At 41.3% G+C, this 144,179-nt stretch overlaps 1 protein-coding gene across 1 annotated transcript; it reads left to right on the top strand.

Moving 5' to 3' along the window:
- The first annotated feature begins 94,571 nt into the window (after positions 1–94,571).
- LOC148028835 (U-box domain-containing protein 45-like) lies at positions 94,572–96,597 on the top strand. The gene is made up of 2 exons (XM_087687607.1): positions 94,572–95,314; positions 95,426–96,597. Exons 1-2 carry the CDS (start codon positions 94,791–94,793, stop codon positions 96,249–96,251), a joined length of 1,350 nt encoding a protein of 449 aa, XP_087543733.1. The 5' UTR covers positions 94,572–94,790; the 3' UTR covers positions 96,252–96,597.
- The last annotated feature ends 47,582 nt before the right edge of the window (positions 96,598–144,179 follow it).

Genomic DNA, 144,179 nt, shown 5'->3' with positions numbered 1-144,179 from the left:
GGAGGACAAATATTTTATTATTCTTGCTCTATATGTTGATGATACTATTCTTGTGTCAAATAATATTGCTTTCTTGGATGCTATGAAGAAGCTTTTATCGACTGCATTTGAAATGGTGGATCTTGGTGAGATACATTCTTGTTTGGGTATTCAAGTTCAACGACACCGACAACAAGGCATTCTTCTTCTTCGCCAGACAAAGTTTATTAATGATATTGTTAAGAAGTTTGGGTTGACAAATGCGCACTCTGCCAACACTCCCATTCTTTCAAGCTCTACCAAGGGTACATCTACAACACGCAATGAAGAATCAGCCATTCATCAACCTTTTGCTAATCTTGTTGGTTGTCTTCAATTTATCGGTTTAAACACAAGACCAGATATTTTATTTGCAGCTAACTTTTTGGGATAGTATCTTTCTTCCCCTTCCACTATTCATTGGAGTGCTACAAAATGTATTCTTAAGTACCTCAAGGGTACTAAGGAATTTGGTCTTATTTATCATCGTCAAGAGGATTCTTCTTTATCTTCTTCAACTTCTCTTGACCTTATTGGATATACAGAAGCTGATTGGGCAAGCTCACACTTATCCATGCGATCTACAAGTGGGAATTGTTTCTTTGTAAATGGATGTTTGGTTTCTTGGTCCAGCAAGAAACAACGATGTGTTGGGTTTCTACAACTGAAGCCGAATATGTTGTTGCATCATTAGCAGCTCGTGAGCTAGTTTGGCTTCGACAACTACTTGCAGATTTGGGACATCCTTCATCATCTAGTACACCTCTTCGATGCGATAACCAAAGTGCTATTAGTCTTACCAAAGACTATATACAACATAGTAAATCAAAGCATATTGCTATTCATTATCATTATGCTCGACATGAAGTCAAGAAAGGTTCCATTATGGTGGAGCATTGTCCCAGTGATCAAATGGTTGCAGACATCTTCACAAAAGCTCTTAGTGAAGCTCACTTTAGCTCATTAAGACATGCACTTGGTATTGTTCCAAGTTCTTGTCTCACTAATTGAGGCATGTATCATTGTATTCAAGAAAACTTTATAGTAAATTATTTTTGTATCGTAGGTATGTGTAGGGGCTCGAGTTTTTCCCTTGTTCTCCCCAAGGGTTTTTTCACTCGCAGCCAAAGACCTTTGTTTGAGTGGGGATGTTACAACTATATATATCATCTCTCACTTGACTTGGGTCTCGCCTATATGTACTAACTCTACATCAATATGAATCATTCTTTGGGAGCATGTCTTGTGTATCTCTCTCGTACTTTCTCTCTCTCTCAACAGACCGAACCTGCTGCGAGAGGTCTCTCCGTTAAGCGCTACTTAGAGCAGGAGGACACTTGGGTACCAGGGGGGCTCTGGCCATAAATCCCTCGCCTTTCGGGCCCTGCACAAGAGGCTAACATGACTCGAGATTGGATCTCGCGGCCCGCATACTAGTCTACGGGCGGAATCTTGGATTAGTGATCCCTGTGGATTGTTGGATAGCCTTGGGCGGATTGTGGATAAGCCTACGGGCTGGACTTTATGTATTTCAAAGATAAATATGATAACCTGTTAAAAAGGAACTTGTTTGACATTACTTTTCTATGTCAAGTGATATGGTTACATGAAGGAACTAGTGCCTAACGGGCTAATTAAGGAAGCTGATTTGATACATGTCCAACTAAATGTGTTAGGCAATTAAATAACTAAAACATCCTCAGGAAAGTGCGGTGGATGTGGCCATAGGTCCATCCTACGGATGGGTGGTCCCGATTGGTTGGGAACTTTTCTCAAATCACGATGGACAGCAGGAAGATCGTTCAAAAGAACACGAACAACAAGAGCGTTGACCTAGAGTTGTAACTAATCCCGATTTACGTTGTTTTAGGGGAACGGAGTGGGACTATCCCTTATGGCAGAGAGGTTGAGCTTGGCATCCCTCTCGTTTCCCATTCTTCTTGAACCAAGTGCAACGTGGATCCGCTTCGGACCTGGCGTTTCTGCGTAAAGTAGTTCACTTGGGTTCGAAGCTAGATGCCGTTAGGAAATGACCAATAAGAAAAACCCTAATTCAAGTCGGTCCTAAGTGGGAACAGTCGGAATACTTCCGCTACGTGGTAGACGTGGAAAGCCCTAGATCGCAAACCCCGTAACATTCCATGGGAGTGCCCGGCGGAGCTTTCTAGACATCCTTTCCAATGGACTGCCAAAACGTGTCATGAAGATAACACGTGGACACGTTACATACTCGAACAAGTTACGAAGAATACACTTCAATAAAAATATGTGGATGTTATCAAATCAAATATAAAAATTAAATCTCAATATTTCACCCTTCATCTCCTCAAGATATCATATTTTATGCTTATAATGTACAAAAGAGTTTCAAACTACCATACAGGTCATCCAAGTCAATAACCATACAGGTACACCATTATGAACTGTCACCATTATATAGAAAGGTTGATTAAGTGGTAAAAACTAGATACTACGCCTTTAGTGCACAATGTTTAATCTTCATTCCAATGCATTAGACAGAATGGCATAAGGAAAATTAAGGGTTTAGAAACTACTATGGATTTGTACAAAAAAAAAACAAGACTTTAGCTACACCCCTAAAAATATCAAATAGTATCTCAATTATGCCTTTTAGACATTAATACAACCCAAAAATATATTATCACACACACATCATTATTTTCAATATCAAGGCTAATCTATCTCATTGATTAGTGATCGAGACATTGAGTTTTTTCTTCTAATCAGTCACACAAGCTAAAAGAGTACTTAAGGAAAAATGAAAGGCATGCATGATCTCTATCTTTGAGGTAGAGTCTTAACAATTCTCAAGCACAATACCTACCCAAAAATATTTCTTACACTCATAAGAACACTTCACTAAATGGTATCCACCACAATTACCACCATCTTGAGGAGATCTAGATTATTATAGAACTCATTTCTAGTGTAGCCTTACTACACAAATATCCTTATAGATACAACCCATTGTATCCAAAAGAAATACAAAAGACAAGTTAGTGAACCTTTTAAAAAAAGCTTAATCTTACCTAGCTCATCACCTCTTGGTGTACCTATATACTTGGGTAGATAACAAGAGTAAAACCTACTGCATGTGCATTGAATAAGGTGGGTTTTAAATATTTTATTTTAAAAATACTACTTCTATACATTCTTAACACACAAAAGGGTGTCATATAAAGGGATTATTTATAGGTTGAATAGGAAAGGGTTGTGTCTTATTGAGGAAAAAATCACAAATAAGGGTATTAATAAATAGGCCTTGGATGCACATGATATAGAGGATATATGTATAGTGAACCCTCGAGGATGGGGTGGAGTGTACAAGTGTATTATGTCTGCCTGTCATTCTCTCTCTCTCTCTCTCTCTCTCTCTCTCTCTCTCTCTCTCTCTCTCTCTCTCTCTCTCTCTCTCTCTCTCTCCCCCCTTTGAATGCATTCTCTTTATGTGTTGCAAAAAAAAAAAAAAACTATTCTATCCCCATCCTCCCCCTCCCCACCATAAAAGTTTTCTTTTCCTCTTTTCTCTATTCTCTCTTTTCTTTTGGAATAGAAAAAGTTATGGATGAAGATGATGATCTTTTTTGTTAAGGAGAAATTTGATAGTGGTTTTTAAGTTCTTTGAGATCAAAGGATTTTACAAATGCATATGTTTTTCATAAATTTTCCCTAGTTTATTTTCATTTATTCTTTGTGAAAAGGTGACTTTTATTTCAGTGTAAAGTGTTGGGGTAAAGGTCAATGGCCTATAGTTGGGTAGGCATCTCTTACATACTTATACACTATCCAATCATATATAAGTAAAGATAATAAAGAAGTAGTGTTCCATTCATTTTGTACACATATAACTCTCTTGTGGTGATTTTCTCTCAACCCTCTTATACTCCATAGCTTCTACCTTGCATCCCACCATTACATTCCTCTCTATTAGTATAAAAGTGGCATTTGGATTTTATGGAAGCTCATTCTTGGACTTAGGAGTACAGGAGTGAAGTTTAATTGTGAATATTGAGGATCTATTATTCTTCTTCGACATTGATGCTTGTTGCATGCACATTGATAGAGGTACTATGCCAAGATATGGATCTAAATCAAGCATGTGCTTGAGCCATTAAGGCCATATTTAGGGCCACAATAACCCAAATTAGCATTTATTTGGGTAGCCATTAGTAATTGGGATTGAAACAAAATGGCTTGGCATTAGATGCTCAAGAAGAGAACCTAGTATATGGTCTTGATGTACGCAAATATTTGGGTAGCCATTAGTATCTAGGATTGAGACAAAATGGCTTAGCATTAGATGCTCAAGAAGAGATCCTAGTATATGTTCTTGATGTATGTGAGTACATGGCTTATGTAAGTAGGGGGATAGCTTGTCTCTTGGAAGTATAGGGCTTGATTGTTGCAAGTAGAGATTTTAAGTAAAGGACTTAAGCTAGGGACTTAAGTAGAGGTTTTTCTTATGTTTGTAATAGAGAAAAGGAAAGTTAAAAAGACAGGATGATTTATAGAGATCACAATGTTTATGGATTGTGTTTTTGCATTAGGATATTTATGCTAAAAAGGACCTATGTTGATGACTATGTTATCACACAAAGAGGCTTTTTAATACTATAAACAATCTATATTGACGTACTTTTTTCAATTAAGCTTCTCCTACCATTTTTCTATATTTCTTAATATTATGGAAGCTATAGACATATGTTCTATCCAAGAAACCTTTGTGTAAATTCCAAATATCAGTATTGAGTAGTTTACACTCCGACGCTACTAGATGACTCTCAGCTTCAAATTGCATACATATATTTTGATGTATTTATCAACTTGAATGATTTTACATGTTGGTATGTACTTGGTATGTGGTGGTATTTTATGCTCAAAGATTGCTTGGTTATTTGGGATAGCTTGCCAAAATTTCATATGCCTTAGATAGTACTAAAATATCATTTTTAATATTATTTTTATGCTATTTTAATATTTGGATAGCCATTTCTTGGCTTTGTGGGGAGATGCATTCTAGTCCATTGGTCTATTTTGAGCTTGTAGTTGGATACATCTTACTATTTTCTATGTGTAGATATACACTTGTCATTATGGATTCTTCACCAAGTTTGAATAATGCATCATTATTAAAAATACTAATGGAAAAAAAAATCATATTGGAAAGAGCAAACATACAATGCATTAGTGTAGAAGAAGTAAGTGAAGCCGATTAAATATAGTGGGACTAAGCCTAAAGAGATGGATGTAAATTTATAGGAGGAATTAGATGAGTTGGCCTCCTCCCTACATACTCCACTATTGTATTGATACTCTCAAAGTCTATGTATTTTAATCTGAAAGACATGGTAGGTACATTTGATGCATGGAAAAATCTTTATGACCTATATAAAAAAGAAAGAGCAATCTTGCCAATTTATTGATTGGAAAAATCATTGATCTCTACATGGAGGAGGAGGATTTTATGTCTAGTTAACTCTTTAAAATCAATACTATTTTCAATAAACTTGATGCCAAGAGACATATTTCACGGTGGATTCCATGAGGTTTTGCGACGGATTTCATAAAATTATATATATTGCCGGGGCTCGTACACAAGGTGGATTCCTTGTGTGAAAAGTCGATGGGGACGCCTGTCCTTTTCGGGTGTCTCATTAATTTAATGTGCAAGTGGGTGATTCAATAGCGGGCGATTTTGAAAAATACATATTTAAATTAATGGACATTTATGAGTTTAGAGTACGCACTCGTATTAAATTAAGGTTAGGACTGAGTTCTAACCTATTTATTTATTTTGTAGTTGAAGACTACTAGGTATTCACTTTTGTCAATTTAATTTTATTATTTTCTAACAATTGTGAATGCTTCAGTTGATGTATAGAGCAGGTGGCAGTGGTGCTGGGAAGCACTGGGCGATAGTATGTATTCAAGTTATTTAGAAGAAATTATCATTTTTGGTGCGCGTCTTAGGCGTGACACCAATATTTATTTTGACGTGTTTATTTATTAAAGCGCTTGACATATATTCATTATTTTGTATGTGCATGGGCATATGATTTAAATATTCATTATTGGATATTGTATTTGGGCGTAGCCCGACTCTTTGGACGCCCAACCGCTTTATTCTTTATTTGGACAAAAGCAAACACAAAAGCTAAAGCGTGCTAATTGTAAATTTGGGCTAGTTTTGAGCTTGGAAATGAATAATATATTAAATACATGCTTTGTGGAGCGCTCACACAAGGCATGGGGGGAGATTGTACCCAATTAGTCTTGTTGCTTCATATTGTGTAAATTTTCTATCTTGGTTTTTGAGCAAAAAGTAGAGTTCTTTGTTCTTGGGGACCTTCCGACACTCGCTATGTACACATACGACATCCAATTTGCGCACCAATGGTATCATAACAAAGCTGAGATCGAGGGCTTCCAATTGCTTACCATCTCACACGAAGGCAAAGTTCGTGGAATGATCGAGCTCTACAGTCAGTCTCGCGACAATCTATCAATATACCAATGTGTTCCTCCCTGGCGGTGAAGAATCCCCTGATACACACTCGGATCGCGAAGGACCAGTCTCTACAGGCGAAGGACCACCCGGGACGTTCCAATTGTTAAGTCTATTTCTTCTCAGAGACTTCCAATTTGATTAGTATTTGAGATTAATACTTAAGTCTTTTTCAAAAAAAGCTTAACAATTGGAAACTCATGATGCTGCAGCAGCAAGATGAACTGCCATTCGATGGTCCAGTCCAACGTATACTAACATCCTGGTCGTTGAAAACTAGGCAGAAAACGTTTTTCCTTAACGCTTAATAGTTAAATACTAAAGCTTTCTAAGCTTTAAAGCTTTCAATTCTCAAAGTTTAAAATCTTCCTATAGTAGGAGTTCATACACAACAACTCCTCAGCCGGTTTTTAACTTCTTTGCAAGCCCCCGTTCGAACTTGCGCTCTGACAGAGCCAAATTCTAGTACACAGATTACTGTACACAGTCTATATGGTCGAAGTATTTTCCTGGAGGAAGTCCGACATCAATTTCCATAGCCATGAAGAAGAAAGATAATAAAAAGTCGTTAAAAAAAACAAGCCTTGTAATCTCGAACTTGAGCTATGCTTATTCTGCTAATAGGATTTTGAGTATGTGAGGTTATTTAAGATTTTGCAGGATGATTGATCAAAATATGGAAGATTTTATGGCCGAAGGTGATTTATCGGAACTAACGATGGAGCAAAAACTAGACCTAATTATGATGTAGCTCCAAGAGGAATGAAGAGCACGTCAAACTTTGCAAGCTCAATTGGCCAGTTTGCAACGATCTACTACCGATCAAGATGGGCCGCAATCCAAAGATATTATACGACATACGATCAATGCGACACTTGAAACGCAATCTATTCTGAAAGAAACAAACATAAGTAAAATAAATTTTAAAATTTTTACTTTCAATGGGTCATGCGATGGAAAGACTATACTTGCTTTTATCAACCAGTTTGATGATTATTTCCATGAAGAACAATATGCTGAAAAAGACAAAATTAAGTGTGTCACCAATCATTTAGTGGATAGAGCATCCTTATGGTGGACTATTGTCCGCAAAAGCATTGATAGTCCTACTTCTTGGGAGACTTTCCAAAAGAAATTTTTGCAAAATTTTCTTCCACGAAAAAAAAATTAAATAGTGGGATCTTCTGCAACAAAGAGATCACAAACCTATTTCTTAATATACCGAACATTTTTGGAATGCTTTATTACAACTATGAATGCTTGAAGATGTACTTAAGGCGACTCATAAGAGCAAGTTTATGTCTAGGTTACTTGGTCACTTCTATGCGGAAGTGAATATGTTCAAGCCAACAACCTAAGATGCAATTTCCTTGGCCCATGATGTTGAAGAAAAAATTCAAGGATGAGAGAAGCAACCACAACAATTCTTAAACAATGGTCACTTCGGTATAAAACAATTCAATTCTAATTTTCGAAGATTCAATCAAATCCATTTTCTTCCATCTTCATTCTGTAAATCTTGGACACGATCCCCTGCTTTACCATCAAACACAAATCCAAATCCTAAGCTTGCTCTTCAAGCAAATCCCAACATTCCTAAACTTCTCGCTATTACCAATAATGTATCTAAAGCCAAATCCATAGTCTATTATAAATGCCATTAACCTGGACATCTAGTGGCGAATTGTCAATTCAAAAAGCCAACTGTTCACATCAACTATTTGGGAGCGAATGAAGATGAAGACCATGAAGAAATGCCAGATCTCACAGAAGACGATGATGATAACGACACTACTTCAGATACTTTACCAGGTGTACCAAAGCCCCATTCTTTATTAATGATAAAATGTTTTGTGCATGGTGAAGAAAAGACTGATTTACATGATGATGGGAGTACACACGACTTTATTTCTGCAAAATTGGTCAAAGAATTGAAATTACATACTGTTTCTACTCATTATCGCATCAAGGTTGCATTCTTAGGCACTAGATACAATGAAAGACATGAAGTGCATGACTTAAAAATTAAAATTGGTGATTATGTTGAACGTAGAAATTTCCTAGTTGTGCCTCTCCAATCTAGTGAAATTATTCTAGGCATGCCTTGGTGTCATCAGTATAATCCCGATATAGATTATTCCACGCATTCAATGAAGATTCATTCTCATGGGAAACAAATCACATTGCATGGTATGCACACTTTTGATAATTCTCCATTACTTAGTCATACACAGGCTAAACATACATTAAAAAAAGGTAGCAAATCCTATTTAATCTAGGTGAATGAAATTGAAGTTAAGGAAAATAAGATGCATCCTAGGCACACACAATTTCTTTCACAATTTAAATATTGTTTTACTTCTGACTTACCACCTGGTTTACCACCCACACGTCCTAAAGATCATAAAATAAACTTAATTCCAGTTTCTCAACCACCATGTAAAGCACCATATCGACATAATCAAATTGAACAGAAAGAAATTCAAAATGAAGTTGAAGAATTGTTAACCCGAGGGCTCATTAGACCTAGCAGTTCTCCATTTGGTGCACCTGTTCTATTAGTTAAAAAGAAAAACAACACTTATGGGATGTGCATTGATTATTGTGCCCTAAATAAAATCACTGTCAAAAATAGATATCCCATTCCTAGAGTAGAGGATCTTATGGACAACTACAAGGGTCTGCAATATTTGGCAAAATAGATCTTAAATCTGAATACCATCAAGAACGAGTGGACACATCTCATATTTTCAAAACTGCATTTAGAACTCAATTTGGACATTATGAATTCCTTTTTATGCCTTTCGGATTAACTAATGCACTAGCTACATTCAGTTGTATGATGAATCGCATATTTTTAAAGCATCAGCATTGTGTCATTGTTTTCTTTAATGACATATTGGTTTTCAGTAAGAATGAAAATGAACATTATGAACATTTATCTTTAGTTTTCAAATTATTGAAAGAGAATCAATTATATGCTAATCTTGAAAAGAGTGAAATTTTCCAAACATAAATTGAATACTTAGGATATATTGTTTGATCTGAAGGTATTCAAGTTGATCCTAAAAATATAGAAGCAATGTTGAATTGGCCAATACCTAAAAATGTGCATGAATTATGTTCTTTCTTAGGTCTTGCCAGCTTTTACAGAAAATTTGTGAGAAATTTACCCTTTACAAAATTATTAAAGAAAGGCATTGTGTATCATGTTAAAATACTAAGAATGCATGCTATGGAGGATCACTGATGAGTAAATAGACAATCATAATGATGCAAAAGCATTGACAAGGAAGAACAACTAATATTATCCAAGCATAATGCAAGTACAACTGATTGATAATGACTGACTGATTGAGTGTGGGGATGAGTGCCTTTTATAGGCTTACAATAGGTAGTATTGGTAGGTGGAGATAGGTGGAAAGGGACCATGGTATTCAACAACTGTGGTTTTAATAAACCATGCATACATGACCTAGTCTAAGGCTTTATTTGCAGTTTGTTTCTTTGCCTTGTTTGTCCAATACAAAGAGGCTATGGTGGATGTAATTGCACATTTCTCAACACCCCTCCTCAATCACAACCGTAAAAGACACTGAGTATATAGAGGCTGTCGTGAGTAGAACCTTGCTAAGTATAGACATGGAAGAGACAAAAACAACCATACAAAGCTAGAGGCTGTTACAAGGCCTCACTAAGTGTGTAGAGGCTGTAGTGTGCAGAGGCTACATGAGGAGTTTAGGAGCTTATGGCGGGAACATAAGGCAAGTCCAAATGTTGAACTTTAAAATAGTCTATCATCAGAAAATGAGCTACAAAAGAGGGACTGGTGAGTCTTATCCTTTTGATCTTGGATTTCTTCTTCTCCTTCTTCTTCAATGTTTTCTTCATCTTCTTTGACTGTAGCAAGATATGCTCTTTGAGACCTTTTCTTAGCATAGCAGAATTTCTCAATATGCCCATGTTTCTTACAAAAGTCACAGACTATGCTCTTCTTCCCTTTCACATAGAGGAGTTGTTGGTCTCCTCTTGGGATGCTTGTTTCTCCTTTGTTCTTAACCTTCTTTTCCTCTTCCAGAAGAGAGGCTTTGATGTCCACAAGCTTCGATTTTGGCATGTTGATTAATGTGGTAGACACATTATCAAATTCAGGTGGAAGACTTTTGAGAAGCACTCCAATGCAAATACCTTCATCCATCTTCAAGTTGATTCTTGCAAGTTGTGTCAACAAGCTTTCCATATAATTCAAATGAGTTGTAAGTGAGGTATTACTTTGCATGTGGAGCCTTAAAAATTCAATTAGTAAATCGTATTTTGAGGATTTGGAATGAGCTCGAAATAAGGTTTCTAATTGATCCCATGTCGCGTAAGAGGTTTCACAATCATCAACATGATGAATGTAGCTGTCATCAAGCTCAAGCTTGATAATAGCTTGAGCCTTATTATCATTTTTATCCCATACAATTGAAAGTGCAGCTTCCCTTAGTTTCTTCTCTTGACCACTTGTGATTGACCACAAGCCTTTCTTCATTAGGATCAATTTGATCCTAGTTTGCCATGTATGGAATCCAACGCCATTGAATTGGGATGTCGATGAATCCTTGCCCATTTTGAGTTTTGCAAGATCAACAACAAATCAGCTCTAAACAATTCCAATTTCAGTTGAGTACAAGTGCTAAGAATCACTAGATGATTAGTATCAAGAGATACTAGGCAATTTAGTAACTATGATTTCCTTGAAGTTGAAATCTTCAAGATCTGATGCAAGTCCGAGTCTTCGCCTCCTTGATTTGATGCTGGAGTTGCACAAAAAATCAGTTTTGATTAGAGGCAAAGCTGATTGTGTTAACTGACATTAGTGCTAAAAGCACTAGATGAGTGTCAATGGACACTATTTCTTGAAATGCTTGAGAATCTTGTTAAGATCTTCTCTCCTTGCTGGTAAATAACTTGAATGCTTGCTAAAGACTGAGTACTGGAGCAGATTAGAGAGCCAGTGACTTGATTTGAGCCATAGGAGTAAGAGAAGGAAGTAAAACAAGATCTTGAAGCTTGATAGCTATGGAGTCTGCATTAGGGTTTCAGGGGGCAGCCTGGTTTTTCACCTCCTGTGAGCTGAATACTTGATCATGAAAATCAGCAAAAGTCCTTTGATTTACTAAAACATGCTTTAACTCATGCTCTTGTATTGCAACTTCCTAACTTCACTAGATCATTTTTCCTAGTAGTCACTTATGCTAGTGGATCTAGAATAGGAGCCGTCCTTATGCAAGATTTCCATCCCATAGCTTACTCCAGTTGCAAACTTAAACCCTCTGAACTCAAATATTCTACCTATAGTACAAGATTTACATAAATGGAAACACTATTTAATGGGATCTGAATTCATGATTAAAATTGACCAACAAAGTATTAAACATCTTCTTAGTCAGCCACAAATATCTGACAGGCACATTAAATGGGCTACTTTTATTCAAAGCTTTCATCCACTTATCCAATATCAACCTGGAAAAGAAAATGTTGTTGTCGATGCCTTAAGTAGACGACCAACAATTCATAATATCTCTATGATATCTTTTGATTCTCTTATCCCTATGAAAAATACCTATGACCAAGACCCTAGTTTTCAAGCTGATTGGAATAAATTAATTGCCTATAACTGGATTCCAATTAATTCATTGTCTTATGCTGATGGATTTACGTTTTATGAGAAAATGTTGTGTGTAACTATTCCATTTAGATCATTTGTGTTGCACAAAATTCATTGTCCCCCATATCAAGTCCATAGAGGTATTATTTCTACTTTACCTACTTTGATTGAAGATTTTTATTGGCCACAAATGGAATCCAATGTTTCTAACTTTGTTTTTGAGTGTTTAATTTTTCAAAGAGTTAAGCGACACCATGGTAATCAGTATGGTTTATTAATGCCTTTACCAATCCCTGAAAAACCATGGGAGTATATTTCAATGGATTTTATTACTGGTCTATCTAACACTCAAGCTAATCACGATATGATATGGAATATTTTAGATTGATTTAGCAAACGTGCATATTTCATTCCATATAAGAAAACATTAACTGCATCTCAAGCTATCAATTGTTTCTAAAAATTGTTTTCACTAACCATGGTTTACCAAAAGTTATTATTTCTGATCGTGATTCTAGGTTCTACAATGATTTTTGGACTACTTTGTTTACTAACTTAGGAACAAAGATTGATTTTTCATCCGCATTTCATCTTGAAACAAATGAACAAACAGAAGCTACAAATAGCACAATCTTGGATCTTTTACGTGCATACACAATTTTAAAACCACAAACATGGGATACACACTTATATTTACTTAAGTTTGCATACAATAATACACCACATATAGCTACACAAAAAGCACCTTTTGAAATCATTTATGGATTTAGATTGCCTACACCACTTACTTCATTATCAAACAAAGTTAAAGCTGTTGATGATATTGCCCATATGCATGCTACTATTTTCGATGAAGTTAAAGATATGATTGCGAAAGCCTAGAAATCATATACTAAACAAGCAAACAAGAAAAGAAAAGCTATGAATTTCACAGTTGATGATTATGTCTAGTTATGAATTGAAAAGCGAAGATTACAAAGTGTTGAGAAACACCCTATTGTAAAGTTGGCTCCTAGATTTTATGGACCTTTCAAAATACTTCATAAAATCAATGACAATGCCTTTAAACTAGAACTACCCCAACACTAAAAAATCCACAATACTTTTCATATCAGTTTGTTACAACCTTTCAAAGGCCAATTACCTATCCACCTGTTTATGACAATCTTCCTTTGTTAGAAGAAGAAACTGAAATCCTTGAACTTGAGACTATTCTAGATACCGACTTTTTGACCACTAAAACTGGCCGTAGATATTCTAGATATTTGGTAAATTTTAAAAATCATCATGTTGAAGAGGCCCAATGGATGCACGCTCGTGACCTAAGTACTTACCCCTCACTGCTCGCTCCAAATTGAGCTAATATCAATTGAGGACAATTGCTATCCCACCCTGGGGGTATGATGCTAGGAGGCATATTTCATGGTGGATTCCGTGAGGTTTTGTAGTGGATTCCGTAAAATTATATTTATTGCCGGGGTTCATACACAAGGTGGATTCCTTGTGCGAAAAGTCGATGGGGACACCTGTGCTTTTTGGGTGTCTCCTTAATTTAATGTGCAAGTGGATGATTCCATAGCGGGTGATTCCGCAAAATATGTATTTAAATTAATGGATGTTTATGAGTTTAGAGTGTCCACTCTTATTAAATTAAGGTTGGGGCTGAGTTCCAACCTAATTATTTATTTTGTAGCTGAAGACTGCTAGGTATTCACTTTTGTCGATTTATCTTTATTATTTTCTAACAATTGTAAATGCTTCAATTGATGTGTAGAGCAGGTGGCGGTGGCGTTGGGAAGCACTAGGCGATAGCGTGTATTGAAGTTATTAAGAAGATTTTATCATTTTTTATGGATGCGCGTCTTAGGCATGGCGCCAATATTTATTTTGACACGCTCATTTATTAAAGCACTTGACATATATTTATTATTTTGTATGCGCATGCGTGTATGGTTTAAATATTCATTATTTGACATTGTATTTGGGCACAACCCAAATCTTTGGGTACCCAACCGCTTTATTCTTTATTTGGACAAATTCAAACACAAAAGCTAAAGTGTGCTAATTGTAAATTTGGGTTATTTTTTAGCTTGGAGATGAATAATATATTAAATATATTCTTTGTGGAGCGCTCACACAAGACATGGGGGGAGATTGTACCCAATTAGTCTTCTTGCTTCATGTCGTGCAAATTTTCTCTCTTGGTTTTTGAGCAAAAAGTAGAGTTCTTTGTTCTTGGGGACCTTCCAGCGCTCGCTACGTACGCATACCGCATCCAATTTGTGCACCACAACTAATATCTAAAAACATTATCTTTCATGATTTAGTGAAGGGCATGTTCTTGTTAGTCACCTTGTTTGATAATTGCAATAATTTCAAGCTCATTAGAGCCAAAAACACTTCAAAAAATGCCCTTTTGTTAATCAGTGGATTAAGAAACCGGCCAAAGAGATTTTGCCACATGGACAAAAATATGGTATTCTTGTCTCCTTTGCTTTTGAGATAATGGAGTCCATTTTGTGGTTCTTCCCTTCTATTTAGTCGAATTCGTCAAATCTTGACAAGTTTTTGGTAGTCTCAAAGGCCCTATTAACTAATAAAAGCTGACAAAATATTTGACAAAGACATGACATACTTAAGTTAATTCAGACCATTTTGAAAATCGAGAGAATTTTTAAAGTTCTTCTTGGCACTCATAGTATTTTTAATTTGTCTCCTTGAGGTTTTCCCTTAGATCCTTGACCACACTCTTTAGGTTTCTCTGCACATTGTCTTTGCATGCTCATTGTCTTTTACATGGCATCCACAAGGCGTCCTTCTCATTCCATAAACTCTTGCACCATCTATGGAAAAAGTGCAAATGGAGAATGGGAGCCCAAAAAATTTACTATAAATGTTTGGGTTACAATGCTACCATCTTGTAGGGGCTCTTATAGAGTGAAAAGAATGAAACAATAGGATATCAAATATCACTGGAAGGGATGCATCATTGCTTTCAAAACTACGCCTCAATTCTAGTTTTCTTTGGTGCAACATTTTACATGGATAGAGATATGTACTTGGCTCCACATGAATGTTTTTCTTAGGAAGCACACTGTAAGTTTGAGTTGCAAAATATATTTGAATATATTGTTTTTTTCGAAGCAAATGCTAAATAGTGGATTGTTGATTGTATATATATTTCCATCGACAAGTTTTGAGTGGAAACTTGTAGAGAGCCTCAGCGGAACATTCCATGCCATTCATAAAGAATTTGCACACATTATTTATGTTGATCAAACCACGATTTTTTTAATGGAAGTAGAATTTTTGTGTATTATGCACAATATGTCGTTCCCTCAAGAGCAGGTTTATATGGATACCTTGAAGATTTGCAGTTAGCAAGTCTCTAATCTTTGGATTGGTGGGAGATGCATGGTGAAGCAATAAAATGGAGAGTTTTAAACTTAAAAGTGCTCAAGATATTCAAAAGGCTATGACTCTTAGAAGGATCTCGAGAAGAGTATGCTTATCGTGGTTTTTACCCTTGCATGTTTTTGTAGCTTGCTTCAAAATAACATGTTTACAAAGGATGATGGCTTCATGCCTAAACAAAAACTTTTTAGAGGAAGATTTGGAAAAAAATTTAGGTCTGTCTTGGAAAGCCAAGGAAATTGACCACAAAGGTGAATTTATAAGGTGGAATGTCTGCCCTCAGTCACACTGGGCTTATCCTATAATATATCTCAACAATCCCGATGGCTTCATGCCTAAACAAAAACTTTTTAGAGGAAGATTTGGAAAAAAATTTAGGTCTGTCTTGGAAAGCCAAGGAAATTGACCACAAAGGTGAATTTATAAGGTGGAATGTCTGCCCTCAGTCACACTGGGCTTATCCTATAATATATCTCAACAATCCCATGTCATAGGTTTTGATGATAGAAGATGCAAACTTAGAGTGGGTGCCTAGGTTCCTTTAGATTTAGAGATTGATTGTAAGACATTGAAACTTACAGTGCAAGTTACTGCACAAGAAGTAAAGGAGGTGAATGTTACTTCAAAGTGGAGTCTTAAGGATGTAAGAGACACCTTGGAGTTTTTGGACAATGTTACTCCTAGCTATAAGTTCAAGGTAAATGGTGCTATAATTGGAAAAAGAGCTAAGCGCTCTTTATCATGTATGATTGAGCTGTTTGCCTCCTAGTGTTACAACTTTCGAACCATGAATATGCACGTATAAATAATTTCAAATTTTTCTTTTGCTCACAGATATTGTTGCCAGAAACATGGAATTATATATACTGATAAGTATTATAAAGGAATTCTTGGTATAAACTTTGCAGTGATTCTATAAATAACAAATCATATTTGATTTCATTATATCATGGGTTAAAAATTTGTAGTACAATTTTACAAGAAACCCATATATGGGTAAGACCAAAATGAGATTTCATTACATCATGGGTCAAAATATTGTACTAAAAATATACAAGGGGAATTTACTGATGTACGAATAGAAAAAAAGGTTGTTCTTTAGCTTCTCCACCCTCAGGTTGTTCTTTGGCTTCTCCTTGGTCTACAACTTCTCTACCCTTAGGCTAATCTTCTCTCTGATCTTCAACTCCTCCATCCTCAAGACTTTTCTCCTTCTTTAGAATAGGTGCTTCATCTTCATCACTTTGATTCATCATCACTAGTGTCCTCTTAGTAGGTGTTTTCTTTGGTTGCTCAAAGAACTTGATTTTCTCGGGCACTCTGTTCTCTTGGGGCTTTAGAGGAGATAGACTAAATTTCAATGGAGAAAGCTCAAGCATCCCCTTCTTTTTGGACTCCCTTTTTAACCATGAGGACTTATTCTTTTTGGTTGGTGTCATTTTCTTGCCTTTTCCCTTCGTTGTTGCCTGTTCCTTCGAAGTTTTAGGTGGGAGAGGGAAGTCGGGGTCCACTAGAGTAATTTCCCTATCCAAAACTAGTTCAATACACCTCTTCTGTATCCACCACATGTATGACTCAGGGTAGTCTCTAAATTGCAACAAAGTATATAAGCTATTTTAATTAGGAGAGATTTTCAAAATAAAAAGACAAGACATAGGAGACTTACATTCACCCCCTCTATATTCAACAACTTTGAATCTATTTTCCTCAAAGCATTTGAAATCACTCTCCACCCACAACTATATATGTCATTTTGCGATGGGACCTCTTGGAGGAGAAACTTGAAAGGCCTTTGAGGATCAGCAATGTTTTCAAAGTTGGTGTCCAAGTGGGTAATAAAAAGTTTAGCATTACTATAAATATTAACTTATTAAAAAATAGTATAATATTTGACCAATAAAAGGCAAAATAAAGAGTGTCCATTGACAATGCATCTTTGATTGGTAGTGAATTCATGAAAAAGATTTCATAAAGATGACCTCTCTTGTAGGAATGTCAATATAGACTAGGCTCTAGTGCTCTCTAGGAGCCAAAATACTAGTGAGCAAAAACCCTAAAGACAAATCATAAAGAGATAGAACATTGAAGGGACGTACCTTTCAACATATGGAAAAAATATATGATGGTTTGTGACACTATGAAACTGCTTTAAAATTTTGTAATATTGGAACTGGATTTTGAAAACAAACCCACAGAGAGAAGTGGATCAACAACAAATATACTCTTAACAATATCATAGCTAAGAGAAGCAATATATGTAACATTCCCCTCCCCTCCCCCCCCCCCGTGACTCCATGCCTTCCCCCATAGGAACTCAATCCCCCCTTTTTGATTTTTCTAAAATTTTCTAGAATTTTGTTTCCCTCCCTCTCTCTCCCCCTGCCGTGAGCATGGTGGGGAGAGAGAGAGAGAGGGAATGAGTTGGAGATGGGGGGGCATGCATCCCGTAGTTGGCGGCGAACAACAGCTTCCTCCCCCCTCCCCCCTCCCACACATTATAAAGCCACTCCCCCTGTTGGCCGTAAGGCACAGTCCCCCCCTCCGTTAGAGAGAAGCACCCTCCGTCCGCCCTGGTGATTACGGCCCCCCTAGGCTTCCATCGGAAAGAGTCCCCCCCCCATTCATTGATAGCTGCGCCCTCCCCCCCCCCCCCCCCCCCCATTCATTGATAGCTGCGCCCTTCCCCCCCCCCCCCCCCCCCCCCCCCCCCGTGGATAGTGTGAAGAAGGAAGAAGGAGAAGAGAAGAAGTGAAGAAGAGGGAGAGAAGGAGAAGGAGAGAAGGGGAAGGAGGGAGAGAGAGGAAAGAAGATAAGGAGAGAAAGAGAGAAGGAAAGTAAGAGGGAGACAGAGGGAAGGAGAGAGAGAAGTAGAAGAGAAAGAAGAAGGGGTAGAAGGAGAGAACTTCAAGGAGCCACACCCAAACCACCCCTCCTCGGAGAAGGACCCCATCCATCAAACTTTCCTACCCGAACCTGTCGTCTTGAAAACCGTTAAGGTCCGCATTGTCCAATCTCCACGAGGCGAATGGCTCCCAAGAAGAAAGTCACAAGAAGCATAGGTGCCAAAGCTACTAGTAATGCTAGGGAGGCAAGCGGAGCGACCAATGCAACAAACAGGAATCATACCCAGGTTCTAAGTTTTAAAATTAATTAGGTATTATTTCTCGTGGAAGAGATGAAAGGGTTGGTGACGTGCATGGAACAAGAACGAGTCTTAGGGTTTTTGTTTACTCTAAGCACTAAGTTGCATGCTTGAAACCGTAGAGTATGGAATTCGCATAAGATTATATGCATGAAATGATATCTTTTACGCACATAAAATAATAAGGCCTTCGCATTATTTCACATAAAATTATAGCTTTTAACCCACTTCAATGCATGAATAGTCATTTAGAATTCATGTTTCGCAAACATGATTTAAAGAAACACATGAAATGATAGTTTTCGATGGATAGAGACCTAGACCTTCATGAGATCCAATGCATTAGGAATAAGTATAATTGCCTGCGAATTGTTTTATCAGTCTTGTCGTAGACTATCGCAAATGGATACGCTCCTAGCTTAATTGAAGCTGATGACCTAACCCTAAATGGATTGTTGACCCAAGTTACGCTTGGCAGTTTGAAAAGGTTGTAAATCTCTTAAGCAAGTGTTTTGATAGATCCAATTAAAATTCGCATTGTGCATGCAATGGGATTGCGATGCCTTGAAGCAAGAGGTTGTGCATTCAACTATTTGTTAATGTGGTTTTGGATGTTAACCTTAACCCAAGTGGGAAGTGTTTGATGATTTCATGGTTTGGTTTGAGATGACTGATTGCCATGGAAACGAAAGGGATGTTTTTCCTAGTGATTGCTATTAAGCTGGTTGCTTCAGCTATGGTTGATTTCCTAAAGGGATAATTAAGGAAGGATGGCGCTAGCTACTCCCCACGAGCCGCCAAACCCTAACCAAGGGGGTTTTGAATCTGCGTCAGAAATGTGGACCGAACCCATCGCGAGAGGTCTCTCCATGGAAATCACTTGGCGTAGGAGGACGCTTGGGTTTCAGTGGGGGCTCTGGCTGCCATAAATCCCAATGCCTCCGGGCCCTACACAAGTGTTCTATGTGACTCAAGATGGGATCTCGAGGCCTTGATACTAGTTACAAGGCGGAATCTTGGTAGGATAAACCTTCGATTTTTATTGCCGGGAGATGGAAGGATTTTTTTACGGAGGAAAAAAGGAACACTTAATTCTCTTGTATGGGCAGGAGATGAACATTATTCTGAAGATAAGTTAAGGAAGTGTTTGATCTTATTTTATCTTGTCTTCATGTCAGTGCCCTAAATTACGCAAAGGAACCTGTGATTAACGGGATAATTTGTTGAGATATCGAGCTCCACTCGTGATATGCCAAGGTGACCGTTGTGCATTTATGTCACCGACATATCAGTTGCAGATGCGGTTGGTACACCGCCCATGAATAATAGCTACATGATAGCTATCCTTATCTACTCTAGTTCGTGGCTCAGTTAGTATGCCACCTTAGTTAGTTGAGTTTGGTTTGAGACCCATATATAGGGTTCTTCTATTTCTATGTAAGAGAGTTCTTTTGGCTTACACAACTAAGAAGAGGAAAACTGTTTTCAGCCTCCACCCTTGTGTGTATTCTCCCATTGTGCAAGCAAGAAAGCTACAAGTGAGACTCCTTCCTTCTCTCCCACAATCTTGACATGGTATCAGAGTCTTGTTCGTGGTAAGGAGCTCAAGAGAGCAAGCCAAGCTCGCGGTGTTCTGGTAAGAGGAGCAGTGTTGCTTTCATTTTCTGTTTTGGGAGCAGATCTCTGCAGGCAGCACAGCCAGAAATTGCAAGAGTGCATTGTCTCAGGTTGAGACGCCCTTCGCGGTGAAGCAAGAGGGCAGTATATGTTGCGGGAGAGGCCTTTAGCCCTCGACGACCCTGTTTTTTTTATTTGAGGCCATTTCGGGGCCTGTTTTGGAGGCGAAAGTTTTCTACACGCACTCAGGAAAAAGCCATGTTTTATGTTGTGCGACCACTGTTCTACAGGTCGGTGAAACGTTACCACAGATATTGCATCGTATGCTCATGTGCAGAGACATTGGGAGTTACAGAATCATCCTTGGTTCTTGTATATACAAAATCGTCACTAGGAAGTGACTGTGTGGTCAAATACCACTTTCGCCAGTTTTGCAGATTTGCCCTTGTGAGGCTGAAGCTGTGTTCTTTGCAATGACAGAATTTTTTGCAGTGTTCTGTAATGGCGTCTGATTCTCTTTCACAGATTGTCACTGAAAAGCTTGACAAGAACAACTTCCAAGCATGGAAGTTTAGAATGACGAATTTCCTTATGGGAAAAGGATATTGGGAATTTGTTGCAGGAAATGAAGAAGAACCAGTTTTTCCTGATGTTCCCAATCAACAGCAAATGCACGCATTTAAAGCATGGCATGAGAGAACCAGGAAAGTTATGTACTGGCTGTCTATCAGTATTTCAGACTCTATGATTGTGCATATTCAGGATGCAAGTACGCCAAAGGAGGCATGGGATACTTTGTCAAAAATGTATAGCACAAATACGCAAGCCAGGAAAAATGCAGCTCAAGCAAGAGTTGCATAATGTGCAAAGAGAAAATATGAGCATCAATGACTACCACATGCAGGTGAAGAAGATTGCATATGCACTTGCTTCCATTGGGTCGCCAGTGGAAGATGATGATTTAGTTTCTGTGACCTTGAATGGTCTAGGAAAGGATTATGCACAGTTTCGAACATCCATTTCCGTCCGTGAAAGATTTTCTGATTTTGAGGAGTTTATTGCTCTTCTAATTTCTGAGGAGCAGAGAAATGGTGGTGCATCTTCTTCAGGAGGAACTTCAAAAGAAATTGTCTTCTACTCAAATGCTGGAAGAGGTAGAGGAGGCCGATTTGGAGGCCGTGATAGAAATCAGAATATGCAGCAAACTCAAGAAAACCAGTCCTATGGAGGAGGACGTGGTAACTCTAGAGGCAGGGGGAGCCAAAGAGGTCGTGGTGGATGGCAAAGAGGCCAAAATGCAAACAGTAATGTTGAATGCTACTACTGTGGTAAAATGGGTCATATGGCTAAAGACTGCTATAAAAAGCAGAATAACATCATGAATGGAAAACTGCAACAAGGGAATTATGCATCTTCTAGTAGACAGGGTGATGACAGAAATGAGCATTTGTTTATGGTGCAGCACATGAACAATTCTGTGACAAGTGCAGAAGAAAGCAATGATGTATGGTATGTTGACTCAGGTGCATTAAACCACATGACAGGTCATGCAGAATGGATGGAGGATGCAAGGAAAATGGAAAAACCAGGATTTGTGGAGACTGGTGATGATACTGCACATCCTATTGTGCAAATTGGAAAAATTCCTTTGTCTATGCAGGATGGGAAAAAGAAATACATGTCCGATGTATTTTATGTCCCGAATATCACCAAGAATCTGGTTTCTGTTGGTCAAATGGTTGAGCAGGGCTTGCCAGTTAGATTTAATCCTCATGGATGCTTTAATGAGGATATGAAAAATAAATGTCGCTTGATAGCAAAAGGAAAGAAGAAGGGCAGAATGTTTACGTTGGATGCAGACATGTCTGAATTGAGTGCAGCAATGTTTGCACATGGGACCGGTGTAGTTGCAGATATTGATATCTGGCATAAACACATTGGACATGTTAATGTGCAGCGACTTAAATCAATGCAGGCCCAAAATATTGTTGCAGGATTGCCTAAATTCAAGGTTGCAGAAATGCATAAGGTATGTGAAGCCTGCCAATTTGCAAAACAGGCAAGGAAACCATTCCCTAGACATGTTCAAGAGAGTGAGAAGCCATTGGAATGAATCCACTTTGATATGTGGACTACTAAAGCTGCATCTCTTGGAGGTTGTCATTATTCTGTCACTTTTATTGATGACTATAGCAGAAAAGTTTGGGTGTATTTTATGAAAAAGAAAAGTGAAGTTTTTGGGCATTTCAAAACTCTTAAAGCTATTGTTGAAAAAGAAGACCTGCAAATAAAATGCCTAAGGTCAAATGGAGGGGGAGAGTACCTCTCAAATGAGTTTGCAAGGTTCTTGCAGGAGCATGGCATAAAGCAGCAATATTCATGTAGTCATACCCCACAACAAAATGGAATTGCAGAAAGAAAAAACATGCATATTGGAGAGGTATCTCGTGCCATGCTCAATGAAAAAGACCTGCCAGATTTTTATTGGGCTGAGGCAGTTGCTACAGCAGTCTACATAATGAACAAGACTCCCACTGCAGCAATACATGGGATGACTCCAGAGGAGAGGTATACTGGTAGGAAACCAGATATTTCTCATTTGAAAATTTTTGGTCGCATTGCCTATGTACATGTGCCAAATGAGTTGAGATCCACGTTGGATCCAAAAGCTGAGAAGTGTATCTTTATTGGTTACTCTCTGCAGCAAAAAGGGTATAGATGTTATAACCCTTCTACTCATAAGTTTACAGTGAGCAAAGATGTTGTTTTTGATGAGATGAGTAGCTGGTATAAACCAGTAAATGTGATTGATGATGTAGATGCACAAAATGGTAATGCTGCACAGAATTCACAGCAGCACAGAATATTAGTGGACCTGGAGCGTCCTCTAGCAATGGTTCACATTCTTCGCCATGGACAGGCAGATTGAGATCAGGAGAATCTTCTCAAAGCAATGCAGATAGTGGTATGCAGGTATCACGAAAAGGAAAAGAGAAGGTTGATCAGTCCATATTTGATGTAAATGCAAGTCACTCTTATGTGGATGGGGAATCCAGTGGCTCAGAACAGAGCATTGATGATGAGTTGGGTATTCCTTCTATTGTTACACCTCGAGTAAGGAAGACCATGGATGTTTTGAGAGCACCTGGGAGTGAACCTACTTTGTGCAGGTCTACCAAAGCTAGGTATCCTGTGGATAGGCTGAAATATGATGGATTTACAGCCATTCACTATGCATATATGGTCAAAGTGATACAAGAACCAGAACCCACTTCTTTTGAGCAAGCCATGGGAAAAGAAAAATGGGAGAAAGCCACGGATGAAGAAATGGATGCCTTGGAAGCAAATGCTACATGGAAATTGGTACCTTTGCCTAAAGGTAAGAATGCAATTGGCTGTAAGTGGGTTTATAAGGTAAAGCACAATGCAGATGGTCCTGTGAACAGATACAAGGCAAGATTAGTAGTCAAGGGGTATGCACAAACATATGGCATTGACTATGAAGAAACATTCAGTCCGGTTGCAAGGATGGCAACCGTAAGAGCAATCATTGCTATGGCTACATTAAAGGGATGGTCTTTACATCAGATGGATGTAAAGAATGCCTTCTTGCATGGTGATTTGCAAGAAGAGATCTATATGGAGTAGCCACCAGGTTATGTGCATGCTGTTCATTCTGATTTTGTTTGCAGGTTGAAGAAAGCCTTGTATGGCTTGAAGCAAGCACCTAGAGCATGGTCTGACAAGATAGGACAGTATCTTGTCACTATTGGCTTTCAGATTTCCAAGGCAGATTTCTCACTTTATGTGAGAAAAACATAGAAATGTATTATGCTACTTGTCATTTATGTTGATGATTTGATTATGACAGGTGACAGTGATGAAGATATCCTTCATGTGAAAATGCTATTGAAGCAGAAGTTTGAGATGAAGGATTTGGGAGAGCTGCGTTATTTCTTGGGCATTGAGGTGATTAGATCACCAAGTGGGATATAGCTCTTGCAGAGGCAGTATGGATTGGACATGTTGTCCAAATATGGGATGACAGGCTGTAAGCCTATTTCAGTTCCTTTGGAGCAGAATGTGAAGCTGAGCGCAGATGTAGGTGAGCTTCTGGAAGACCCTACTATGTACAAACGCATAGTAGGAAGCTTGATTTATATGACTATTACCAAGCCAAATTTGAGCTATGCTATTGGATTGGTAAGTCAGTTTATGCAGGCTCCAAGGAAACCACATTTGGATGCGGCTAGACGCATACTCAGGTATGTGAAGTTCACATTGCAGTATGGACTATTTTATGAGACTGGGGTTCAGATACAGTTGCATGGATACACTGATGCTGATTGGGCTGGTAGCATTTCTGATAAACGATCTACCAGTGGATATGTGTTCTCTTTTAGGAGTGCTGCAGTCACTTGGAGCAGCAAGAAACAGCCTACAGTTGCCTTGTCGAGCACAGAGGCTGAGTACAGGGGTGCAGCAATGGCTGCATGTGAGGTAGCTTGGTTGCATAAGCTACTTTATGATATGCATCAGCCTACAGATGGGCCAGTTGTCATTTATTGTGACAACATGAGTAGAATACACTTGGCAAATAACCCAGTCTATCATACTAGAACAAAGCACATTGAGGTGCATTACGAAGAACTTACTGTCTATCGGTCAGATGATCGGACAGTAAGTTCTTCGATTACGAAGAACTTACTGTCTATCGGTCAGATGATGGAGCAGAACTTGTAGGTTAGATTCAATAAGCATGGTTGCTTTATTGAAGAGTTTGGCAATGGATGCAAGTTGATAGCTCGCGGTCACAAGAATGGCAGAATGTTTACTCTTGATTCTACCTTGCCAAAGCTGAATTCAGCTATGTTTGCCCATGGTTCTGGCACCAGAGATTTGGAAATTTGGCACAACAGAGTGGGGCATGTAAATTTGCAAAGGCTACAAATTATGTAGAAAAAATAGCTTGTTATAGGCCTACCCAAGTTCTAATATTTAGAATTTGGTCATGTATGTAATGCTTGCCAGTTTGGTAAGCAGTCAAGGTTGCCATTTGTCAGGCATGTAAGGCAGAGTACACATCTATTGCAGTTAGTGCACTCTGATGTTTGGGGGCCAGCCCATAATGCATCCATGGGAGGCTCGAAGTATTCATTGATGATTACAATCACTATACTTGGGTTTACATTCTGAAGACAAAGGATGAGGTGTTTGCTATTTTTCAACAATTTAAAAAGCAGGTTGAAAAGGAATTTGACTACTATATCTCTTGCTTGAGATCAGATAGCGGTTGGGAGTATGTATCAAATGAGTTTGACAGCTTTTTGGCTCAAAATGGCATACATAGGCAGCTTACCTGCAGCTACACTCCTCAACAGAATGGGGTAGCTGAAAGAAATAACAGGGTCTTGATGGAAGCTACTTGTGCCATGATGAATGAGAAGAAGATGCCACTCTATTATTGGACTGAGGCTGTTATGACAGCCATGTATATCTTGAATCGGACTCCCACTGCAGGTATTCATGAGATGACACCATTTGAGAAGCTGTATGGCTATAAGCCGGATGTAAGTCACATGAAAGTATTTGGATGTCTTGCTTATGTGCATATTCCAGATGAAAAAATAAAGAAGCTGGATCCAAAAGTGCATAAGTGTGTTTTCATTGGATATTGGCAGGAGAAGAAGGCATACAAATGCTATGATCCCTCTACCAGGGAGACCTTGGTGAGCAAGGATGTTATTTTTTATGAGATGGGTTCTTGGTATATATCACTGGCTACAGTGCCATCAGATATGCCTTCTACTCATGTATCCATAGTTGATATGCAGCAGAGCACTGCTATGACAGGACCTAGTAGTTAGACAACATCCCCATGGACATGGAGATTGAGGAGCTCACCATCCACTGACACCAGTATGTCAGTGAGGGGGATATATGATGTCGTGAACAAAGGAAAAGAGAAAGTTACTGAGGATGTATCTGGGATGATGACACTTGGTAGAATGACTTCTGGATATGAGTATACTGACACTTTAGACAGTGAACTTGGTATTCCGACTATCTATACACCTAGCGCAAGGGAGAGCAAGTACATTCTGCCTCATGAGAGAGGAGAATCGAGCAGTGCACCACAACTTAGATGCTCACAGAGGATCAGATACCCTGTTGACAGGTTGACATATAGTGGCTACATTGCAAAGCATTATGCTTACATGACAAAAGTGTCGAAGATCAAAGAACCAGGTACATATGCTGAAGCAGTAGAAAATGAGAATTGGTGTGCAGCCATGGATGAAGAAATGAATGCCTTGGCTGAAAATAAGACATGGGATCTTGTGCCACTACTTGAAGGAAAAAAGACCATTGGCTGCAAATGGGTCTAAAAAATTAAATGCAGGTCGGATGGCAGTGTGGAAAGGTACAAAGCCAGGTTTGTTGCTAAGGGGTATGCCCAACAGTATGGACTTGATTATGAGGAAACATTCAGCCATGTTGCCAAGATGGCAACCATATGCATTGTGATTGCCTTAGCTGCTGCTTGAGGCTAGAAATTACAGCAGATGGATGTTAAGAATGCATTTCTTAACGGTGACTTAGCAGAGGATGTCTATATGGTTCAACCAAAAGGGTATGTTCACCCTGATTTTCAGCATTATGTATGCAAGCTGAAAAAGGCACTGTATGGGCTGAAGCAGGCTCCGAGAGCTTGGCATGCTAGGATCAGTAACTACTTGCAGAGGTTGGGAATTACTGTTGGTAGGGCTGATCACAGCCTATTTACAAAGAAGACTTTGATAGTGGCTTGGTAATGCTGGTCATATACGTTGATGATTTGATAATCACTAGTAATGATGACTTGGGCATACAGCATGTAATGAAGATGCTGAAATCTGAATTTGACATGAAAGATCTCGGTGAGTTGAAGTACTTTTTGGGTATTGAGGTAATCAAGGCTGAAAATGGTTTATGGCTGATGTAGAAACATTATGCCATGGAAATGGTGAAGAAGTATGGCATGGCTAAATGTGATGCCATGAGGCATATTCCATGGTGGATTCCGTGAGGTTTTGCGATGGATTCCGTAAAATTTTATTACCAAGGCTCATACACAAAGTGAATTCTTTGTGTGAAAAGTTGATGGGGATGCCTATCCTTTTCGAGCGTTTTGTTAATTTAATGTGTAAGTGGGTGATTCCATAGCGGATGATTCCACAAAATACATATTTAAATTAATAAACGTTTATGGGTTTAGAGTACGCACTCATAATAAATTAAGGTTAGGATCTATTTCTAACCAATTTATTTTTGTAGCTGAAGACTGCTAGGTATTCACTTTTGTCGATTTAATTGTATTATTTTTCTAACAATTGTGAATGCTTCAGTTGATGTGTAGAGCAAGCAGCGGTGGCAGTGGGAAGCGTTGGAGGATAGCATGTATTCAAATTATCATCAATTTTTTATGGGCGCGTATCTTAGGCATGGCATCCATATTTTGATGTGCTTATTTATCAAAGTGCTTGATATTTATTTATTATTTTTGTATGAGCATGGATGCACGATTTAAATATTTATATTGGACATTGTATTTGGGTACCGCATGACTTCTTGGGCACCCAATAGCTTTAATTCTTTAGTGACACAAAAGCTAAAGCGTGCTAATTGTAAATTGGGCTATTTCTTGAGCTTGAAGATGAATAATATATAAAATACATGCTTTGTGGAGCGCTCACACAAGGCATGGGGGGAGATTGCACCCAATTGGTCTCTTGTTCATGTCGTGCAAGCTTTCTTCATTGATTTTTGTGCAAAAAGTAGAGTTCTTTTGTTCTTAAGGGCCTTCTGACGCTCACTACACGCGCATACGGCGTCCGATCTGTGCACCAATGGTATCAGAGCGAAGCTGAGATCGAGAGCTTCCAATCGCTTACCATCTCGCGCGAAGGTGGAGCTCCTGGAACGATCAAGCTCTACAGTCAGTCTCATGGCAAACGGTCGATATCAGCATGTTCTTGGCAGTCAAGAACCCCCTGCTGTACACTCAGATCGCGAGGGACCAGCCTCTGTAGCGGAGGACCACGCTGATAGTTCCTTCATCAAGTCGTTGATTATAGATAAGAAATTCTCCTCCATAGCTTCAAAGCTTTCAAAGCTTTAAGGGATAAGTTATAGCTTCAAAAAAAGAAGCTTATTAAATAACTTTCTTAATCGTTTTATTCCGCCTGCGGCGGTAGTATGAACTGGCTGCCATCGACGCTGGCGAAAAGTTCCTGAGGTCCTCAAAATCATGATTAGTTTTTAATACTAAAGACTCCAAGTACTCCAAGTATTCTAAGCAATCCAAGTCACAAAGGTCATTAAAGTCTTCTTCAACAACTACCTTAGAGGCAGTTCATACTCAGCAATACACGACTCAATTTATTACTCCCTGGAAGCCCCTGTTCACACCTGTGAACTGATAGAAGCATATTACAGTAATCAATTATCAACACGCAAATTATACGTAGACTATACGCAGTCTATATGCAAAATTACTTTCTTGGAAGACAGTTGTGACATCAAATTTCACAATCATAAAGGAGAGATACTACAAAAGCCAAACAATATATACAAGCCTTGTAAACCCGCCTTTGAGCTACGCTCATCCCGCTAACAAGGTTTCGAGTGTGTGAGGTCTTTTGGAATTTTGCAGTATGACTGATCAAAACATGGATGATCTTATGGCTGAATGTGGTCTACCCGAACCAACAATGGAGCAAAAGTTGGATTTGATTATGATGCAGTTATAAGAGGAACGAAGAGCCCAACAAGCTTTGCAAGCTCAATTGGCCAATCTGCAACGATCTACCACCTACAGATGGATCGCAACCTGAAGATCTTATACGACGTACTATTGATGCAACACTTGAAGCCCAACCTATTTGGAAAGAAACAAAGATAAGTAAAAGAAACTTCCAATTTGTACTTTCAATGGATCACGCGATGGAAAGACTATTCTTGCTTTTATCAGTCAGTTTGATGATTATTTCCATGAAGAAACATATGCTGAGAAAGACAAAATTAAATGTGTCACTAACCATTTAGTTGACCAAGCATCCTTATAGTGGATTGTGGTCCACAAAAGCGTTGATTGTCCCACTACTTGGGAGACTTTCCAAAAGAAATTTTCACAGAATTTCCTTCCTAGTCAATTCCACGAAAAAGCCATCAAGCAATGGGATCTTCTACAACAAAGGGATCGCGAATCTATTTCCCAATACACTGAACATTTCTAGAATGCTCTATTGCAACTCCGTATGCTTGAAGATGTATTTGAAGAAACTCATAAATGCAAGTTTATGTCTAGCCTACTTGGACATTTCTATGCGGAAGTCAATATGTTCAAGCCAACAACCCTTGAAGATGCAATTTCCTTGGCCCATGACACTAAAGACAAAATTCACGGACGAGACAAGCGACCACAACAATTTCCAACTAATGGTAACTTTGGTTCCAAATAATTCAATTCAAATTTTCGAAGATTCAATCAAAGTCGTTTTCTTCCATCTTCATTCCGTAAATCTTGGACACGACCACCTGCCTTGCCATCAAACACAAATCCAAACCCTAAGCCATCTCTTCAGTCAAATCCTGACATTCCTAAACTTCTTGCCATTACCAATAATGTATCTAAAGCAAATCCCATAGTTTGTTATAAATGCCATCAACCTGGACATCTAGCAGCCAAGTGTCAATCCAAAAAGCCATCTGTCCATATCAATTATCTGGGAGCAATAGAAGATGAGGATGTGAGGAAATGCCAAACTTTACGGAAGATGATGACGACATTGGTATTACTTCGGATACTTTGCCAGGTATGCCAACTCCCCATTCTTTATTAACAATGAAATGTTTTGTGCATGGTAAAGAAAATACTATTTTACATGATGATGGGAGCACACATGACTTTATTTCTACAAAATTAGTCAAAGAATTGAATTTACATACTGTTTCTACACATTATCGCATCAAGGTTGCATTCCTAGGTACGAGATATAATGGAACACAAGAGGTGCATAATTTAAAAATTAAAATTGGTTATTATATTGAACGAAGAAATTTCTTAGTTGTACCTTTGCAGTCTAGTGACATTATCTTAGGAATGCCTTGGTGTCATCAATACAATCCTAATATAGATTATTCTACGCATTCAATTAAAATTTACTTTCAAGGAAAATAAATCACACTGCATGGTATGCACGCTTCCAATAATTTTCTATTGCTTATTCATACTCAGGCTAAACATGCATTACGTAAAAGTAGCAAATCCTATTTAATATGGGTGAATGAACTTCAAGCTAAAGAAAAACAGATGCATCCTAGGCATACACAATTTCTTGCCCAATTTCAAGATTGTTTTGCTGCTAATTTACCACCTGGATTACCGCCTTGACGTCCTAAAGATCATAAGATAGATTTAATTCCTGGAACACAATCACCATGTAAAGCACCATATAGACATAACCAAATTGAACAGAAAGAAATTCAAAACCAAATAGAAGAATTTCTTAACAGATGATTAATTAGACCTAGTAGTTTTTCATTTGATGCACCTGTCTTATTCGTGAAAAAGAAAAATAATACCTATCACATGTGCATTGATTATCGTGCCCTAAATAAAATTACTGTTAAGAATAGATACCCGATTCCTAGGGTAGATGATCATATGGATAAACTACAAGGATCTACCATATTCAGTAAGATAGATCTAAAATCTGGATATCATCAAGTAAGATTGGACAAATCTGATATATTCAAAACTACATTTAGAACACAATTTGGACACTATGAGTTTCTAGTTATGCCTTTCAGTTTAACTAATGTACCAGCCACATTCAATCGTATGATGAATCGCATATTTCTGAAACATCAACATTGTGTCATAGTTTTCTTTGATGACATATTAGTTTTCAGTAAAAATGAGAATGAGCATTATGAACATTTGTCTTTAGTTTTTAAGTTATTAAAAGACAATCAATTATATGCTAATCCAGAAAAGAGTGAATTCTTTCAAACAGAAATTGAATATCTAGGACATATTATTTCATTGGAAGGTATTAAAGTCGACCCTAAAAAGATGAAAGCAATTTTAAATTGGCCCATACCCAAAAATGTGCATGAATTACGTTCTTTTCTAGGTCTTGCTAGCTTTTACAGAAAATTTGTGAGGAATTTCTCATTACTTGCATTACCTTTTACAATACTTTTAAAGAAGGGTATTGTGTATAATTGGTTTGACAATCAACAAAAGTCCTTTGATTTGTTGAAACATGCTTTAACCCATGCTCGTGTATTACAATTACTTGACTTCAATAGACCATTCTTCTTAGTAGTTACTGACGCTAGTGGATCTGGAATAGGAGCAGTCCTTATGCAAGATTCTCATCCCATAGCTTACTCTAGCTACAAACTCAAACCATCTGAACTTAAATATTCTACCTATGACAAAGAATTGTTAGCCATAGTACAAGCCTTACGTCAATGGAAACATTATTTACTGGGATCTGAATTCATGATCAAAACTGACCAACAAAGCATTAGACATCTCCTTAGTCAACCACAAATATCTGACCGACACATTAAATGGGCCGCTTTTATTCAAAGTTTTCATCTCATTATACAATATCAACCTGGAAAAGAGAATGTTGTTGCTCATACTTTGAGTAGAAGACCAACAATTCAAAATATTTATGTGATATCATTTGATTCTCTTATTCCTATGAAAGATACTTATCATCAAGATCCTACTTTTCAAGCTGATTGGAATAAATTAGTTGCAAATAATTGGATTCCTATTGATTCATTGTTTTACACTAATGGATTTATGTTTTATGAAAAAAGATTATGTGTGACTGCTCCATTTCGATCATTTGTTTTGCATGAAATTCATTGTCCCCCATATCAAGGTCATAGAGAAATTATATCTACTTTGCGTACATTGATTGAAGATTTTTATTGGCCACATATGGACACTGATGTATCTAACTTTGTATCTGAATGCTTAATTTGTCAATGAGTTAAAAGACACCATGGTAAACAATATGGTTTACTAATGACATTATCCATTCCATCATAACCATGGGAACAAATTTCAATGGATTTTATCACTGGTTTACCTAGCACTAAAGCTAACCATGATATGATTTGGACTGTTGTAGACAGGTTTAGTAAACAAGCATATTTCATTCCATGCAAGAAAACTTTAACTGCATCTCAAGCTGCTCAATTGTTTTTGAAAAATGTTTTCACTAACCATGATTTATCAAAAGTCATTATTTCTGATCGTGATTCTAGATTCTGCAATAATTTTTGGATTACTTTGTTTGCTAGCTTAGGAACAAAGATTGATTTTTCATCTGCATTTCAGCCTAAAACAAATGGTCAAACAGAAGCTACTAACATTACTATTTTAGATCTTTTGCGTGCTTACACCATTTCCAAATCACACACATGGGATACATATCTACATTTACTTCAGTTTGCATATAATAACACATCACATACAGCTACAAAGAAAGAACCATTTGAAATTATTTATGGATATCGATTGCCTACACCTGTTGCATCATTATCAAACAAAATTCAAACTGCTGATGATATTGCTAATATGCATGCTACTATTTTTTATGAAGTTAAAGATATGATTGCCAAAGCCCAGCAATCATACACAAAACAAGCAAACAAGAAACGACATGCTATGAATTTTAAAGTTGATGATTATGTTTGGTTACGAATTGAAAAAAGAAGATTACAAAGTGTAGATAAGCACCCTATTATCAAATTGGCACCTAGATTCTATGGACCATTCAAGATCATCACAAAATCAACGACAATGCATTTAAACTAGAATTAACACAACATTGGAAAATCCACAGCACCTTTCATATCAGTTTATTACGACCTTTTAGAGGCCAACTACCTGTACACCCTGTCTATGAAAACCCTTCTTTGCTAGATGATGAAATTGAAATCCTTGAGCCTGAAACTATTATAGATACTGACTTTATGACCACTAGAACTGACCATAGATATTCTAGATATTTGGTCAAGTTTAAAAATCATCCTATTGAAGAGGCCCAACGGATGCATGCTAGAGACCTAAATGCTTTCCCCACTCTGTTAGCTCCACATTGAGCTAATAGCAATTGAGGACAATTACTATCCCACCCTGGGGGTATGATGCCAGGAGGCATATTCCACGGTGGATTCTGTGAGGTTTTGCGATGGATTCTGTAAAATTTTATTACCGGGGCTCATACACAAAGTGGATTCTTTGTGCAAAAAGTTGATGGGGATGCCTATCCTTTTCGGGTGTTTTGTTAATTTAATGTGTAAGTGGGTGAATCCATAGTGGGTGATTCCGCAAAATACATATTTAAATTAATAAACGTTTATGAGTTTAGAGTGCACACTCGTAATAAATTAAGGTTAGGATTTATTTCTAACCAATTTATTTTTGTAGCTGAAGACTGCTAGGTATTCACTTTTGTCAGTTTAATTGTATTATTTTTCTAACAATTGTAAATGCTTCAGTTGATGTGTAGAGCAAGCAGGGGTGGTAGTGGGAAGCATTGGAGGATAGCGTGTATTCAAATTATCATCAATTTTTTATGGGCGCATATCTTAGGCATGGCGTCCATATTTTGATGTGTTTATTTATCAAAGTGCTTGATATTTATTTATTATTTTTGTATGCGCATGGACACACGATTTAAATATTTGTATTGGACATTGTATTTGGGTACCGCCTGACTTCTTGGACACCCAATAGCTTTAATTCTTTAGTGACACAAAAGCTAAAGCGTGCTAATTGTAAATTGGGCTATTTCTTGAGCTTGAAGATGAATAAGATATAAAATACATGCTTTGTGGAGCGCTCACACAAGGCATGGGGGGAGATTGCACCCAATTGGTGTCTTGTTCATGTCGTGCAAGCTTTCTTCATTGATTTTTGTGCAACAAGTAGAGTTCTTTTGTTCTTGGGGACCTTCTGACGCTCACTACGCGCGCATATGGCGTCTAATCTGTGCACCAGAATGCAAACCATTGGATACACCCCTTGATCAGAATGTCAAGTTGGACATTAGTACTGGAGCTGAAATTCAGGATGTGACTATGTATAGGCAAATGGCTGATCTACTTGACCATCACTTGGCCAGATTTGAGTTATGCAATTGGGCTCATAAGTCAGTTTATGCAGAAGCCTAGGAAGCCACATTTAGATGCTGTTAGGTGGATTATGAGATATATTAAGTCCACTGTAGATTATGGATTGTTCTATATAAGAGATAAGCCCTTGAAACTAGTTGGATACACAGATGTGGATTGGGCAGGATGCTCATATGATCGTAGATCTACGAGTGGTTATGCTTTTGGCTTTGGAAGTGGCATGAGCAGCTGGAGCACCAAGAAGCAACCAATGGTTGCATTGTCTAGTACTGAGACAGAGTACAGGGGTGCTGCAGTGGCAGCATGTGAGATTTCATGGCTGCTCAAGCTTATGGCTGATTTGAATATTCAAGGGGATACTCTAGTGACCTTATTATGTGACAATCTCATTAGTGTACTCCTGGCAATGAATCCAGTATACCATGCCAGGACAAAACACATAGAGGTACACTACCATTTTATCAGAGAGATGGTTCTTGCAAGGAGAATAGATCTTATGCATGTGAAGACTGATGAACAGGTTACAGATATCTTTACCAAGTCTTTGGGTAAAGATAAGTTTAGTAGTTTTAGATAGCTACTTGGAGTTCATCAGATGATTTGAGCTTAAGGGGGAGTGTTAAAATATGTAACGTGTCCACTTGTATTTCTAAGATACATCTTAGTAGTCGGAAAGGTTGTCTAGAAAGCTCCACCCGGCACTCCCATGGAATGTTACGGGGTTTGCAATCTAGGGCTTTCTGCGTCTGCCACGTAGCGGAAGTATTCCGGCCGTTCCCACTTAGGATCGACCTGAATTAGGATTTTTCTGATTGGTCGTTTCCTAACAGCAACTAGCGTCGGATCGAAGCGAATTACTTTACGCAAAAATGCCAGGTCTAAAGCGGATTCACACTGCACTTGGTTCAAGGAGAATGGGAAACGAGAGGGATGCAAAGCTCAACCTCTCTGCCATAAGGCATAGTCCCATTCGGTTCCCCTAAAACAACGTAAATCGGGTTCAATCATCACTCTATGTCAACGCTTTTGTTGTTCCTGTTCTTTGACGATCTTCCTGCTGTCCAACGTGATTTGAGAAAAGTTCCCGGCCAACCGGGACCACCCATCCATAGGACGGACCTATGGCCCATCCTCCACACTTTCCTCGGGTTGTTTTAGTTATTTAATTACCTAACACATTAGTTGGACATGTAACAACCAGCTTCTTTAATTAACCCGTTAGGCACTGGTTCCTTCACGTAATCTTATCACTTGACAAAGAAAAACAATATCAAACAAGTTCCTTATTAACAGGTTATCATATTTATCTTAGAAATACAAAGAGTCCAGCCCGTAGGCTTATCCACAATCCGCTCGAAGGCTATCAAGCAATCCACAGGGATCATTAATCCAAGTTTTCACCCGTAGACTAGTATGCGGGCCTCGAGATCCAATCCCGAGTCACATTAGCCTCTTGTGTAGGGCCCGAAAGGCGAGGGATTTACGGCCAGAGTCCCCCCTGGCACCCAAGCGTCCTCCTGCTCCAAGTAGAGCTCAACGGAGAAACCTCTCGCAGCGGGTTCGGTCCACTTGCCCGGCGCGGTTAACAACCCCCTTGGTTAGGGACAGGCAGGCAATCGAGGGTAACTGAAGCTGCCTCTCCCTTCAGGCCTTCAACCTGAAGTATGGATATTCATTTATCTTCTAATTCATTGATCAAACACAGCCAAACAGTGCTCTAAAATCTGTAGCAAGCACAAACATTTCCATTGATCGTTTTTGTTGGCAAACTGCTAAGGAATGAATCCTTCCTTTCGAATGCATCCAACACTCGATCCGGGATGACTTGCAACTTGGCAAGATCCCCTATATCTTGGATTAGGGCGTACCCTATTAACTCAACTTGGTCAAACCTTAAGTTCATTGGCTATTTCAGTTTATCGGCTGGTTTTTAGTTTTCAATCAATCTTCTTTACTCAAGAAAGACTACTAAATTAGGATGATTATTCATCCTCTTGCAAGATAACTTGTGTAAGGACATGCCAACTTCATTGCAAGAACTTGGCCATTCCCTTGTGATCCAATCACAAGATCATATGACTCCGCACTTGTTGCGCAAGTGTTGCTTCGAACTATGAGACAATGGAGTCACGAAACAATCTGTTTCAGATTACTAGGCTGGCGTCGTTAGACCTAGGGTTTCCAAGTTTCATCTTGTAAGATCTTAGGGACAAACCCTAGCTCACTTTACAATTACATTTCACTGTCCCTACATTCAGTGAATGTGGGCAAGTATCTAAGGTATAGGTGTTTCTTGGAATTTAACTTATTCCGAACGAGTACTCCGCGGCTTAGGTATTTTAGATTTATGCCAATTTGGTTAACTCTAGAAGATAATTTCGAGATTACTTCCACATGATTCGTTGTCTATGCGTAAATTGATTTTTTAACGCTAACTTATCGCTTTGAGGTCAGGCATAGGTTAGGTTAATTTCAACTCATCTTCCCTTTTCTTTGCGAACAAAATTCATGCTAAATAAGCAACCTCTTTCTTGTTAATTTATGCGGTTGACAACGATAATTTCATAGAGTTTATGCATCATAAGAATCATTTCATGCTTTGCACTTTCCATGATGATTCATTACAATATGGGTTAATAGTGCGAGATGCAATTTATACTTCTAGCCTTAACCGAAGTATACTATTTTAATGGACATTAATCTAATTTTTAATTCATTTCAATGCATAAGGCTACTTGCTAGAAATGCTTTTATGCTTCCTTTATTTTGCATGCTTTACTTAAAGTATTAATGGCTAAGTTCCTTCGTCGTGAGCATTTAGGACAAATATATATCCTATTCCTAACAATTAACCTTGCATGATTGAATTACAACAATATCTAATAAAAATTAGGAAGGAAAACCTGGGCTTGGGGTGAGACGGCTGCGCCTTGGACTTTCTTAGGAGGCATTTCCGCCGTAGAAGCAGCTTTACAACTCCTTTTTGATATTCCACCGTGGCTCTCTTTCATAATAACTTGCATCGTCCGTCAAAAGCAGTTTTTAGAAGGCTTCTTCCTTGGAGTCAGGAATTCGAAAGGGGTGTTTCAGAATCTTTCACGACTAAGACCCATTAAGCCATGGGGAAGGCTTAATGGCCTTTGTAAGGACTCGCACGAATGGGGAATAACAAGGTGTGGAATCCCTTACAAGGATTTTGAGTGGGGAAAGGAAGGTGTTAACAGCCCTCAACACTCTCTTCTCTTTTACGAGTGGGAAAGAAAAAACAAAGCCCAAGGGTATTTTGCATAGGGCAAGGAACGACTAAGGGGTTTAATCACGAGGAGGGGGGGTGGGGAGTAATCCCAAAGTCCAAGGGAAAGGCTTAAGGAAATTTATAAAACACGGGGGTTTCAAGATGCCTCAAGGGAAGGGCCTTAAGGGGTTAAAACACGAGGGGGGTAATAAGACCTTTTAAGGCCTTAGTACTTTTGGGGGGAAAGGGACTTATAAAGCCCAAGGAAAAGGGGGCTTATAGGGGGTTAAAATCGGGGGGTGACTTCAAGGTGAAGCGAAAGGGGTTTAAGGGATTAAGCACGGGGGGGGGGGGGGGGGGGGGGAGGGAGTTTTCCAAAATGGCACAAGGGAAGGGGGCCAAGGGTTTAAACTCGGAGGGGAGCCCAAGGGAAAGGGGGCTTAAGGGTTAAACACGGGGGAGGGGGTGTGAGGGGTTTTAAAACTAGGGGAAAGGGGCTAAGAAGCCCCCCCCCCCCTTTTGGAAGCTTCCAAGCTTCCAGAAGGTTACGTGGGGAGGGGGGGGGGGGGGAGGGGGGTGATAGGGCCGTCTGTCTCGACGGTGAACAAAGGTGGCGGCTCCTTCTTGGACGGTGAACGAAGGTGGCGCCTCCAGACCTCACGCTTCCTCAAGGCCTCTCTCCCTCACGTCAACTGATCATCGTGGCGGCAGCACTCCCTTCTTTTCAATTTCTGCTCCTCCGTCAGTCGACACAGCAGCCCACTCTCTCCCTCCTCCTCACAACCGGCTTAGGGTTTACTGAAGTGGGCAAAGCCAGCCGTAGCCAAGCTCTCCAAAACCCACCATGTCGAAGAGCAAATGCCTAGCTTGTAGCCCCATCCCCTCTAACTGGTAGCAGCAGGCCATCCCTTTCTCCTCTATCACTGGCGACAGCGTCCTCTATTTAAATAGGGGAGGGGAGGGGGATCCTCCCTCTCCTTCGTGTCAATTGGCATGGCCTTAAGGTTGAGCAAGCTCCAGCGAGGAGCTTGCTGGCCCTTCTATTCCCCTCTCCCCCTCCAGCACGACCGTCGCCGACGAGAGGATAAGCAAAAAAAAATTCCATTAACCTTAATAAGAGGTTCATGTGTGAGTTTCAATATTTGATACATTATAGAATATCAAGCTCATAGTATCCTCGTGTTAGTATGTATGACCGACATTAACCTTGTCCAGATGTATCAACAAGTGTGGGACATTAAATAAGTCGGTGGTCTTAGACCCAGTGTGAATGGTCCTATGAACCTTAGTACTATTGTATACACTTACTCTATGTGTGGTTATGAGAATGAATGAATAAAGAAGAAGAGAGCATGCTTGCTCCTCACTCTGTCTCTGCCTCTCTCAATCTCAACATTCTATTACACATGAGACCTAATCTAGCCATGATGATTATGCATATAGGATATATCTCAATCTGAGACACTGATCCTTTGATAGTTCTTGGTGCTAATCTCATATTCACATTACTAGTTGGAGCTATTCCCCTTGGCAGTTGTAGTTTGTCTTATATCAATGATCACCCCTCTTTGGCATTGATCCCTTACTATTGTATTTCATCTTCAGCATGCTATAATAATAGCAGTTTACTACAATGTTTATGCAAGCAGTCATCTCCATTTAACAAGACTTTGCATTGAGTTTGTGGACAGTTCATTACTTGGTCAGCACTTTTTATTTTTACTTGATTTGGTAGAGGTTTTGGGATAGATATGTAGGTCATTAAAGCAATTTGTTTTTCCCTTCTGTGCATTTACTTGGTCTCAGTATGGTTGGTGGTTCCAATGATAGTGCTATCTTTTATCTTGAAAAGTTAGATGGCACTAAGGACAGCTATTGAAAGACCCAAATCTGGCAAGTTTTAGTGCGAAAAATGTAGGTTAAGCCTTTGAAACATGAGAGTATCAAGCCAAAACATATTGATGTAGAGGATTGAGTTGAATTAGATGAGCTATGTAAGTCCAACATCATATTGTCACTAAGCAGGTGTCCTGTGATATTGTCTCTAATGGGCAATGTGCATGGAGCGTATGGGATAATAATTGCAATGTCTGAGGTATACTAGATTGAAGCAACTCATGGACCTTCACATGAAGAAGGTCAATTCCATGTTAGTTCACTTAAATGAGTTTCCAAACTCATTCTATTCTTAGCCGTTTTTCTTTATCACAAGGGATTGAATTCAAGGGTAATCTTTCCCCTTTGTTTCTCTTGCTTACACTATTGCTTGAATCATGGGATACATTTCATACTAATGGGGGACTAAAGTCATAGGATGTAGAGGGTGCACTCTTGAATGAAGAAATTAACATAAAGAATATCAATGCTTCCCTCACCTCTCATGCTTTGATAGCTAAAGGCGAGTGGACAGAGCTATCTTTGTATCAGTTGTTTGGAGCTAAAGAAATTTTCTAATTCTCCTCTTATCTATTGTGTACTCTCTATATCTATCTCTTTCTCATATTCTGTTCACTGCACCGTGTAATTTTTATAGCTTTAACCATTCAAGTTCTTAAAGAAATTATATTGTATTTGAAGTTGATATGGGCTATATTAGTCCAATTTTTAAATGTGAGGCCCCTCCCTTGTTTGAGGTGTATAGAGACTAGTGATTATTTGGTTGCAAGGTCATTTAAATGATAGTCTCACTCTTAAGAAAGGCATAGGTTGTACTTCAAATATTTCCTCAAATCTTGCAAAAGGTTGACATCAAGATAGCCACATGAAGTTGTTTATGCAACATTTTCTTACGAGTGCAAAAATTGGTGTGTTGTGTATATTTTCCTTTAGAAAGAATTTTATTTTGTTTATAAAAATCACAGTTTGAGATATCTACGTACATAGAAACATGTGTGGATTCGCGATGACCATCCATATATTTAGGGTTTGGTGTAGAAATTATTATTGCCAAGGTACCAAAAAGTGATAATATATGTTATGAGTTTTTTTTTGCTCATATATCGCGATTCAAAGCCCACTAGGCTTCACCTGGGCTTGTCAATCTAGTTATTGATACGAATTATCTTTCTACCCCTCTTTCCCTAATGTTCCAATCACCTTGTTAGTTGATGGCCTCGTCACCATGGAGCCACCACTATGATGGTAGCCATGTAAGATCCATCTAAAACATTGTCTTCTATATATTTTCTTATCTCAAGTTTCACTAAGAATGGTTGAAATTGTCAAAATTCAAGCATATTGAGGGAGCTGAACTTGTACATAAATATGGGGTGAAGTTAGTTCCATTAAGCTACTTAATCTATCAAAAGAATTGGAAGATATGATATGATATGTCACACTAACCTTTGACCAAAACGGGGGTGCTGGCTGTACATGCGGGGCCATGCATCTCGGCTGCTAGCTCTTCAATGAGCTTTTTGGCATTGGCGTGACGTGCTTGGTCGATACTCCGGCTTGTCCCCCGATAAATCAAAAGCATCGGCGTTCGAGAACCGAGACACAAAGGCTACGTTAGTCTTCGTGTCAGGCAGCCTTTTGTCCTACTTCTCTCTTTAGTGGGCACTGGGCTCCGCCTTTTATCTTCGAGATGTGTGCGCTACATGCCACCCAACAAACAACCAAGCCCGAAGAGTGCTTGGTGGACCAATTTACTGACCTTCCTTAGCATGCCGCTTGCAAACTTTATGGATTCCAACTGTACAAGCCTTTGGTATTGAGCACCGTGCCAATTTCAACTCATTCTCGGGTCCCTTCACCATATGAGGCTTTCCTATGGTGGCCTTGAAATGTGTGAATCATGGCCCCCCAAGTCCAAGTCCCCACCACCTCTAAAGATCTACTTACCACCCTTCGAGCACAAAGAGCTTGTTCGCATCTCTACTACAAATATTCTAAGTGCAAAGAGCTTGTACACACTCATCAAATCTACTTCAAACATTTTGACCACAAAGAGCTTGTACAAACCTGGCACAGGAGTAAACCATCCACACAATGTCCCCGACTTGATGGTCTACGGAATATCTCTTAACTAACCATCAAAGAATAAAAGGTAGGTCAGTCAAGGCTTTCACTAACTATAAAAGAAATTCCCCTAGAGAAAAAAAATGGTACCCTAAAAGATGAAGGGAACAAGATACCAAATACGGCTAAATCGAAGCAAGAGTTATTCATGACTACCATTAAGGAAGAGTATTTCTTAGCATAAGAAGCATCTACCACAAACTCATGGATATAGGATAGTGATGCCTCCCATCACATGACTCATAAGCACGGTTTATAAAATTCTATGTAGCCTCTACTAAAACCCATCACTGTAAAACAATTGGCAATAATGCAAAATACCTTTTAAGAACACATAACAATTTCATTTATTACTACAAATGATGAAGTCAAAAACCTTTCAAATGTGTTGTATGTTCGAGACATTAAGAGAAATCTATTTTATTAATTTCTTCTTTACCTAATTTGGCAATGAAGTGAGATTTACCAAGACGTTGTCAAAGGGGTTTTAGTCGAAAGGTCGTATCCACCGGGGATCAGAGAGAGAAGGAAGTAGAGAATAGGATATAGAAGAGAAGAAAAGGAATAGACAAGAGGTACACAAGATAAAGACAAAGCTCAATGATCCCAGCATTAGATCTCCTGGAGCTCCCTGGTAGACCAAAAAGTACACCCAATGTTTCCGTTGGCTCCAAAAGAGGGCTAAAAACACAGGACACCTGATTAGACTTCTCCCAGATCACTATTTCTTCTTCTCCCCATTCGAAGTGTTGTTTGTTGTCTGTCAACTACAATCGCACGCTACGCGAATTTGAAAGTCCCTTCTTTTTCCATTAGATCTCCCAAAATTGACTGAAAAGCCACTTGCTTTTTTTATGTCACTCTATTCTAGAAGTTTTCTACACTTTTTTAGGATATTTATAAGAAATAATATCCAAAATATCAAAATTAGGCTAAACTTGTCCAAAAATCCTGTATCTTAGAACTAACCATACTATGGACACTAGTACTAATGACTAAGATGACATTGACCCGTTAGATTCATAAGAAAGCCAGATGATGATGCACTCCATCTTTTTTCACACTGTGTCCATAGCGACATGACATCTACCCCCTTTGAACCTGCACATTCTTTAGTATGTGTCAAAGTCCTAGTTGTCACCAGATTTTGAGTCCTTCTCATCCTTTGCAACCATATCCTTTACTTCTTCATCTTCCCATATCTTCATGGCTAGCCCTTGTATCATGGCCACTATTTTCTTCCTGTTCTAGCAACTCATAGGCAGTAGATTCTCGCCTTTTGAATAATTTGATTCTTTTCCATTCTATCGAAAGTTTTATGATTGTTCCATCCAGCTCATTTAATGTATAAGTAGCATTATCAAACACATGTCTTACCACATAGGTTTTGAACCATCACTTCGAGACTTTACACATGGCACTATGCTAATTGTCTAAATTGTTATCATAAACCAGTACCCAATCTCCATCTTGTATGGTTCTTGGCCTCAATCTATGTATTTTGTCAAACTGTTTCTTGTTCTATATCCTTGCTGCCCTTAACTTTGCAAGTGTTACCTCTATAAATTTTGACTTTCTTTCCAATTGTTTAATACATAACAACTCCTCTCAATTCAACTCCTCTTCCCAAGGTAGCACACTCCATGTGATTGTCATCTCTTCTGTCAGCATGATAGGTTTTTGACCATACATCAATTCAGCAATAGGCATATATCCTATAACAACACTATGGGTTATTCTATCAGCCCACAAAGCATAAGGGAGCAATTGTGGCTACTCTTTTACCTTCTCTCCATATGCTTTTGCCAATGCCTTCACAATAGGCGGATGATCTCTTTCACTTTTGCCATTTTCTTTAGGGTTATAAGTTGAAGTTAAAGCAAGCTTTATCCCTAGCCGTGCAAAGAAATCATGGGCTTCATATGTACCCACTTCACCCCTATCTATTGTAATTTTTCTTGCACAGCTATACAGACAAAAGATATCTTCTAAGAGAAAAGTACACACTGCATTTGTTGTCTTAGTACATAGAGCTCTCCCTTCCACTTGATTAGTCAAGTCTTCATTGGCAAGTACAAGATATCTCATTTGCCAAACACCTTTAGGCATCATGACTATATCCACCACCCACTTAAAATGATGACACAAGGGATATATGGGTTGCAATCCATCCTGATGTCTCACAGATGAATACATTTGACATATCATACATGTTTTCACAAAGTGAGCAACATCCTTATACATGCCCTTCCACCAATATCTTTCTTTGATCTTTGTAAAAGTACCCCAAACACCTTTATGGCCAGCCCATAAGCTTTCATGAAATTCTTGCATGATATGTACTTGTGAAGCTATATCACCTAGAACTTGCAATGGCATACCCTATTTCTTCTTAGTATGTTTCCACAAGTACCGATCTTTTAAGAAAAACCCGTAGGCTTTTCTCTTGATCTTCTTAAACTCCTCATCTGACCACTCATCTCTTTTTGTTTAATATGCTGAGGTATATTGAACAATTCTTAGCCACTCTCCCACATATTTGTCTTCCAAAAACACTTTTACACAAGATACATAACATCTAAAGTGTTTTCTCTTTGTTGTCCAAGCTTCTATTAGTATTGTAGCAACTCCTTACATTGCTAAATTCACTCTTACAACACTTGAACTTGATAAATCAACCGCTATATTTATTGCATTTAATATTGTCCTTGCATTCGTGAGAGTTGTACTTGTAGTTACAATGGCTACCAATTCAATTTCACCAATCAAAACATCATTTTCAATTGCAAGAAAGTCATCTTCTTCCTCCTTATCCATCATCCCATCTTCATTCTCATAGCATGCCCGAGATAACATGTCTGCCACTAAGTTATCTCTTCCTAAAATATGCTGAAATTCAGGGTTCAAAGATTTAATGTATGGAATCCACTAGAGCATAGCAATGTCTGGGGTAGCACAACTAGTAATCATACCCAATACAAGCAAACAATCAATCTCAATAACTACACAAGCACCCATAAAATACTCCTTATCACATTTAAGGGATGTCGCAATTTTCCATAATTCTCTTGTTACATGTGGATACCTTCTTTGTCGTTTAATCAATACTTTAGCCCCAAACCAAATTGCATATCTTTTCCCTTCCTCATCATATTCTTGCCCAATTTCCCATCCAATCTCAATTGGGCTCATATCAATAGTAATAATGATAGGCTTTCCATGTGAATAATCTACATTTCTCAATGTAGAGCAGATTTCAAGTGCCGCTTCAATTTCTTCATTGCTTTATGATGCTTCCTTTCCTAGTGAAACCTCTGACATTTCCTCAAGAGCTAATATAGAGCATCAGCTACATGTGCAAAGTGAGGGATCCATATCAAATAGAACACACATGCACCTAAGAATCTATATACCTCAAATACATTTGTGCATACATCTTACATTCTATCAATCCCATCTATTTTCACTAGTGATGGTCTTCACCCATAGGGCCCACACATATGCCCAACAATCAAAACCTCTTCAACTCCAAAGACTAACTTTCAAAAAGAGTTAAATGTACCTCTTCTAGATGCGTCAAAATCCTTTCACAATCCACAATATAGTCTGCAACAAACTGTCTTCACCCATGAACATCCATCTCTTCATTCTTTTCATCCATTGCACACCCTTTGATTGGAAGATCATCCAAGAAGTGCATTGACAAATGTGGTATAAAATCCCTGAGTACCCTATTCATAGCATTTTTCATGTGTGCCACTGAGTTCATTTCACCCTATGGGAGAGTACACATTTGTACTAACCCTAAGGGAGTCTTCATGGTTGTGATATCCCTGCTCGCAACTACAAGCTGAAATTGATCATACCCCAAGTAAAGATCACCCAAAGAATAGATTGCTTTGCCTGCAAAAGCCTCTACAATTTCATCAACCACAAGACCTGCACCCACATTTCTTATGGTCACTTTATTGATTGGCTTCATACCTTGAATATGTTGGGATAAAGGGCAGTGCCCGTGCCTACCCTAAGAGTTGGGCTTGTACATGACTTATATACCTATCTAAAAACTTTATTGGATACTCTTGAGTACCAAAAAAACTAATGTGTCATTGTCTCTCTCTCTCTCATGCATCTACAGCTTCACTCCTTTGCATTCAACAAAGTGGTATCAAAGCGTAGGACTTGGAGATGGAGCTTGGCATTATGGAACTAGAGCTTGGCAATAGGGTAAGTAAGTCCTTTTTTGAATTCTCACGGGTTGTAGGACAACCATAGCTCAGGTGTGTTGAAGCTTCTCCACCTCTATATTTTCCGCAACTCATAGAGGCTTGTGTCGGCATTATGTAAGCCCTCCTTTGGCTATATCTATGCCCCTCCTTGGGCTCCATTGAATCCACATAGTGCTGATGCCATGTCTGAATAGTCCACCTTGTTTGCACCTGTAGAAAGTAGGCTCTCTCGTGGCACTTTTCAACATATCCCTCATCATAGGCAATTAAGGAGTGCACACTTGAGCTCCTGGATGCTTGGTATTGAGTCCTAGCATTGACATGTTGGTCCTGACATCAACTTGGACCACCTAGCTTCAGATTTGGGACTGTGATTTACAAAGTTTATGAGTTGGAAATAGGGCAGCACATATCTTTGTGTGTCTGGTGCATACAGATCATGCTTATTTGATGGCTATTGGATGTCAATGGATGTTGATGTCACACGGATCGTGTGGCATTGTCTTGAGGTCATTTGGAGCTAATCTTGGCAATCATTTTGCTCAATTTGTAGACTTGCTTGTGGCTCGAATACACAAGTCCACAGTCTCTGCAATTTACAGGCAACTCTCTGTCCTTTAATGACATTGGTCCTTAGACATGCATGTTGATGTGTATATATGCTCACGTACACATATATGCTCACGTGATGTCAAGACACTAAGGAATGATATGCCTTAGTATTGAAGTGCATTTTGGTTGATTTTGACTGAGATTTCACTTAGATTTGAGAAGGATTTGTTGGCTAGAACATACAGGGCTGAATGTTATTTTGATAGTACATGTCTCATGCATTGCTTTTGGCTTGATCTTAGGGGTTTAGAATTATGTATTGATGCTTGACTTTGATGTCATGTATGTGGAAACGGCCTTGGGAAGATCTTATGCTTGTTTTGAAGGATTGAAATCTTGCTCCTAACTATCATAAAACTACAGCTCACATGAACAAATTTGAGAGAGTTTTAATTGGACTCCGTGCATCCTGCTTGAGTCGATAGACACTGTTTTGGTACTGTATTACCTACATAAACTTAGGGTAGATGCTTTATATGTCATCTTTGGTCTAAAATGCATCAGTTTGTGTAAACATTTTGAAGCTGTAAACAATGGACAACAAGTCTTGTCTACAGACAAAGGTCATACATGCAATTGTCAGATGCTTGTTGGACATACACTGATATATGTAACTGAGTCCATGTGCCATTGATATACTAGGATCTGATCAATAAACTGATTTGAATCAAACATCTTGGAATCTCTTACTGGTTGAAATTTACAGTCTTCTTGGTCAATTGTCTTGACATATTTTGGCTTGCATATGTGAGGCATCAATGTACTTTTGGGCTACAACTATGGCTAGAAGTAGTTGTAAAATATTACACGGCGCAGCAAGTAGAATCTGAGAAAGAGATAGAGAGTACACAATAGATAAGAGGAGAATCAGTAAATTCTTTAGCTCCAAACACCTGATACAAAGATGGCTCTGTCCACCCGTGCACTTCCACTGTGTGAAGCTTAGATGGTGATCTAGACAGAAGATAGGTGAAGAGCTTAAGGCTAGCTGGAACAACAACTCTGATTGGGTGAAAGATGAATGATAGATGGCTATGAAGGGGTTTAGCTTTTATAGCCCACGAAGGCTATTAGATCGGCCTGACCGACCTAGCATATGAGCCTCCACTAGTCGGCCAGGGAATATTCCAGGGGCCGCTTCTGCGGCCCACGGACCCCAAAATAGGGGCCCCTTTTAACTCCCTTACACCGCAACTCGATGCAATGCGTCTCGAGTTGCTACCAACTTAACAACTCCATCTAACCCAAAGATTAGACCCACAACGGTCACCTTTTTGCCATCCGGTCACATAGACCTCATCTAATATACAAGTCAGGACTCAACCAATGTCCGGGCTCACATTTGGCTTCTCCTCATAATGGGGGCCTTACAACTTTGAGCACCATGCATCATTGGTGGCACCTAATGAGGGTGGGGCATTGATCATATCTAACAGTAGTGACAGTAGCAATTTACTGCACATCAAGAAGCTTGAAGGAGCACACAACTTTGCAGTTTGGCAAAAGCATTGCTATAACATCTTGTTACAGAAGAGAAGGGGATAAAACCAACACATGTAGATCAAGATGACTGGGATGAGCTGAATGAGCTTGCTCGCTCAACCATCGAGCTGTCAGTCTCCAATGCTTTGTTGTTCAACATAGAAGGGCATGATGCTACTTATGCCATTTGGATGTGACTAGAGGAATTGTATGCTCACAAAAGTGCTACAAGCAAAGTCTACTGGCTGGAGAAACTCATGGATTTGTGCATGAAAGAAGGCACTACCATGTCGGCTCACCTCACTAAGTTTAATTCTATTTTCATCCAGCTTGTCACCTTGAAGTTCAACATTGATGACGAGTTCAAAGCTACGTTCTTGCTATGCACCTTGCCAAAGAGCTGGGATACTTTTAGGATTGTTATGAGCAATTCTAATGCTATGCTACTGTATTCGGATGTAGAGAGTGCTCTACTCATGGAAGAAATGAATCGGCAAACCAATGTGTCTAGCAAGTCTTCCAGTGCTTTGCATACCAAGGCAAATTATAGCAGAAAGGGAAATTTGATAGCAAGGGATGCAGTAAATCCCGTGGTAAGGATGTTGAATGCCATCATTGTGGCAAGAAGGGTCACTTCAAACGTGACTACTATAGATGGAAGAAAGAGAAAGGCAAGGGCAAGAAGACATATGACAGCAAAGAAGATAAGAAAGAGAGTCAACCTGCTAAGAAGAGAAGTGTAAAGATCGAAGAGGTGAATATAGTCAGTCATGAGAGCGACAATGGGAATTATGTCGTCTTGGTCTCTTCTTATTTCAGTGCACATGCCCTGATTTTGCAGACATGGATGATGTCATGCACACTTGGATTTTAGATTCAGGTGCCTCTTTTCATGTCACCCCTCATCGCGAGTGGTTTTCAAAATACACTGGGGGCAGATACAGAGTTATCCATCTTGGGGATAACTATGCATGTGACATTGCAGGTATTGGCAATGTGTAGCTGTAGTTTCAGCATGGATTTGTCTTCATTCTTCAGCATGTCAGGCATGTACCTCAGCTCAAGAAGAGCTTGATTAGTACTGGTTAGCTAGATGATGATGGTTTTCATACCACCTTTGGTGATGGGAAATGGAAGATCTATAAGGGATCTAGGGTTATTGCTAGAGGTTGCAAGAGTGATACTTTCTACCACTTCATGTATCTAGTGTGCATGACCATGTTGTCACCATGACCGAGCAACCAAGTGTTTCCTTGTTGCATGGCCGGTTGGGACACATGAGTCAGACATGAATGAAAGTACTTTCTCGTTTTGGTTACTTGCCTTGTCTTCGTTATGCTGATTTTGAGCACTGTGATCATTGTGTTTATGGGAAGCACGCATAGATGTCTCATAAACAGTCTCTTTCATTAAAATCTTTGCCTCTAGAGTTAGTACATTCCAATGTTGGGTTATCTTTAGGGGGAAAGAAATACTTTGTCACATTTGTCGATGATGCTACTTTGAAGGTACAGGTTTATCGTATTCATAGCAAGGACGAAATGCTTAACAAGTTTCAAAAATTCTTTGCATTGGTTGAGAACGAGACTAATAAGACACTTAAGTGTCTTCGCTCTAACAACAATGGGGAGTATGTGTCCAATTCTTTTCAAGCATGTTGTGATAGCAAGGGGATAAAGAAGGAGCTCACTGCTCCTCATAATCCACCCCAAAATGGAGTTGCAGAGAGCATGAATTGGACCATACAAGATAAGGTCCCTACGATGTTGTCTCATGCTACATTACCCCATGGCTTTTGGAAAAAGGCTATTATGATAGCTATTCATCTAATTAACAAGTCATCGAATGGGAGGGAGAGTCCCTCAAGAAGAGTGTTCAGGCAAGCCACCTTCTTATGCTCATTTGCGAGTGTTTGGCTGCAAGCCTTTTGTGAAAATATGAAAATAAAAACATTGCAGACTGGAACCAAAGTCCTGTAAATGCACAGTCCTAGGATACGGTGGCGAGGGTAAGATGGGGTATAGACTTTGGGATCTCGAGAAAAGAAAGATAGATAGGGGAAGTCATGGGGATTATTTTATGGGAAGATGTACCTTTTAGACAGCCATTTGTGCCCAGTGGATAGCACCATATACCTGCTATAAATGACCCTAAAAATGCAGGGAATGGTGCTAGAAATGACCAACAAGGTATTGCCCAGGATGATCCACAGTTGCAACAAAAAAATATGTAGTTAAGACAGCTAGCATGGACTGGACATCATGCTGAAATTTCAGGATAGCAAGTTGAAAATGCAAGTTTGCAAGTTCCACAGCCTACAAATGCTAAGCCTTCGCTCCATAGGTCGACCTGACCATTGAGGCCACCTAACATGTTTGTTCCTGGTGCATATTATGCTATAGATTATGTCATGGTTACTGATTGTGGTGAGTCGTCATGCTTCCAGGAAGTAATGACTAGACTGGATATCAAGAAGTGGTTCAAGGCCATGCTATCGAAAATGGAATCACTTGATAAGAATGGTACTTGGGACTTGGTGTAGCTACCTAAAGGGTAGAAAACTCTTCCATACAAGTGGGTTTACAAGATGAAGGTCGCTTCTGGTTCTTCGCCAAAGTACAAAGCACTATCGATTGCAAAGGGATACAAGCATGAACATGGAATTGACTTTGATGAGATCTTCTCTCTCACAATCAAAGATGACTACTCTAAGAAACATTTTGGGCTTGGTTGCAATTGAAGATATGGAGCTCATACGGATGGATATAAAGACTACATTCTTACATGGTGACCTGCACGAGGACATATATGTGCAGTAGCCTGAGGGTTTTGTTGCTAAAGGCAAAGAGAAGATGGTCTGTAAACTGAAACAGAGTTTGTATGGGCTGAAACAGGCACCACAAGAATGGTATCATAAGTTTGATACTTTGATGTAGTCTCAGGGTTATCATAGGAGTCAAGTTGATCACTGCTTGTACACCAAGAAGCCAGCAATTGGTAGCCTGATTATCTTGGTTTTGTATGGAGATGGCATGCTGATTGCGAGCATGAACACTCATGATTTGGATTCATTGAAGCAGAATCTACATGGCAACTTTGACATGAAGGATCTTGGTGATACAAATCACATTCTTCGAATGCAAATACTCAGAGATAGGTCAAAGGGGTTACTCTATCTGTCTCAGCACGAGTATGTCTCCAAGATTTTGCAGTGTTTCAATATGGAGGGGGGAAAGCAATCGGAGTTCCATTGCCTCCATATGTGAAATTGAGTGTAGAGGATAGCCTGCATCTGATGATGAGACGGTTGAAATGGCCAAGATTCCATATGCTTCAGTTGTTGGTAGTCTTATGTATGCCATGGTTGCTACACGTCCTGACATTGCCTTTGTAGTGGGAGTGGTTAGCATGTACATGGCAAACCTTGGCAAGAAGCATTGGGAAGTAGTGAAAGGTATTATGATGAGTACATCCTCTGAACAGCACTATTATAGCCCTGCATTACAATAGTGCTAAATGAAAATCTAGATCTTTGAATTCCCTTGCATTTGGAGGCAAAGGAGATGCTCGAAGCATATCCTGATTCCTAGGATGATTAACAAAAACAATAAGAAATTGGATTGCTTTTCTCCCATCCTTGCTTCTAACTCTTACATAAGCAAAACCATCATCAAGCACATCAAGAGGTGAGTACATCCTCTAAATAGCACTATTATAGCCTTGCATTACAATAGTGCTTAGTGAAAATCTGGATCTTTGAATAAGGAGACTCTTGAAGCGTATCTTGATTCCTAGGATGATTAACACAAACGCTAAGAAATTGGATTACTTTTCTCCCATCCTTGCTTCTAACTCTTACATAAGAAAAACCATCATCAAGCACTTTTGTTTCCATACACACTCTTGTAATATAGGGTTGTCCCAAAATCATTGCATATGAGGAACTATATTGCACAAAAAAGTGATGTTTTTCTTGTACATCACCAATCGTCACTTTTACATCATGATATGTAACATAGAGCTCCCCTGAAGAATTATTTGCAGCCCTTATATGCCAACCATGATCAATGTCCATAGGCCATATATCATTCTCATACAATCTAGACTCAATAACATTAATCTCAAGCCCATAGTCAAGCAAAGCAACACAAGGAGTTTCACGCTCCCCTATTTTTACTATTGTTTCAGTGGTAGCCCTTGCCCAATGATTTCTTGTGTAATGACTCTGATGAATAAATCCTAGAGTCTCTTCCCCATATTGTTACATATCTGCCTTACTCCACCATGCATATTGGTATAAGACAATGCATTTTTAATCACTTTCTTGGCTTTTTCACATGTTATCCCATTTATTAGCAACATCCTGTATAGATAAACCAATACTTACATCATGCTCATATTCAGCCCAAATGCCTAACAAACCAGTTCTCTCTTCAAAGTACAGCAATGCACTAGTGTTATCACCAAGAAACTAACACTTCCTCTTAATTATGTCAATGATTTCATCATGAAATTCTTGTTTGGCAATGCCAAGCACCTCTCCCAAGGTGAATTCCACTCGACTGTTTAAAATCTGTTCTTCAAGTATATTCTTAAGATCCATGTGTGTCTCAATATCAAACTGTAGCTTATATCCCAGCTACTTACCCTTCTTTTTCCCTTCTTGTTTGCTATCATGTTTCTACTCTTTCCCAATCTCTTCCATTATATGCTCAAAAGATGGTTGATTTGTAGCTTTAGGTTGATCCACACTTCTTCCTATCACTCTCTTAGATGTCCCTGCATTATCTTCATCTCTCTTTTGTTTCGCTTCCCTAAGTACATCTGTGTTTTGCACCTTTGCTAAATATGCATACACTGAATATGCATCTACCAACGATTCCCAACCAGTTATGTCATGAATGTCTTGCCCTGCATGAGACATTTCACTATCAATAACTTTTCTCTTTTCAGTTGCATGCAAAGCATGTGTCCATATTGCAGCCTTCGGACCAACCATCACTTAGCTAGGAATTCCATCCAACTGTAGACTAAAAGTAAAAGCATGTATAGCCGCATGAGCATTTTGGACAACCAAGTCTTCCAACAACTTTTCATACCTCCCTTTCCAAAATTCAAAGCAAGAGGTAATCCCATTTCTTGTGCATGGATCATGCCATGTTTCCAAAAGATGAGATGTCGTGCAAAGGCCTCCTGATTAGTACAATCCTTCCTTTCATGCTACAAACTATCACACCACATATATCTTTCCCCTAGTTTAGGGGTTGTTTCCCGTCCCCTTTTCTCTTGTCATTTCCCATCCAATTTAATTGTGACCTTCAACTAAAGATCCCATATGCCTTTAACCAATTCATCTAATACATTTTCCCTAACAAAGGGAACAACAAAAGTGCAACCATAGGGTTAGCCATAGAAGAGGGTGGCTAGCTTATTGGATACATCAACTATTTTTCCCCTAACAATGGGCAAGCTAGATACGTGCAATATTTCTCTCCTTCTATGCTTTTTCACCATTGCAATAACAACTTCCTTAACATGCCTCCACTTTGTTTTAAGCCATGTCTCTATAGTTTGATCCTCTAACAAATCATCAAGCTTCTCTTGAAGCTCAAGGTTTGCTACTTGTAGAAACAATACAATTTTCTGACTTGTATGAGCTTTCTATTCTGCAAGATCTAACTACTCAAACCGACTTTCAAATTCTCTTAATAACTATGTAGCCACAAGACCCTTGTTGGGTTTTAGAACCCACTCCTGGAAAGTCTTGCAGATAATCAAACTCGTATCTTCAATGTAAAATTCTTCCCTGAGTGTCTTCTTGAAAGCTACCCAATTAGCATCCTACATGTATAATTCACTAACTCTAGCTTTCAATTCATATACAGTGACATGTATAAAATATCGGCTCCATGAAAGTTAAGCCACCCCAAAGAACTCCATCTTGTGAGCATAGGTATACAAGTATGTGGATATATTCATGCCATTAAATAAATTCATCTCATGCTCTATTGCATGCAGAGCATTCATCATAATAGTTTCTATTTGAGCAAAAGCATGCATTACCTTTTGTTGTTGTACCTACATAGGCATGTTCATATTCTACACTAACTATTTCAAAGCATCGCTAGAAATTTTGCTTGAAGATTCTCCCATCCTGTCTTTCCTTTTGATGACATTTCATGTCAAGTTCACCAATGCTAGAGGGATTTTAGTTGAAAGGTTGTATCCACCAGGGATCAGAGAGAGAATGCAATAGAGAATAGGAGACAGAAGAGAAGAAAAAGAATAGACAAGAGGTACACAAGATAAAGACAAAGCTCAATGAATCAAAGCACTATGAATTGATAGAACTTGAGAAGATAAGAAAAATCCTTATTTAGGACTACTCAAAAGCAATCTCCAAGCATTAGATCTCCTAGAGCTCCCTGGTAGACCAAAAATATGTACCAAGCACTAGCTTCTTCTCTGCTACACAGATCGCAAATCTAATGGTTTCATTGGCTCCAAACGAGGGGTAAAACTTCAGGACACCTGCTTAGAATTCTCCCACATCACTCCTTGTTCTTCTCCGTATTTTCGAAGTGTTGTTTGCTACCTATTAATTGTTTATGATAGCACACCATTCCACGAATTCAAAATTCCCTTCCTTTTACATGAGATCTCCCAAAATTGGCTGAAACGTCACTTGCTTTTTGTATGTCACTCTATTCTAGAAGTTTTCTAGACCTTTTTAGGATATTTATGAGAAATAATATCCAAAATATCAAAAATAGGCTAAACTTGTCCAAAAATCCCATATTTTGGAAGAAGTAACCATACTATGGATACTAGCGCTAATGACTAAGATGACATTGACTCTCTAGATTCGTAAGAAAGCTGGATAATGATGCAGTCCAAGTTTTTTCACACTGTGTCCGAGTAGCGACATGACAACGTGTGTAAAAATTCTCAACAAGCTCTTGGCAAAGGAGAAAGAATGAACTTGTATGAGCTAAGTGCTCTTATGGCCACTATTGAAGTAGACACAAGTAGCCTTTAGCATGAAAGATTTGGTCGCATTAGATTTGAAGTTTTAAAGAGGATGCACAAACAAGATATAGTTGCTCACCTACCTGTAGTTTGAAATGAAAAAACTATGTGAAGCTTGCTTTATAAGCAATCAATAAAGAAGGTGTTTTCACATAAAAACAAGAATAGAACAAAGGCTCCCCTATAGTTGGTACCTATTGAATTGTGCAGTAAGATGCCTACACAAGACTTAGGGGATCTTATTTCATATAAATCATTAATAACTTGAGCTAGAAGATGTGGGTGTACTTCCCTTGTGAAAAGATTTAAGCTATAGGTAAGTTTAAACAATAGCAAAAATATATATATAATGAAAAAGGGAAAAGTGTGAAAAAACTTTGAACAAACAGTGGTGAGTTCAACTCAAAGGAGTTTAAATACTTTTGCAAGAACAAAGGGATGAAGCATTAGCTCATGACACCCCATATAACTCAACCGAACAATATTGTTGAATGTTAGAATTACACTATTGTGAAAATGGCAAGGTGCATGCTTACGAGTAAATGATTGCCTAACAAGTTTTGGGCTCAAGTTGTTGATAACATGGTTTACATTATGAATCGAAGCTATACAAAGGAACTCATGGAGAAATCACCACTTGACACCTATGCTAATAAGAAATCACCTATCTCTCACTTTAGAACTTTTGGATATGAATCATCAAATTTATCTTATTGGGTTATAGTTGTGAGCAAAAGGCTTACAAATTATATGATGAAAAGGTAAAGAAGATCATAAGCTATAGTGTGGTATTCAAGGAGCAACCACATATAGTATAAGTTTCTCCACTTTGTCATCAAGAAAAGAAGAATTCCACTGTGAACTTGTCAGATAGATGAAGAGAAAGTTCATCAACCTACAATCATGCCACCAGAAAATTTGTATTATAGTGGGTAAAGTATGTCTATGATGATCAAAATAATCATATGCTTACATCTCTTAAGGAAAAGGCAGATGGACCAAGGAAGTCCCAGAGAATAGAGAAGCAAAGAAAGACTTCTACTCACATAGTTCATATAGTCTTGATGGGTAGAGATTATGAGAGAAGTAAAGGAGCCAATCGCGACTTGGAAGAAGCACTCACAGACCCATCCTAGAGCTCAATTATGCAAGCTAAGTATGATAATATACTAAAGAATAACACTTGAGAGTTGATGTGCTAGCTAGCCAAGATGAAGATTATTGGCACCAAGTGAGTCTAAAAGGTAAAGTACAAGGCCAATAAAGCCTTAGAAAAGTACAAAGCTAGATTAGTTGCATAGGATTCTTATAGGTTGAAGGGTTCAATTTAAGAGTCATCTATTCCAACTACTAGAATGACTACTATTTATATAACTCTTACAATGACCGCTCACAAGAAGTGGCCAATTTACCAAATGGCAAATAAATTAGCATTCTTGAATGGTAACCTTAAGAAGGAGGCATACGTGACTCAGTACCAAGGTTTGAGGACCCCCATTCTGAGAACAAAGTCTATAAGTTGAAAAAGGCATTGCATGGACAAAAATAAGTTGCTATAGCATGGTACATAGATAATTTCTTAAGTGCAAACTTCAAAAGATGTAGCTTAGATGCTAATTTTTATGTTTATAGAGACAATAAAACATTGTACTAATTTTACTATTTGTGGCCGATCTTCTCATTGGATATAGAAGGTTCATAAAAAATCCCATCTACATATGTAGCAATGGGCCAAATATTAGTTTTTTCTGTTGGAGTTCTAGATAGGTTGTCAAATAAAACCTATGAGAGTCATTGAAAAGCTAGGATGTGGGTGTTTAATACTTAAAGGGAACTCTTGAATATGGTATCACATAGTCATGGGAACTTCTTTGGTTGGAAACTATAAGGCGGATTATATAGGAGACAATGACTCCAAAAAATGAGTTACTAGTTCTTTTTTTAAATTTTAGGTTCATGAAACTTCTCTTGGATTAGTAAGAAGAAACCAACATTGGCCTTGTATAAGGTAGCTTATTTTGATATACTCATAGTAGTATCATTAGGGAGAATCCTATAGCATGCAAAAGGGTAGCATGCGAAAGGGTAGAATGAAGAGCCAATTGTGCTAATATGCGATAAGCAAAAGCTACATCACCATTGCTAAAAATTGTGTGTTCCATGCATCCACTAAAACTTACAAAGATTCAATACCACTATTTGGGTGATTTGATCAAGGATGGAAGAGTCAAGTAAGACTACTATCCAACACATGATAATGGAGTGGATATCTTCACCAAAGCTCTTACTAAGGATCTACTTTAAGTTGGTATAAGGGACTCACAATTGGGCCAAGGAAGTAGTTCACATATGGGTAGACAATAGTGAGAGGAGGAGGGTGTTAGATTTTCCCAATGCCTTTCCCTTGTAAGGTGCCACCAATGATCAATGATGTTCAAAGTTGTAAGACCCCAATGATAAGAGAAGCCATATGTGGATCTTAACTTGATGTCAAATGAGGTCTATATGACCAAATAGGCAAAAAGGTGACCTTTGTGGGTCTAGCCTTTGAGGTAGATAGAGTAGTTAAGCTAGTAGCAACTTGAGGCATTGTTCCCCCCAAGACATCCCAATGAGGGTTAGGGGGATTGCACCTTAACTAACAGTAAAAGGAATATTTACTGGCTAACTAAAGAAGATTCATAATATGGTAGGTCAATCAAACTCACCTAACCACCTTTGTGAGCTATAAAAGGAGACTCGTAAAGGACATGATCATCTACTTTCCACCCAATTAGATTTTTTTCAACTAAACTTAAGCTCGTCATCTAGATTCTATCTAGATCGTCATCTGGTTTTCACCAGTGGAAGCACACAAGTGAACAAAGCTATTTTGCATCAATTTGTTTAAATGAATTTTTGTTCTTCTCTAGATTGTTGTATATTATTTATTCCTTGCTTAGATTCTATGCAATGCATCATGCAATTTTTACAATTTAGACACCCCCTCTAGATGTGTATTGATGACAAGAAAATTGGTGCACAAAATCCATTTCTTGAAGGAATATATGGTGATTCTCATAGCCTTCTCTTCTCTTCTTTTAATATAGGTCTTGACCATTTTTGTTTCACCAAATATGTAAACTCAAACCACATGTCCACTCACATTTTGTTTCCACCAATTTTTTGAGAGCAAGGTGCACATTCTCTTACCATCTTGACTTTTGTAGACTAACCAAACATGGAAATAGGATCAAAGCACTTGCCCACAAGGTTAGAGACATGGGAGGCTAGTTCTTCTAACTCTTTATAAGGATGGATACATAGGGAGTGATATAGTTTTCTTCAATATCACAGAAAGACCAGCGATAGATAATTGAATGCATAAACAATCATTTCAACTCAAGTCACAAAGATGAAAAAGGATACAATGAAGTAATAGTTAATCTTGCTTCTCAATGTAGATGAACCATGGGTAATTGTAGTGTGGAATGATCATATATAGTAATATAAATTTGTAACAATGGGATTCCACTAGAGATGATTGAAATGTGAGTCTTAGGCCATCCAAAAAAAAGGTGGGGGTATCCAAAATGGAGCTAGACCCTATCTCAAAAGCCCCTGATAACGGATGGTGAAATTGAAATGGAGGTATAGGGATACATCTAAAAGTACAAAGAACATGACCCGTTAAACAAGTATCCCCCTTGTTATGCCAAAAGCTTTTGAAGACCCACCATGAAATGCTCTTGAAAATGGAGCATGAAGGAGAGGGTAACTATTTACCTCTCAAAGGTGTAGTAGGGGTCTGGCAATGCCAACTGTGTACTAAAGAAACTTAATGTTGATTGTGGACCTTCAGCTTGATATTGATGGGGAACTCAAACTCAAACTATCATTGGTCCCCCTATCCAAAGAGATGAACTAGTTATCTTTCATAATCTATGGCTATGAATGGAGCCTAGAAAATGATAGTTAATTACTAGAATGGAGCTCCATGTGGGACTAGGATGGTCCCCTAAATGACTAAAGAGTCTTTTGAGGAATAAGGGCATCCTCGAAAATGGCCCACTCTAGAGTTGAAACATCTCCTTGTGAGAATAAGGCATCCTCAAAACGTCATCTACGGTCTCATGCAATTGAGGAATAGGGGTGTTCCCTAAAATGGCCCACTCTAGAGTTAGAAATCTATACTATTAGTTAAGGAAAGGTGGGGAGCGGGTGCCACGCGTCCAACACCTGCCCCCCGCAAAAATCGCACCCGCCCCAGCGCTTCAGGACGAGCCTAGGCACGTAGCGCCTAGTATCTCCTTGTGAGAATAAGGCATCCTCAAATTGTCCTCTATGGTCGCATGTAAACCTATGACACCCTTTATGTCCTTAGAGTGAGTATAGTACCTCCCTAGAAAGAAACTCTAAAAATTCTTTAAATTTTGGAATATTCAAGCCAAGTAGCACATCCTCCATATTATCTAGGAAATCTACATAACAAAATTAAAAGAAAGTACATCATGCATCATGCACAAAAATTACTAAACAAGCCCTTTAACATCGATGATGAGAAAGTTTATGGTGTCGAGCTAGAATGGACTTTGTATTCCAAGCCTTATTTGAAATATGCATTGTTAAGGGGTTCATTAACTTTGTGAGTTTTTTTTTTTAATTGTTTCAAGGTGGAGATGACTAATGATTAAGCCCCCCTCCCCCCCCCAACCGGTTTCTCCTTAAAACAATCTATTAGGTAAGGCCTTTATAAGGCTATCTTCTTTCTTCCCTCCTCTTTCGCATTGCTATTTAAGTTAATTAGTTTTGTCTAAAGCACATAAAGGGAATCTTAAAGTTATTTCTCTTGCTAACTCTAGTAGAGATATGGTCTCTCCTTAATCAAGGTTGTTGTTGAATTGAGGATGGTAGGCCATTTATGCTTCTTAAGATACCCATGAGATTCATGCTCACTCAAAGTCCTATGATTTTGCAATGAGACTTTTGATTCTTAAGCACATAAGTAATCCTATATCCCCCTAACATCTTAACTACATGCTAGCTGCCAAATGGGTAGTCACAACTTTGGTTTTCCATGAAGAGGACTAGGTTGTTTTGAAATTTAGGACACTTAGCATTAGCAAGTGTAGAAGGCGGAAAAATCCCAGAATAGTAATTGTTGCTCTCTCCAAGACTAGATGCTAGCTATGAAAATGCTCCCCTTTGTCCAAATGTTTGTGTGAAGCCTTCTTCAAGTTCAAATATAAGACTTCTCTCTTCTAATTACCGTCACACCCTCCCCTTCTACCTTGAAAGATTCAATTGTATTATTTTAGGGCATTTGACCTTTCAAGGACATATGGATCTTTCAATCAATGTTGATTGAGAAGACATGGACATGATTGTTCCTCTTTGAAGCACCTCCCTTGAGATAGGTGACAAAGCTTTTTTTACAAATTGACTATGGGAATGGACATTGAAGGACATCTTAAATCCTCTCTCTCTCTCCCTCCAGCCCAAAAAATATATATCATAATGCTTATGCTTCGACACACCTAAGCACCCTTTTTCGTAGGCCATGCACATAGAGGGCTTTTCGTAACAATCATCTTGAAAAAACCTATGTGGCAAGGAATTTTGTTAGAATTATGTTTACTAAGACTATTATGCAAAACGTAGAGAACACCCCTTGGTAAAGGCCACACGCTTGTAAAGCTTGATGTTGTACTATGTCATTAGCTAGCCAAACTTTAAAGCATAAACAATGAACGAGTTTTCATGTTATCATACTTCTATATGCACCTATTGAGCCTTTTTGTTAACCATAATGACGATGCCTACCGAGAGATCACAATCCTCGTGTGTGTGGCCTATAATAGTTCAAGTAAAAAAGCCTTAGAGTAGTGACCATGCCTACAATCTTGACTAGACTTTCCAAGGAAAGATAGCTACTAGCTAAGGTAAAAGAACAAGCACGTCACATCATTTTCAGTTCACTTGCAAGACTCTCATAAAGTTTAGTCGGAGCTACGAGTGGCATGACCCTTAGCTCCCAAAACCAAATGTGAATTAAAAATATCCATAATCCTTCTGCAGTGTCTTCCTCAGTAAGTTTTGGATATTTAAATTTAAATAAGAACATTATGAAATCCGTGAATGTGGACAGGACAGATGGAACGTCAATCCAGCAGACACGTCAGATCAGCATCAACGTCAGTCAGGTGAGACAGCGACAGTCGGAGTGTGTGTCATCGAATCTCGTCCTGGTCATCGCCCTCCCGTCCACGTTTGACGGAGCGCCGTCTTAAGAACAGTGCCGAGACCGGTGGAGCCACAGCCCTTCGGTTTCGAGTACACGGGCACAGGCACAGCTCTTTGGAGAAAAGTAGGGGCCCGCGGGCCGCGGCCACAGCCTACAGGCCTCCTCACTTAAAAACCAATTGCCTTCCCGTTGAAAGTTGAGGTACACGCTCTCGATATGACATGACCCTCAGACTCCAGAGCCGTTCACTTTGAAAGTTGACGCACACACCCTCGATATGACATGATCCTAAGTGCCGTTCCCACGACTTGCACTAGGGGCTTGACACTCGGGGTCACGGAGCTTCAGCCTTCTATATGTACGTTCGAGATGTTGTGGAGCTCTTCATCTACTGTAATGGAGGAGGATAAATGAAAACATATGCCAAAAGATGATGAAAGAGAAATCCTATATAGCCTAATACATTGATAAGACTAGGTGTGTTACCACCGCCCAAACATCACCAAACTAGTTCAAGCACTGGTTGGGAAATTGGAATCCATAAAGACCTCTTTGCATGTGTGCTAGCATTGGTAATATAAAATATACATTTTGATGTTTTGACATCTAAGTTACAAAGTTAAAAGATGTTTGAAAATTTAAAAAGAAATCTACACATTTCAGCTAGTTTGCAACTTTCTTGGACCATGCCTTTACCTAGGGCCCTAATTGATTGTGAGCCTAAAATTAGTTTGCAAGTCAAGATGCCATGGAAACTTGCAAATTTATGATCAGTTCCCATCTGGGTTGTAAACCCTGGTCCTAGTGGAATAGGTCAATTTCTTGAAGTGGATGGAGTCCCCTCCAAAATGGGGAGATTTCATTGACTTTGATACATTTATGTGAGAGTTACAGTCAAGTAAACAATGCCCTCCACATGTTGATAGTATCAATTACCACATCTACACAATTAAATTTTTATTTATGTGGAAAAAAACTCTAACTTCTATACTAAGAGTCATTCCCTACGTAGTTCCACCCTAGAGCTAAGGGCTGTGAGTTGAAATAGATCATTGTCCTCTATTTTGTCCTAAGGCCAAATTCTCCCAATTAGACAACAACTTTGAATGCTCAAAGGATGATTTCTAAAGAAAGTTGAGCACTGCAAACAAAAGATAGAAAATCAAAGCCCAACCATGAAAGTTAAATTACTTGAAGATCTCCACCCATGACTAATAAGAAGAATAATGTATAAGTTGAGAAGATAGTGGAAAGTGGACTAATTGACTCCATAAGAGGATGAGGTAGCCATGCTCTCCTCCTAGCACTTCATACAATAAATGTGGGTTTAGGTCATATGTGTTGGTTATACAAAATCTACCCAAAGTCACACACTTGAAGAAGAGGAGGGCCAATATACACAAGGTAAAGAGGCTTGTCTATGGCGATGAAGGCATGGGCACAAGCATGGATATGGTGGCTATGGCATTGGCTCTCTAGACATGGCTATGGCTTGAATAAATCCATCATGTACCATGGGCAAGGCTCAACTGACCCATCTTTCCACATGAAGTTTAACCCGTAGGACCAATCCTCCCCTCAAGACCTTAAGTCCCTCCACTAAGGAAAAGGGTTAGATCACTCTTAGCAATTGCCATTAGCTAGAACCTCCATGAGGAAATGGTGTGGTTGTGTGGTGCCATTGGTCCTTATTCTAAGATCATTCCAATTGAATTAGCATTCTCAAGTGTAACTAAATTGTAGCACACTAAAGGTTAGCCATGTCTGAAGGCAAGCATGTTGTACACATACATTTGATAGGTTGGTTAGAATTGAAATAGTTCAAGGATGTGTTAGAACCACATAAAATTGCTTGTCACTAAACATAATCCTTGAGCATACATAATCCTTGAGTGCATAAGGTCTACGAAGTTGAAAATCAAACCTCCATAGTAGCCAATGATGAAAGCAAGAATACAACCTATATGTTGACCATTGCTTGATACATGTGGTGAGATTGTGAATGTGCTTTGGAATAGAAGGTGGACCCTTGAGGGCCTCTAATAAATGACAAACTAGCTCAAATGAAAATGCGGTAACTCTAGCTAGAAAGCAAAAACTATGTTGAAACTAGTCTCATGTGTCCCAAAGTTCAAGGCATAATAAAAAAGTTCTTGTGGGATGGGGTGATCATCTCACTACACAATAAGGTAAAGGGGGGAATGGCTTTTAGGTGTTGGGTACAACTTATGAGTTTGGGGTAAGAATACAATCCGAAACAAAATACCCATCATGAAAAGAGAGGATGTCAATGCCAAGGATAAGTTGTAAAGGGAACGTGAAATGTCCAAGTTTTCCACTAACCTAACCAAATGTCTAGATTGTGTTTGGTGGTAACAACCCTACTACGGTGACACCATATGGAGGCAAGTGGTGGTTGCACCACCATCTTGGACTAAGGCCCAAGGGATAATATATTCCTACTATGGATAGAAATATAATACGAGACATTACAAACTCGTGTTTAAATCGAGAGTGAAGTGATTCCCCCTCCCAGTAGTTAGTTATACATGTGGCATATGTAAAAGGGACTTCACATGAAATATGATAAATTTATTCATACTATGGCTGGAAATATGATACGAGACATTACAAAACTCATGTTTAAATTGAGACTAAAGTGATTCCCCCTCCTAGTAGTTAGTTATATGTGTAACATATGTAAAAGTTACTTCACATGAAATGCCCTCATATGCTAGACCCTACTTCTAAGGAATGCTATGTTTGGAAACAGTGCATTGATTAGTATGAAAAAAGATGGGTTCGTAGTTCTTGAACTCATTGAAATGGGCAAAGCTGCAAGAAATGTTGTCAATTTGAGTAGAGTGAAGTAATTATTTGATATTGTATTAGCAATATATGTTATATGTTGTTAGGCCTTTTCCTAAGAGCCTAAACAAGACTAGGGATGGATTGGTGACATGTGGATAAGCCATTGAAAGAAAATGAAGGGTTGGTTTTGGTCCTCTAGGCATGATGGATCTAGATGGTTTTAGCAACAAGAGTTCTCATTTTCCTATAGGAAAGAGTTTTGAGACTTTCTCCCAAATAAGTAACTCTTTCTTGCAAGTATCTATTAGAGATTTTCAAGGGTTTTGGTTTGGTGTGAAGCCCATGGTAAGTCCAAAGGTTCAACTGTTGGGGGTAAAGGCGCCTCCGCCATGCCGCCCCATGTATTACTACACTGACAGTACCCGCCACTGCACACTGCAGGTGGCGGGCGCCCGTCACGTCACTTTATTCTTTATTCTTTTAGTGACAGTTTGAATAAAGGAAGGCCCGGTCACACATTGTGACTGTTGGAGTTCCCATTTCTTGTCTCTCTCTTTCTTGCTCTTGCTCTCCCACCATAGCTCGCGTGCAAGCTTCGATCCTTCTCACCTTTCAACTGGTATCAGAGCTTGGCATTCTCTTGCTCGAGCTCGACTCGGTGCTTCCCGACCTTCGCATCGACTCGCTTCACGCATTGGGTCTCCATCCCGGCAGCCATAGCCGACCTCTTGAGCTCCCGACTCTCCCCGGCTTCCCGAGCTCCATCCTGGCCTTCTTGAGCTTCATCAGGGTCTTGCCCTTGAGGTATTGCTTCAGCATTTGCAGGCATTTGAGTGTATTCTCAGATTGAAACAGGGCAGGAACAAAGGGCAGCCACTCTTCTTGAGCTCCATAGCTCATATCTTCCCTCCCCTTTGCATTGGGCCTTCATGGCTTGGTATGTGCCTACCTTGGGCCATCATTGAGCCCCCCATTACCCCCTTTTCAGCCCATGTGGAGCAACAGCAAGTTCAGCACCAACAGGGCAGATTGCATCATTTTTTCCAGGCTGTGAGCACTCATCTACTTCAGCTCCACACTTGGCCATTGCTTCTTGCTCTCTACCTTGATCAAGAGGGCTATAGACTTCATGTTTGATGTCATTCAAGCTTTGGGTATTGGTCTTGATCTTTCGGGGCTGATTTCTTCAGATTTGGGACTGTCATAAACTGTCATAACAGGCTGAAAACAGGGCAGCACCATTGGCATTAGCATTTGTTGCTTATACTCCATTCCGGTTGTGCTATTTGATGCCCGTATGCGGTCTACATGATGCCTAGTGCCTTGGGAATGTATGCACATGATTATGCCATGATCTTGGCTTGAAATATTGGCTGATTTGGGACTGTTATTTACTGTTATACAGTGCTGGAAACAGGGCAGCCACACTTGGCATTGGCATTTAATGCTTATACTCTACTCCGGTTACCTTGTTTGATGCCCGTATGCGGTCTACTTCCTACCTGGATGTATTGGGGATGTATGCATTTGGTTTGACCATGATTTTGGCTTGAATTTGGGGCTGAAATCTACTGTTTAGAACAGTAAATACATGCTGGAATAACAGTGGGCTGAAGGTACTTTACATGCTTTGGCACTTACCTACCGATACCGGATGTATGCTTTGAGCTTTGGCATGATATCTCTGACATTTGGGGACGACTTGGAGCATATGTATGAGATTATGGGATGCTTTTGAGCTTCGCATTAGCTCCGTCTTCACTGGCATTTGGACCGACTCGGCATGCTCGTGGACCGCCTATGCCTCATGTCTCTGCTTGACAGTTAGGCTTTTGCATTACATGCTTTGGTTCGTGACATATGCTATTTGGTTCGTGTATGCCATACCGACATTTGGAGCTTGGATTTGGATGTATTTGAGCATTCCCGGCTTACTTGATCACTGATCTTGGTTGCTATTTGGATGTCATTGAGTTGACCGAGAGCTTATTTGGGCTTATGTATTGCTTCATGGTTAATACGACTGGTGCTTCATGTATGTCATGCTCTCTCGGATGCGCTTGATGCATTGACAGGGTCACTTATCACTGGTGCTTTCTCTTGGGTTGTTTGAGCTTCTGAGCTCGCTTTGTACGCCTTTTGTGCCAGTGGGAGCATTTTACATGCTTTCTTGACCTTTGACAGTTGCATGCTATTGGAGCACTTACATGTATTTGAAGCAGTTTATGTCTTGAGCAGCTACATACACATTGAGACTTTGGGATCATACTCCGATCTTTATGGATATGCATTGATGTACTCTTGGTTCACAGGATGCTTATGAGCTGAGTCTCATATTTGGATCTTTCTCTTTGAGCAGATACCTATTTGTGTCAGGTTTTGGCAGTTACAGGAACACTTTGCCTAGAGTGTCTGGGGGTGTGCCTTTCACTGGCAGATGTTATTTTGACATGCTTGGTGTTGAGCTCATGTTCTTTTCACTGTCATTGGCCTTGCTTATGTCCGTTTCATGCCGGCTTTGGACCTAGCATTGTTTGCTTGACATTGGATCCTATTTTGGGACAGTTTGCTCTCTAGACTGCATACCTGCAATTTATTACAGCAAGCAGTTATTGGTGGACTGAGGTGTACTTTTCATGCTGAAATATCCTGATTTGGTGTACCGCACCTAGTACTAAGTGGGCAGCAACTTTTGGCACACTTTGCTCACCCTTTGGACCCCGTTTTGGTCATTTTTTGGGCAGTTTCTGCAGTAAAACAGCAAGCAGTTTTGGACTGTTTGGGCATTTCCAGCCTGCATAATGGCGTCATCTTTGCATGATAGTGCCATCTTTAACATTACAAAGTTGGATGGTACCAACTACTCTTACTGGAAGAGTCAAATATGGCAGGTTTTGGTGCAGAAATCTCAGATTAAGCCACTTCGGTTGAGTGGGGAGCAGCCTGAAACTATGGACATTGACGACTGGCTTGAACTTGATGAGCTATGCAAGTCCACGATTGTATTGTCTCTCACTAAACAGGTACATTATAATGTATTTGAGGAAGCACAGAGTGCATGGGATCTATGGAATAAGATCAAGAATCTTTATGATAAGAAAAGTCCGGCGAGTCAGATGTACTGGTTGAAGCAGCTTATGGATCTGCGCATGAAGGATAATGTGACTATGTCTGCTCACTTGAGCCAGTTCCATGCTATACTGAAGAACCTGACTTCGCAGGATATCACCTTTGGAGAGGAAGTAACTCCTCTTTTCTTGCTTGGAACTCTGAATGAGTCATGGGATGTATTCCGCACTGCTCTTTGTGCCTCTAGTGCTACTCTAAAATTGGCAGATGTTGAGAGTGCTCTTCTTCAGGAAGAGGTGAATCGCAAAAACTTGGATGCCTCTCGTGGTAGTCATGCTTTGACAGTTAGAGGCAGGAATGACAGGTATGACCGTGGTAATGGCCGAGGCCGTGACTCGCAGAAGGGTCGGTCTAAATCTCGTGGTGGCAAGTCGCGTAGTAAGTCGCGTGGACGCAATGCAAATGTCACTTGTCATCATTGTGGGAAAAAGGGCCATATTAGACCACAGTGTCATGAGTTGCGCAATGAGAAGCGCAAGGATAAGGGGAAAGATAAAGTGCAGGAGAAGTCCTCTGATCGCAGCATAGTACCTGCGAAGTCCAACGTCAAGATTGAGGAAATTAATGTCACGCAGACTGAAGAGTCCGATGGTGGTGATGAGTTTATACTTGCAGCTAGTTCTTCTAATGCTTTACACTTGATTGAGACACCTAGTATGTATGCACAGTGCTGGTTATTGGATTCAGGTGCGTCCTTCCATGTGACGCCTTACCGTGAGTGGTTTCACTCTTACCGTACTGTATCTGGATCAGTCAAACTTGGAGATGACAGGTCTCTTGATATTGTGGGCTGTGGAGATATTCAGTTGCAGTTTTCCACTGGCAGTTCCTTTTTGCTCAGGGATGTACGTCATGTACCTGCGCTTACGCGTAGTCTTATGTCTGCAGGACAGTTGGATGATGCAGGATTTCATGTCTGTTTTGGGGATTCTACCTGGAAGATTACCAAAGGCAGACTTGTGCTTGCTAGAGGCGCCAAGGCTGGCAGCCTCTATCCTCTTGTTGTATCTGGGTCTTCTGTAGACCATGTTTTGGCAGTGGGCTCTATCCCACATGTATCACTTTGGCATGCCCGTTTGGGGCATATGTCTTTGAAAGGAATGAAAATGTTATCTGGTTTGCAGTATCTTCCGCCTTTGGATTATGCATGTTTTGACTCGTGTGATCATTGTCTTTATGGTAAGCAGAATAGGTCTACGCATAAGAAATCGGGTAGGCCACGCATGAGTGAGCCCTTGGCATTGGTGCATTCCGATGTTTGTGGGCCTATGCCTTGCATGTCTATGGGTGGCGCGAAGTACTTCGTTACCTTCATTGATGATTTTTCTAGGAAAGTATGGGCTTATCCCATAAAGCAGAAGTCCGATGTCTTGGCAGTTTTTCAGAGATGGCTTGCTCTTGTTGAGAACCAGACTGGGTATAGGCTGAAATGCCTTAGGACAGATAATGGGGGAGAATATGTCTCGCATGCTTTTGAGCAGTTTTGTGATGACAGGGGTATTAAGCGTCAGTTGACCGCCCCTTACAACCCACCCCAGAATGGTTTGGCTGAGCGCATGAACAGGACTATTCAGGAGCGTGTGCGCTCTATGCTTAGCCATGCAGGCCTACCCCCGAGTTTTTGGGCTGAGGCAGTTAATACGTCAGTGCATGTCATAAACCGATCGCCTTCCAGTGGATTGGATTTCCATGTTGCAGAGGAAGTTTGGGCTGGTAAGCCACCCTCTTATGCGCATCTCCGTGTCTTTGGATGTGAGGCATTCTGCCATGTGCCCAAGGACAAGAGGAGTAAATTGGATCCAAAGAGCATTAAATGCATATTCCTTGGCTATGGTGAGTCAGGAGAGATGGGCTATCGCCTATGGGATCCGCAGGCGCGGAAAATAGTACGCAGCCATGATGTCGTCTTCCATGAAGACAAGATGCACAGGCAGCCTGAGAAGGTGGTTGAGATCCGCAGAGTGATCTTTCAGGAGGAGCCTAAAGCTCCAGCACAGCCAGTAGTACAGCCTGCAGCAGTTCCTCCACAGGGCCAGGATGTTGGACAGGTAGTTAGACAGGCAACAGAGCCTGCGGTGAGACGGTCTGCTAGAGATAGACGTCCACCTGACAGATTTCAGCCCTCTATGCATTATGTTTTGGTTACAGATGCAGGAGAGCCTTTCACTTATGATGAGGCTATGCGCAGGGGTGACAGTCACTCCTGGGAGAGGGCTATGCAGTCTGAGATAGACTCCCTGCATAAGAATGAGACTTGGGATTTGGTTGCCTTGCCTAAGGGCAAGAAGGCTTTGCCATGCAAGTGGGTGTACAAGCTGAAAAGTACCCCTGGACACCCCAAGCCGGCATACAAGGCTAGATTGGTAGCAAAGGGTTTTAAGCAGGAACATGGTGTGGACTTTGATGAGGTCTTCTCTCCTGTGGTTAAGATGACCACCCTGCGCTTAGTCTTGGCTTTGGTTGCACAGCTTGACTTAGATCTATATCAGATGGATGTCAAGACGGCTTTTCTACATGGGGACTTGCATGATGAGATCTATATGGATCAGCCTAAGGGCTTTGCAGAACCTGGCAGGGAGCACCTAGTGTGCAAGTTGAAGAAGAGCTTGTATGGCTTGAAGCAGGCACCTAGGGAATGGTATCATAAGTTTGATGCCTTTATGCAGTCACAAGGCTACAGCAGGAGTGCTATGGATCCATGTCTTTACACGAAGAAAGCCCGTGATGGCAGTTTGCTTATCTTGGTACTCTATGTTGATGATATGCTGATAGTAGGGAAAGCTCATGATGAGCTAGATGCTCTTAAATCTCAGCTAAAGAAGAGCTTTGAGATGAAGGATTTGGGACATGCCTCACATATACTTGGGATGCGCATTAAGCGCGATAGGCATCAGGGACTTTTGTATCTCTCACAGCGGGAGTACATTCATAAAGTCCTTGAGCGCTTCCGCATGCAGGACGTAAAGCCTATTGGCTGTCCATTACCTTCTTATGTGAAGGTATCACAGGCCGATTGTCCGCAGACAGATGAGCAGAGGGCCGAGATGGCCAAGATCCCTTATGCATCAGCCGTGGGCAGTTTGATGTATGCCATGATAGCCACTCGTCCAGATATTGCACATGCAGTTGGTGTTGTGGGACGCTATATGGCTACACCTGGCAGCAGACATTGGGATGCCGTGAAGGGTATCATGAGGTACCTGAAGGGCACATCAGATATGTGTATTTGCTATGGCAGCCAGGATACAGGGGTCGTGGGGTACACTGACTCCGATTATGCAGGACATGCAGATAGTAGGAAGTCCACTTCTGGCTATGTATTCACCTATGCTGGAGGGGCTATCTCTTGGATGTCCAGGGTTCAGAAGTGTACGGCTTTGTCTACCACTGAGGCCGAGTATGTTGCAGCCACTGAGGCTTGCAAGGAGGCCATATGGTTAGGCCGTCTAGTTGCTGACCTTGGGATTGATGCTACACCTACACTGCATTCGGATTCTATGAGTGCCATTCAGTTGGCTAAGAATCCGGTCTTCCATGCGAAGACGAAACACATTGAGGTGAGGTATCACTTCATACGTGGTGTCGTGGAGGACAGGTCTGTTGACCTTGTCAAGATCTCCACTGACGAGAATCCTGCAGATTTGCTCACGAAGAGCCTCACTACTGAGCGCTTTGCCTTCCTCAGGAGGTTGATGGGCGTTGGATGAGATGTCACCTTTCCTCACCTATGTACATTTGTACTGTCTTTTCTTTTTCTTTTCTCTCTCACTAGGGCAGATTCGCCTTTAAGTGGGAGGTTGTTGGGGGTAAAGGCGCCTCCGCCATGCCGCCCCGTGTATTACTACACTGACAGTACCCGCCACTGCACACTGCAGGTGGCGGGCGCCCGTCACGTCACTTTATTCTTTATTCTTTTAGTGACAGTTTGAATAAAGGAAGGCCCGGTCACACATTGTGACTGTTGGAGTTCCCATTTCTTGTCTCTCTCTTTCTTGCTCTTGCTCTCCCACCATAGCTCGCGTGCAAGCTTCGATCCTTCTCACCTTTCATCAACACTTGAGATCTTGGAAATGAAAGCAAGGTGTATCACATGGAAGGCCAAATACCATGTCTTTGTGGTTAATCTTAGAGTTGGTGAGAATGGATCATTTATACATTGAGTTAGCTTGCACTTTTGGGCCATGATGGACTCAGTAGGTGAAACATGATTTTTTGTTGATGAAGTGGGATCCAACATTGATATGCATATGAGATTTTTGAAAGATGCATAGTTGTCTCCTATTTATATGGTGACTGCATGGCATACTAGATTGAACCCCATTGACATGGAGAGGAGGTCCCTAGTACATCGTGTTCATGCAGCTAGCACAAACTAAATGTGGAAAAAAAGTAGGTATGAGCCTTGCATTCTAAGGCAAGAAGTAGAGGAGATAGTGCTTTTATTGGTAGTGACGGCACCAACAATGGAGAAAGTGGAAACAATGACACCAATAAAAGCAAGAATTTTGAGGATAAGTTGGGAGGCAAATGCCAAAAGAACACCCATTCACAAACGTAATGTAAACATAAGAGAAAGTTATGAGCTTTAAAGCTTGACTAGAGTTTTATACAAGGGTGGGTCCAAGTTGAGACAAGAGAGGAAGGGAAATCATATGAAGAAGAGAAGGCAAAAGAGAAATTAGGGTGGTTTTAGTATGGTAGATGTGTTAGATATGCTCAATACGCCACCCTTGCAAGGTGCTACCAATGCTCCACGGTGTTCAAAGTTACAAGGCTCTCATTATGAGGAGAAGCCATATATGAGCTTGGATGTGGGTCTTGACTTGTATGTTAGATGAGATCTATATGACTGAATGCTGAAAATATGACCTTTGTAGATCTAGCCTTTGGGTTACATAGAGTAGTTAAGCCAGTAGCAACTTGAGGCACATTGCTTTGAGCTATGAGATGTGGAGTTAACAGGGTTCCCTATTTTGGGGTCTAGCTGTTGTGGAAGTAGCCCCTGGCTAGGGGTTCTTTGGGGGGGGGGGCTAGCAGACCCCTTGATTACGGGAGTTTGAGGGCACCGCCCCTGGCATGATGGTGAAGGAAATATTCCTTACTTGATTAGGGAAGGTTCATAATATGGTTTGATGGGTTGATCAAACCACCTTCTCAAGTTATAAAATGAAGGTCCCTCCAAAATCATTATCAATCTCTAACTTTCATCCAATTAGAATTCTTATAGCTAGTCTTAAACTCCTCGCATAACAATTATCTAGATCGCTATCTAAGCTTCATAGTCAAAGCATAGGGGTGGAGCTTTGTATGAGTTTGTTTGAAATTAAAGAAGTTATGTTCTTCTCATATTTTTTATGTACTCTCTACTCCTTGCTTTAATTTTATTTGTTATGCCATGTAAATTTTACAAGATGTGTTGAGTGTTGAGACTGAGGTGTGGAAGCAAAGAAATTGAAGTTTGAGGTCGTGATGTTAAACATAATTTATATTGGGGAGATAAAGGCACCCGTGCTTAATCGTCCATGTATTCATTACACTAATAGTACCCACACACATACTTGTACATTACAGGTGGTAGGTGCCCATCATTGTCACTTCATTCTTTATTCTTTTAATGACATTTGAATAAGGGAAGGCTAGTCACACATTGTGACTATTGGAGTTCCCACATTCTATATCTCTTGCTCCTTCCACCATAGCTCTTGCTTTTGCTCACAATGTTCCACTTAGGGCTAGAATTTGAATAAGGAAAGGTTGGTCGCACATTATGACTGTTGGAGTTTTCACATCTTATGTCTCTTGCTTCTTCCACCATAACTCTTTCTTTCACTTGCATGCTTCAACTCAGGGCTTCTCCCTTTAACTGGTATCCAAGCCTTTGTACTCAGGAGCTTCCTCAACATTCTCCCTCCATTCTCCTCAGCTTGTGATGAATACCTATAGCACTTATACACTCATTGGCAATAACCATTGCTCCAACGAGCTTCGAGTGGTAACCATTATTACTTATTCTCTACGCGACTTGACAAAGCTTCTTCCAAGCATCATTCATGACCTATCAAGAATTGTTTATGCTCTATTGAGCTCAACATTGCTTCCCCAACCATTTTTAGTAGTACTACGAGCTAGACACACTCCATCTGTTTTCTAGACAGCTCCATCCATGTGGTTTGGTAGCTCGTTTGCATTCTTGGATACTTGGGCAATCTTTAATATACTCCCTGGCCTAGGCTTCCAAACTTAGAACTCCCAAACTCTATTATTGCTATATATGAATAGTAGACCTACTATAACAGACTTGGAATAGTGCCTTCTCAGATATTATGGCTTTCTTATTGTTCTATTGATGCTCATATGCCTATGCATTGGTGTTGAATTGTTTAGGCATGTATTGACATGCTTCTAGAATCTATTTGAGTTCTCATTGACTTGATTTTGATAGTTATCTTACTGCTTCATACTATGGGCAACATGTGTAATAGCAATATGATAGACATTTCATCTACTATTTGAGCTCTTGGTGCTCATTTGCAATGCCCATATGACCCCATATGACATGTATTTGATGCTTGACACTTGATGGATGTTTTACATTGATCTGACATGCCTTGGGGATGATCTTGATCTTGTCTTGGCTCATTTCTTGATAGTTTTACTTGTGCAAACAATTTATACAAGAAACATTTATCTTGAGACACTTTATGTTTATTGTAGGTTTGTACTTATGCACTTCAGTAGTTGTCTTGATGTATTACATTGCTTTTTCTTTTCTTGTTATGCTAATTAGATACTATTGATTTGACCTTGGTTACATGTATTGGAGCCTTGAACTTTTACTTTGATTGCTTTCATGCTCTTATATATGGGCTTGAGGATTATTGAGGTCTTGTACTCTCAGTTGTATGACACATGTATTTTGGATGTTTGGATGCTATTAACTTGATGTAATGAGCTAGCGTTGCTCATTTGGCAGTTACTTTTGTTCCAGTGGGAGCCTCTTTCATGAAACTTTGGATGTTACATAGAGCTTTGGATTCATATAGTTGAGCTTGAGCTTACTTTCACCAAAAGCTTGGGATATTACTTCATGTATATGCTCTCTTGATATGCGTTGGATGCAATTGCACTAAAGTGGGCTGATTTGGTCACTTACTTTGGACCTGACACTTATGTTTGTTAGTGTGTTGTTAGTGATATTTATTTGCTTATGGGCTATGTATTGTGAGCTTTGCTCAATGGGCTATGCATTTGGAAATTCTCTTCTATTTACCATAAGATATCCTATGTGTATGGTTCTATGTCTATTGCATATATGGTTACTAACACATTATAGTTTTGATAGCCTTCAATACAAGTTGTTCCTTGTCTTTCTTTCTTGGTTGCTCATAGTTAATTGTTGGTATATTGCTGTAGTTTATTACAGGATCCTACCATTTTTGTTTTATGTATTTTATCTAAGGGCAGTCACTTTGGATTTGTTTGATTAAAAATTGTGGACAACTCACCATTTTGGCAATTTCTCTTGCTGAGCCCTTGATTTGGTTGTCATTTTGGGGTTGTTTGGCTATCATTTATAGCAATCTATTTGTCTTGGACTATGCTTTAATTTCTTATATTATGGCTAGTGGATTGAATTATAGTGCTATGTTTAACATTGACAAATTGGATGTCACAAACTATAGCTTGGTAGAAGGGTAAAAATTACAGATTGAGCCATTAAGACATGAGGATGTCAAGCTTGAATGCATTCATGCAGAGGAATGGATTGGATTAGATGATTTATGTAAATCTACAATCATTTTGTCACTCTCTAAGGAGGTCTACTATAATGTTGCCTCTAACGGCCGGCGGGCAGACCCGACTAGAAGTTATGAGATAAGATCCACAATGTTGATGATAAGTAGAGACTTGCCTCTCAAATGTATTTACTAAAGAAACTCATGAACCTTTGTATAAAGGAGGGGACTTCCATGTCTGCCCACTTAAATGAGTTTCATTCTATTTTTGGCCGCTTGTCTTCACACAAAATCCAATATGAGGACAACCTTTCTCCTTTGTTCTTGTTGGTTACAGTTATGGGACACATTCCGTAGTGCTTTGTATGTAAGTATGCCTCCTGATGGGCTAAAATTATAGGATGTAGAAGGGTACACTCTTAAATGAAGAGGTTAACATAAAGAATGTAGATGTTTCTTGTACCTCTTATGCTTTGATAATCAGAGGTAATAATGGTAGGAGCGGTAATGACAGCCATGGGAGAGACTCTTAAAACTCTCATTCTTAGTTATGTGGACAGTCTCATGATAAGTCCCATGGACATAAGTTCGTAGTATTGACTTATCACTATTGTGGGAAGTAGGGTCGTATTCGATCACAATGCCATAAAATGCATAATGACAAGTGCAAGGAAAAGGGAAAGGAAAAAATGCAAGAAAAGAATAATGATCACAACATTGTTCCTCACAAGTTCACAACATCAAAATTAAAGAGATTAATGTCATGCAAACTGTTTCTGATGATAACTACATACTTGCAGCTTCTTTTCTTGATGTTTCGTAGTTAATTGATGCCTCATCCACCTATGCTCAGTGTTGCCTAATTGATTCAAGGGCTTCATTTCATGTTATCTCTCATTGAGAGTGGTTTCACTTCTACTATAATATGATAGGATTTCTTAGATTGGGCATTAGATACTATTGATATTGGAGATGTCCAACTGCAGTTTCCTTCCAGATAGTATGTTTACTTTGCATGATATAGATCATGTTTCCGTTTTTCACTAAAAGTTTACTTTTGGCTAAACAATTGGAAGATGCAGGTTATGTTGTATCTTTTAATGATTCCTCATGGAAGCTTACCCATGAGAATCTTGTCCTAACACAAGGTGCCAATTCCAACACTCTCTATCTTTTACTTGTATTTGAGTGTATTAACCATATTTTGGCATTGGCTGCAGTACCACATGTATCATTATAGCATCATCACCTTGGATACGTGTTATTAAAGAGAATAAAAATGCTTGCTCATTTGCAGTATCTTTTGCTCCTTGACTATAAGTGTTTTGATTCTTATGATCATTGTCTTTATGGTGGCATGCAAACCCATAGTTCATATAAGAAGTCTGGTATTATGTGTGTGGGTGAACCTTTGGATCTTATTCATTCCGATGTTTGTGGACCTATGCCTTGCAATTACTTAGGTGGTGTGAAGTATTTCATTACTTTCATTGATGATTACTCACATAAGATTTGGGCATATCCCATAAATAAGAAATTAAAAATCTTGGCTACATTTCAACGTTGGCTTGCTTTTGTTGAGAACCAATCTAGGTATAGGCTAAAATACCTACATTTTGACAATGGGGGAGAGTATGTCTCTAAATCCTTTGAGTAGTTTTGTGACAAGAGGGGTATTAAGCATCAATTGATGACCCATACACTCCACCCTATAATGGCATGGTGAAGTGCATGAATAGGACAGTTTATGAGTGAGCCCATTGTACGCTTAGCTAGATAGGCTTACCTAACATTTTTGGATTGAGAGAGCTACTATTGGCGTACACTTGATTAATTGCTCTCTATATACTATTCTCAACTATTAGGTTGTAGAGAGGGTATGGTTTGGAAAACCTCTATCATATGCTCTTTTGCGTATCTTTGGTTTGTGAGGCTTTTTGCCATGTTTCCAAGAGCAAGCACAATAATTGGATTCTAAGTCCATGAAATGCATCTTTCTTGGTTATGGGTATATATGTGAGATGGGCTATTGCTTCTTATGGGATCTGTGGGTTTACAAGGTGATCCAAAACCATGATGTTGTTTTCCATGAAGAGAATATGCATATGTGGCATGAGTAGGTTGTTGGGGTACACATTGTGATATTTTAGGAGGAGCCTCCTATTATTGTATAGCCAGCTAGATAGCTTACAGCAATTGATGCTCAAGTGGTCCAAGACCATGATGTTGGATAAGAGGTATATGTCCCATAACATGTTTCACGGTAGTCTACTAGAGATAGATGCCATATTGGTCGATTTGCACCCTCTATGGATTATGTTATTGTGATAGATAATGGTGAGACTCTTACTTATGATGAGGTCATGTGTAGAGGTGATAGTTACTCTTCGGAGAGGGCTATGTAGCCACAATATGACTCACTGCAGAAAAACCATACATGGGATTTGGTTCCTTTGTCTAGTGGAGCATGCTTTGCCTTGCAAGTGGATATACAAGTTGAAAAGTACCCCTAGATGCCCCAAGCTAGTCTATAAGGCAAGATTAGTTGCTAAGGTTTTCAAGTAGGAGCATGGTGTTGACTTTGATAAAGTCTTCTCTCTTATAGTCAAGATGATTATCCTATGCTTAGTATTGGCTTTGATTGCATAGCTAGATCAAGTCCTCTATTACATGGATCTCAAGATAGCTTTCTTACATGGGACTTACATGATGATATTTATATGTAGTAGCCTAAGGCCTTTGAGGACAAAGGTAGGGAACACCTAGTGTGCAAGTTGAGAAAGAGTCTTTATGGCCTTAAGCAAGCACTTAGGGAATGATACCATAAGTTTGATGCTTTCATGCATTCACATGGATATACATGTTATGATATGGATCCATGTTTATACATAAAGCAAGTGTGATGGCAGCCTTATGATTTTGATACTCTATATTGATGATATGCTAATTATTGAAAGTATTCATGATGAGCTAGATGCCTTGAAAAGTTAACTCAAGAAGAGCTTTGATATGAATGATATGGGACATGACTCACATATACTTAGGATGTGCATCACATGCAATTGGTCTAGAAGGTTCTTGAGGAGTCTCATATGTAGGATGTTAAGTCTACTGGCTCTCCTTCATCTTCTCATATGAAGGTTAGTCAAAGTGATTGTCCGCAGTTTAATCAGCAAAAGGTTGAGATGGTCAAAATTCCTTATGCATCTATAGTGGGTAGTTTGATGTATGCTATAATATGTATTTGTCCTGACATAGCATTTGCAGTGGAGGTTATGGCTTACCATATGGCTACACTTGGCACAAACAATATTGTGATACTATGAAGGGTATCATGAGGTACCTTAAGCATACTACATATATATGCATATGTTATGGTGTCTAGGATATAAGTGTCATGGGGTACACTCACTTTGATTATGCAAGACATGAAGATAGTAGGAAGTCCACCTCTAGCTATGTCTTCATCTTTACTAGAGATATTATTTCTTGGATGTCCAACATGCAAAAATGCACTGCCCTATCCACTACAGAGGTAGAGTATATTGTAGCCATTGAGGCATGCAAGGAGGCTCTCTTATTAGGTCATCTGGTTGTAGACCTTGGTACTATTGATGTGGTTCCTACACTATATTCGGATTCTATGAGTGCTATTCAGTTGGCCAAGAATCCAGTCTTCTATATGTGAAGACAAAGCACATTGAGGTGCATTACCACTTCATCCAAGAGGTCATTGAGGACAAGTCCATTGAGCTTGTCAAGTTCTCAACTAATTAAAGTCCTATAGATTTGCTCACTAAAAGTCTCTCAGTAGAGTAGTTTGCCATTCTTAGGAAGTTAATGGGCGTTCAAAAAAATAAGATGGCATATTTTCTCGTCCTTTATGCTTTATCTGCATTTGTATTTTGTCACTTTTTTCTTATTCCCTTCTCATTAGGGACACATTCACCTTTAAGTGGGAGGTTGTTGGGGTAAAGGCGCTTGTGCTGCCTAATTGTCTGTGTATTCATTACAATGATAGCACTTGCACACGTATTTTCACACCTATATATTGCAAGTGACTCATGCCCATCACTGTCACTTCTTTTTTTAAAGCGACATTTAAATAAGGGAAGGCCAATCACTTATTATGACTATTGGAATTCTCACATCATGTGTCTCTTGCTCTTGATCTCTTACTCCTTCCATTATAACTCTTTCTTTTTCTTTCATGCTTCCACTCAAGGCTTCTTCCTTCAGTTTAGATGGACTAATGAGGGTTTTTTCACATGTTTTAAAAAGCAAAGGGGGGATGCACTTAGAAAGACTAGGCTACATAAAGCATACATATCGTCTGGCTTTGTGTCTTCTTTTATTTATGCCAATCTCGAGATGCATATATATATTATCATTTCTAACAACTTCCCTATCCTTTTGATTTTTCAAACAATGCTAACATCATGAAGTATGGGTGGTTCCATGAAGAGCCAAAACTATTTAAATTATGGGTTGTTAGGGAGTTGTAAGAGATATTATTAAAAACATATTGGGATGTGCCTTTTCTACCTACCCCTTGTCGAGCAGCTTGGCAACAAGTAGTAAAGAAAATCCAATACCTTTTAAGAAGTATTAAGAGGAATATCACCAAGCATAGGAAAGGATTAAGGACTCAAAAATATAAACAATGTCTTTGGTTAGAAAATTCCATTAATCAAGGCAATATCTTGGCCTAGGATGATCTTCTTAACATTAAACTAGATCTCAAGAGAGGATAAGAAATAGAGGTTGAAGAAATGCTACTTTCACTACAAGGAAACTAGGCCATAGCGACACCGATTAGCGACGCAAAATAGCGCAAATGCGACGCAAATAGCGATGCCCCACAGGGAAAAAAAAGCGGGCCGAAACCCGAGCGCGTTTCATTTCACGCATTCGTGAAAGTTTTCGAGAGGGAGAGGAAGAAGGCTTCTCATTGCTACCGCCGCCGTCGTTCACCAAGGAGAGGAGGAGCCGTCGTCGCGAAGAGGAGCCGCCAAACCCTCCTTCAAACTTTACGGTGAGTCCATTCTCTCTCTCTTTTACTTTTTTAGGGTTTAATTTGTGTATATTGAGAGAGGGAGAGGAAATGAGAGGGAGAGGGAGAGGGAGAGGGAGGAAATGAGAGAGGGAGAGGGGCGGAGAGAAAGAGAAAAAGAGGGAGGGGGAGGGGGAGGAAATGAGAGAGGGAGAGGGAGGGAGAGTGTATTCTCTCTCTCTTTTATTTATTTTTATATAATTTGTGTATATTGAGAGAGGGAGAGGAAATGAGAGAGAAAGAGAGGGAAAGGGAGAGGGAGAGGAAATGAGAGAGAAAGAGAGAGAAAGGGAGAGGGAGAGGGAGAGGGAGGAAATGGGAGGGGGAGGGGGAGGGAGGGAGAGAGAGAAAGAGAGGGAGAGGAAGAGGGAGGGGGATGAAATGAGAGAACGAGAGGGAGGGAGAGTGCATTCTCTCTCTCTTTTATTTATTTTATATAATTTGTGTATATTGAGAGAGGGAGAGGGAGAGGGAGAGGAAGAGGGAGGAAATGAGAGAGGGAGAGGGAGGGAGAGAGAGAGAAAGAGAGGGAAAGAGAGGGAGAGGGAGGGGGAGGAAATGAGAGAGAGAGACATTAAACATAATAGGGAAATGGAAGAGGGAGGGGGAGAGAGAGGGAGACATTAAACATAATAGAGAAAGAAATCATTAAACCTAATAGAGAAAGAGAGAGAGAGGGTGAGGGCGAGAGAGGGAGAGGAGAGAGAAAAAGAGAGAAAAATCATTAAACCTAATAGGGAAAGAGAGAAAGAGAGGGTCAGGGTGAGGGAGGGAGAGGAAATGAGAGAGGGAGAGAAAGAGAGAAAAGTAAATAGGACCTTACAATAAGCTCATCCTAGGCTCATAGGGGTTAGGCCGATCCTCAACAAACCTAAGGGATATATGGCTAGAGAGCCCTAGCATACTTGTGCCTCCTAGCATAATGTTCTTCTTGCAAAGAGACCTCTCATACATGGGGCTTGTCCTAGCCTCCACCATGCAAATATACAACGAAGGCAATCAGCCTATCAATATGAAAAACATTCATTTTTCATAATGTAAATCCAAAAATAACTTTGGATATTCCATAAAAATCAATCTCTTCTTAAAAAGACAAATACAAAAAACTAAAACAGCATCATTTATATGCTTCGCAAAACTAAAACAGCATCATCACAAGATCTCTTAGGAAACTCATCTTCAACTATCAATTTTAATTAATAAATATAATATAAAATCACTTGTAAGGAATGACACTCTTTTATCATTAACCCTCTTTCTTCCTTAGAATAGTCTTAGGAACAAATTTCTGCTCTAACAAGCATATATTTGAGCATAATAACTATTTTAAGGTTTATTCCATGAGTAATAGTAGTATATATGCAACCATCAAGCTAGAGATCATGCTTTGGTATTTGTGGAGATCCCAATCTCATGCCCTCATAGAGATTGTAGTGTGCAATAGTGTGGAGAGAAGATGGGTGAGTTGTAAATGGTAAAGGAGAATTTTATTGATGATGGAGAGAAGATGAGGTGAATTGCCAATCCTATTCTTAGTGAGTGCAACCTACCCATAGTCATGGTCATGGTCGTGGTTGTGGTCATGGTCATGGTCATGGTCGTGGTCGTAGTCGTAGTCGTAGTCGTGGTCGTGGTCGTGGTCGTGGTCGTGGTCGTGGTCGTGGTCGTGGTCGTGGTCGTGGTTGTGGTCGTAGTCGTATTCATGGTCGTGGTCGTGGTCGTGGTCATCGTAGTCGTAGTCGTGGTTGTGGTCGTGGCTGTGGTCGTGGTCGTGGTTGTAGTCGTAGTCGTGGTCGTGGTCATGGTCGTAGTGGTAGTGGTAGTGGTAGTGGTAGTGGTAGTGGTAGTGGTGGTGGTGGTAGTGGCCGTGGTCGTGGTCATAGTCGTCATGGTGGTCGTGGTCGTGGTCGTGGTTATGGTCATGGTCGTAGTCGTGGTCGTGGTTGTAGTCGTAGTCATGGTCATGGTCGTAGTCGTAGTCGTAACGTAGAAAAAGAGATAGAGAGAGATGGAAGGAGAGGATAACAATTTAAGAAAGAAAAAAAAAAGAGAGAGATGGAAGGAGAGGATAACAATTTAAGAAAAAAAAAGAATGATAAAAAAAATAAATTGTTTGTCGTAACGTAAACAAAATGGAAAACGATGAAGGTCCTGTTGTTCAAGATCGCAAGGCATATCTTAATCAGCGTGTCCCATGTCCTTGCTCTCAATGCAAGCTGGCAATTAGATGAAAACGTCGATTGTCTATAGAGCACGTATGATGATTTGGCGAGTTTCAATCTGAGATCATTAATCAGGTGATTGCGGATTTTCAGCAAACGGTAAGAAAAGTTAATATTAATCATACATTGTACTCACAAGCTAATTGAATACCATATACAATAAGATTGGATTTGACTGGCAAATTTTCTATCTAGGGAGGTGATGTCTCATCCCAAGGCGGAGTGCACCCATTGCGGCCAATTAGAAGAGTTCGTGGGTGTGCGATGGATGGAGTGCATGAGCCAATCCACCACTTGCAAGGCCAATCTATACCTTCAATGCCAGAGAAGACATGCAGCCTTCCAGACCTACCTACAATCTTGGAGCCTGAGATGGAGGCAATGATCGATACATTGATTCCCATGGATATCGAGACTTCTGATCCGCTTAGAGAATAAGCATCCATACCATTATATGATGGGTACCGAGTATCTCACCTAAAGACACTGCTTGCACTCTTAAGTGTGCAAGCAAAATATGGGTGGAACGATGCGAGTGTGACCAAGTTATTCAGGTACCTTGTACATACGCTTCGTTGATTTCTTTTCGGCACTATTATTAAAAATATTTGTGCTTTTTCAAGGTGTTTATGATTTCTTTTCAGGTTATTGAAATATCATATATTACCACCTGTAAATACCATGCCTGAGTCTCGTGATGATGCACGACATGTTTTACGAAAGATTGGCATGGACTACAACAACATCCATGCATGTATCGACGATTGCATACTGTTTCGAGGAGAATTCGAGACTATGGAGACATGTCCAAAGTGTGGTGCTCAGAGGTATCGACAGGACTTGCAAGGGCAAACCATGCCTCAAAAAGTTCTCAAACACTTTTCGCTTATCCCCCGCATAAACCACATGTTTCATACGTCCGGCATGGCAAGCTTGACAACGTGGCATGCGCAGAATAGGTCCACGGATAGAGTTCAACGAATATCAGCGGATTCACGTGCATGGAGCCACATTGACTCTACCTTCCCAGGCTTTTCCCGAGAGCCAAGGAATATAGTCCTTCTTACAGTGTGTGGCATATAGTCCTTGTCAACTACAATATCCCTCCATGGCTTTCTACGAAGAAAGGATATCTCATCCTTAGCTTACTCGTCCCCGGCCGCTACAAAGTCAAAAATATAGACGTGTTCGTCCATTAGTCGATGAGCTTAAGATTTTGTGGGAGGAGGGGTCACTGTGCAAGATATGAGCAAGCACGATGGTCGGCGGTTTGCCAATATTCGAGCCATTCTCATGTGGACGATGCATGACTTTCCGGGATTTGGAGAGTACTCAGGTGAATAGGCCTCCGTTCTCGTTGGTAATATCCATATTTTATCTCGTTCAAGCTTGTATTCACTGGGTCGTGGTGTTGGAACAGGTTCGGTTACCTCAGGTTATCATGCATGTCCATTATGTGGGCCATAGTTAGACCCCCGAAAGTCACGAACCATGAAGAAGATGGTATATCAAGGACACAATGCTTTCTTGCTAGAGGATCATGAGCTCAGGGAAGGTTTTCTTGGACGACCTCTAACACGTATGAATGCCGCAAGCTGGTACGAGCTGAAAATGGTCCATGCGGAGTCACATCCAAACGAAATGTGACGATTCTCAGTTTTCTATGAGTTGTCATATTGGACCCACTTATAGGTCAACCACTTGTTGAATCCCATGCATATTTTCAAGAATGTGGGCAGCTTGCTATGGGACCACATCACAGGAAAGAGAGACACTATAGGGGCACGAATGGATTTGAAGGAGGTAGATAAGACGGAGATGCTTTGGCCGTAGTCGAGTGCTGATGGCCGCATGCAGCTACCTCTCGCTCCTTGGATTTTGTCCACTAAAGAAGAGTGCATTGTGAAGCAAGTAGTCAAGTCTATCCGCACTCCGACCGGTATGATGCGTTCTCTCAGGTCTGCATTTTCTAAAGATGACCAACTATCAGGGCTAAAATCCCATGACTGGCATAAGATATGTCAGGTTTGCATTACGAATGGATTGTAATTGGCGTGCGCATTTTTCTATTTGGAGTGTAGCCATTATTCATAATGCTTTCTCATTTGTGGTAGTTTGTACTACCGATTGCGATCGCAGGATGTCTTACTCTAGAAATACGCGGGGCCATTTACAGGTCGTCGACTTTGGTGCAATGGATCTCATAGAAGGAGATTAAGATGTCCTCTATTGAATCCGTGAGGCAGGGAGTAGTGGAGACGGTCTGTCTCTTTGAGAAATACCTGCCCACCAGCATGCTCACGATACAAATCCACCTTCTTGTGCATCTTGTAGATGAAGTGGAGATTGTTGGACCTGTCCATACACGATGGATGTTCTTCTTGGAGCGCTTCATGAAAACCCTGAAAGGCTTTGTGTGACAACGAGCTCGGCCAGAAGGTAGCATGGCTGAAGGTTGGTTGGTGTCTGAGGCACTAGTATATATTTCACAATGGCTACCAACGGTGGATACAGACAACAAAATGCTATGGTCGCCGCTGAAGGACGATGATAGACTGACTGGAGATGTGGTGGTTGGAAATGGGGTAGAAAAAAGAATGGATGCTACAATGGAGGAGAAGGTGAATCGCTTTTGTATGTTGCACCATGCCTCTATGGAGACGTGGCTCGCCAAGTACTAGATCGCTAGGCAAGATCGAGAGGAAGCACAATCTGTATTCTGACGTAGTATGAATCATTGACCGATTCGATATCCCGAGGGCATGGAGGAGATGCTGTGGTTCATGTCAACGCAATGGTTGCATGGATCTTTGACCACAACATCTTGCGAAGGGACAAAGGTCTCAATGGAGGAGTGGAAATTCTTGAGGGGATGTAATCCAAAGGTGATGAGGTGTTTAGGATTTGTCGTATCTATATTTTATATGCGACATCTAATTTGAGTGTTTCAATGTACAGTACAAAATATATAGTGCAGTGGTCACGCGGACAGCATTTTTGCATGGAGCGTATTGACAAAATGCGCTCCACAAAGGACTTTGGTATCATGGCAAGGTTCGAGCAAGAGAGCCGGCAATGAGCAACGGATCCAAACACGGTTATAGATGAGATGGAGTATTTTTGCTTTGTATGATTTAAATTGATTATTTTACCATCATTTTTTGTCTGTGCAGGTGACATTTTCAGAATGAGTCAAGGGATGAGCGATGAGGAGTTACAGGATATCTTCACGCGCATGTCTCCAGACCAGATCGTGAGATTTAGAGACATGGTAGACCAGGAGCTGTCTCGATCTTCGTTAGGCCGCTTTGCTAGATCTACTTCAGCGCGATCAGATGCTTTAGCTTCGAGCAGATGAGGTCGACGCTCCAGACTTGGTCTAGAGGGAGGGAGTGCTTCAAGGTTAGGGGGATATTGCAGAGATACAAAGGTAGTGAGCCCGTGGTCGACACGGGATACATGTGCGACTTCTTGCTCTCGTGGTGGTTCCAAGGAGCGTGGCTTAGGCTCAAGTGGATACTGTGGAGGCACAGACACGGTGTCTCTGTCTTGTCATTCTACTAGAGTTGCATCACCTCTAGGATTTGTCACATCTGTGGGGGCATCTACTCCAGTTACTCTGGCTTTTGCTCAGCCGTCTGCAAGTGGCACCCATATGGGTGTCACTCCGACACATATTACCCCGGTCGGTACACCGGATGCACAAGGGTCTCTTGGATATGCCCAAGAGCGTGAATGCAGATGGGAGAGGACCCATCTTAGGCATACCCTAGGGGGATATGCATATTTAGTCGATGATAGGTCAGGAGCCATTATCATGAATGATGAAGGGAGGAGGGTGATGGCTCGCATGAGAGAGTTGTGCCAAAAAGTTTTTCGACACAATGTCTTAGATCATTGGAAGAACATACTAGAGGGGAGCAAGGACTACATAGTAGCATCCTTGCATGAGGAGTTTCCGATTCTAGCCTCAATAGATAGATTTTCTATGGGCTGGATGATGGATTGCATGCGTGCATATATGTCACACAAACGATCGGACGCACGCAAGGCACTCAAGAGTGGGGCTACAAAGCCCGAGTGGTTAGATGCGGACGACTGAGGGAGGAGGCTACAGATTCTCTAGGACGTTGGAGTCAGCAGCGCGAGGCGGCGAGGGCACGACTCGAGGCCGGAGTAGTCCATCATCTTGGGAGTGATGGCCACATGACATATTTGGACAACTTTGTAAGTTTTTCTTTTGTTTTGCTTGGTTTATTTTTTTGCAATATCCTTTGTATTAACAATCATGTTTCTAACAGTTAGTATTTTGTTTTCTTTGCAGCACTCCATTACAAATCGCGATCGACCGGCCTTGAGACTCGATCTGCAGAGAGGCATGGTCTCACTTCATTGATTGACCGATTGTATAGACGCGGCAGCCTTGTAAGTCACTCATCTTTCTTGTCTGTAGTTACCATGTTTAATTACAATGCATTATTATATGGTGGAGTGATGTATTGTTGTTTCTTTTTTTGCAGAGTCCGTTCGATGCTCCTTTACGGCGGGACAAGCTTTCAGATGGCGAGGATATGTAGCTCGCCCTTGGATCCCTGGAGCTTACACACCTTTATTTTTTGGTCGCCTGATCTGTGTAGACATTTTCTATGTATTAGTGATATCTTGTCATGATTGTACCAATCGCTTTCACTATGCGATCATGTATTTATTTCATGTATCAGTGTTATGATTTCAGTATACTTTGTTTTTGTTTGCAGGAGCATTGTACACAGTGCAAAAACTATTTTGTATGACTCAAATAAAGCACACAGTGCTATATGTGGGCTGCCCTACCACAAAAAAAAATCATTGTTACCGTCACTGTTAGCGTCGCAAATTTACTGCTCGCATCGTTATTGGCATCGTTATTTTCATCGCAAACCGTTGGTTGATACCAACACTGATACCGACTGTTCTATGGCATCGCCAATAACGACACTTTTTGTGACGATGGGGGCAAATTTTGTTATTTACATTTTTGTCGCTTTTAACATCGGTATAAGGCCTATATCTTGTAGTGTTTATACCAAATCTTGGTAAGCTTAAAAAAATAGATAAGACAATCAAAGAGACGTTTGACCTAATAAAGAAAAAGAAGGAATGCTAACTTCTATAACCCCTTGTCAATGACAATGGCAATAGAGCACAGAACCAAGACAAGAACATGACTATCTAATGAGTTGGCCTTACTTAAAATACTAAACACCTCTTTTTAAAAAAAAGAAAACAAGCACACATGAACTTCAACCAACATTTGAGAAGTGATGGGAAGGCTAATGCAATTTGAAGGGTAAGATTCATATCACCTTAGGGATAGTCGGGGACAAACACAAGGTTTACCAATGGGTTTAATAAATATCATTGTGTAAAAATATTCTAACAAAATGTCAAAGTGAGAAAGTGATTGGTTGAGGACTCACTTTTCATTTTTATGGACTAGTGGAGGTCAATAGCGTTGCTAATATTGCATTAAACCTTAGTATTTCATGATGGATTATGGGGGCTTCTCAAGGTTAAGGAAAGCTTGCTAGGATCATGGGCTTGTGGAGGTCAATAGAATTGCTAGTATTGCATTAAACCTTACTATTTCATGGGAGTTTATGGGGGCTTCTCAAGGTTAAGGAATCCAACTGAAGAAAATGCTTCTTCATGGGTGCCTTGTATGGGTACATTTCCGAGGTCTCCCTAACTGATTGGAGTCTGAGGTTGTTGCGATTGCTAAAGCCCTTGGAAAATTCCTCTATGTCCCAACGAGTAGAAATGGTGCAATATAGGCTCAAAAGAGAGTGTGTATTCTATGGGATAGGAGGCAAGAGATTCCTGAAGTTCTTGAACTCTTTGATGCTAATGGGATTGAGACCACTACTGAGGTTCGGTTTGCTTCTTTCCATGGCATCTACTTCATATGCAAAGCATTGGATCATTTTGCTAAAGCATGCCCTCAAAAGGATAGAGATGGTGGCACTCTCAACTAGATAGGAGTCTCTTCAACTTAGCAGGAAGGGTATCAGCCTAAGAATGACTTGCAAGAAGTCGCAAGCAGGGTGTCCAAGGGCATTGTGGTTGTGTTGAGAATTTAGGCAATCACACCCAATGTAGCCTTTTTATATGGAGCAGTTGGGTCAAGGGAAATGCAAGCAATCTAGGAGAAAGGATTGAATCCCATAAGCATAGTGGTGAAAAGTGCTACTACCCACAAGACTATAAAGCATTGTACTTGCCTATCATTTGAATGGAATGTCATTGTACTTTTACTCCTTCCAATCAATATCATTGTTTATACACACAAGATTGTGTTTATGAGTCCAAGCTTCCATCTTAGAGCCTAATTCACTTGTGTAACAATCATTATCTCTAAGTTAATGTTATCATGAGTCTTATCTTTTTCTTCCATCCGCCATAGCCATGCTCTAGATCCATGCATTTAAACATGGTATCAGAGCCATGGTGAGCATGTCTAAGCTCATCAAACTCCTCTCTCAACTCCTCTTTATCTCTAGTCAACTTGTTGTTAGCTCATGAGTTTATTTCTCACTCCAACTCCACTTTTTCCTTCATGGCACCCATAGCCAGCATATACCTACCCTACTTAGAGCTCTCATATCTCTTCATACAAGACAAATCTCACTGAACTCCCTTCTATGGACCTCTTTCCCACTTCAAGAAACTCCTCTATATCACATCATAGTCTAACATTGGTGGTCTATAGCTCCAACATTTCAAAAATTCATCATCACTGCTATATTTGCACATGTTGTGGTCTTATTGCTGTCATGCTGCATGCAGGCTGCAATGTTGATGATTAACATAGGGCAACTAAATATCCATACCTAAGCTCTCTCCCACTTAGAGGGTTCCCCGAATGATCACCTTTATGAGCTAAAATCAGTAAAAACAAGGTCCTTGTTTGAAACCCTAAAAGGGTAACCATAGCCATTTCACTTGAAGCTCAAAATCCCATCATTTTCTCACTTCTCCATGTCCATCTGAGTCCCTATCACTCTAATCTAAGTTCCTACTCAATTCCTAGCAAACATTTGGGCATCAAACCAGGAAGGAGGGGAATATTTGTGAAGATTTGAAGGATTAAAGCAACAACAATCAAGTTCAACTAGTATCTCTTGATACTATTTATCATTACCATTTCCTATGTCTCTTGACACATCTAAATGCAGCTTGTTTCTAAGAAATTTGGTACTGATTTGCTACTATTCCAGCCACTCTAGCTTGGGCAAAGACTCTCTGACATGTTGCTTCAAAGGAGTTGGTTTCATACCTAGGTTTCATACCTAGCAAACATGCATAAAGCTTATTCTGATGAAGAAGGACCTATGGGCCATCATTAGTGGACAAGAGAAGAAGCCCGAGAATGCAACTCTTACAATTGCCTAGCAGAAAAGTGACGACAAGGCTCAAGCCATCATAAAGCTTGAGCTGGATGACAACTATATCTACCATGTGGATACCTGTGACACGTCCCATGACACTTGGAAAAGATTGGATACTCTGTTTGGTGCAGAGTCAAAGTCTTCAAAGTATGGTTTATTAACTAATTTTTTTCAGATTAGACATGAAACCTATCGCATCTCTTGCAACACATTTGAATTACATGGAAAGTCTCTTAATCCAGCTTGCAAGGATCAACATTAAAATGGATGAAGATATATGCATCAATGCTTTGTTAAAAAGTCTACCTCCTGATTATGATAATGACTCCACTACTTTAATCAACATGCCAAATCCTAAACTTGTTGACATTCAAGCCTCCTTGTTAGAAGAAGAAAATAAGATAAAAAAGAGTTAAGTACCTCTAAGGATGAACAAATTTTATATATTAGTAACAAGTACAAAGGCAAAAAGAATTAGCTAATTTGTAACTTTTGCAAAAAGACTAGACATACTAAAAACTTCTGTCATGCCAGAAAGAGTTACCAAAAGGCCTATCTTGTAGATGTGAAAGAAGAAGAAGACCATGGACATGAAGAAGAAGAAGAAGAAGACCATTAAGAGCAGAAGGACAACCCTCACCAATCCTTCTATTCACACTACTTTGATAGACTTATTTGAAGCCTTGTATAACCTTGCTCTAATGCTCCTTTCATAAGCTTGTAAACTCCTTATGTAACCTGGCACTACAATCTCTGTACACTAGTTTGTGAAGCCCCTATTACAACCTCTGGATGTCCACCATGTTTTTGATACCTACACTTAGCTTTGTTTGCAATAGCCTCTGGATGTTTACCATGTTTTTGGTATGCCCACACTTTGCAAGTGATTGCTCACTAAAGCCTTCACACACTTTGTGCCTTTTTGGTTGTGATTGAGGAGGGGTGTTGAGAATTTAGGCAATCACACCCAATGCAACCTCTTTGTACGGAGCAATTGGGTCAAGAAAAATGCAAGAAATCTAGGAGAAACGATTGAATCCCATAAGCACACTGGTGAAAAGTGCTACCTACCCAAAAGACTATAAAGCATTGTACTTACCTATCATTTGAATGGAATGTCCTTGTTCTTTTTGTCCTTCTAGTTAGTGTCTTTGTCTATACACACAAGATTGTGTTTATAAGTCCAAGCTTCCATCTTGGAACCTCATTCACTTGTGTGACCATCATTATCTCTAAGTCAATGTTATCATATGAGTCTTCTCTTTCTCTTCCATTTGCCATAGCCATGCTCTAGATCCATGCATTTCAATAGTTGAGAAGGAGAAAAAGAAGGAAGAAAACAACACTAAGCACCCCCAATCCATTGGCAAGCACAGGCCTACAAAGCCCCCTCATAAGGGCGAAGGAAAGGAAACACAAGGGAGTACAACACACAAATTTGAAGCCAATGCTAATAAGGAAAACGGGTTCATAGCCCCAACCAATTGCACATAAAAAAAGGGTAGAGGCCACCCGTCACTCAAGTGGCTTGCTCATACCCCTCTTGTTGATCACAACATATATGCAAGCTTGGAGGAGATTGATTTGGATGCTTATTATGGCAAACAAATCAACTAGAAGGCTCAAAATAATTTCTTGGAATGCCTGTGGGGTTTCTGTAGTGAAGCACGAGGTATGCATCTACGTTCCTTGTTTAGAAATACAAGCCTAACCTTTTGGCCTTGTAGGAAATCAAGATTGGAGCTAATAGTCACTCTAGCATGGAACTAAGTGGTTATGATCTCTTCATAGAAGCTAGGAAGTGTGGTAGAGGAGGAATACTGCTCTATGTCAAGAAGGAGTTCAAAGCTACTAAAGTGTGGAAAAATGGTGAAGGTTCTACTATTGGTGTCAGGGGTTGTGTGGAGAAAGAAGAATTCACATTGGTTTCCATATATGCCCCCAATGTCTCGAGAGGTCTAAGTTGTGGAGCTAGTTGGGTCTACACTTGGATCTAAGTCACTCCAACCTGATTGGTGTGACTGGATCATGATGGTTTCCCTTGGGGATGGGTCCCATGGATTTGATCGTATGATCAAGGAAGAAAGATCAGAATGGAGCACACTAGTCTCTGAGCATGGCTTGAAGGATGTGATGGACCTCCCCTAGGACCATAGTAGATGCTTCATCTGGCACAATATGCATCAAGGAACTACATTGAATGGAGCAGATTAGTCTCTCAGCATGGCTTGAAGGATGTGATAGACCTCTCCTAGGATCATAGTAGATGCTTCACTTGTCACAATATGCACCAAGGCACTACCCGACAGGCAGCTAGGCTTGATAGGTGTTATTTCAATGACTTCGAGTGGTGGGCTACTCCTGGTATTGAAACTGAAGCCTTGTTTAATGTAGTTGGCTTGGACCACTCCCCTTTGCAAGTAGTTCTCTATAACCAAAATACTCAAGAATAGGGGCTCTCCACCACCCTTCAAACTCAATCTATCCTCCCTGCAAGATAAATATTATTGCTCAATAATTGGACGCATATGGAAGCAATCCTCCAACTCTAACTTGTCTCCCCAGGATAATTGAGAGCATTGCATGAAAAAAGTTATTTCCTTTTCCAAGGGTTTTGAAAAGAATACAACTACAAGGAGAAGGAGCACTACTATAGCAGTGGAGTTCAAGAAGAGCTTGATTCTATGCCTCACAGCTCATGTAAATGATCCTACACTGCAAAGCCTATTAGCCAGCACTGAGAGTTTTTCGAAGCCCAAGAGAGATTTAGAGTTGATGCTACCAAAGCCCAGTTGAGGTTGAAGTGGGATGCATTTGGGGAGGCTCCAAAAAAGTTCTATTTTGATGCTTTAAGAAGCAAGTAGAAGAGGGACACCTTGGTTTGCATTAACGATGAGCAAGGCAATGTAGTCACTGTTGATGATGATATCGTGTAGGCCTTTGACAAGTATCTATCCTGGGATTGTGAGGCGCCCTTCTAAGGATGATGAATTAGTCAGTTGACAGGACCAATAGTCTGCTTGAGGATAGGCCCTTCACAGAATTGGAGTTGGAATTTGTAATACATAGGATGAAAGTTGGGAAGGCTCCTAGTCCAAACGGGTTCCAAGCTAAAATTTACCAAGCCTTTTGGGATCTACTTGGTGTTGACCTACGTAAACTTTTAAACTACTTTTGGGGCACTAGAGCTCTCTCACAAAAGGTGAATAGAGGCCTAATCAAGCTTATCTCGAAGGCTTGTGACTGCACCAATGTAAGTGATTGGAGGTCGCTTGCCATGCTAAATGCTAAATATAACATATAAAATCATGGCTAAGGCCATGGCTTGGAGAATTAAACACTTGCTTCCTAGGCTTGTCCATCCTTGCCAATATGGCTTCATATTTGGTAGAAAGATATGGGACCCGATCCTCAATTTGATCACACTCATTGATTGGGCTTTAAATAATGAGTAGGGCAAGTACATGCTCATCAACATGGACTTTGAAAAAGCTTACAATCAAATTTCATGGACTTTCATGATGTAGGTGCTGGAGAGGATGGGATTCGAAATTGTCTTTCACACAATGGTTAGTGCCATGTTCCAAAATACCACAACCAAGGTCTCAGTGAATGGTTACCTTTTTAATGACTTTCATTTGCAATGCTTAGTTCGATGGGGTGCCCACTTGCTTCTTTGTTATTTGCCATGGCTACATAGCTACTCATTTGTGCTTTACATGATAGGATGGAGAAAGGATTGATTTAGGGTATGCAACTCCAAGGTGGTGATCAATTCGTCATGCAGATGTTTGCCGACGATAGCTCCAATTTGGTGCTTGCAGAAAAGGAGACAATTGAGGAACTCTAAGAGGTCTATCCAGATTGTTGTCTTGCTTCTGGGTCCAAAATCAACCGTGGTAAAATTGAGTTACTATGCCTAGGTTGGGAGGACCCGCCTTCTTGGATTAGCTCATTGGACTTCACAGTTATCAGCTAAGGCTTAGTCCTCCATTACGTAGGGTGCCCAATTTGTGTGGGTGTTTCCATGACCTAGAAAGTTGAGTGGTTTTTTGCCAACAAGTTAAGCCATTCGGCCAATCAATCTTGGGGGTTGCTGGAAGGTTGGTGGTCCTTCAAAGTATACTAATGTCATATACCTTTTATGTAGGTGCAGTGTACGCCTTCCCTCACTCTTGATGGGCTAAGGTTGAGAAACTTCTATAGGAGTATCTATGGATCTATAAGTATGGGAAGAGACACCCCTCCATTAGCTAGGAGCAAGTCACCTTTCCCAAAAAGGATGGTAGGCTAGGCCTGAAGCCTTTGGCTGCCAAACCTGATCATTGTTGTTGTTTAGGCTACTCAAATGGGTGGAAGAGAATCAACCACGGTACTTAATCACTCGTCACCTAATAGCATTGAACTCCACTATCCCAATGTTCTCTGTTGCCCCATTCTCGTGGGAGGATAAACTATTCAAGGGTAAGCGGTAGTGCTTTAGCATAGCAACCAAAGTCTTTGCTTAGGCTTCAACAGTCAAAAGTTTCCCTTTGTAACCAATGTCCCTTTTGGTCTTCAAGATTGATCCATCCAAATGTCGTAACTATCTTTTTTTACTTCAATTAATACATATTTATTTGTCCTCATAAAAAAGAAAAAGGTTAAGGATTCCTTGCTTCATGAGCGTTTATGGAGGCTTCTCAAGGTTGAGTGGGAGGGACTACTACTGGGTGTGACTCGGCCCGAAAGAAGAGTATTAAGGGGAGTGACCCACCCCTCGCGATAAACGGGACAACATTATGAAGGGCTCCAAAAACTTAATTCCTCTGCCACTTAAAAGATACCTGAAATCATGTCCGTCTGTTCAATAATAACTTTTGCCATAATAGTATGGATACGAAAATAATGCCTTTCATATATTGGCGGCAACTGCACAGGCTGAGTGTGATAGTAGTTGCAGTATGCTGCGTCTGATTACACACACTGGCGAGGCTGGATTCTGGAGCCTTTCACGATAGGTCAATGCAGCGACGGGAGTCGTCCGTGGACGTTTCCTGCTCGTGGAGGTCGAAGCTAAAGTTCGGCAAGCTGCGATGGAGGTTGCGGAAGGCCAGGATTTCATCTGAGGATGGGGTGACAGTGGCGGCAGCAGCCACAGCCGTGGACGTCAAAGCTATGGAGGCGAAGGAGGGGGCTTTTGAAGGGAGGGAAAGTGAGACTGTGGCATGCGGGGAGGCTCGGGGTCGTGTATGCTGCTCATTGGACGGCGGCGGCAAGAAGATTACGCCGCTGGCGGATGAGAGGGCGGGAGCTGGTGGCGTGCGGACGGTCGGGGAGCTGCAGAGGGTGGTGTCGGGCTTACGGGACGGGCGGAAGGAGGCAATCGAGGAGGCTGGGAGGTTGGCGAGAGATGATCCGCTAGCGAGGACGACTCTTGCGCTACTGGGCGGCATTCCGCTGCTCATATCCATGCTGGACGACCCAGATCCCAACACGCAGTTCGCCGCGCTTTTGGCCCTCCTCCACCTTGCCACAGCCAACCCCACGTAAGTAAATTGCTTTGCATATTTGCCGTTGATCTTACTCCGTCCGCTCGAGAAGGTTAAATCTACCGCCGTTGATGATTACAGTAACAAAGCCGTCATTGTTGATTACAGTAATAAAGCCGTCATTGTCAAAGGCCGAGCAGCTCCCAAGATGGCAGCGCTCCTCAACAGTCCGCAGCCAGACGTCCAATCGGCGGCCGCCTGCGCGTTCCTGAGCCTGTCCGCATCAGCGGTCAATAAGGCCGCGATCGGGGCCTCAGGAGCCGTGCCGCGGCTGGTGCGCCTTCTGACGGCCGACCACGCACGCAAGGACGCCCTGCGCGCCCTCTACAACCTGTCCGTCCATCCTGCCAACGTGGTTGCCATCGTGGACGCGGGGGCCCTGCCGCTGCTGCTGGCCATGGTGGAGGACGTGGACGTGGCCCCGAAGGCGCTGGCCACGCTGGGTCATATGGCGGCCACGGAGGCCGGGCGGCGGGCGATGGTGCGGCACAAGGAGATGGCGGCGGCGGTGCTCGTGGACGCGCTGCGGTGGGCGGCCGCGCCCAAGTGTCAGGAGCGGGCGGCTTACGTCCTCATGATGGCGGCGCAACACGGGCGGCCGCAGCGCGAGGCTATGTTGGCGGCCGGCGCTGTCCCAGCCCTCCTGGAGGTCGTACTTCTGGGCACCCCGCTGGCGCAGCGGCGAGCGTCCCGGGCTCTCGAGAGCCTCCGTCAGGCCAGCAGGCTGGCGGCCTTCTCGGCCCCGCAGAAAATCCCGTCGACCGCACCGGAATGTTCCGCCTGCCAGGCGACCGCGGCTGACGAGAGGAAGGTGGTTGAGCGCCTTGCCCGCCAGAGCCTGCAGTGCACCATGCGGCGGATCGTCAAGCGCGCCAACCTCAACGACGGTTCCGTCTTCTTCGTCGTCGGTGACCGCCGGAGCTCCCGCTTCTAAAAAGCGCCGCTGTCGTCTCCGTATAGTACTGCCAAGATTCTGTCCTAGCTCTGACAACTTCGCTGTATATCGAACTCCATTATTAAGAAGTTTTTGTGTGTGAGCCCTCCTTGACCTTGTATAAAACGGAGTTTACGCGGGGGCATGTTACATAGCATAAAAAAGGATTTCTCAAGTTGCAGACCGTAGCGTTGGTTACTGATAGGATAACAAAGTTAGACTCCACGTTTGGACAATGACCTATGTAGCTTCAAGATGCCTTAGAAAGTTGAACTAGTTGCATTAGCACTACCAATTTGTATGGTAAATTCGCATACATTTCATTAAATCGAAGCTGCAAATATTTGGCCACAAATCTTTTTCGACTCCAAGCACATGGAAGGCTAGAATTGTCATGGTTGCGATAGGATTAAGGATCACCCAATGGCATGACAAGGAGGCGATTACGACAAGGAGGTGTTTATATGACGTAACAAGTTTAGGGGGAACATCATTTAATTCTTCACGCAAGGATCACATGCAGTATTAGGGGTGGAACTACACAAGGTTGCATGGCATGGATAATTCCAAGGATGACACTTAAAACTAGTAGTGTAGACAAGGTAGATAACATTAAGACATGTGAATGACGATGACAAATTTAGGGGAGCATTCCACTTCATGACACAAGTATGCCATTATTATGACATCATGTGAAAAGGAGGTTTGTGTTTGGGAGAGGGAGATAGGACGAGTAGGTAATATGTACTCAATCATGATGTGAAAGTTAAGGTGCAAACAAATGACATGATCGGACTGCCATACTTTCGATTAGTACTTGCATTGAAGCATCCAAAAGAATGATGTTTGCCCTTTATTTTTTGATATGCATGGTACTATTTAGATCGAATTGTTGGCTACCATGCTTGCTTTCTAAAGGTTTGTACTTGATCTCAAGTCATGTACTAAAAGTTAAGCTCAACAAAGCCTTCTTTCTCCACTATTCTTCCAAACTTTTCTAAACCTCTTGTCCAAGACTTTACATTTTCAGCATTAGAATTGTCCTTTATTGACCTTTTGAGTTATGGTTCTAGTGGTTGAGGGCAGGCCTCAACTATAAAGGGCTTGAAAGACAGTTTACAATTGATGATGCACTTGCAAATGCTTGACGTCGACTATACGAGAGTCCTCAACAAGTGAGTTGAGGCAAGAAGTTGGGATGATCCATGGGTGATATGATTAGCTTTTGCATTTAGTGGTTTGATCTCAAGAATCCAACAACTAGAAAGCACAACTTTAGTACCAACAAAGAAGCAAGTCATTTCTTTCTTTTTTGTAACGGGAAATGGGGAAAGCCACAATTGATCTCCCAATCATTGATCTTTATTGGCATATCTTCTCTATCCTTGTTTCACCTCTCCATGCTGGCATCTACCTTCCAAGCATGTGCTTGTGTTGCTATTGTCAAGTGATTTAATAACTTAGCATGTGGGATGAACTGAAACCACCTATTGTTTAAAGAGCCGCTTGACGTCCTATGTTAATTTATCTCTTGTTTAGGCTATTCTTTTGTCTTACTCTAATCCTCTTTATTTACAAAACTCTTATCCTAATAGAGAATATAAGATTAGATAAGATGAAACTCTCCAAGCAATGCGAGAACTTACCAATGCCTCGATATCTATCATCATAATTTGGATAGATGGAGTTGCCTTGAAAGCCTTTGATGCATGACACTTTTTCCATCTTCTTAATCCATTCTCAATTTGACTTCTAATACCTCAATCCTCCCATTGCAATCTAGAAGGAGAGAAGCTTTAAGAGCCTCTAGTCATTCTTGCAAACTTTGTCAATCTTTTCTTAATCCATTGTTAGCTTGCAATTCTTACTAATTTAAAATTGCAAACAACAATGAATAGAAGCTAAGCAAAGTAAAAATAAGACAAATCGTAGAAAAATATAGATTCCATTGTTTGCAAATAGAATGATATAATGATGGCTTTGTCCACTTGTGTGGACTTTCATAGTGACACCTTACTTGATCTGGGCAAATGCCAGTTGAAGAGCTTTAGAGGTTGCAAGTAATCTTTGGTTGGGTGAATGGGCGATTGTGGTTGTGGGGAGGGCCTTCTTTATATAACCTTAAAGGTGGTGGATTTGTTTGAGAGAAATACCATACAATTAGCCTTCTTTAGTTTATAGAGATTTTTTTTACGTAATGTTCTACTTTAGTAATGTCAACATGTTTTGTTCATTGTTAGATTGAAAGTAGCTATCCATCAAACTATTTCCTTATCATTATCTTTGTGAGATGAACATGGATTTCAAAATTTTGTCATTAGTAGGTTTTGTGTGCATGCACCAATATCTAGTTGTCTTTGTTGACCATAATGCAACTTAGATTAAGTACTTTTGTGTACATGCTAAGAATATATAAAGATTACAAATGCATTATGGTTTCACGTGTAACAATTATAAATATTTTTAATTTATAATCATTATTTTTAGTTTTGGGTAATGCTTCAATCGTGATTATATTGGAAGGAAGCTTATTGCTTGCCTTTTATGCTTGCATTTCTAGCATTGCTTTGATTTTTATTGCTCATTTTTTTGTTTCCTACAGATGAAGTGAGTGATGGGAAATTGCCTCATCAATCCTCATGACATTCGTAAGAAAAATTCATGGCTCATACCAATTGCATGGCCCCTCCTATCACAGACGTCTATATGCATACACGTGTACACACACATATATACGTACACTTGGTGGTAGATCAAGAGTGCCTTATTACATGCATACATCGAATTCATGGCACATGCCAATTGACATGCTTACCTTAAGAGAGAGAGAACCTTAAAGCAAATCACAAATGAAGCCCTATGCCACTACAAGGACATGAAGACGTGTGTATCCATTGTGTGGACCAAAGTTAACTCCCAAAGATCGCAGACCATGAAGAAAATGGTCCATCAAGGGCACAACATATTCTTGCCGAACGGCCATAAGTTGAGAGTGGGATTCCTTGGACAACCTCCCTGTAAGAGATAGAAAATAGAGTACATAGGGGTAGGTATAAAAGGTGAAGGTACCAATCATTTTGGAATCAATTTTTACACAAGAATACATCTTTGTTCATCTCTCTCTAGCTTCTCGTCCTTTCATGACTTCCATCCACCTCTCTTATTTTTTTCAATCTTTCTCTTTCCATTTCTAGTCTCTCTCCTTATCACTCTCAGTTTTGCACTTCTCTCTCTTCTACAATATTCTCTCTCCTCTTTCTCTCTCTCTCTCTCTCCAATTCACTTCTTGACACTCCCACATGAATGAATGTCCAAAGTCGATATGAGTGGACGATGGTCCATGAAGAGTTGTTTCCAAATGGAATGTAACAGTTTTCACTTTTCTAAGAGTTGCCATATTGAACCTATTTATAGATCAACCATTTGTTGGATCACATGCACATTTTCAAGAATGTTGGTAGCTTGCTGTGGGACCATATCACAGGAAAGAGACACCCTAGGGGTACAAATGGATTTAAAGGACATAGGGAAGATGGAGGCGCTTTGGTTACAAACAAGTTTTGATTGTTGTATGCAATTACCTCATGCTCCTTGGGTCTTATCTAGTAAAGTGAAGTGCATAGTGAAGTAAATTATCAAATTTATCTACATATTGATGGGTAGGATGCATTCTCTTGGGTCTGCATTTTCTAAAGATGACTAACTAATATGACTAAAATCCCATGATTGACATAAGATATGCCAGGATTTTCAATAGTAAGACCATCGAGTACATCATTGCATTGTGTTGATCAATAGTTTTTAATACATTAAACTTCTGGTAGTTCATACTACCGATTGTGATTGTGGAGTGTCTCACATTAGAGATACATTTAATAATTTATAAGTTATTGAATTTAATGGTGGATCTCATAGAAGGAGATCAAGACATTAGCCATTGAGTCAGCAAGGCAAGGAGCAATAGAGATAGTTTGTCTCTTTGAGAAGCACTTACCCATGAGTATACTCATAATACCGACTCATCTCTTATAACATCTCTTGGACAAAGTGAAGATTACAAGATTGGTCACTACTATATGGATATTCTTCTTGGACAGTTTCACGAAAACCTTGAAAGACTTTGTGTGACAACGAGCTTGTCTCGAGGGTAGTATGGTTGAAGGTTGGCTATATATTGAGACGCAGTGGTATATATTTCATAGTAGCTATCGATGGTGGATACAGATAATAGGATAATGTGGACCCTAAAGGAAGACGATCAACTAATAGGAGATATGGTGGTGAAAAACAGATTAGAGAGGAGAATGGAAGTTGCATTGGAGGGAAAGTGAATCACTTTTGTATATTGCACCATGCATTCATAGAGAAGTGGCTCGTAGGTATAAGCAAGCTAGAGGAGAATGTGAGGTAGCACGATTAGAATATCAACATAGTACACACTAGTGTCCCCTTTAGTATCTTGAGGACATGGATAAGATACCATGGTTCATGTCTATGAGATGGTTGTATGATGCCCTGATTGATAATTCATGCCAAGGTGTGGAAGTCTCTAGGGAGGAGTTGAATTATTTTAGCAACCTGTGAAGTATTCTTTTCGTAGATTATTATATCTTCTCCATGATTATATTTAAGTACAATAGTTTAAAGTAGTATTGGAAGAAACATGGGCAATCATTTAGAGAGGATCCTCTAGATTCTTGGAGAGGTAGACTTTGAGAAAAGATGGAATGATCTGTGTGACGTTTGTCTTGTTGCATCACTGTGAACAGGTAATATTCTACCCAAATCCACAACAACCTTGTTCTTTGCAGTAAGCTTTTATGATATATTATTAAACATGTAATCTTCTACCTAAACTCACGACAAACTCATTGGTTATATGTTGTGCCATCGATGCCTCAAAGTGCTAGAGTGTATGATGAAAGCAATGTTCCTAGTGTTGATGAGAGTTACATAAATAGAGGAGTTGCTATTGTAGGGGTGTAGGGGAGCTTCAAGCTCTACCCCGAGACCTACGGACCACTTATTGCTCAAGTGTTTTGAACCGAGCAGCCATGGCTACCTCTCACATAGCCGACGCGCAATGCCTACCTCATGGGTGTAGTGAGCTTACCTTGATGCTCGATCGAGTACCCTCCTCTTTCTTGCACACTGGTAGCTCCACGATCCTTGAGGCAAGCTCAAGCAACCTCAATCCCTCTCCCACGAGCTTCATCCTCCATAGCCACATGCGAGACAAGAGAAGAGAAGAGAGGAGGAGAAGATGAAGAGAGAAGATGGAGAGCTTCTTCTCCAAGATCCCTCACTCTCACACAATCACTCCCTCACACTCTCTCACACTCTCTCAATCCCTCTTTCAAGCACAAGCAAGAAGGCAAGAAACAAGAGAAGAAGAAGAAGAAGCTTTTGCCACACACAAGAATGAGCTTCTCATTCACTTTTCAACTTTATATACATGCCCTAATTTCCATGGGCGGTCATCTCCCTTTTTTACATGGTCGGCCATTAGCCTAGGCCCCTTTTCTCATTGTACTTCTATCTTCCTAGCTTCCTTTCCACCGCCTGTCTACATTTACAAATTGCACGGGTGAGAGCCCGGCGCTCTTTTACAAGATTTCAGGGTGCGCCTTTTTATTTTAAAATGCACCTTTCCCCTTTTGCATTTGCCTTGGACTTTTAAGGTTGCCCTTGCGCTTTTGGTTTTTTTTCCTCTTCTTTCTTTAGTCGGGCTACCTTTTTTCTGCCTTTGCCCTGCGTCTTTTCCACTTTCTTTTGCTTTCTTTGTGTTGGGGTTAACATTACCCCCTCCTAGACGAGTGCCAGTCCCATGGCATTGTGGTGGGAAGTAGTGGGATAGATGATGCTATTGCTAGGTGTAACTGGTGGGTAGATGACACTGAGGCTTGTGAATGAGAGGCGATGGAGTTTGATGACAATGACCAGGAGAGATTCTAGCATGCTTTAGGCTTCCTGACGATTCTTGGCATCTTTCTCACTGTTCTGGCGCCCCTATGGAGCTGGTCGTCTTTTGAGTAGCCGAAACGCTTAAAACAATAAGCAATCCCTTAGGAGGATGGTATTGGAGGGATTTATTCTGGAGAAACCTCCCCCGAGCACTGTTTGCCTTGAAAAGCCGTGGCCTGGGCTGAAAACCCTTGTCTGGGAGTAGAGGATCTTCAGTTTTGAGTTGAAAATCTTCAGGCTTGTGGTGTTAATAAGCGATCCGTAGATCTTGAGGCGGTGGGCATGGATCATCGGACAGTGAGATTCCAAGATCTATGCTAATGGCAGCCCATCACGGGGTTTTCCTTCTTCTTGATTTGGTTCAGTCATGGCAGCCATCAGTAGGCGAATGATTGGGAACATGAAATCTGTTGAGCCATTGAAACCTTTGCAGTGAAGCTCCTGGAGTTGCAGTAATGGGGTCATGTCAGACTTCTGGAAAAATTCATTGTCATTGGAGGATGTGGTAGATGATCTCCTTCAGCCAAGCAACCCGTTCTTGAAACATGAACATAACCTGTAAGAAAAGTGGTGCACTTCCTAGGGGGTGTGTCTGTCTCACTGTGTAGTGCATGGTGCCCGTGCCAGTGGAACTGGGAGATGGGTCTAACCTTGGACAAGCCCTTGGTAATGTCCCACACTTGAGGACCCAGTTCGTGTGGCTTTGGAGGTGCGATGCAAAACTCAGGGTGATAGGTCTGGAATTCCTGCCCTTGATGTGCCCTAAGTGTGAAGTGGGGGAGGGGCTAGAGAGGACTCTAGATGCAGTGAGTATGGTGTACCATAATAGTGAATGAAGACTGCAAGCGCTTTCTTTTCTTTTCTTTTCTTTCCTTTTCTTTTCTTGTTCTTTTTTTTTGAATGAGAGAGAGTACATTGGGCAAGGTATGGGGCACCTATTTAGTCACGGGGCGGTCGCACGCATTGTGATAAAAATGCGCGACTTTGTAGGTATTCCTTAATACTGGCTCTAGCTCTTAGAGGAGTGGTGGACAAAAAGGGGTGATTACACCTTGCAAAACGGGTGTCACTCATATTTTCTAACAGCTCTAAGCAGAAGGCACGGAGGAGAGTAGCGCGCATCATCAACCTCGTCATGGCTCTACTATCTATTCCTAGGTTAAGATAAAAACAGAGTGGCTTCCTCTGCTGCAGGTTTCTGGAGTAGTAGGAATTTGAGAAGTTAGAGGTAATTACAAGTGGTTAAGAATGCTGGATCAGGGCAGGAAGAGAAATCTACAAGAAAACGATTTATGGAGGGAAGTATATCTTCTACCCTAAATACTAAGCACTCCTCCGGGCTTCTAGCATTTACATTATAGATTTTCGGGAAGTCAAAATCCCCATGTAAATCTCTGTCATAATCCACTCCATGCCTATGGGGGTAGGGCATGTAGATGGGATCGTTACGCTCTTCGGGGAGGGAGCTACAAAATGCGGTCCAGGCATCAAAATTGGTGTCCCAAATCCTCCTCCGCCATTTCGGCTGTGCCTCGTAGCCTTGGACGGATTTGGGAACCGGATTGACCTTGTCTTCCCAGTATCCTCGTGGCTCTTGTCTCCACCTAGTCATTATCATGCTTCTTTTTTCCATCCATCTGTTTGCGAGTTCGTTAGCCAGATCTTTGATCTTGGCTACGACTCCTAAAGGTAGGGCCCGGTCCAGGGAGCGTGGAAAAGTGAATGAAAGCTCGAATGGCCTCTTATGTAGCTCTCTTTGGCGCCAGATGACCAACTCCTGGGGCCAATCTACAGGATGTGTATCATTTGTCAGTGGCATGGGCTCCTCAGGGAGTTGTCGTGGAAGTATGGGCGCTCGGCGTTGGGCTTCCTCTGCTAACTCTTGCCTCCTTCTCCTTGCTGCAATTATGTGTTCAGGTAGCTCGGCATCGACAGGTTCCTCCTGTGGGATCTCGGGTTGAGGCGGACTCAGCATCCTTTGTGGCTCTTCCTCATCATCTTGCTCGAAGTCCGGGCCCTCTTCGACACTTCTCTCTACCACAGGAGGAATGACTGGTGGTGGTGGCGGTGGCTGCTCCTGCTCCTGAAAACCCAACTCCTTGAGCTCCACAGTGGAAAGGCTCGTACAGCGCAGGTAGTAGAATTGTTGCTCTTTAGTTATTCTTGTACTTGTTGGAAGCTCCCGCTCTTGAAGACCGTATCTTAGCGCCGGGGTGCTTAGCTCCAACTTTCTTTTTACCTGTTCCACTGTATCATCGCCCTCGGCTTGCGTCATGTGGAGCACCGTGTTGAGAAAGGCCTATCACTGGGTCTTAGTGGTTATCTCTGCAGCCTCAACTCTAGCTTCGGCCAGCATTCTTTCACATTCAGCCACCGTTAGGCGTTCTGTTAAGTCCCTTACCCTGTCAAAGTTTTTTCTTTCCCACTCCATGGCTCTCTCCTCCATCCTTTGCCTTTGTTCCTCTAGCTGGCCCGCTAGGGTGGTTACTACCTGTTGCTGCTCATTTGATAAAAACCATAATTGGTTTCTTTCCCTTAGTTTATGAGCGAGCTGTTCTTCAGCGATCCCTCTTGCTTGATCAACAATGCTGAGCCTGTGGTGCGCTTTGGCCAGGATTTCTGATTTCTCTTGTACCAATTGTTCTTGGCTCTAGATTTCGGCAAGGAATAGCCTCTTTTGATTAAAGGTCATGGCCATGAGGGCTTCCACGTCTTCCTGGGAGGTCTCCAATGCATCTTGCAATCTCTGCACTTCATCCTATAGTCGTTTTTCTTCAGTCCTTGAGACCCCCGGTCCTTCATTTTTCAGGAATTCGATTTCCCTTATTAGCCTATTCTGTTCTTCTTGCTCCTGCCATGACTGGGGCTCCGTGGCATGTTCTTGTGGAACAGTGGCTTCGCCTTCCTGAACCTCCCGGTAGAGCTTTTCCACTTGGGCCACCCTTTGCTGGAGATCACTGTATTGCTGCATCAGTAGTTTTAGGTTCCTTTGTTCCGCCACCAGGCTCTGCTCCTCGTCCTCCAACCTTTGCCTAAGGCGGCTTTCATTGTTTTGGGCTTCCTTCTTTTTTTCTGCTAGCTGGTCCTGCAGGGCCTTTATCTCTCTCTGTCGTCGGCTTCCTGCCTTGAGACCTCTAGCCTGAGAGCCGTTGACGTCTTCTTTTCTTTCTCTAGTTCCAGCAGGGCCATCTTCTTTTCTTCTTTTGCCTTGTCCAGTTGTGTCAGTAACTCGGCCACATATGCGTCATAGTTTGCGGCAGGTATGGGAGTATTGGGCGTGGTAGTCGATGCCTCCAGCCTTTGTCGTTTGGGGTCTTGCCGTGACTCTGCATCTGCAGCGGTGGGCCTTTTCAATCTAATTTCAGGGATAATTTCGGCCACCTTGCTCACGAGCATCTGCACCATGGTCATGAGCTATGTCATGTTGTAACATGTCCACTAGAATCCTCTAGGACACGTCTTAGCAGTCCATCGAAAAGGTTGTCTAGAAAGTTCCACCCGGCACTCCCATGGAATGTTGCGGGTTTTGCCATCTAGGACTTTCCGCGTCTGCCACGTAACGGAAGTGTCCTGGCCGTTTCCCACTTAGGATCGACCAGAATTGTTTGGTCATTTACTAGCAACAACTAGCGTCAGACCCGAGCGAACTACTTTACGCAGAAACGCCAGGTCTGAAGCGGATTCATGCTGCACTTGGTTCAAGGAGAATGGGAAACGAGAGGGATGCAAGGCTCGACCTCTCTGCCATAAGGCATAGTCTCATTCCGTTCCCCTAAAACAGCGCGAATTGGGTAATAGTTAATTCCAAGTCATCGTTCTCGTTACTTGCTTTGGGGATGACGATCGTTCTCTGTTCGTCGAAGACTTTGAGAAAAGTTTCCGGCTAACCGGGACCACCCATCCGTAGGACGGACCCATGGTCCATCCTCCGCACTTTCCTCGGTTTGTTTTAGTTATGTAATTACCTACCACATTAGTTTGACATATAACAAACAGCTTCCTTGATTAACCGTGTTAAGCACTGGTTCCTTCACGTAATCTTATCACAGGACATAAAGAAAACAATGCCAAACAACTTCTTTATTATCATTTTATCCTTTTATCTTTGCAATACAAGGAGCTCCCGCCCGTAGGCGTATTCATAATCCGCCCGAAGGCTATCCAGTAATCCACCAGGGATCACTAATCCAAGTTTCCGCCCGTAGACTAGTATGCGGACCTCGAGATCCAATCCCGAGTCACGTTAGTCTCTTGTGCAGGACCCGGAAGGCGAGGGATTTACAGCCAGAGCCCCCCTGGCACCCAAGCGTCCTCCTGCTCCAAGCAGAACTCAACGGAGAGACCTCTCACGGCGGGTTCGGTCCATGTTCCCGGCGCGGCTAACAACCCCCTTGGTTAGGGTTAGGCAGGCAGTCGGGGGTAACTGAAGCTGCCTCTCCCTTCAGGCCTTCAACCTGAAGTATTTAGATGTATTTTCATCCTTTAGTTCATTAAGCAAACATTGCAAACAGTGCTTTCTAAACTGTTACAAGCACAATCAATTTCCAGTGGTCGTTCAGCTGGCAAACTGTTAAGGAGTGACTTCCTTTCCTCCGAACGCAACCCGCATTCGATCCGGAATCAATTGCAACTTGGCAAGATTCCTATCATTCTTGGGTTAGGGTCATACCCTACCCATACTTTAGGTTTGTTGTGGTAGGTTCCAGCGACCATGTCGCTTTAGTTTATTGTCTGGTCATTTGCTTCAAGGCAAACACCTAACCTTTCCTTTTCCTTGGCAGTTATCCCCCAAGAAAAGTGAGTAACAGGATGATTACTCATCCTCTTGTAAGTTAAATTCTTTCAATAACTTGCCAACCTCATTTCGAGAGATGACAAAACTCTCTTGTGGGCAAATCTCAAGTCTATACAAAGTTGCAGCTTTTTGCACATGTATTGCATCTATTCCACGGGATTATTCTACCCATTGTTTAGCGTTTTCCGGTCACGGAATTTACCTCCAGCCGAGTAACAGGGTTTTAGGGTATCCTCCAAACCATTCCTAGTTATGTTGGCCCATGGTCCTAGAAATAGGCAACTCCGTTGGAGTTTCATCATTTTGAATGATCCCTTGGGATAAAACCTTAGATCATTTCATGCATGAACATCCAATTGCTTCGACATTTCGTAAGATCTTTAGATTTGCGGTTTTTGTCTTGGCAACCAGTGTAAACTAGGTCGAATTACCCTAGTTAACATTTGGGATTCCTATCATATCGACTCAATCATGCCCATACGAATCTTTGTGGTTTAGATTACTTTAGTCAACTCAATTATGCTTGTCTTGCGACAAGGATGATCCTTCTAAAGGTAATAACTAAATCTAACGGAGAATAATAATTACCAATACGCGTAAACATGCGATTTATTGCTTCTACGCATCACATGGTTCATGATAACTTTATCTTTCCTTGGTGTAGCAAAAACCGCATGATAATCTGGAAGTTAACTTTTCCTAAGACATACTAGGATTTACATCAATTAATCATGCTTACAACCTTATAGTCTATACTCCCGAATCTTATGCTTTGACGAACCATGCAACCTTTTCTAAATGCGGCTTCTGATGAATGACGTTATCGCATGATGATTATGCGATACGCAACATTCCCTTAGCTATAATGTAGTTAACGAAGTTTATACCAACTAAAGCTAATGTTAACTTAGTCCATACGATCATTTTCGTACTCTATTATTTCTTTTCGGATAATACTTTATGGTGCTAACCTTTCCTCATAAAATCATTACGAGAAGGATGTTGGCTAACATGCGGCACACGCTTATTCCTACCATGTCTAGGACAAAAGAGAATGCACTTATAAATTCCATTTCTTTGCCTAAGTTTAGACTCATTACTTTGATAAGGTACGAAAACTACATGCAACTAGCCTTCTAAGGTGGATAACTCGTTCAAATTCATGACATATTTCAATCTTGCCTAATGTTCAAGAGATGCTTTATCAAATGTGTTTTTTTCCAATTTCCATATGCTTTAAAATTAAGCGTAAAAATGCAATTTTCTTTATGAGCTAAGCGTGCCTAATCATGCGAGAATAACTCAAAATAACCTGGACTTGAGGACTCGGGGAGATGTCCACTTGTATATTCGGAGATGAGCCTCCCGCGGTCGCACCTTGTGATCTTTTTGGGGCCATCGTAGGCGTAAATTCGACTTCCGATTTGCCTTTGTGGTCTACGGAGTGTCTTGCCTTGGCATGCAACCTTCCGACCTTTGCCTTTCCTCGTAGGCGGAAGATTTCTTTACGGGATGTCTCTTGCGGCAAAAGGGCTTTAAAGACTTATTGCGAAAGCCTTTTTCGAAGGGTCTTGGGGTTCTTTACGGCCTTCACCTCCTCCTCTTCAAAGTCCCGGGGAGGGGTATGAAGGGGTCTTTTTGGAAATGTGGTGGGAAGGGACCTTAAGGAGGCCCCCCCTTAAAAGCTTCTAAAGAAGCTTGTGAGAAGCTTCTGCTTCTACAGAACCACCGGGGGGGGGGGGGGGGTCGTGATCCACGTGGCGGGCGGCCTGTGATGGCCGGCGGTCAGGGCGGCAGCGATGGCGGATCGTGGCGGTGGCTGGCGGACCGGCAGCTAGCGGCGGACTGGGCGACTGTGCGCGGCGGTGTCAGCGACCTCCTCCTGCTCGGTGACCAGCACAGCGACCTCCTCACGCTTTCCCTCCTTCAGCTCCTCTCTCACAGCCTCTCCAGCACACCCCCTTGCTAGGGGGTGTTTATATAGGCATGGGGGGGGGGGGAAGAGAGCCTCCACACACGTGGAGGACTCCCCTCATGTAGTCCCCACTTCACTCCTTCTTGGCCATCCCCCCTCCACACTTCCTCTCCTCCAGCCATGCATCGGCTGGGGGAAGGGATAAAAAAAAAATAAATTTGCCTTGTATTTATCCTATTGCCCTTCCCAAGCGGACGTTTCCTCGCGGTTTTTACCGTCCTCAACCCCGGCCTTTAATTCTTGACGTGGAGACCTCATTTTCGAGCGTGCATGGTGTGGATTAGGTTACCAATAATCACGAAGTAGGGGAATACTCTTGCACAAGGTTTACACGGCGTGCGGAAGGTTAATATTTACGGTACGCGGTACGCGGAAATATTACATTCTCTCCCCCTTAGAAGAATCGAGATGTCCTCATCTCGAGATAAACTGGGGGTATTGAAGATTGAGAGAGCTTTCATCCATCCAGGTAGCATCCTCTTCGGGATAATCTTTCCACTGGACGAGGCATTCTCTCAAGGTTCTAGATCTCAACTGTCTCTCCCTGACATCTAAAATCTTTTCCGGTCTTAGTTCAAGGACTCCTTGACTAGGCATTACAATTTGTTGGTCATCAAGTACATGATTTGGGTTGGGTACATACTTTTTTAAGAGACTAATATGGAATACATTGTGAACTTTTAGGTTATCAGGAAGTTGCAATTTATAAGCATTGGGTCCTAGGCATTTGAGGATTTTATATGGTCCACAATACCTTGGACTTAGCTTCTTGCATTTACCTAGAGATAAAGAACTCTTTTTCGGCTGTACACGAATGAAGACCATGTCTCCTTCTCCGAAGATCCTCTCTTGGCGCTTCAAATCCGCATATGCCTTTTGTCTATCTTTGGCTGCTTGTATGTCTTGTCTTATTGACCTTATTTGGTCATCCATGTCCTCCAACATTTGTCTTGAAGCTTCCACTCTCAGGGTAGGATCAGAAAAATTTAGAGGACTTCGACAATCATGACCATACAATGCCTGGAAAGGAGTCATTTGAATGCTCTGCTGGTAAGAAGCATTGTAGGCAAATTCTACTAACGGCAAATATTGAATCCATCTCTTTGGCTCTCGACAGCAGTAAGCCCTAAGCATATCCTCAATGATTTGATTTACTCACTCTGTTTGTCCATCTGTTTGGGGATGGTAGGCAGTGCTAAAACAGAGCTGAGTTCCAATAGCTTCAAAGATAGCTCTCCAGAAGTGTGAAGTGAAAAGAGAATCTCGATCGCTCACGATCCTTCTAGGTAGCCCATGTAGCTTGAATATTTCTTTGATAAACACTCTAGCAATGTCGGAGGCTTTATAGTTTGTCTTTACTGGAATCAGGTGTGCAACTTTAGTAAGCATGTCAACTACAACCATAATGGAGTTGTATCCTCCTTGGACTTGAGGTAAGCCCACCACAAAATCCATACTGATGAATTCCCATTTCATTTGGGGAATGTCAAGTGGTTGTAATTTTCGTGGCATCATGACATGTTCAGCCTTGATACGTTGGCAAGACAAACATTCGGTGACATATTTGAGGACGTCACCTTTGAGCCTCTCCCAATGATAGCTCTTCCTGACTGCATTGAGAGTTTTTGCATAGCCAGGATGTCCTGCGAAAAGGGAGTCATGAGCTTCCCACAATATCTTCTGCTTAAGTGACTAGCTTGCTGGTATACATAGCCTTGTTCTATAGTAAATAAGTCCATTGTCAACAGAAAATTCATGATACTTGGCCTGTAACTTCAAATTCTGATCCTTGGTAGATATTTCTTTTATCATTGCTTGGTAGGCTAAGTCATGGCGTGCTTCCTCTCTAGCCAATTCGAGTATAGGGTTGCTTGGTATAGATACCTTTGTAGCCAGAGATCTGGCCGTTGATGGATTCTGCAAGATTAGTGAGTTTAGGAACGCCTTGCGACTGAGTGCATCGGCAACCACATTCTCCTTTCCTGGCCGATACTTGATTTCAAAATCATATTCCTCCAATACTTCAATCCATCGACGTTGCCTCATGTTGAGCTCGTTCTGGGTAAAAATCCATTTGAGACTCTTATGATCTGTTACTAGAGTAAACTTGTTACCCAACAGGTAGTGTCTCCAAAGCTTTAGAGCATGGATGACAGCTAATAACTCCAGATCATGCGTGGCATAGTTCTTTTCATGACTCTTCAATTTTCTTGAAGAGTATGCTACTGGATGACCTTCCTGCATAAGAACACACCCCAAGGCAAGAATGCTGGCATCGGTTACTACCTCGAATTCCTTATTGAGATCAGGAAGTTTCAGAATAGGTGCTGATACCAAACATTGCTTCAATTGGTCGAAGCTATTTTGCTCGGGAGTTGACCATGTAATGGAAGTCTGCTTCTTTAGTAAGTCGGTAAGAGGTGCTGCAATCAAAGCATAGTTTTTGATAAAGACCCTATACCATCCTGTCAAGCCAAGAAAACTGCGTATCTCTTTGACGGATAATGGTATTGGCCATTCAAGCACATCTCTGACTTTGGCTGGATCTACTGATATCCCTTCTGATGATACTATGAATCCTAGATATTCAATCTGACGTTTGAAGAATGCACACTTCTTCATTTTTGCATACAGCTTATGAGACCTCATTGTCTCCAAAACAATCCGTAGTTGAGGTTCATGATCTTCTTCCTGTTTAGAATAGACTAAAATGTCATCGAAGAAGACAAGCACGAAATCATCAAGATATGGTCTAAAAATATCCTGCATTGGTCTATTGAAGGTGGCCGGTGCATTTGTAAGGCCGAATGACATAACCAAGAATTCAAAGTGCCCATATCTTGTATTGAAGGCCGCTTTTGGAATATCCTCATCCTTGATCCTGATTTGATAGTAGCCTGACCTGAGATCAATTTTGGAGAAGATCTTTGCACCTTGAAGGCGATCAAGAAGCTCATCTATTCTAGGAATAGGGTACTTGTTCTTGACTGTTGATTGATTCAACCCACGGTAATCAATACATAGTCGAAGTGTCCCATCTTTCTTTTTCTGGAATAGGACTGGAGCTCCCCATGGTGAATTGCTAGGCCGGATGCAGCCTTGGTTTAACAGTTGCTTGAGTTGTTCCTTCAACTCAATAGCTTCCGGAATGGACATTCTATAAGGTCTCTTTGCAATTGGCGCAGCTCCAGGTATTAGCCTTATTTCATGATCAACTTCTCTTGGAGGTGGAAGTTCAGTTAATTCCGCAGGGAATACGTCAGCATATTCTTTTAGCCAAGAGGGTCCCTCATGAGACTCTTGCTTTTGATCTAACTTGTTGAGTTTGATCAAGTAAACAGGTAATCCTTTCCTAACCCCTTTTATGATCCGCGATACCTTGGCTAGCTGGATTCTCGGCACTCCTGCCTCACCTTGAGTCGTAACAAACTCTCTGTCAGAGTTTCGAAAGGAAACTTGACCCTTTCCACAGTGGATGTGGGCGTCATTGGGCTTAAGCCAATCCATCCCGAGTAGGCACTCATGGATACCTAAATTCATGACTCTGAATTTGACTGAGGTTTTCTTTCCTCCCAGATAGAACTCCTCCTTAGCAGTTTGCCTAGCACAAGTTACCTCACGACCGTTTGCCAATTCCACAAGTAGGGTAGGTGCTTCTACTGTGGCTATTCCTAATCTCTTAGCACATGCTGGTGAGATAAAGGAATGTGTACTGCCACAATCAATCAAGGTTTTGAAACCTTTACCTTGATAGTCCGATGGCGTTTGAATTACCGAGAACTGACGATTCGGCCCCTTTTTGTGTAAAGAGGCATGGACCGTTGCTCTTTCGAATTCCGCTTCCATAGTCGGATCTTCCTCTTCTTCTGCATTACATCTTTGCCTATTGGTAATGCAGGCAGCTCTTCCCCTTCCACGGGCGGCGGCTCCCTGACCGCGGCCAGCACTTTGACGGTGTCCCTCACTAAGCTTGGGACATTCCCTTCTGAAGTGACCGAGTTCGTTGCAGTGGAAACATCGGAGGTTTCGGCCATTACTGTGAGTAGGAACAAAGTTGTTGACGTTATTTGTCCTTGCTTTCTTCCTTTGCCCCTGATTGTGGCCTTGAACTCTCTTAACCTGAGGTCTGAATGCTCCTCTGCTTGGGTCGCTATAAGACCAATTCTTAATATTCCTTGGTTTAGCTTGTACTTCCTGAATTATAGGTGCCGCTCGAATGAGTGCATCTTGAAGATCTGATGGTCGCATAGATTCGAGACGGGTATTTACAGGTGGATTTAAGCCTGCGCAAAATTTGGACACCTGCTGTGTCGTGTCCATTTGTGGCGCATACTTTAAGAGTGAGACAAACTTAGAGTAGTATGCGTCAAGCGTGAGTCCTAACTGTTTTAGCTCATAGAACTCATTCATTTTCTGAGTACGATATGCGGGTGGCAAATATCTCCCTTGCACGGCTTGCTTTAACTTCTCCCAGGTAACGGACCCCTCTGAAATCCCTTGATCCCTGCACCATTGTTTCCACCATAGTCTGGCTTCACCGGTGAGTTTTAATTTGGCGAGCATGGCCTGATTGGCGGGTGTAGTGCCAGCGGCTTCGAAGTAGTCCTCCATAGATTCAATCCAAATCTCAGTGTCTGACTGGACGAATCTGCCTCTCCCGTCAAACTCGGGTGGCTTAATCTGTTTGAGGAGGAACTTCTTCTCCTGGATCACAGTCGTACTTGCCGTAGGGGATGAATTTGGAACCTGTACCTGGGGTTGCGCCTGAGTAAAAGTTTTCTTAACATTATTATATAATAATTGACATTACTTATCTTTAGTTCAACTATTTCGTAACTCATGAAGCTACTTAACTTTTTTGCAACAACCTTGATGCACAATCGGATAGTGATAAAAAGAAGTCCTTATTTATATTTATATGGCGTAGCCTCATACAACATCTCGAGTGATGATAATCCAATCATTACATTTAGTTTGGGGAGAACAACATTGTATCGGATTTGTCTACAGGAACTGTGTAATAGTAGGGTTTTGGGTCATGTATCTTTAGGAATCGATAATTCATCGGAAGTTCGGGATATCCTTTCCGCTGGAATCCATACTTCCCATGGCGGCCCAATACCTTAATCCTATCAGCTGGAATTACACGGGTTACTTCCTCATATACATATGAGTTTAATTCAACTCTACGACCTCGAATATGCAAAGTCGAATTCACGTGAGCTTCCACAAAAATGAACAGCTACACGACTTTCAAATCTTCCAACCACTTGATCCTCTTCAGGTTGGTCTGTAGATAAGCGAACTGGTGGGCAGCTATGTAGTAGATTCCTGAAGACCCAGTCCATCTTCGCTCTATATATAGAGGTGATGGATTATAAATCTGCTCCAAGATGTTCATCATTTCAATTCTCTGCCTATAATGCGGAGAATGCATCGCAGTCATGAACATGATCCGGAACACCAAAAACTTATTCCACGCCTCGTAATTCTGCAAGACAGTATTGAAGATGAGAAAATGTTTGGACAGGAACAATTTCTTTACTTCTCTTCTAATGAAATCTTATGAAAACAATTCCATTGTAAGTCGGCTCTGATACCAACTGTAACGTGTCCACTAGAATCCTCTAGGACACGTCTTAGCAGTCCATCGGAAAGGTTGTCTAGAAAGTTCCACCCAGCACTCCCATGGAATGTTGCGGGTTTTGCCATCTAGGACTTTCCGCGTCTGCCACGTAACGGAAGTGTCCTGCCCGTTTCCCACTTAGGATCGACCGGAATTGTTTGGTCATTTACTAGCAACAACTAGCGTCAGACCCGAGCGAACTACTTTACGCAGAAACGCCAGGTCTGAAGCGGATTCATGCTGCACTTGGTTCAAGGAGAATGGGAAACGAGAGGGATGCAAGGCTCGACCTCTCTGCCATAAGGCATAGTCCCATTCCGTTCCCCTAAAACAGCGTGAATTGGGTAATAGTTAATTCCAAGTCATCGTTCTCGTTACTTGCTTTGGGGATGACGATCGTTCTCTGTTCGTCGAAGACTTTGAGAAAAGTTTCCGGCTAACCGGAACCACCCATCCGTAGGACGGACCCATGGTCCATCCTCCGCACTTTCCTCGGTTTGTTTTAGTTATGTAATTACCTACCACATTAGTTTGACATATAACAAACAGCTTCCTTGATTAACCGTGTTAAGCACTGGTTCCTTCACGTAATCTTATCACAGGACATAAAGAAAACAATGCCAAACAACTTCTTTATTATCATTTTATCCTTTTATCTTTGCAATACAAGGAGTTCCCGCCCGTAGGCGTATTCATAATCCGCCCGAAGGCTATCCAGTAATCCACCAGGGATCACTAATCCAAGTTTCCGCCCGTAGACTAGTATGCGGGCCTCGAGATCCAATCCCGAGTCACGTTAGTCTCTTGTTTAGGACCCGGAAGGCGAGGGATTTACAGCCAGAGCCCCCCCTGGCACCCAAGCGTCCTTCTGCTCCAAGCAGAACTCAACGGAGAGACCTCTCACGGCGGGTTCGGTCCATGTTCCCGGCGCGGCTAACAACCCCCTTGGTTAGGGTTAGGCAGGCAGTCGGGGGTAACTGAAGCTGCCTCTCCCTTCAGGCCTTCAACCTGAAGTATTTAGATGTATTTTCATCCTTTAGTTCATTAAGCAAACATTGCAAACAGTGCTTTCTAAACTGTTACAAGCACAATCAATTTCCAGTGGTCGTTCAGCTGGCAAACTGTTAAGGAGTGACTTCCTTTCCTCCGAACGCAACCCGCATTCGATCCGGAATCAATTGCAACTTGGCAAGATTCCTATCATTCTTGGGTTAGGGTCATACCCTACCCATACTTTAGGTTTGTTGTGGTAGGTTCCAGCGACCATGTCGCTTTAGTTTATTGTCTGGTCATTTGCTTCAAGGCAAACACCTAACCTTTCCTTTTCCTTGGCAGTTATCCCCCAAGAAAAGTGAGTAACAGGATGATTACTCATCCTCTTGTAAGTTAAATTCTTTCAATAACTTGCCAACCTCATTTCGAGAGATGACAAAACTCTCTTGTGGGCAAATCTCAAGTCTATACAAAGTTGCAGCTTTTTGCACATGTATTGCATCTATTCCACGGGATTATTCTACCCATTGTTTAGCGTTTTCCGGTCACGGAATTTACCTCCAGCCGAGTAACAGGGTTTTAGGGTATCCTCCAAACCATTCCTAGTTATGTTGGCCCATGGTCCTAGAAATAGGCAACTCCGTCGGAGTTTCATCATTTTGAATGATCCCTTGGGATAAAACCTTAGATCATTTCATGCATGAACATCCAATTGCTTCGACATTTCGTAAGATCTTTAGATTTGCGGTTTTTGTCTTGGCAACCAGTGTAAACTAGGTCGAATTACCCTAGTTAACATTTGGGATTCCTATCATATCGACTCAATCATGCCCATACGAATCTTTGTGGTTTAGATTACTTTAGTCAACTCAATTATGCTTGTCTTGCGACAAGGATGATCCTTCTAAAGGTAATAACTAAATCTAACGGAGAATAATAATTACCAATACGCGTAAACATGCGATTTATTGCTTCTACGCATCACATGGTTCATGATAACTTTATCTTTCCTTGGTGTAGCAAAAACCGCATGATAATCTGGAAGTTAACTTTTCCTAAGACATACTAGGATTTACATCAATTAATCATGCTTACAACCTTATAGTCTATACTCCCGAATCTTATGCTTTGACGAACCATGCAACCTTTTCTAAATGCGGCTTCTGATGAATGACGTTATCGCATGATGATTATGCGATACGCAACATTCCCTTAGCTATAATGTAGTTAACGAAGTTTATACCAACTAAAGCTAATGTTAACTTAGTCCATACGATCATTTTCGTACTCTATTATTTCTTTTCGGATAATACTTTATGGTGCTAACCTTTCCTCATGAAATCATTACGAGAAGGATGTTGCCTAACATGCGGCACACGCTTATTCCTACCATGTCTAGGACAAAAGAGAATGCACTTATAAATTCCATTTCTTTGCCTAAGTTTAGACTCATTACTTTGATAAGGTACGAAAACTACATGCAACTAGCCTTCTAAGGTGGATAACTCGTTCAAATTCATGACATATTTCAATCTTGCCTAATGTTCAAGAGATGCTTTATCAAATGTGTTTTTTTCCAATTTCCATATGCTTTAAAATTAAGCGTAAAAATGCAATTTCCTTTATGAGCTAAGCGCGCCTAATCATGCGAGAATAACTCAAAAGAACCTGGACTTGAGGACTCGGGGAGATGTCCACTTGTATATTCGGAGATGAGCCTCCCGCGGTCGCACCTTGTGATCTTTTTGGGGCCATCGTAGTCGTAAATTCGACTTCCGATTTGCCTTTGTGGTCTACAGAGTGTCTTGCCTTGGCATGCAACCTTCCGACCTTTGCCTTTCCTCGTAGGCGGAAGATTTCTTTACGGGATGTCGCTTGCGGCAAAAGGGCTTTAAAGACTTATTGCGAAAGCCTTTTTCGAAGGGTCTTGGGGTTCTTTACGGCCTTCACCTCCTCCTCTTCAAAGTCCCGGGGAGGGGTATGAAGGGGTCTTTTTGGAAATGTGGTGGGAAGGGACCTTAAGGAGGCCCCCCCTTAGAAGCTTCTAAAGAAGCTTGTGAGAAGCTTCTGCTTCTACAGAACCACGGGGGGGGGGGGGGGGGTCGTGATCCACGTGGCGGGCGGCCTGAGATGGCCGGCGGTCAGGGCGGCAGCGATGGCGGATCGTGGCGGTGGCTGGCGGACCGGCAGCTAGCGGTGGACTGGGCGACTGTGCGCGGTGGTGTCAGCGACCTCCTCCTGCTTGGTGACCAGCACAGCGACCTCCTCACGCTTTCCCTCCTTCAGCTCCTCTCTCACAGCCTCTCCAGCACACCCCCTTGCTAGGGGGTGTTGATATAGGCATGGGGGGGTGGGGAAGAGGGCCTCCACACACGTGGAGGACTCCCCTCATGTAGTCCCCACTTCACTCCTTCTTGGCCATCCCCCCTCCACACTCCCTCTCCTCCAGCCATGCATCGGCTGGGGGAAGGGATTAAAAAAAAAAAAAATTGCCTTGTATTTATCCTATTGCCCTTCCCAAGCGGACGTTTCCTCGCGGTTTTTACCGTCCTCAACCCCGGCCTTTAATTCTTGACGTGGAGACCTCATTTTCGAGCGTGCATGGTGTGGATTAGGTTACCAATAATCACGAAGTAGGGGAATACTCTTGCACAAGGTTTATACGGCGTGCGGAAGGTTAATATTTACGGTACGCGGTACGCGGAAATATTACACATGTCGAGGGGAGGCGTGGGTTGTGCAGTAGTTGTGGTCGTAGTTTCAGCTGTTGTTGGCACAAAGGAGGGAGGGAGTGGATGTAGGAGGGACTTGCCCTTGCCTACGACCACCGGTGCTGCTTCCACACTTGCGCTGGCTTCGGCTTTATGGCTAGGGCTTGTGGGTTCGAGTTCTCCGCCCCCATGGGTCTCTTCCACCAACCTTCATGTAGCTTTCGCAAGTTCGGCCAGTTCCTTGAGTCGCTGCTCCTCGGCTTCTTCCTTCGCCCTCCTTTTCATGTCCTCTTCTGCCTTCTTCGACTCCTCTCCTATTCTGGCAAGCTCCTCCTCCTCTTTCCTCCTCCTTTCTTCCTCGGCCCTTCGAGACTCTTTCTTAGCTTTTTTGATGTCAGCCCGTTCTTCCTTACTTAATTTCTCCTTCTTCTCCTTCTGTCTCCTATTACTTTTGCTTTGTTCTTCAGGTTTGCTCGCTCGTGGAGGCGGCACTTCCTGCTCTCCCTTGTCGCTTATTGTTCTTTTGCTTGATTCCCCTCCTTCGTGGTGAGGCGGGATTTGATATGCAGCTTCCTCATTCACGACGCCCTCATTCTTTATTGCTTCGTCTATGATTGCTGTCAGGATGCCCTCGTATCTGATTGTAGCTGCTTTTGATGCAGGTTTCTTCCTTGCGGAGCATGCGATTGAGGCAGGGGATTCTCCTCCTGTTGGTACTTCCACCGGAGTGAGGAGGGCAGCTGAACTTTGAATGATCTTCTGTATGAATCCATTCCAGTCTATTTCTTCAGGGACTCCTGCTGCTATGCTTTCCAATAGTGGGACCCCGATCCTGTTCATCAGCGCATTGTAATGTTGGCCCGAGAAGAGGGTATAGATCATCTTTGCTTGTAATTTCACCACTGGGTCCGGGATGTCAGCCAAGCTGATTCCATCCACAGTATGCACCGCTTCTTTCTTGACCCCCAACATGGTGTAAACATCTCGTCTCGGCCTTCTCTCTTTCTTTGGCATAAGCCCTAGGGCCTTTTCTATGATTGTTGCATTGAGGGGTACTTTGATTCTTCTTTATTGCTCCCCCGTCCTTACTGTGACGGTGCCACAGTTCCTGCTTTTGTCGAAGTTCCTCAGGAAATCCGTGCACATGCTGTAATCCACAGCCTGCCCCACCTTCTCCACGTACTTGTGGAGGTGGCATCTGTCCACTAAGTCTTTGATCGCGGGTTCCTCCAGGATGGCCTCGTCTAGATTCAGTGTGTGCTTGAAAGTGAACTGACTGAATCCGCGCGTCTCAATGCTGATGCCAAATTTGGTCATTTCCTCTTTAGAGAATGGTAGTTTGCCTCCTTTGTCCTCTCTTGCCATGGTGGTGACCTGACAACACACCATGCCAACATTAATGCCTAACAATCGGCTTATTTCTAATTAGAACTAATTTTGAGAGAAAAATATATGGGCCCAAAATGGGTACACTTGCTTAGGGGCTTGACCATTGCTATTGTTTTACTCTGCAGTATTCTTCCATAGAAACTTTCTTAATTATAACAATCTGCTAGCTAGATAACATAACTTTTCATTTTTGCTCTGCTCTTGCTCACATTGCTCCCCCCTTTGTCGGGGATCTTTCAAAGAATCCTTCCTAGGATTAGCAGTGGAAGGACAAGGTAAGTGCTGTTTCGTGTGGGTTGACTTACCTAGCCAATAGCCAATCATAGAAGCTTGGATTGTATTCGAGTTGGGCATGACAATCCAGAGTAAATGGTTGGATGGAGACTTGGGAAATGTAGGTCAAAACGTCATGGAAGAGATCTCCGGTATTGAAGTGACTGGCAACATGTAATTCCTCTTTGGTGAGGAATTGGTCAATGTAGGGGTGGGCGAGCACTGGTCGTCCAAATGCTGATTACGGGTGATGGCCAAGATCCTAAACGAGATAGGTGCTACATAAGTGGGGTCATATTCGATAGTTTTAATTGCCCTGCGTTGCTCAGCATTGGTCATTATGCGACACCCTTTTTTCTCCCATTGGATCCTTAGCGTAAACCATTGCTGCAAGGACATGGAAGGTGAGCTTGCCATCTGCTGGAGCTCTTGCAACTCCTGTTCAGGAGTAGAACGAGGAGGCTTACGATAAGAAGTGATAAGTCTTCTGAGTGCAGCTTGATCCTTCGAGATTTCATCGTTTGCTATCAGTTCGGCAGCAATTTTGGAAACTTTAGTGGTCATAAGTTCGTATTCCTCCCAAGTGCATGGTAATGCACGAACATCTGAAGCAAGCATTTCGTTAAAAAGGCCTAGGTCTAGTCTCTCATAGCTTCTAGCAAATGTAGTGAAAGTTTCGTCTAACATTTTAATGCAGGTTATTAAGTTATCCCTAGAAGTTGCGGCAAGGTCCTTAGCCAAAGAGAGGAAAGGTCCTATTGCATATGAAGGTTTAAGACCCGCTGGTGGGGGTGGTACAACTAGACTGGATAGTTGTGACTTTCTTATCGGTGTCACGGGTTGGGCCTTGCATTCTGAAGCACTTTGAGATGCTGCAGGAAGCTCTAGAGGCATGGGGGTTGTACTAGGTTCTGAGTGAGCATTCATAGTGGTTTGTAAGTTCTCAGGATTAGGTAGGTTTAAGGCTTGTGGCATTTGCTTTGGGCGATAGATGAGCCGCGGCTTGCTAGCCACCGCTGGCCCTGGCTTGCTAACTGTGTTCTGGGTGCCACTTGTGTAAGCCTCTCTCATTAGGGTGAGATTTCTTGTAGATGAGCTTCTTAGCTGGCCATTTTTACGCACCCAAATCCAGGGATTGCCCTCGTAGTATCCTTGTGCCCGCAAGAGATCTTTGGGAATCCAGCGCGGCGTGGTTGTGCGTCTACGGCGATAGCGCCTAGACTGCCTCTTGGGTCGGGATGGTTGATAATTTTGACGTTTAGGATCATACTTGGGTGGCCTACCCGGGTGTGGTTTTTTCCGTTTTGGCACCCATAGAAACTTGGACTCTTTGGCCTTGTAAGTGCTCTTGATGGGCTTGGGCCTGGGGTTGAGAGCCCGGCACAAGGCCGTAGTTTCCGTTTGTTCAGACTCGGGCTGAAGCGTGGTCGTAGGGGTTTCTACCAGTGGCTTCGTAAAAGCGGGGGAATTAAGATAGCCCTTGCTGAAAGTCATCACTATGCGCACATTGTTGATAGTAAGATGTATGCGATTTAGGTTGTAATCCACATTACAGTTGGTTTGCTTCTTGAAAGTGCGACCCAATAGTGACACATTACCAGCTTCCTTAGTGTCAGGTAACACATGGAAGAAGGCTGGTAAACTTTCAGACTCGATGGAAACGACCACCTTGCACTTCCCTAGGAGTGGGTAAGCGGTACCCCCAAACGGGGTGAGTTTAGCATTAGTGGGCTGTAGTTGCGGTTGACCAATGCATGTCCAATGGTCATGTGTTAAGATGTTGTAGTCAGCACCTTCATCAATCAAGGCTTCGAAAGAATACACCGCTCCTGCTGCTGCAACTGTGATCCGCAGGTATGCCGGTGCCACTGCTTCTTCTTCCTGATCTGTAAGGTCAGTTACAGTAGCCATGCGGACGTTCAGTGGGGGTTCTAGCATGGGTGGCTCATGTAATGGATGTGAAGGAGGATAGTACTTCTTAATGCAGCTGCCATTAAAAAAGCCTATTCCTTCACCGTCAAGTGTCTCCAACTTGACATTCCCGGTCCTATCGATCACGCATACTCTAAAAGGCCCTAGCCCCCGAAACTTCATCTTTTGTTTATGTCCTTTCACCGAGTACAGCAGAACAAGGTCCCCTTGTTCGAAGTCTTGCTGCTTGACATGCTTGTCAAACCACATCTTTCGTTGAGCCTTTTCACAAATCAGAGAGTGAGTGGTGAGGAGTAGGGTCTCCGTTAAGCGCTCGAGTTCCACTAAGCGGTTGGCCCAAGCCTCTCTTCCCTCCCAACGCTCCTGGACTGCTAGCCTCAAACTAGGGATGAAGAATTCTAAGGGCAAAATGGCTTCAGTTCCGTAAGTCAGCCTAAAGGGCATTTGTCCTATAGCCGTTTTATAAGCTATGCGATAAGTCCACAAGGCCGGCATTAGCTTATTGTCCTAGTCACTTCTCGAAGTAGACACGACTTTTGTAAGCACATCGACTAGGATTTTATTTGTGGATTCGGCTTGGCCATTAGCCTGAGGGTAATAGGGAGAGGACTTTCAATGAATTATTAGGAAGGTAGAGAGCAAGTGGGCAATCACTTCGTTAATGAAGTGTGTGCCTTGGTCGCTTACAAGTTTGATTGGACAGCCAAACCGTGAAATGACCTGCTCCCACAAGAACTTTGCGGTGGTCCTAGCATCGTTCTTCCTCGTGGCTCGTGCCTCTGCCCATTTCGTTAAATAGTTGGTCGCCACTATGATGTATCGAGCTTGGGAATATTGTGCTGTAGGACTGACATGTCCAATAAAATCGATGCCCCATTTTTCAAAGGGTTGTCGGGCTATGACAGGGGTCAACTCCATCTTGTCCTTTCGCACAGGCACTTTGGTTCTTTGGCACTCATCGCAGTGCTTTACAAATTTAGCTGCATCGCAGAATAGGGTGGGCCACCATAGCTGGGATTGTAGCACCTTTCAGGCTGTTGTGTCCCCACTAAAGTGTCCTCTAGCGATTCTGCCATGTGCTTCATTTAATGCGTCGTGCATCTCGTGCTCACACATGCATCTGCGCAATAAACCGTCTTGTCCTAACCTGTAGAGTTGGCTAGCTATCAGTTGGTATGGCTGAATTTTCAAGATAAGTCTCTTCAGCTTGGCCTTCTCAATGGGTCGCTCTGGTAGTCCATTTTCTAGCACTTGCACTATGTCATCGGCCCAATACGGTGTCAGATCCGCTCTAAATAATTCTCGCTCACTAGACAAGTTAAAAAGATGGGCGTCCGGCAACTCGTCAGTCACCCCTTGTCCAGCGGCTTCTCCTGTGGGTATGCTGGACATGTGGTCAGCCATGTAGTGCTGCTTCCCTTTGCGTACAACCATAGAGAAGTCAAACTCCAGTAAAATGAGTAACCTTTGAGCTATGCGCCCCGTAGTGCAAGGCTTGTTCACAAGATACACTAGGGCTTGATGGTCAACAAAGAAGGAAAAGGGAGTGGCCAACAGGTAATGCCTAAATTTCTTTACCGCAAATACCATGGCCAACCCCTCCCTTTCCATCGTGGAATAGTTCGTCTCGGTCTCTACGAGCTACCTATTGGCAAAACTCACTGGGTAATCCAAGTTATGCTCACCAGGCTGGCATAGCACGGCTCCAATAGCGAACTTAGAGGCATCTATGTGCTCATGGAACGTTACGTTCCAGTCTGGGGCTCGCAAGATTGGTGCAGTCGTAAGAGCCTTTTTCAATTCATCATATGTGCGCTGGCATTCCTCCGTCCACTCAAACACTATCAATAGCTTGTACAAAGGTCTAGCTATTAATGCATAATTTAGCACAAATTGTCGATAATACCTAGTGTGTCCCAAGAAGCATTGAACTCCCTTGTAGTTGTCGGGTGGCGGTAGGTCAACAATGACTCTAACTTTGGAAAAGTCAGTAGCAATGCCGTTCCTTGACACTACGTGCCCCAAGATGCATCCGTGTTTTACCCAGAACTGGCACTTTAAGGGGTTTAGCGAGAGATGGTATAGCCTACACCTTTCAAAGACAGCTCTCAATTTCTCCAAGTGTTCGGCCCAACTAGAGTGTAAACATAGGTCGTCTACGAACACTTCCAGTTCACGCCTAAGCATGTCCTTAAAGATAGTGCACATTAGGCGTTGGAAAGTTGCAGGTGCGTTCATTAGCCCAAAAGGCATGACAATGTAGGCGAATACACCCCATTCTGTGGCAAATGCAATCTTGTGCCTGTCATCGGGGTGCACTTACACTTGATTGTAACCCTAGAGACCATCCAGAAAACTGTAGGCCTCCTTCCCTGCTACCCTCTCCAACATGTGCTCAGTGTAAGGTAAAGGATAGTTATCCCTTTTCGTAGCGGCATTCACCTTTTTGTAGTTTACGAACACTCGGATTTTCCCATTTTTCTTCATGACAATCAGGATAGGTGACACCCAGTCCGTGTGCTCGATCTCATATATGAAACCTGCCCTCATGAGTTTATCAATCTCCTCCTTCACTGCATGGGCGTGTTTGGGATTCATGGGGTAAGGTCGTTGTTTTGTTGGCACTACATCTGGAACCATTGTGATGTTATGAGTCACGACCCTAGGGTCGACTCCCTAAGTTCGTCCAGGCAAACACGTCAACGTACTCTTGCAGGAGTGCAACGAGTTTGATCTCTTCCTCCCCCCCCAAGTCATTTGCAACAACGAACACCGGTCTTGGTTTTTCGCCTTTCCCAGCCAAGTTAACCTCTTTGACTTTGGTGGGTCCCTCAATCGGTTCACTAGTCTGACCTTGTCTTTTTGCACCTAACAGGACCACCACTCTGTCACCCTTTTTGAATTTTGTAAACCGTTTGGGTAGATCTTGTGGTTTCCTCTACCTTTCCGCTTCTGAGTCCCTTGCTTGCTTCCTGGCCTCCTCTTTTAGCCTCCTGTGTCTCAGGTGGACTGGCAAGTCTCGCTTGGTGCGTTTGACCTTAGAGGGTTGCGGTATCTCGGGATCACTCTCAGTGCTAACTTCCGACTCTGAGTTGAACTCGCATCCCTCACTTGAGGAAGGTGTTTTCCCAAGGGGTTGTAGTTTCGTAGGTGAATCTGTCTTGAGTACTGGGATTACCCATCGTTGTGCTACTCCGGCTTGCTCGTAATCTACGGCTTCTATTTGTTCTAGCCAGGATCTGTCACACTCCATTAGCATGACTCCTTTTTCGTTTCGACTGACCCCTTCTTTCCCAGGCCTTAAGTGTGCCTTGATTTGCTCTATCGCTTTTCCCTCCGTGTCGTACTCTATCGTGTCTACCTCTTCTTCACTCTCCTCCCGTAGAGTGACAGTCCTCATACTCCTCATCGTCCGGGTCCTGTCCTTCTGACTGCTCATCATCCCCTAAGCTTCCCTCTTCAATCTCCTTGTCGTCAGTAACTAAAGCCCAGTTATATAACAAGTTCAGGTCATGGACCTTGGTCCATTTCCATTCTGGTTTAGCTAAAAGGTCACGTAGAAGTTTTAAGTTAGCAGCCAAATTGCCGTTCAATTTATCGGTCAGATACTCTACGATTTCCTGAAGCTCTAGTTTGTTGTTGGGGATGCGGGACGAGGCCGGCTTGCCTGGGTTGAGTGAGCTTCGTGCCATCATGCAGAGCGGCACAACTGGCTCCTCAGTTGGCACGGTAGCGGTTTTAGCAGCCTGCTAATGTGGTCCTTCCTCATCTGAGAATGGTAGGTCAATGGTTGCCAACACGTGCATCCAATCCTTCTCATCCTCAGGGCAAGGAATATATCTAGCAAGCGATCCATAGGGCTTGGTCATTTGAGTATCGCCTTTTAGCATGGCTGAGATGGCAGCCAGGTCAACAGGCATCGTCCTCCAAGTGTCCATCTCTACCCTCACTGCACTAGTTCTGTTCCCTAGGAAAATCAATCCATTGCCCCAATCCGCTATGACTCGTGCATTCCTCATCCAAGGTCGGCCTAATAGTATGTTGTAGTCCACTCCCTTCATGACAATGAAGTTTACCAAGAATTGCACATAGGCAATCTTTATCGGCCAATTATTTAAGACCCCAAATGGTCTTACTTTCATTCCATTTGCTAGCGTGACATTTAATCTAGCAGTCTCTACAGGAGGGTTTTCCCATGCCTCTAAGACTGCATGGTTTAGCACACTAACACCAGCGCCTGTGTCTACAATTCCTTTCCGAGTCATGTCTCCTAAGGCTAGGATGGGCAAAACTACGTGCATTTCAGTGCATTCCCAAAAAGCATTGATGTGCAAAGACTTAGGATCTGAGTGTAGAGTTAGACTTGGGATTCGTGTAACTGCATCATGATCTTGTGGATCAGTATCCACAAGTTCCGCGTGTCCCTCGATCGAGTCTTTTAACTCGTGCCACAAGGAGTGATTTTGCCTAAGCAGATCCTCCAGGCTTAGAGTTACTGGGGTGGACAGCAAAGTTGTGAGGAGGCTATTGGACCCTTGTCTTCCTCCAAGGCTAGCAGTTCTAGGCCATGCATTCTGTTTGCCCTAGTAAGCTTTCCCCCGGCCTTGCAGGCTGAGTCGCTCCTAGTGGTGTAGGTATGCTCTGAGCCTATGGTTTTGAGGGTGAGACTGGTGTGCTAATACTGGAGAAGTCGTCCATAGGATCTTCCAATATGGGTTCAGTATCCTCGAGGTGCTTTTGGGTGTCCTTGACCCACTCCTTGACCTTGGCTATAGCTTCGAGTTGCTGTTTGGGATGGGGATATTCCCCTACCTTGGCACTCCCTAGCTCTGCTGTCTTTGGAGCCGAGGTCTCTGCCTCTATGTCTGTGACCTTCTTTCCCGTTACCAGCGTAGTTGTTTCCTCGATTTTAAGGGTTATCTTTGCATCGGTTCTCTTTTTCTGTCTCCTCCGGCTTTTCTTCCCTATTGAGGTTGTATCAAGGTTACTTGGCCATGGCAAGGAGATGCCTGCTTGTTTCATTTGAGCTCACATCATAGCATGTAATGGGATGGGTGTATCCTCACTACCAAAAGTTTCAACTCCGAAGAGCCCCAAAGGCACCGATGGCAAGTTGCCAGCTCTCGTTGATGGCTTCCGTCTAGGACAGTCAGGGAACAGATGTGTGATTCCGCACTCTGTGCATCGGAGATCCGCTTTGTCCTTGTTAGCTTGTTCTCGCTCTGGGCAGCGTGATGAAATGTGACCTGGGTGGCCGCAAGTCCAGCATGTGACTGGATCCTGGCTTGGCCCTCCAAAGCCTTTGCCTCGTCCTCTTCCTAAAGCCATCACCCGCACTGGCTGATAGTCCATCAGGACTGGGTTGCCCTCCTCGTCGTAGGATACATACGGATTGACATATGCCTCTTCCTCATTAGGCTCCTCCACAAAGTGAACAGGAGCATCGCTAGGTGGGTGAGTCATAAAAGGCCCTGGTGGCCTGGGTATACCAGTTGGGTTCATTTTTAGCCTAGGCATGATAGGTCTTGAGTCAGTTGGTGCTGGAAGAGCTAATTGGGTTCCTCTACCAAAGACATTAGGTGGCATATTACCTTAGTATGGAGGGTTGTACTGCTGTGTGTATGGGAATCTCCTCAGCATTCTACAATGCGCTGCATCATGTCCGAATCTACCGCAATTTGAGCACGGTCGAGATCTAGGATCTTGGCACTCCACTGGGAGGTGATTGCCGCCGCAGTACACACATTGTACATGTGATCTCACAGGCTTTCTAACGAGCTCTTGCAACCGTGCAATCTCCATTCTCATCTCTGCCATCCCTTGGTCGTGGTCTACACTCTTTCCCTTGTCCTGCGTGTTAGCAGTTGCTTTTTCCCCTAAGGGGGTTGATCTCTCAGGGTCCCTCTGGCTTGCACTATCTCGGTTGGTAGCCCTCATGCTTCGTTCCCTAAGTTGATCATCTACGCGTATTGCCTCCTCGAAGACTTGAGCTAGCACGTCTCGTTGTAAGGTGGAGTTACTGGCCAAAGCCTTGTAGAGCTCCTCACTCCGAATCCCGTTCATGAACACTGTAGACACTGCCCTCTCGGTAGGTTGCTCATTGGCAAGGATTCTCTTGTAGAGGCTACGCACCTGAGTAACGTAATCCCTAACGTCCTCCTTCTCCCTTTGACTGATATTCATCAACCTAACAATGAGGTTATCCGAATACCCTGCCTCCGAAAACCTCTTGATGAAGAGGCCCTTGAGGCGAGCGAAGTTTGTGCATTCTGCATCATCCAGACTAGAGTACTAGGTCCTCCCCTTGTTGCCTAAGCACAGGCCGAAGGCCTGAGCTCGCTGCGCAGGGTCAATAAGACGGTTCGCCTCACATACTTGCTCGAACTACTCCATGAAGCTGTATGGGTCACTGCTAGGTTCGTATCGAGCTAGTTGTTTCGCTACTATGGGGATTCTAGCCTACCCTTTAGCCCCTTGCGTGACTCCCAATCCTGACAGTAGCGCGGTGGCTAGGGCAGTAGCACTTTGTTCCACGGATGTATTGTCCATGAATCACCTTGCCACCAGTTCACTCAACGTCATGCCAGTCTCTGCTGCCCGTTCCCTCTCTATATTCGGTCCGGACTTGGCTGCCCCAGCTAGGTCTAGTACTCGTCTAGCCTTGTACATGTCCACGTCTTGCTGCAGCCTCCTAGCCCTTTGCTCATGGTTGTAGGCGATTATGCCTTCCAGCGCTCCCTTGATAGCTCTTCTCTCTTCTTCTAGGATAGCCACCACTTCCTCTACAAGTGTACCTTGGATCTCAGTCCTGGTGAGTAGATCGTAGTCGTGGACCAGTTCCTGGACCGAAGTTGGAAATTCTCATAAGTCTAATTGGTCTTCCCCTTGGTCGCCTCTTGATCGCGACATTATTTCTACTTCCAACTCCATGAGATTGTCGATGAATCCAATCAGCTCTGGCAGCTTCCACTCCTCTATCTTGTTGCTTCTCGTGTCTTTGTGTTTTCTCCAGGTACTACTAGTAGGGCGCTTAGGCACCTGTCTAAGTCTTGGGGTCTTTTCCTACTAGTGGGTTCGTTAATGTTATTAGGTATCCAGATGTGTTCCTTGTTATTTGAAAGCAGCGGCGATCCTTACTCACACGTTGTGCTTAGTGCTTTTGTGGTGCTTGGTGCGAAAACATACTTTTCTCTTTTCTTGTTGTGCAGGTTTAGTAGAGCACAAAAGTGAAATGCCAATGTAGAAAGCATTTAATGCAAACTCCACCTTGTTTCTACCCACGTTCTTAGCCTAACTTGAGTTTTCAACTTGGTTCCCGGCTATCCTACGATCTTTCCGCACCCCAAGTTCGATTAGTCTCTGTGGTCCTAATGGTCAAACTGGGTCTTGGGGGCGTTCAGGGTTGCGTCCTGGTGTCAGGTTTGTGGCAAGGTCAGCAAAAGATCCTTATCTTTTTGTTCTGGAAAAATGGTCCGATTCTGGGAATCGGATAGGGCTAGTCCAACTTTGGGAGTCGGACGGTCCGATTCTGGCAATCGGACTAGTCTAGTCTGACTCTAACAGTCGGACGGGGTTGGTCCGATTCTGGAAATCGTCCGACCTTGGTGGTCCGATTCTGGGAATCCGACCAGGAGGGTGGTCCTACTTTTGAAGTGGTCCGACTATGGACTCCGAGCCCAGCCCTAATGGTCCAACTACAATGGTCCGATTCTAAGGGCAGTCCGAGTGCCACATGGCACGTCCGATCGGGTTGGTCTGATTTTGGTAATCGGACTAGTCTGGTCCGACTCTCTCTCAGTCGGATGGTCTGATCCTGGGAGTTGGACGGTTCGACTCTAGAACTCGGGTAGTCCGATTCTGGGGATCGAACCACTTCAGATTGGTCCGACTGCGTTGGCGGCGGGCACGATTTCGGTGCGTTTGAATCCTTCCTAATGCTTGCTGCACTCAATCACCATAAACTTCCCATAACCGATTAGAGCGCCAATGGAACACACTGGACTCACCTGAAGCAGCACGAATCGAATGCGCCTAGAATCGGGGTCGCGTTTCCTCGTCCTGTGAACCAGAAACTCTCTCTCTCTCTCTCTCTCTCTCTCTCTCACAGGGCCAACTAAAGAAATGAGGTCTGTCTTGGCTTCCCAAACCTCTTAAGGTCCTTTCCCAGCACTGCAGAACCTTACAGCCAGTTTCCTGTCCCCATTTCACCCAAAAACTTGAATCTGGGCCCCTGATTTCCTGTTTCCAGCAGCAACCAGAACCCCTGTTTTCTCTTTTCCTATCCTAATCTAACCTTAATCTAGTGCAGGAAATATGAAAAACAGAAATGCAGAATAATAATCCTAATCTAATGCTTGCAACAAACCCAAATACTTACTTGTTCCATGGATTAAAACCTCCTAAATCTCCTAGTTATCTCGAGCACTAGTTCAGGCTGCAAACCCTACTTCCATACTCGATCTGATGCGCGTGGCGCTCAAGGCTCGATTTCGTCTGTCCCGGCAACGGAACCAAAATGTAGGGGAGCTTCAAGCTCTACCCCGAGACCTACGGACCACTTATTGCTCAAGTTTTCGAACCGAGCAGCCATGGCTACCTCTCACATAGCCGAAGCGCAATGCCTACCTTACGGGTGTAGTGAGCTTACCTTGATGCTCGATCCAGTACCCTCCTCTTTCTTGCACACTGGTAGCTCCACGATCCTTGAGGCAAGCTCAAGCAACCTCAATCCCTCTCCCATGAGCTTCATCCTCCATAGCCACGCGCGAGACAAGAGAAGAGAAGAGAGGAGGAGAAGATGAAGAGAGAAGATGGAGAGCTTCTTCTCCAAGATCCCTCACTCTCACACAATCATTCCCTCACACTCTCTCACATTCTCTCAATCCCTCTCTCAAGCACAAACAAGAAGGCAAGAAATAAGAGAAGAAGAAGAAGCTTTTGCCACACACAAGAATGAGCTTCTCATTCACTTTTCAACTTTATATACATGCCCTAATTTCCATGGGCGGTCATCCCCCTTTTTTACATGGCCGCCCATTAGCCTAGGCCCCTTTTCTCATTGTCCTTCTATCTTCCTAGCTTCCTTTCCACCGCCTGTCTACATTTACAAATTGCACGGCGCTCTTTTACAAGATTTTAGGGTGCGCCTTTTTATTTTAAAATGCGCATTTCCCCTTTTGCATTTGCCTTGGACTTTTAAGGTTGGCCTTGCGCTTTTGGTCTTTTTTCCTCTTCTTTCTTTAGTCGGGCTACCTTTTTTCCGCCTTTGCCCTGCGTCTTTTCCACTTTCTTTTGCTTTCTTCGTGTTGGGGTTAACAAGGGGGTGGAGGATGAGGATGGCTTATAGCATGTGAATGAGACAACCATGTGCAATCTAGGAGGTGAAGAGTCTAGAATACAAGAATACTTTGAGAATGAAGTAGACTCCTCTTTTTGTGGGGGCCTATGCATAGACCTTCCAATATATGCCGGGCTATGCCAATAGCTTATCGTAGAACAATAGGATGAATTGTACATTAGTTTGTTTGTCAAGCTCACTAACTATTCATTTTTATTGATATTTTATTATATATTTCTTATGTAACATCCTCCTTTGTAAATATATATTATCATGCATCGTATTTACCTTTATATTGATTGCACTAGTATATCTAATTTGGAAGTGAAGCTATGTCTGCCTCTTCTTGAAACCCTGCTATTAACTTGTGAATGGGCTGAGAATACCTGAGAATAGGATATTGTATCTCATGTGCATGGTCTGATTGTGCTCTAGGGGACCAAGCTCTGATACCACTTGAAGGGGATGCAATGGCAGTGAAGAAGGAGAAGAGGAAGACGCAGAGAGAAGAGCACACACAATGTAGGTGCTGTCAAGAATGATATATGACAACCTTATTGCACTATCTCATATATATATGAATAAAGAATATGGGCGGTCACTATACACAGGCAGGCCCAAGGGCCTTTTACCCCAACAATAGTGTAATCATGTATAAGGAAAGGCTAGTTGCGAAAGGCTATGCACAAAATTATGAGATTGATTTTTGAGGAGACATTTTCTCCAATGTCAAAGATAGCAATGGTAAGAGCTATCAATACAATGGCTATATCAAAAGGTTGGGTTTTGCATCAAATGGATGTAAATAATGAATTCTTGCATTGTGAGTTATAAGAAGTGTACGTGGTGCAGTCATAGGGTTATGAGAATATGGTTTACCCTAATTACTTTTGTAGACTATGCCTTGGATAGGTTAAAATTACTTTTGTAGACTATGCCTTGGATAGGTTAAAATATGGTTCACCCTAATTACTTTTGTAGACTATGCCTTGGATAGGTTAAAATAAGCACCATGAACATGGCATGGCAAAATAGCACAGTATCTTGTGTTTATTGGTTTCCATGTTGGAAATATAGATCACTTACTTTATGGCCATCAAAATGATAGGGGTATTGTTGTGATTACCTTCTATGAGAATGATTTGATGCAAAACTGTCATATATTTGTAAAAAGATATTTTTACTTCATTGTTATTTTTTACAATGGACTATTTTGCAATAAAACTCTATCTTAAAGTTTAGTATGTTTCACATTACCCTTATAAGTTTATCATCATTGAGATAAATAAGCTGAACCAATCTTTTGGCATTTACAATTACTCTCCGACCACAAGAGTAACTATCATCTTGATGAGGACACTATAATCAACAAGAGTAACTTGTTTATGGTAGTTTTTAGAATAAATTTTCTTTGTATGTTCCAACCATATTGATCAAGAACTTACCGCAAGTTGTCTATATTGCATTGTTGCAAGTAAGTTAGAAGGCATGGGAGGCCTTTTCTCTAGCACTTCAATCAATCTTTTGCAAACTCTGTACCAAAAAGGCAATAAAATTTAGAGTTATTACAAAAGAAAGATCAAAATATTTAGATTACTTGCAACAAATAGATCAAAATATCAAGGAGACCCTAGATAAAATAACTTACAAATTGGCATTTCCATGGCTTTCTTTTATAGAATTGATGAGGAAACATTGCCTCTCCACATAGTCTATTCCAATTAGGCTCCAATGAGAACTAAAAACAAAAATATTTCAATAATCTAGCAAAACAAGATCTCATTAAATCTTAAAAAATATCAAATTACTTACTTTTCATTGTATGGAATTAGAAGAAGCTCCAAAGATTCAAAGTCAATTGAATTGAACCAATGGTCGAAAGCACTTGCATCAAGCTCACTCCTCATATAGTATGAGATGGATGGATCAAGAACCTCAATCTTTTGTTGTATATCGAAGGGGAGCTCATGCATTACACACCTAGCAAATGAATGGAGATAGTAAGCATCAACATGAAAGTCTATTGCTATAAAAATATGGTGAGTTTAAACAAATTTTGGTAAACTATACCTCATCGCAACAAGAAGAATCGAGTCATTTACTTCTCTCACTTTGTTTTGGAGAGTTTGAACATAATCAAAGTCCAAAAATATCATATCAAATCTCTTGTTAATATCAGCATATGTGAAAAGCAAGAAACATTGAAGCCCTTAGGGTCAGCCCTTTCAAGAAGGGTAGATAACTTCTCTTCAAAAGATGGGAGATTTTCTACTTCCTTTTCTTCTTCCTTCTTTCTTTTAAATTCCCTTCATTGATCTCCCTACTCTAGTGTGGCCTTTTCCTCTTTCTCATGCTGTCTTGTGTCCTTTTCATGCGTAACATCTTCAACCTTCAGACCAATATCATTTTTCTTCTTTCTGTATGGAGGCACATTTAAACCATTGAAAGCCTTAACATCAAAAAGAGGGACCGGCTCAAGGACCTTTGAAAACATGTATCTCAATCTCCTGAGAATAATCATGTCTTTATCCATAAGCGTAAGCCTATGTGCATGAGCCGCACATATATAAGAATCTTGGAAAAACTCAATCAAAAAATCTTATGTAGCCTCCTGAATACAGTTAAGACCTTCCCTAGTCCATCTAAAACTTTGTAGACTATGCTTGTCAGATTTCTTTGACAAGCCTCTCAAAAGATAGCTTTGGAATTGCACTATTCAGAGCCTTCAGTGCACTTCTAATCTCCTTAAGGAACCTCACATGTTGTGAGAACCTTCTTCTTGGCTTTGATTTCCTTAAAAGTTTGGAAGGCATGGAGGGCTGATGTATCTTTGAAGCAAGATCTCTAGGATCAGCTTTCTGCTTCCTTGCAGTGGCCTTAGTTCTAGCAATCTAGAACATCCAAAAAAACAAATAATACTAACAAATTAGGAAAGATCTCCTAATCTCTCATATCAATATATCTTCAATCACAAAGCAACAAGAAAACGGTAATCACAAAGTCCAAATACAATCTCAATAAAATGGTACGAAGATGTATGAAACGCGAGTAGGCCTTTGAAGACAGAGAGAACTCGACATCATATCTCGTTTCACATGGCACAAGGGGAACAATGCAGGCTCAAAATAGATGAAATGGGATATGGCCTTGCTAAAAAAAAAGAACATAACACCATTTGTGTTTCATACGTCACATGACAAACATGGTAGTCCTTGTCATGTTCAACTCATCTACCATTGCGTATCATATTTACTACATAGTCGAAATTTATCCTTAACTCAATCTAACATGAGATATTGTTTGGCTATGTAATCTTACCCATTAGTATACAATGAAACAAACTTGATTTATGAAGGTGAGCTGGATCTTTTGCTTGGTATGGAATTTACAATTTTGTTGATTGAGAAGCAACGGTATAGTGTTAAGGAGGTGGAGTAGTTCATGAAGTCACTCCCCACTTTTAGAGAAAGCTATCCATGCCCTAGGGTTGTCCATTAATACATGCTAATGATCCTACCTATCACATGTATATGGCTATTTAAGAGGCATGACATTAATGAAGAATGAAGACTTCTATTGTCATTGCATTTAGAGCCATTGGAACATCCTTGCCTCCGATTATCCTCAACGTCTCCTCCATTGCAACTCAAACCCTAGCTTGCATAGCCATTGCCAATTATGGGATCTACCTCCCTATTCTTATTCACAGCTCTTAAAAGGCATATCCATAGCCATTTAGGGGATCTACCTCCCTTTTCTCATTCATAGATTTCAATAGGCACATTCTATGCTTTCAATGTACTACATAGTCGAAATTTATCCTTCAAACTTCTATAACCTGCATCAAGTTAAACGCATGAAACGCGAGTATGGCTTTAATGGACATAAGAAACCTAGCACCCACGTTACAATAGAAACGTGTAGGCCTTAGTTGTATGAAACACGAGGAGGTATCATGTGGACAAGAGAAACCTAGCACCCATCGCATTTCATACGTTTGGCATTTTTGGGGATGATTTAGGAGATTTAGTAGGAGTGTTCAAGTGATCCAAAACTTTCTCATATTTTAGAAAAAAACATATATTCTTGAGTGCTGAGAGCATATGCTCTCGATGAAACCTTCTTTGGTAGCCTTGTGCGGAAGAATAATTTTGTACTGCGATCAAATTAGCATTGTGTTGGTGTGGTTGAGCATAGAGAGGGTTTTGTCTTTGGAAAAACTCTTTTGCGGTTTAGAAATTATATTTATAACGATGTTGGTTTACACGTGTGGCTGCTATAATGCGTAGTTAATTTCACACGTGCGGTTGAATACTATTTTGTCTGGGAAGTTATGCCACGTGTCACTTACTTTTTTGGCATGATAGTGCTTTTATAACTCCGATTTTAAAGTTTTTTCCTTTTTCTTTTTCATTTAAAGAGGACGTACTCCGAATTAATGCAGCATACTTTTTGATCAAATGTGCGGTGACCATTGGTATATATATATGAACACTTAGGTTCGGATCTTGGTTACTATTTCTCTCACATATCTTGTCTTGTCTTCGACTAGTTGTTTATCTTGTAAGCATCACAAGCCAAACTAAGCATATGCTTACAAGAAACCATTTATTCTCATGATCAAGGCCTGCAAATATGAGGTATCACACTTTTCTTAATATTTTTCTCTTCAATCTTGAATTTTGAGGCATTGAAGATATTAGTTGGTTTAAAAGGAGAAAGATACATCAGGGACTTAGAAATTCTATATTGGTTTTACTTTGTTTTTCTAGCAATATTGGTCTAGTAAACATGTAAAAAGATTGGGTTTTGATGATCTCGAGGCATTGTTTTATTCAAATTTTTTGGATGTATAAAACGTGAATTCGTTAAGTTTTTTTATAAGTTACATGTGAAACACGATTTTGTGAACTGTGAGGTAGTCTGAATCATTGTTTTCACATTTCATGAGTCGAAAATATTAAACAAAGTTTGATCGATGAGACTTGGAATTTCATGCTTTCTCTACTGCATCATCTTGGTCTGGTAAACATGTAAAATGATGGGGTTTTGATGTTGTTGAGGTATGGTTTTGTTCAAATTCTCTGGATGTATAAAATGCAAATTCGTCAAGTTTTTTTATAAGTGACTTGTGAAATGCGATTTTGTGAACTATGAGGCAGTCTGAATCATTGTTTTCGCGTTTTATGAGTCAAAAATATTAAACAAAGTTTGATCAATGAGACTTGGAATTGCATGCTCTCTGCTGCATAAAGTTTTAATTAATTTCTTTCATCTTGTTTTTCTTTAATTTTCTTAGCAATCTTTCTTTAGTCTATTGAATATGAGAAAATGTAGATTTGTATATTATGACCCTTATTTTTGTTTTTTGGATTTTCTTTTATGAGTAATTAGGATGACTAAAATGAAGTTTTCATTAGAGGGAATGGAGGAGGAGGATCTGGAGGTCACCTGCGATGAAAGGTTGTTTCATTTTCTTCATGCAACTAGAAATTCATCTAGATTTATTGAGATATATGCTCAATTCTTCCTTTGATTTGCAAGAGCTTTTGAAGTATCTTGAAGTTAAACTGAAGGATTTTAAGGTGTTTTATGGTAGACATGTGGAAGGCCTAGAGATTGAGGAATTTGTCCATTATAGCGATGTAATGGAATCTTCGAATGCTGCTATAACAAATTTGCAAACAAGGTTTAGCCTTATTGATGAAGAATTCTAGAAGTGGAAAACGGATTGCCCTTTCCATCAGAATCAACAACAATGTCTTCTTGTACAGAAGGATGTTGGATTTCTTGTATATCTTCAATATATGGATAGTTGTTCTTCAAATACAATACAAGAGAAGAAGATGGAGGATATTGCATGCAAAGACAGAGAAGTTGAAGAGAAGGATGAAATGTTTTAGGAGAATATTGAGAACGAGCTAGTGTAGGGATTTGATGTTGCTTTGTTTAAAAGTGAGAACATTACAAAAGTGGAAGAAAATGAGATAGAGTTGAGTGTAGAGATTGAAATGGGTCCTCTTGAATGTGTCCCAGCATTTCCCAGTTATCTCATCAACAAAAAGAGATATGTATTGTTAAATGATATTCAACACCTTTTTTATCTTAGAGAAGATTACTACTTGGTAATCCTTGCTACATGGGGTCAAAATGATAAGAATTTTATAGATTATAAAGAGAAATTGCTAGCAACTCTTGATGTTGAGGGAGAGAATTTTCAAGAAAATTCTGTAGCTTTGCATTCTTGTATTAATCAGATCGTGGAATATGAAAAGGGGGGATACCTTTAAAGGAAGAGTACTTACAAATTCAACAGAGACTTGGTATTGATAACATGGGGTATGAAGAGAAATTGAAGTCTCCATTAGAGGAGAAATCGAAAAGTTTAATAAATCTATATAATGATAGTCTTCTTGAAGAAGATGAAAACCCTAAGGTATGAAAGATAATTCTAAGATATCCATTGTGATTTATATTAGAGTGTGTTATGCATTATACACAAATATTTTTGGATATTTATCTATTGACATCTTATACTATTGTGGTTTATTGTGCAGATAGAAATTGAAGATGCAGACAACTTTCTTGAAAGAGCCAAGGGCTCAAGGCTGTTGAGATGACAAGCTCAACACATGTGGACATTAATGATGGACCACCTGGCTAGATGGGTCCACATGTCTACACTTAGCACGTTGGTGGTCATTATGACTCTCATATGGCCCCTGACTCATTACTTATTATATTTAGGTTGTTACACCTATTTACAACTGGCATAGTTATAGCACCAGTCGACTAGTGTAGTCGGTTATGCATTGTTTGACTTAGTAGGCCATTTTCCTTTATGTTGTATCTAATCTATACTTTGTGTACATTGTAAAGTGTGTCGAAGAAGAAGAATAAACCAGCAAGAAAACGTTTTGGCCTCCATCTCTTCTTGTCTCTTGAGTGAGCTTCTCCTTGTGCATTCTGTGTGTGTTCGACGTAGCATCTTGAGCAAGTCCCCCCACCACGTGATTCTTGACATGATATCAGAGTTGCACCACTGATTGAGGCTAGTTTTGAAGGATAAAGCGAAGGAGAGGAGCCAAGGATTCAAGCAAGCAAGCAACGGGTAAGAAGCTCTTCCATTCTCTACTTCTTCTCTTGGACAATGCCTGTGGAGATACCAGAAGCAGGGCAGAGCAAAAATCTCAGATTGCAGTGAGATTTGGTGTGCGCGAAGAGCATTGTGTATTCTACATAAAATTCCTTTAGGGCTTATTCCGCTGCTATTTTGGCCATATGAGGTCATTTCAGGCCCCGTTTTAGACTCGCAAGGTTGCGGACAGCAGTTCAAAGTATCCTGTAATTTCAGTTGTGTCTACTGTATACAGGTGCACAGGTTTCAGATTTTAGATTTGTAAGTTCAAATGTGGTTACCAACAAATAAACACAAGGTTTATTTGCAAATTGGTTACAGATTGCATGTATTATTGAGCAGACAGTGAAAAATACTGTCTGGTGTATTGGTGTGCACTATAGGTCGAGGGTTGCAGAAGATTTGCTTACTGTTTGGTATTAGTTTTGTGATAATGGCAGAGAACAGTGGAAAACCCATCATTGAAAATCTCGATAAGAACAACTACCCTTCATGGAAGTTCCATGTCACGAGCTTCCTTATTGGAAAAGGCCTCTATGAGTTTGTTTCAGGTGAAGAAAAGGAGCCGGAGGTGAGTGATCCTCCAATTGCAGAAGAGACAAAGGCACGGAAGGAATGGAATGCAAAAGACAAAAAGTCATGTATTGGCCGTCTGCAATAATTGACAATAATATGCTGGGACATATTAGAAATGCAGAGAATTCATATGCAACTTGGACCATACTTGAAAGTATATTTTTCGTAAATACAAAGGCTTGGTAGTGACAACCAACAAAACAGATTGAATAAGCAATTTGGCGATATGCAGGTTTTAGAAGGTTGTGGTAACTTTAGAGGCAGGGGGAGCTTTAGAGGAAGAGGTGGATGGCAGAACAGAGGTTCTAACAACTCTGGTATTGTGTGTCACTACTGTGGAAAAATAGGTCATATTGCAGCCCAATGTTATACTAAGAAAGATGATATTCGTAGTGGTAAGTTGTAGCAAGGAAACTATGCATCGTCTTCACGACAGAATGAAGACAAAAATGAACGTCTGTTTGTTATGTGGCATATATTGAATGCTGTTACAGGAAAGGGAACACATGATGATGTTTGGTATGTTGATTCAGGTGCAACCAATCATACGACTAGCCATGCAGAATGGTTTGGAGAGATGCAAGATTTGCAAAATACAGGTTATGTGTAGATGCGTGATGATTCATACCACCCAATTTCACACATTGGAAAAGTTCCCTTGTCCTTGCATGATGGTAAGACAAAGAGTCTTTCAGATGTATTACATGTGCCATCTATTACAAAGAACTTGGTGTTAGTCAGTTAGATGGTAGAGCAAGGGCTGCAAGTCAGATTTAATGCAAAGGGTTGCTTTGTAGAAGACTTCAATGACAAGTGCAGGTTGGTTGCAAAGGGAAGTAGAGTTGGACGTATGTTTACTTTGGATGCAAAGGGCTGCTTTGTGAAAGACTTTAATGACAAGTGCAGGTTGGTTGCAAAGGAAAGTAGAGTTGGACGTGGAGGGAAAGAGTACCTCTCGAATGAGTTCAGTGATTTTCTAAGGTCTCATGGGATACAGAGGCAGTTTACATGCAGGTATACCCCACGACAAAATGGTTTTGCAGAAAGAAAAAACATGCATATTGCAGAAGTTGCACGGGCATTAATGGCTGAAAAGAATATACCCAAACATTTTTGGTCTGAGGCTGTCCATACTGTTGTCTACATTATGAGCAGAACTCCCACAGCTGCAGTTCATGCGATGACTCCTGAAGAATGCTTTATTGGCAAGAAGCTTGATGTATCGCACTTGAAGGTATTTGGCTGTGTTGCATACGTTCATGTGCTAGATGAGCTACGAAAGAAGTTTGATCCAAAGACAAAAAAATGTGTTTTTATTGGATACTCTTTAGAGCAGAAAGGGTATCGTTGTTATAACCCTGTCACATGTAAGTTCAGAGTGAGCAGGGATGTCATCTTTGATGAAATGAGCAGTTGGTATGCATCTAATGGTGATGCATTGGATGATGATGATGATCATGACACTCATGTGTAGATTGAAAAGCAAGAATCACAGACTCTTAGTGGACCAGAGACATCATCTGGTAGTCCTTGGTCTGGGAGACAAAGGAGTAGCTCTACATCTTCAGGTGCATCTAGTAGCACTACAGGTAAAGAAAAAGGAAAGAATAAAGTGTTAGATGGCATTGACGCAGTTCTTGATGGAGACTCCAGTGGCTCAGAGAGCTTGGATGATGAGCTTGGCATTCCTTCAGTGAGGACTCCAGGTATGCAGAGAGCACGCGTCAATGCAAAGACTCCATTGAGTGATCCAGTGGTACGTAGGTCTAGCCCTGTTTTAACAGATTTGGTTTTGAAGGTTATACAGCTCACCATTATGCTTATATGGTGAAAGTGATTGAGGATGTTGATCCCACATGTTTTGAGGAGGCTGTTGGTCATGCTCATTGGGATGCAACAAGGGATGAGGAGATGGCTGCATTAGAGGCCAATAGGACTTGGGATCTAGTATCATTACCGAAGGGCAAGAAAGCTATTGGATGTAAGTGGGTTTATAAGATTAAGCACAATGCAGATGGCTCTATTAGTAGGTTTAAAGCTAGGCTAGTTGCAAAAGGCTATGCCCAGACATATGGCATAGATTATGAAGAAACCTTCTGTCCAGTTGCTAGGATGGCAACTATCAGATGTGTGATTGCTTTGGCAGCAGCCAAAGGTTGGAGGTTGCAGTGATGTGAAGAATGCATTCTTTCATGGCGATTTGCAAGAAGAAGTGTATATGGATCAGCCAGTAGGTTATGAAGATTTAGAGCATCCAAAGTATGTATGCAAGTTGAAGAAGGCGCTCTATGGCCTCAAGCAAGCACCTAGAGCATGGTTTGACAAGATCAGAGAGTATATTGTCAATATTGGCTTTTATGTTTCTGATGCTGATCACTCACTTTATGTGAGAAAGGGAGATGCAGGTTTGGTCATCATAGTTATCTATGTGGATGACTTGATTATTATAGGTGATAGTGATAGTGGGATTGCTGAAGTCAAGGAATTTTTGAAGAAGAAGTTTGAGATGAAGGATTTAGGTGAGCTAAGGTACTTCCTTGACATTGAGGTAATCAGATGTGATGATGGTATATGGCTGTCCCAAAGACAGTATGGCTTGGATATGTTGTCCAAGTATGGTATGATAGCATACAAACCACTTTCAGTCATGTTGGAGCAGAATATAAAGTTGAGTACTGATGTTGGGGATGAGATAGAAGACCCTACTATGTTCAGGAGGATAGTGGGGAGTTTGATCTACATGACCATTACAAGGCCAGACTTGAGCTACGCTGTTGGTCTTGTGAGTCAGTTTATGCAAGTACTTAGAAAGCCACATTTGGATGTAGTCAGACGCATATTGAGATATGTGAAGTTCACATTACATTATGGACTTTTCTATGAGGCAAGTACAAATGTACGGGTGTTTGGATACATAGATGCAGATTGGGCTGGTAGTATGTCTGATAGAAGATCTACCAGAGCGGATACATGTTCTCTCTTGGTAGTGCAGCAGTTACTTGGAGCAACAAAAAGCAATCTACAGTTGCTTTGTCGAGTATAGAGGCTGAGTATAGAGGTGCTGCTGTTGTAGCATGTGAGGTAGTATGGCTGCAAAAGTTATTTGCTAATTTAGATGTGCATGTGGAAGGTCCAATTGTCATTTATTGTGACAACATGAGCAGTATATAGTTGGCTAGGAACCCTGTGTTCCATGCCAGGAAAAAACATATTGAGGTAAATTACCACTTTGTGAGAGAGAAGGTACTAGCAGGTGAGATTAATTTGGTGTATGTTAGCACACAAGATTAGATAGTTGACATCTTCACGAAGACATTGGGTATAGAGAAGCTTCAAAAGTTTCAAAGCTTACTTGGAGCTACAGAGATACAGTTGAGCTTGAGGGGGAGTGTTGAGATGACAAGCTCAACACATGCGGATATTAATGATGGACTGCCTGGTTAGATGGGTCGACACATCTACACTTAGTACGTCAGTGGTCATTATGAATCTCATATAGCCACTGACTCATTACCTATTATATTTAGGTTGTTACACCTATTTACAACTAGCATAGTTATAGCGCCAGTCGACTAGTGTAGTCGGTTATGCATTGTTTGACTTAGTAGGCCATTTTCCTTTATGTTGTATCTAATCTATACTTTGTGTACATTGTAAAGTGTGTGGAAGAGGAAGAAGAAACCAGCAAGAAAACGTTTTGGTCTCCATCTCTCTTCTTGTCTCTTGAGTGAGCTTCTCCTTGTGTATTCTGTGTGTGTTCGCGTAGCATCTTGAGCAAGTCCCCCCACCACGTGATTCTTGACAAAGGCCATTGAAGCTTTGGCAAAATTCAAGGCCTTAGTCATTATATTGGAAGCTTAAATAATCAAACAGTTGCAATTTATCATAGCAAGTTGTCAAGCTCTCCAAGCTTACTAATAATGGCTTTGAAAACTATCCCCAAGGTTATTGGATCCCAAGCTTTCAATAGAGGTTCAAACAAGATAATTTTGGTGGAGAAGGAAGAAGTTGTAAGAGTGTTTGGTTTCATGCCTGGATATAGTGGATCTAGTGCAGGATACTTTGGAGTTCTTGCCTCTTATTTGCTCTCCCATGTAGGAGATACCAAGAATTCCTAAAATGTAGAGGTCTCATCGAGTGGGATGAAACAAACGATTCCCTTAGAGGACCTAGTGAATTCCTTGAAACTAAAGACTCTTCAACAGAGTCAGACTAAAAGATGTTAAGGGTTTCTTGAAATCCATCTTTTTCCATCTCTTTTTCTAGTTTGTAACCATTCAGAATATCTTTGCCTTGCACAAGAGTTTAAATATCCCTCTTTTCTTCTTTGGGTAATAGTGGATATAGTCCCTTACCAAAGATGATGTATTACATGATGCGATTGTATCTTTGAGCTTGAATTTGTGCCAAATTTATATATAGAACCATTGAAATACCTTTAATAAATTGTTTGCTTTGTATCTTCCACCTCCATGTCTTGTGTGTCTAAAGTATTTTATTCTTACTTGATAATGTGATTTTTCCATACCTTGGATTGACCAAATAGATAGAGATCGATATTTCTTGATAAAATATGGAGCATGGTTGTGTAAAATATGCTGCATAGTTAACAAATCAAGAAATTCAATTAGAAAACCCTATATGAGTCAGATAATAAAGAGAGATACATATGCAAACATCTTACCATATAGTGAGTGAAGTATTGATTACCCCAAGCTTTTGTCATTTCCTTTTTAAAAAGGTTCAATTGGTTTTTGAAGTCTTTGAGATCATCATCATTCCACTCTGTTTTATCACAATAAAAGGATACTTTGTCTAGTGTTTCCCAAACATTGGCTTTTCTATTCTGATCTTTTCCATTATTAGCACGATCCTTAATTGCATTATGTAGGCACTTCCATTGATTGTATCTAATAGTTGAGCCACCATTCCTAGAGTTTGTCTTACAAAGTCTCCCATGAAAGTCTAGGAATCTTCTAGCCTTCACTCCACCAATAGATGGATTTTTGGGGACACAATTGCCATCCTTAGACTTTTGAAGATATGGTTCAATAACAACATTAGCACCATGCAAACTAATTGCAGATAAGACTTTTTCAATCTTTGTTATAACATCTATTCTAGCTGATAATGGCTTCAGCTTCCATGCAAATCCTATATAAAGATGAACAAGTCTTTCAATTATCCTACAAAGTGTATGAAGTGTACATATATGGTCA

This window comes from Lygodium microphyllum, chromosome 11, assembly GCF_053477565.2.
Source record: "Lygodium microphyllum isolate KBCC chromosome 11, Lygodium_microphyllum_v1.1.10, whole genome shotgun sequence".
Lineage (NCBI taxonomy): Eukaryota > Viridiplantae > Streptophyta > Polypodiopsida > Schizaeales > Lygodiaceae > Lygodium > Lygodium microphyllum.
This window is presented reverse-complemented; position numbering and strand designations above follow the sequence as displayed.

Coding starts and splice junctions, on each gene's coding strand:
- LOC148028835 (XM_087687607.1), top strand. CDS start 94,791: ATGCAGCGACGGGAGTCGTCCGTGGACGTTTCCTGCTCGTGGAGGTCG. Junction 95,315..95,425: donor CTTGCCACAGCCAACCCCAC/GTAAGTAAATTG, acceptor TGTTGATTACAG/TAATAAAGCCGTCATTGTCA.